At 37.0% G+C, this 144,179-nt stretch overlaps 1 protein-coding gene and 1 non-coding gene across 9 annotated transcripts; both read right to left on the bottom strand.

The window, feature by feature from the left end:
* Window positions 1-29,761: 29,761 nt before the first annotated feature.
* EMCN (endomucin) lies at window positions 29,762-132,181 on the bottom strand. Of its 8 annotated transcripts, none has more exons than XM_045570433.1 (12): window positions 131,915-132,173; window positions 118,422-118,427; window positions 90,737-90,853; window positions 81,958-82,035; window positions 72,000-72,116; window positions 54,282-54,320; window positions 47,184-47,276; window positions 46,702-46,758; window positions 44,970-45,065; window positions 39,902-39,926; window positions 38,333-38,394; window positions 29,762-29,867 (listed from the first exon to the last, which is right to left on the bottom strand). In XM_045570433.1, the coding sequence occupies exons 1-12, from the start codon at window positions 131,979-131,981 to the stop codon at window positions 29,809-29,811; spliced, it is 816 nt and encodes a 271-aa protein (XP_045426389.1). In that variant the 5' UTR covers window positions 131,982-132,173; the 3' UTR covers window positions 29,762-29,808. The 8 variants fall into 8 exon arrangements, with proteins under 8 accessions (XP_045426389.1, XP_045426390.1, XP_036266417.1 ...); XM_045570434.1 differs by lacking the exon at window positions 118,422-118,427 and adding an exon at window positions 33,577-33,650 and having other exon boundaries at window positions 90,737-90,868; window positions 131,915-132,171; XM_036410524.2 differs by lacking the exon at window positions 118,422-118,427 and adding an exon at window positions 128,142-128,148 and having other exon boundaries at window positions 90,737-90,856; window positions 131,919-132,032.
* Window positions 65,258-65,421, bottom strand: LOC118710893. The gene has a single exon (XR_004985589.1). It is a non-coding gene; the product is annotated as a U1 spliceosomal RNA (small nuclear RNA).
* Window positions 132,182-144,179: the final 11,998 nt, after the last annotated feature.

Below are 144,179 nucleotides of genomic sequence, written 5' to 3'. Positions count from 1 at the left end.
AAGTCACCCGTTTATGTTATCTGTCCTATATAATAAAGAAATAATATGCAAATTGACCCTCATGCCCTCACAAGATGGCTGCTCCCACATCATCACAAGATGGTTGCCCCCACATCGTCACAAGATGATCTCCCCCATGTCATCACAAGATGGCTGCCCCCACGTTATCACAAGATGGCAGGCAGGGGAGGGCAGTTGGGGGTGACTAGGCCTGCAGGGAATGACAGTTGCGGGGTGGGCCAGGCCTGCAGGGGAGGGCAGTTGTGGTGAACCAGGCCTGCAGGAGAGGGCAGTTGGGAGAGATTAGGCTGGCAGGAGGGGGCAATCGGGGGATATTGGGGTGGCTGGGGAGAGCAGTTGGGGGGACTCGGGCTGGCAGGGGAGCAGTTAGGGGGTGATCAGACTGGCAGGCAGAAGCAGGTTAGGGACAATCAGGCAGGCAGGCGAGTGGTTAGGAATCAGCAGTTCCAGATTGAGAGCAGGATGTCTGACTGCCACTTCAGTTTAGGCCTGATACTGCAGGGATCCCAGATTGGAGAGGGTTCAGGACAGGCTGAGGGCCACACCCCCCAATGAATTTCACGCACCAGGCTTCTAATATACATATAAAAGGCTAAGTGACCAACCATCCATCCATTCGACCATTCCACCGACCAACTGGCCAGTACCTGACATGCACTGGCAATTTAAAAATAAACTTTGACTTGCACATGAGCAATACATATAAAGCTCTTGCTGGAGTCACTTGTACTTGTGTTTCAATTTTATACTACTACTAGAGGCCTGGTGCACAAAATTTGTGCATGGTGTGTGTGTGTGTGTGTGTGTGTGTGTGTGTGTGCGCGCGCGTGCGTGCGTGTGTTCCTCAGCCCAGCCTGCATCCTCTCCCATCTGGGATCCCTCGCATAATCCAGGACTGCTGGCTCCCAACCACTTGCAGGGCTGCCTGCCTGATTGCCCCGAATCACTTCTGCCTGCCAGCCTGATCACCCCCTAACCACTCACCTGCCGTCCTGATCAATGCCTAACTGCTCCCCTGCTAGCTTGATTGCCTCTAACTGCCTTTCCCTGCTGGCCTGGTTACCAATAACTGCCCTCCCTTGCAGGCCTGGTTGCCCCCAATCGCCCTCCCCTGTTGGCCCGATCAGTTCTAACTGCCCTTCCCTTCCAGCCCGGTCACCCCTAACAGCCCTCCCTTGCTGGCCTGGTCTCCCCTAATTGCCCTTCCCTGCAGTCCTGGTCCCTCCCAACTTCCCTCCTCTGCAGACCTGGTTGATCCCAACTGCCCTCCCCTTTCAGCCTGGTCCCCCCCAAACTGTTCTCCATGCAGGCTTGGCCTCTGTAGGCCTAGTTGTCCCCAACTGCCCTTCCCTGCTGGCCTGGTTGCTCCTAACTGCCCTCCCCTGCTGGCCAGATTGCCCACAACTGCCCTCCCCTGCCTGTCATCTTGTGGCAGCCATATTGTGTCACATGGGGGTGGCCATATTTGACCACATGGGGGCGGCCATCTTGTGTATTAGAATGATGGTCAATTTGCATATCACCTCTTATAAAGGATATTTTACATACTATTTTGACATGTAATTTTTTGCAATAATGTAATTATCACAAAATCTTTCTTCTAATTAATTTCCTTTCAATGTGCACGAATCCATGCACTAGGCCACTAGTTTTGTTATAACAGTTCAAGGGGACTAAAGCATTTTTTAACCAAATATCTAGCTAAACTGTGATCAAGTCAAGTTACATAAAATTAACCATCCAATCTATTAAAGTTATTTTTGTTGTTACTGTATTATCTTTTTGTGTGTCTGTTTAGTTGACATCTATTATATGTAAATATATCAATCAGATCAATAGTGAAATATAGACAAATATGAATGACTAATATAAATAATGTATATAATGTGTTAAATTTCTTAGGAAAACATACATGTGATTCAAAGGTTCATCTGCTTGGTTGAAAAAATAATTTCAACTACTTTTTAAGAACATTTCTCAGAGAGATAGATCTTGTTCAGGTTGCCTAAAAAAATAGTAGACTCAAATCAGACAGCTGTATAAAGCAGCGAGTACCAATCAGTGGCCCACAGACCACTGGTGGTCTGTGAGAAAATTTTGGTGGTCCATAGAAAAATTTGGACATTAGTTGCATTTTTAATCCTAATAAATAATAATTAAACAATATTCTAAGAAATTCTGATTGAATTAAAATTTTCACCTTTACATTGCACTAAATCCATGAAATGTACTAGAATTCCCCTTTCTAATAACTAGAGAGGGAGAAACAAGAGAGGTGCAAGTGGCTTCAGTATTATTTCAACCATTGCAGCAGTCACCTGCTCTGCGATTACCAATTCTCATCCAATTGCTTTATTTTATTTGTGTATTGTATGTAACTGTGCATTTTCTTTTACTGTTATATTTAACTAGAGTCCTGTGCACCAGTGGGGTCCCTCGGCTTGGCCTGTGGGAATCTGACCAAAACCTCCAGTACAACATTCCCTGAGGAAAGTGGTAGTGCACAAAGCAGCAGGTGGCCAGGGAGGAGCCTGAATCCAGGCAGGGCACTGTCCCACTCCTGCTCATTGCAGCCTGGCTGTGCCTGCTGTCACTGTAGCTCAGTAGGCTTGCTGCTCCTCCACTGAGGTCTCTGTGCACCTGTCCTAGGGCAAAACTGGTGTGTCCATGATATAGAAGCATCTGAGGGCTCACACCCAGTCAGTCCAGATGCCAGTCCTAATCCCAGTCCTGGTCTGTTTGGGGAGGGACATGCAGGGGGAGGGTCTGCGGGAGAGGCTCAAGCCAACACAGCTGCACTTAGCAAGCGTGAGCCCTGCATCTGATGCCCATCAGTCAGCTGAGCGGCGTTCCCACTATGGGAGTGCAGTGACCACCAGGGGGCAGCTCCTGCATTGAGCATCTGCCCTCTGTGCGTGTCATAACAAATGGTTGGACAGTCAAATGGTCTCTTAGGTTTTTATATATATAAATGGCATAAAATAGTTTGACTTTAATAACTATCATTTCTTGTTTGGTTTTAGATTTGAAAGAAATAAACCCATACTGAGTGAAAAAAACAAAGGAATATTTTGCATTTCTTTAGTAATACAAAAGATAACGTAACTAATGACAATAGTAACAATAGTAGTATGTGTACTTCACTTAACCGTGAGCTGATCAATGAATCAGAGTCTCCACAGTTCTCATCAGGCACCATTAGGAAGAATCTTTGAACTAGAGGTGGAGACAAAAAACAACTCAAAATATCAAGAAAATATGATTCAAACTACTTGAAATTTGGATTTGTTCAAGAACTTGGTAATGAGCTGTCTGCTTTGTGTTGTGTGTTCTGAGTGTTTATCCAATGATGCCACGAAACCTTTGAAACTCGAAAGACACTTGCAATCAAAACACCTGGATTTAGCTAAAACTTGAATATTTTCAAAGAATGCATGAAAATATGAAAAAGCAAGTAATTGCTCTAACAAAAATGACTGCTGGAGAAAAATTCTTATTAAAGACTTCTTATCTGATTGCACTACAGATCAAGAAAAATAAAAAGCCATATACGATTGGAGAATTAATTAAGCCTTGCATCTTACAAGCCTGTGAAGAGGTTCTGGGAAAACAAGCTGTCCAGAAACTAAAAGCAATTCCTAACACTGTCAAATGCAGAATTTGGCTGAAGATATTGAAAATCAAGTTATTAAAATGTGAAAAATTCACCATGTTATTCAATTCAACTTGATGAATCAAATCAACGGACGTAAGTAACAAGGCACTTCTTTGTTTTGTAAATGAGAGTTACAGGAAGAACTGCTCAACCAGCCAAGTGGAACAACTAGCTCTGAGATTTCTGAAGCACTTAATAGTTGTTCCTGAAACAGAGAATTGATTAGAAAAATGTATTGGGATATGTACAGACGGTCCCGCAAACATGACTGGACATCTTTCAGGAATTTTTGCAAAGGTGAAAAATGTTGGTTGCCCAGACATCTTGTATATACACTACATTATACATTGTGAGAAACTTGCTGAGAAAAAAAAAAAATGTCCCCAGAATTACACAAAGTATTATCAGATATGCAAATTGACGGAATGGTGAAACGACTGGTCACTATGATGTGTACTGACCACCAGGGGGCAGATACTCAATGCAGAAGCTTTGCGCTAGTGGTCAGTGTGCTCCCACAGAGGGAGCACTGCTCAGCTAGAAGATGGGCTCATTGCTGGTGAGCACAGTGGCATTGACGGGAGCCTCTCCTGCCTCCACTGCAGGCAGGTGGTAAGGATCAAGGGATCCCAGACTGCAAGAGGGTGCAGGCCAAGCTGAGGGGCCCACACAGTGTATGAAATTTTGTGCACCAGGCCTCTAGTTAAAATGATAAATTAAATTCAATACAAGGTGCTCAATTCTCAAATATTTGAGGCACTTTGCGAAGAAATGGGTTCCCATTATACTCACCTTCTTCTTCACCTGAGGTGAAATGGCTGTCAAGGAGCAAGATACTAACATGACTGTTCACCCTGTGAGAAGAAGTAAAACCTGTCAGAATGGCCAACATCAACAAGTCAACAAACGACAAGGGTTGGCGAGGTTGCGGAGAAAAAGGAACCCTCGTGCACTGCTGGTGGGAATGCAGACTGGTGCAACCACTGTGGAGAACAGTGTGGAATTTCCTCAAAAAACTGAAAATGGAACTCCCATTTGATCCAGTAATCCCACTTCTAGGAATATATCCCAAGAAACTAGAAACACCAATCAGAAAGGATATATGCACCCCTATGTTCATAGCAGCACAATCTACAATAGCCAGAATTTGGAAACAGCCTAGGTGCCCGTCAGCAGATGATTGGATCCAAAAACTATGGTACATTTACACAATGGAATACTATGCTGCCATAAAAAAGAAGGAATTCTCATCATTTGCAGCAACCTGGATGGAATTGGAGAACATCATGCTGAGTGAAATAAGCCAATCAATGAAAGAGAAACACCACATGACCTCACTCATTTGTGGATAATAAAGATCATTATAAACTGATGAACCAAAAGATAGATACAGAGGCAGTAAAGCAACAAGCAGATTGTCAAATTTCAGCGGAGAGGGGAGGAGGATCTGGGGGAGATGATAGATCAACTGAAGGACTTGTATACATGCATATGAGTACAACCAATGGACATAAAGCTCGGGGGAGGGAGGGGGATGTGTGGGAGGGAGGGAGGGGGAGAAATCAATAAAATATGTAAAAATAAATAAATAAATATATATAAGAAAAACAAATGCTAAGAAAATAAAAAAAAAAGAAGTAAAAATATTTTTCCAGCAGCAAAATAGTCCAAAATAACAAGAACTCTTCTCAATGAGTGGGTAGCCAAGCTTGCATATCTGGCAGATGTTTTTTGCTATTAAATGAACTAAACATATATTTGCAAGGACAACTTAAGGACCTGTTCACGAGGTAAAGTGGATGCTTTTCAAAAGAAAATATTATTGTGCCAAATGTGGTTGGCTGTAGAACTTCAATTGTTTTCAAACTTTGATGAATATATGAGAGAGAAGGGTGTCAACCAACAGGTGGTAACCATGGCTCAACAGCACTTACAATCATTCACAGAATCTTTTGGTCATTATTACCCAAAGAAAGAAGATCCCAGACATAGCAATATGTGGATAATAGATCCATCTGCAGCAAACACTGAAAATAGCAATTTAAGCATGAATGAAAAAGAAAGCCTCATAGATCTACCATTGGACAACAGTCTCAAAGATAAATTCCAGTCATCCTTAGAAAGACCTCATTTTTGGATCTCCATCAAAAGTGAATACCAATTGCTGAGTGAAAAAGCAATGAAATTTTTAAAAAATATATTTTATTGATTTTTAACAGAGAGGAAGGGAGAGAGATAGAGAGCTAGAAATGTCGATGAGAGAGAAACATCAGCCAGCTGCCTCCTGCACACCCCCCACCAGGGGTGTGCCCGCAACTAATGTACATGCCCTTGACCGGAATCGAACCTGGGACCCTTCAGTCCGCAGACCGATGCTCTACCACTGAGCCAAACTGGCTTCGGCAGCAATGAAAATTTTGATTCAATTTTCATGTGTGAGCAACATGTGTGAGAAAACATTTTCATCTGTCACAGCAATTAAAACTTGGTACCCATCTAGGCTTGAAATAAATACAGCTCTCTATCTTGCAGTAACATCATTGGAGCCAAAAATCCATAAACTTATTTTAAGCAAACAAGAGCAAATATCACACTCTAAAAGTGTGTAATACCTAAATAAGCTTCAATTATTTTATTAAACTTCCTATCTAATAAAGAGGGAATATGCAAATTGACCATCAGGCTGTCATAAAGATGGTGGCCCACACAGGGGATGCAGGGTTTCTGTAACGCAAGATGGCTGCACCCAGAGCAGAGGCCAATTTCCCATAACAAGCCTTAATGAGCAATCAGCAGGGACCTGAGGCTACCTTCCCTGCTCCAGGCCAGGGGCCCTCAGGCCACGCCCCTCACCTTGGCACTGTGGTACCGGAAGCTGTACCCCCGACCCTATAGGGATTGAGGCTGTACCTCCTCACTTGGCAGGCCTTGACGAGAGACCTGAGGTTGAGTCCCTTGCCTGGCACCAGGCCTGGGGACCTGAGGCTATGCCCCCACAGACAGGGCTTGACAAGGGTGGGGCTGGCTGGGTCTGGATCTCATACAATCGAGGTGGGGCTGGCAGGATCTGGGTCTCACCTGATTTTGAAGCACACATGGATGGGCTGGGACTTGACTCTGGGTCCTGCAGCATGCCCCAGACTCTGACAGGAGGAAGATTTTCATACACATTTTACTAATTTTCTTTCATCTTTGACTCTTCTATTATAGAGAAAGGGCAAAAAGCAATATTAAAATATTTCCTCTAATTAATCCTTTTTTAATGTGCACAAATTTCATGCACTAGGCCCCTAGTACTTTAATAAATTTGTTACAATTAAACAACCTTTGAATATTTTGTTGTGATTAAATAAGTATTTATAATGTTGTTATATTAAATAGGTACATTTTATATTAATAAAATGGAAGTTCTCTGATCATTATTGTACAAATATATTTATCTTTAAAAAAATAATATTAGTGGTCCTCTGGATTCAAAATTATGAATTTAGTGGTCCGTAAGGTCTGAAAAGTTGGCGACTGCTGGTATGAAGTATGAGGCTCTTTCTTAAATGGTGAAATTGGTGGAATTGTAATGCTTCCATTGGCCAGCAGGCTTATAAAACTGGTCCATTAAGGCAGAGTTCTTTGCACATAAAGCATCTTTGCATGTGAGGGGAATTTTGGAAATGTCACAGATGGTTTACTAGAAAATTACCCAGAGGTGATTCCTACAACACACGAGCAAAGATACAAAGGCTGAAATATAACTCTCCTCAAGACGCCACTGTAAAAAAAAAAAAAATGCCACCGTGAATATATCAACCCACAACCTTTGTATCCTGGGAAGACGATGTGGGCTTTGCCATAATCAAGTCCCTGCCAACCTTTCTAGATTTATTCTTGTCGTCTCTTCTTTCGCCTTCATTTCTGTGGGACTTTTCTTTGTTCTGCCAATTAGCCATGCTCATGTGAACTTTCCGGCCTTTGCACTTTGTGCTCTTCCTTTCTGTGGGGATCATTGGTTCCACTCCTACTTAACTCCTTCTCATTCTTCTGCCCTAGTTTATATGTCCTTTCTGCAAGGAGGGTATCCATGACCCCCGAGATTAGATCAGACCCTCAGATATGTTCTAAGTACATACATATATTTTCCCCTCTTCTGACACCATTTTTCATGTAATTATTTTTCTTACTATATTTTCTAGTAACTATATGTACTACAATTATGTCAACTCATGAGGGGCAGGGCCATTTTCACTGGATATTTTCAGTTCTTACCATAGTGTCCAACACATAGTAGAGCCTCATTAAATACTATATTTAATTGATGTAAGGCACATCAACATTTCATACACCCCTAGGAAGAAAAATAGACTTCTAGTCAAGCTATGACGTGATGTTTTCTTACCATTTAGCACTTTACTCTATATTCATTCGAAAATCTTATTTGTCTTATGAGACATAGGTTTTTATATATTACTCATGTATATTTGAAAAGGAAAAAAGTGAAATAAATTGGTTAATATGTTTCATAAACATCTTCATATTCAGAATCTGACTCTTATGATGTGTTTAATCTTTTTTATTGTGGCAAACCATATGAAATTTTAAGTTTTTAAGTGTAGAATTCAGTGGCATTAAATACAATCACATTGTTGTGAGATTTATTTTTAACACTTAATTCAGATTTTTTTTTCTTTCCCCCCACCTCAGATATTATCCTTTGTGTCATCAAGAGCATGGTGATAGCACACTTACAAAAGACAATTTACTATTGTCTCCATGGATTTAAAAAAAAAAATAAATTTCACACCCATTCCTTCAGTATTTGCATTCATATGCCAGGCAATGACAATTCCATCATGACTATTGCTTGGGAAAAGTCATTTTCAGATATACCCCATTTCCAGAGATGTTAAAATTGAAAAAAGTAAAACAATAAACATGGCATTTGCCAAGTAAACACATAAACTGTATAGGTACATATGAGAAGGGCTAGGCGAGTACATATGTAGGTAGGTAAGTCATAACAACACTGTATGCTCAATCTGTCTGGAAAATGAGAAATCCAGCTATTTGGTTATAGAAAGGTCTCTTTGAGAGATTCAGAGGTCCAGGCAGGAGTGTGCACCCTCCTTTCTCTCTGGGACCTGCCTCTGTAGGGCTGGATGGAGCTTTCACTTAACTGCAAGAAATTTAGCCATCTACTTCTGAGCTGTGGCCTTTTTTTTTCTTCTCTCTCTTTTATTTAGCCTCATGCCCTGTCACTATGACATCTGAATTTATGCACAATGATAGGATTCTGATTCTCCTAAGGCTTGAGGACACTACATTTTATCTAGTCAAATTCCTTTATTTTACAAAAGTGGAAATTTGATATCTGTATAGAGGTGAGAGGCAACACATTCATAGTCTCATGAGAACAAATATAAAGCGGAGTAAAATGAATAGATACCTTAGTGAAAGGTCATAGGCTAAGCACCTAGGAAAGCCTAAACTCATCAACATTGTTTGAAAGCATCTGTTATGGGTTGGATTGTGCCCCTCAAAATTAATTTATTGAAGCCCTGGTACCTCAGAAGGTAACTGTATTTAGAGATGAAGTCTTTAAAGAACTAATTATGGTTCAATTGAGGTTGTTAGGTAGACCCCAGCTCAATCTGACTGCTATCTTGTTGTTTTTTAAATATATTTTTATTGATTTTAGAGAGGAAGGAAGAGAGAGCTAGAAACATCAATGATGAAAGAGAATCATTGATTGGCTGCCTCTTGTATGCACTGCACTGGGGATCCAGCCAGCAAACTGGGCATGTGCCCTGACTGGGAATCTAATTATGACCTCCTGGTTCATGGGTTGACACCAATGGGACTGACTGCTATCTTTAAAGCAGAGATAAAGACACACAAAAAGTGACACAAGGGATGCAGTAAGGCAGTGACCATCTTTATAAGCCAAGGAAAGAGGCCTTGAGGAAGCCAGCTCAGCACCTTGATCTGGGACTTCCAGCCTTCAGAACTCTTTTTTTTTTTTTTTTAATATATTTTATTGATTTTGTACAGAGAGGAAGGGAGAGAGATAGATAGTTAGAAACATCAATGAGAGAGAGTCATTGATCAGCTGCCTCTTGCACACCCCCTACTGGGGATATGCCCGCAACCAAGGTACATGCCATTGACCGGAATTGAACCTGGGACCCTTCAGTCCCCAAGCCAACGCTCTATCCATTGAGCCAAACCGGTCTCGGCACCTTCAGAACTCTTAGAAAAGAAATTAATTGTGATTTGAAAAAAAGAGTGTTTTAGGCCACCCTGAGGTTTATTTTTTTCTTTTTCTTTCTTTCTTTTTTTTTTTTTTTTTACAGCCAAAGCAAACTAATACTTTTAATAAGGAAAGAGAAAAGGGGATTCAGAGAGATAATTACAAATGAGGGAGGAAGAGCCCACTGGAATGTTTCTAATAACTTACAGCAAGATTGGGCTACAGATAGCATTGTTCCAGGAGTCCCAGGAGGCAGAGCCTCCCTTAGCCACAGCACTTTTCTTGCCTGGGCTCCCAGGAAGCATTTGCTAAGGCGCTGAGGTGAGCCAGGCTGCGGCTTGGTGGAGGGTCCCATTAGAGAACTCCGGTTTGCTGGGCTGAGGACAGGACAAAGGCTTTCCGCCTGCTCTGAGTTCACACCTTTTTGTAGAGAAGAAAATGCCATCTTTGCAGTTGGGGTTTCTTATTTCTTCTTGAGTAAATCTGAGCTACTTATATGTCCTTATTATGCCTCCCATCTCATCAGGATTATAAAACTATCAGTACCTAATTGTATACCTTTTTCTAATGAAAAAAAAATGCAACTTTTGTATTTGTCATAGACCTTTTCTCATTCCTTGTTTCATTTGTCTTCTGCCTCTTTTTCTTCCCTACACTTTACTGCCTCAACAGAGAATTTGAAGTCCTCCCTCCGATGTGTTTAGTTCACTTGGAACCCTCCAAACACAAGGTGCTCTCGCCTCCTAGCCTCCGCACTTCATGTGGCTCTCTCTGGCACGACGTTGGACTTGGTGTTCTTCTCCAGGGATCCTCATGGGAAGTCAGTTGCGGACCTGCACTCTTCTCCTGCCCTGCATTGTATTTAATTGGCTTGTTGTTATAGTCTTCATTGAAAGAAATAGATCTGTACCACTGTTTTTGATCTCACTCACCAGGCACTTCATTGTTTGTGCCATTTGTTTGTTCAATCTCCTTATATGCATGGAAAGAGAGCCAATTGTCACATAGTTTCCATTTTGTTGCTGGAGTTTGGCAGCCTTTGAGCTGAGGTTCGGTCAGGTGACACCACCCCAACCTCCTAGGGTAACAATCTGAGTCAGAGCACTTCTGCTCCTTGGGTTCTTTTCATGCGTGTGCTTAAATCTGTTCTTACCTTCCGGCTGGTTGTTTTCTAAGTATTGCAGTCTCTCTGTGGATATAGAAAGAGAGGTCCGATGTCCAGGGGCAGGGGAGGCATGAGGATATCATCTTGCTTGCCCCTCAAAATAGAATCCATGCAGCAGCAGACTCATGCCCAGTGTTTTCGTTGGTTCATATCCTTGTTCTGACTGGGACAAGCAATAAAGAAATAAAAAACCATATATTCTTTTCTATTATCTTGCTTTTGCAGAATAACAGATTTGCTTTCTTTTCAGTAGCAAAGCATGTGTAGGATAATAGTTGTGTTTTGCACTCCCACGTCATCATTTTAATTCTAGTTGTAGGAAATTGCATGAATTCTCATGTTTGTGTGTTGTTGTTGTTTTCTGACCTCTAAGTGGCAGTCTGTCTTATCATTTTACTTCTGACATATTCATAGTGTGTGGAATACCCCACGTGCTAGACATATAATTCATTTAATAAGTGGATGAATGCCATCATTGTTATATGACTGGGCTATTAGTACAATTAGCTAGAAGAGATTTTCAATTAAGCTTCCTTATTAAGGTTGTTTTTATTACATTTTAGTGCCAATTTTATTTCTTTCCTACCTAGTAGTATGGCTATAATGATAACAAAGGCTAATGACTTGATTCGGAAGTTTTGATATGTGCGGTACTGTATCAAGATCAATTGTTCATTCCATGGTAGGATTCTTTCCAGCCCTATGGGGGATAGTAGGTTGGGGGTGGCTGTATAAATATGAAAAGCATAGGTTAAATATATAAATATGTTTTATATTAAAATAATTACAATGTATTGTGAGATATAACAGACATGCAAAATGTACGAGATACAGAAGGAGTGACACTTAAGTTACATTATTGGTAACTTAGAGAAAACTGTGAGGATTAAGTTATGAAGCATAAAGACCTAAGAAAGGAAGCATTTCTCAGGAAGGTAGTAATACTCTGGAATAGTCAGGGGATTACATGTAATTAATTGTGATTTGAAAAAGAATGGATGATAACTGGAAGGGCTTTGAAAATGCAGTTATGTGTGGTTCTCTAAGCATAAACTTTACCTGGAATGTGTGGATGGTACTGGATTCAAAAGGGTGGTGGGCAACAAGCCAGAGTGAAAATGACTGGGGAAAATAGGTATGTGAGTGTGGGGCTGGGCGAAGTGTATGAGGATTAGGGTTATATAATTGGAAAAGCTTCATATGAAAAAGTGGTTAAAATAGCATTGTATAGTTAGAAGAGGAAGTGCTGAGAGAAATTTTATGTACTTAGGAAAAGTGTGTGTGTGTGTGTGTGTGTGTGTGTGTGTGTGTGTGTGTGATTATAAGCACATTTGAGCTAGAGTTTGAGCTGTGTAGCTGCTTTAGTCAGCCAACATTTGTTTGGTATCCCTTGGAGTCACGGCTTCAAACACTGGCTCAAATCCAAGACAGGAAAAGTACAGATAAAATTAAAGTATAAGCTAAGAATGCTTAGAGAACAGAACAAAATGAACTACCAGTGACATTGTTGGGGAAACATCATCACAGATCTTCAAAGATATCAGAGGTGTGATGTGCTGAGCAAATGTATAACCTTAAATAGTAAATCTAAGGATGGAAAGTTACTATGAAGTAAGGGGTTTACAGCAAGAGTGGGCCCAGGAAGTCAGAATATGAAGATTATGTTAAAATTTTTAAGAATAAATTTTTCTCTTTTTTCCAATTACAGTTGACCTACACTATTATATTAGTTTCAGGTGTACAACATGGTGATTACACATTTACATATCTTCCAAAGTGACCACCCCAGTAAGTCTAGTATCCATCTGGCACCCTACATAGAGATGACACCCACAAGAATAGACCCTCACTCTTATTGACATTGCAGGGCTTACTTATATCTATTGATAGAAACTCTTATATAAACCCTGTCATGATGGTGCCAAACCTCTTTATCATTTTATTCAAACACAAGTTCCCCTCCTACCAATAGCTTCATTTATTGCATCTTAAGCATGTGGCTTTTGATATAATTTAGGTTTTCTAAATTTTTATTTCCTCATAGAAATGGTATCCATTATCATAATCTCTACAGCAATTTATATGTAACATATAAAATTTATATATAATATTCACCATCTAAATTGTTGTAGAGGTCATGCAATGGATGCCACTTTTAAATCAGGAGATAGATATAGATAGATATAGATATAGATATAGATATAGATATAGATATAGATAGATAGATATAGATATGGATATAGAGATATATATATTAGTTGAGATTTTATTTATATGTGTACAAGTGTCTTATGGGTGAAGATGTTAAAAATGCCACTATTTTGCCATATCTTTAAATTATTTAAATTACTGTGCAGACCAAACTGATTATTTATAGTGCTGAAATAGCTCTCTCACGGATGATGAGAATCCATCATTAATCCTAGTCAGAGTTAGTAGATATTTGCTACTGAATAGAGTTAAAGGGACCAAGTGTTTGATAATATTCAGATTTTTGCCTTAATTTCATCTCTAGATTTCTTTTGAGAAAGTCATGCCCAACACTTCAATAACCACTAGGGGCCCTAGTCCTGTGGGTGGAAAGGTGGGAGAGAGTAAGAAGGTGAGAGAAGTTAAAACTGCTTTTTTAACTAAGAAGTTTGCTGTAAAAATTAAAATACAATTTAAAAATTAACAAATAACAGTGAAGCAAATACCATCAGCTATTAATGTACTGATTAGTTCTGAGTTTCCTGATATTGCTGGCAAATGGGAGCTGTAGCAGGGTGGGCCAGTTGTTTGTATAGAAAATAATACAATAATTAATGAATAATGATACAAGAATGAACCCTTGTTTTCTGTACTCAAAACTGTAAACCTACTTTTAGCCCCTCAATATTGGCTTTATATTGTCTAATAAGATAAAATAATAGCAGCTCATCTTCTGAGACAGACTTTGGTGGCACAAATTTAATCTATTGTGTAACATAGAGAACAGACTGAGAGCTGTCAGAATGGATGGGGAATTAGAGGGCCTGCTAAAAAAGGTGAAAGGATTGAGTAAAAAAAAAAAAACCAACAACATAGACACAGAAAATAGTATGGTGATTACAGAGGGAAAAGGGGATGGAAAGAGGTAGAAGAGGATAAAGGGGGAATAAATGATGACAGAAAGAGACTTGACTTTGGGTGGTGAACACACAGTACAATACACTATATATAGAATTGTACACTTGCCACCTATATAATTTTATTAACCAACTAGAGGCCCAATGCACAAATTTGTGCACAGGTGGGGTCCCTCAGTGTAGCCAGCCATCAAGGTGATCAGGGCCATCTCTCCCAGTCCTGATTGTGGCCCCAGCTGGCCCGCCCTGATCAGGTCCCATGAGGCCAGCCAGCTAGGGAGAGGAACTGCGGGAGGTTGGCTGGCTGTGAGAAGTTGGCTGTGGGAGTGCACTGACCACCAGTGGGAAGTTCCTGCATTGAGCATCTTCCTCCTGGTGGTCAGATCACATCATAACAACCAGTCAACTGGTCGTAATGGTTGCTTAGGCTTTTATATAAATAGATGTCACTCCAATAAATTCAAAACAAATTAAAAATAATAATATAGTAAACAATAAAAATTAATCCACCATATTTTTAAAATTTATCTTTATTGTTAAAAGTATTACAGATATCCTCTTTTGACCCCCTTCACCCACACCCACATGCCCCCATTTCCCTTGGAAGTCCCCAGGCCTTCACCACACTACTAACTGTGTCCCTGGGCTGTGTGATTCTTGATATATAGGCTATGGAGCAACATATTTGGCAATGTTTTCAATTAGATTTTGAAAAAAAAAAACCATATATGTTGTTCAAAATGAAGTTTTATGTATATATTATCTATAAAACTTGAGTAAATAACATTAAAACATCACTTGGAGAAGGCATTTCTGCTCTGCAAGGAAAAAAAAGAATTAGATTAAAGAACATTACTTCCTAATGGTCTTTCTTAATGCAGACATCAACTGTAAAGCATCTAGGAGAAGACTTAGTTAAGGTGCCCATTATGTCATTTCTCTGACATATCAGTTGCTTAAAATGATCTAGTCACAAATGCTAAGAATTGACTTTGTGTATTTCTCTGATAAGAACCTAGAGCAGAGCTACTGCCAAAGGACTCTGATTTATGGTTGAAATTGAAGTCATACGTTTGACTTTTAGATGTTGAGCATTCTATGGGTGCTCACTTCTATCTGCTTCAGTGACATTTCTCTCTCTTGGTTTATCACCACCCCTGACACCATTCAACCTTGATTTTCCTTTTGCCCATCCTTTAATCGCTGGTGCTCTTCCACTGTTTTATTTTCACTGTGAGTTCGAACTCTTCCTATGACAACATAGTCACTCTCTTTAACCACCATGCATATGCTATCATGTCTCAGACTACATTTCCAGTTGAGATACCTCTCCTGAGATCCAGGCTTCTAATTCCCACCACATCCCCACTTGGAAGAATATATGTATGTATCTATATTGTAAACTCCACTTCTTCAAAATTTAACTTGTCAGATTCTCTCTTACTTGTATGTTCCTGATATTAATACCACTATTTAGCCAGTCATTCAAGGGTGCCATTCATCTGGAAATCAACTAAGATGTATTCCCTTTGTTCATCTTTCATATCTTACATTGCGGAACACTGTAAATTTTCTAATTCTTCTGCTTTTATGGCAATCGTCTTAGTCCAGATACTAATAAAATTCAAGTGGAATTATATTAATAGCTCCCTGCATACACATGTGTATGCATTTGTGAATGGGTGCACACACACCTGTATACACACACACATGCACATGCACATGCACACACACACACACACACACACACACACTAGACTAGAGAACCTTAATAACAGTTTCATCTCATTTTTGCTTTTTTGACACATTTCTAATTGTAAAATATTTATTGAATGGATATGTAATAGGACAAAATAAATAATTAAATTTAAAATGCCCTGCCTTGTTTTTATTATTATTTTATTTATTTTTTAATTTTTTGTCTTTATTATTTTTAACAAGAGTTTAGAGGTCTTGTCATTTTATTTCTTTCCCTCAGTTTCTCTGGAGATTTCCACCTTTGCTAGCCTGCATAGTTCTCTGGGATTTTGTAATAGTGAAATCAAGATAAGAAGAAGGAGGAGGGGAGGAAGAAAAGTCTTGAGTCAGGGCTTAAAGCAAAATTACTCAAAGAAACTGGAGAAGATTCCAGAAAGGTAAGTGTATTATTCTATATAATGAAAGCTTATGTAAATTGCCCCCTCAACCAGGAATTTGTCCGGGAGTTTAATCAGGGGACAGGACCAGCCAGGGGAAGGGAGTGAGGCCCCAGCAGCAGCAGGTGGCCAGGAGAATTTCATGCACTGGGCCTCTAGTATTATTATAATGGACTAGAGGCCCAGTGCACAACATTTGTGCACTGCAGGGAGCAGGGAGGGTTTTTTGGTTTTTTTTCAGCTTGGCCTGCACCTTCTTGCAGTCTAGGAATCCTCAGTGAATGTCCTACTGCTGGCTTTGGCCTGCTCCCTGCTCCCCATTGGGGAGTGGGCCTAGGCCGGCAGGAAGACATCCTCTAATGGGTCTTTAGCACTACCATGGAGGGGTAGAGAAACAACTGCTGCACTTGCCAACCATGAGCCTGGCTTCTGATTGAGCAGTGCCCTCCTGTGGGAGCATACTGACCATCAGTGGGAAGCTCCTGCATTTAGTATCTGCTCCTGGTGGTCAGTGTACATCATAGCAACTGGTCACTTTGCCATTCAGTTGATTTGCATATTAGGGTTTTATTACATAGGACTAGAGGACTGGTGAATTTATGCATGGGTAGGGTCCCTAGGCCTAGCCAGTGATCAGGGCGATCTGGGCTTTCTGGCTGCCAACCAGGGCCTCCCATCTAGCTGCCAGTTGCTGGCCAGAGCTTTCCTTCATTCCATGTCACTCCCTGGTGGTCAGTGCACATCATAACGAGCTATCGAACTCCTGCTTTCACAGTCAAATTCCTGAGGACACCCTTTGCATATTTGCCTTTTATATATGTAGATGTGGCAGAAAAGAGAGATTACAGAATATGTTAAGGTCAGGAGACTCCTGCCCCTCTCAAGGGTTGAGTAATGCAAGTAAAATAAAAGAGATATGAAAGATAAACTTTGAAATTACTTTTTATTACCTAATTATGTATAGCCTGACAAAAGAGTTACAGATTCAGTGCAGATAATACAATACAGAATACATAAAGGAGTGAGCTAATGATTGATTGAATGAATAAATGAATGAAATCCTGACCAGCATTAGATGGAGAGTATTTCATACCTGCATAGAATTTACTGCATATCGTCCACAGGTAAGGGATTATAACCAGATAATTTTGTGGAAGTTGATTTACAAAAGGTAATTTTGATTTAAGTATTTTCAAGATAAGGTGATAATTATTTCATAATAGTAAAGGTGCTTTAATAAAACTGTATCCTGATGAGCCTATTAAAATAAATTTATGTGTGGATATTTGTTAAAGCACTGAATAAGTTAATTTCTTTGATAATATTGCTTACAATTTTCCAATTAAATTACAATTGCAAATATGCTGATTTCAATTTTAATGTAGTTGGTGGAAAGCTTTGTGAGTATGTATATATTTTATGGATAATGTTTAGCTAATCTGTTCAACTTTCCTTAATTCACCTCTCAGTTATAATAGAACTGTTATTAACTTAACAAAGAGTGAACACTCTAGCAGATGCATCCGATCATCTAATAACTAAATTTTCATTGTAGATTGGGGACTTTAGGACATAGGCTTGACTTTCACATCATTACTAATATGTTTGTTTTTTTCCCCAACATAAGTTTATTTCCATTCACTTGCGATATCAACAATTTTATTTAAAAACTAGAGGCTCGATGCACAAAATTCATGCACGAGGGTTGTCCTCAGCTCAGCCTGCACCCTCTCCAATCTGGGACATCCCTCTCATAATCCAGGACTGCTGGCTCCCAACTGCTCGCCTGCCTGTTTTCCTGATTGCCCCTCACTGATTTTGCCTGCCAGCCTGATCACTCCCTAACCACTCCCATGGCAGGCTGATTGATGCCTAACTGCTCTACTGACAGCTTATTTCCCCCTAACTGCCCTCCCCTGCAGGCCTGGTTCCCCCAACTGCTCCCCCCTACAGGCTTGATAACCACCAACTGCCCTCCCTTGCAGGCCTGGTCTCTCTCAACTGCCCTTCCCTGCTGGCCATCTTGTGGTGGCCATCTTGTGTCCACATGGGGGCAGGATCCTTGACCACATGGGGACAGTCATCTTGTGTGTAGGAGTGATGGTCAATCTTCATATTACTCTTTTATTAGATAGCATAGAGGCCCGGTGCAAGGTGTGGGCCGGCTGGTTTGCTCTGAAGGATGTCCCAGATCAGGATGGGGGTTCCCTTTGGGTGTGGGACGACCTGGGTGAGGGGCCTGTGGTGCTTTGCAGGCTGGCCATACTCCCTGGCAACTCAAGCAGAGGCCCTGGTATCTGGAATTTATCTTCTACAATTGAAACTTTGTAGCCTGTAGTGGAGCCAAGCCTTCTGCTTGCTCTGTGGCAGCAACCATTTCTATTGGGATTTATGTATCTTCTATAATTGAAACTTTGTAGCCTTAAGCGGAGGCCTGGGCTGGCCAGGGTGTGTGGAAAGCTTGGCTTCCTCTATCTCCGGAGGCAACCCTAGACTCCTACTCTTTCCAACTCCTCTGTGGCCGTTGCCATTTCTCTTTGTATTTATGTATCTTCTATCATTGAAACTTTGTAGCCTTGAGTGGAGGCTTAGGCCAGCAAGGGCAGGTGGAAATCTTGGCTTCCTCCATTGCCGGGGAAACCCAAGCCTCCCTCCTGCTCTCTGTGGCCTCAGCCATCTTGGTTGGGTTTATTTGCATATTTACTCCTGATAGGCTTATAGGCGTGGCTTGTGGGCGTGGTTTATGGGTATAGTAGAGTGATGGTTAATTTGCATATTACTGTATTTTCCAGAGTATAAGACGACTTTTGAAACGAAAAAAATGTCAACCGAAAATCAGGGGCAAAACACCAAAATTGCACAAAAATTACCTGCAGATCTTGAGGGCAAAGTAAGTCTTTTCTTTGAAGTGAGGGGTAGTCTTATACAGCAAATATAGGCCTAAATCTATGTTTAAACTGTAAAATTAGGGGGTCATCTTATATGCCGGAAAACACAGTACTCTTATTATATAGGATAGTCTCAAGGAAACATTAATAGTGTAAGAGTGAGAAAACGATGATCCTCTTTGGTTCACAGGCAGTTCCTTTTTAAGAACTTGCAAAATAATGAGTGGTTGGCACAATTACAAACAATCTTATCTTATCTTTAACTGTATTCTTAATAATTATCTCACTGTTGATGTCAAGCAGAAATATCTTCTGGGTCCATATTAGATTTAAAAACCTAGTTGTAATCTTTTTTGAGGAAAAAAAAACTGGAAAGTGGAAAAATCTGGTAGGACAACTAATTTGTAATTTAAGATATATCTTCTTTAGAAAGATAATATAAACAACACTGTATTTTGAAGACATTATTGGATAATTTAACAAACTTTGATTTCATCACTAAAGCCTGGTTCTGAACTATTTGATATTTTAAAGTATTAGCCCGTCTTCCTGCTCTTCCTTTTCAGTTTTGGGTGTTGGAATTTCTAAACGTGAGGATTGGGGTCCCTAGATTCCTTGGAGCTGTGCTGTCTAGTGAGATAGACACTAAACAGATGGCTATTGAATGTCTGAATGTGGCGAGTCTAATTTGAGATGGGGTATAAATATAAAATGTATAGACCTGACTTCCAAGGCTTAGTTTGGAAAAAAATTTTCATTTTTCATAGTTTTAAACATTTTTAATTTTTATATACATGTTGAATAATTTCATTCGTTTCTTTCCAGTTATTTTTTTGTACATGTGGCTAATAGATATTTTATTTATTTTAAATTTTTTTGTTCCATTTACTTACTTATTTTATTGTGACACTATTAGGTATGTACCCATCCCCCCTCACTTTGCACATCTTTACCCAGCCCCCAGCCCTTCCTTCCCTCTGAGTGTCACTATACTGTTGTCTGTGTCTATGGGTTATGTATGCATATATGTTCTTTGGCTAATCTCTTCATCTTCTTTCATCCAGCTCCCTCCCTATCCCCTGCTTCTCTCTGACAGCTATCAGTCTGTAAAATTGTATATTTGGCTCACTGTCTATCTCTATTAAATAATGTGGCCTTAGACTATAGAAAATTTGTCATATGATTGTGAATCTAGTGACATAATTTGCTTAGATGTATGTGAGTTTAATAATTTCATTAGCTTAAGACATTCCGATAATAAGTGTCTCCAAATACGTACCCATTAAAATTATTTTGTCACGCAGCTAAGGTGTAGATAAAAGAATTTGCTCTTAAGTCTTTGGTGACTGAATTGATGATTTTTGGTAATCCAGCAGCCAAGGTGACAGTCCAGATAAGGTGGGGAGGCTAGTTGATCTTTCAAGTCTAAGGCAAGAAGAAATTTCAGCTTCTCTGATAGAAATGGCTCTGGACCAGAATTACGAAGACCTCAGTAAAGCCAAAGTTTTCTTGGCCACATACAAACTGCTTGCATGTTCTCCCACAATAAATTATCTTGCCAACAATTTGTTTTCATATCTATTAAAGGGGGGAGTTAATAATAGCAACACAACGCATCCCCAAGGTTATTGTGGTAAGTGGAATCCCAATTGTTAGAGTGCTCAGTAAAATTTGTTGTAAAGCCTTATTATATAAATAAGATGTAATTGTATTACCTTTTGAGAAAGTGAGATTATATATATATTTGTTTTACTATATTTTTTGAAGAGAAATATATATACCGGTTATTTATTTAGCAGAGCTCTTGCAGAGCCTAAACTGATACTCTCTGGCCCCTAATTCAGCAGAGATTATGACTTTAGCTGTTTCTATGTACAGTTTTTGTGGGGCTTATTACCACAGTGGTAAAAAATAAATGTATATATTTTTTTTCTGTAACAACTTTAGACAATAGCTAATGACTCGATGCTAGGGGTAGAATTAAGATTACTAATACTACTTTGTACTCATCTTTCTCTCGCCTCCCACATTTTATGATCTATATTGTGGGATCCCTTAACATGACCCGCGTGGTTCAGGGCCCACTCATGGTCCGGTTTCTGGAGGAGGCCACACACTAAAATGAAGAGAGAGACTAAAAAAAGTTAATTTGGGAAAATGGGGGTCAGGTGGGAGTTAACGTCTAGTGGGAAGACTACCACTAGGCTCTGGCCTTGCCATCCCTTTTTTTGAGGCTATGGGATACACCCATTACCTTTGAGCAGGTTTGGGATACACCAATAGCCCTTAGGCAGGTAATAAGCGGATTATCATATCAGTAAGGATTTACATGATTACAAGATGGGGAAGTTGCCTCAGTTACCATTGTCTCAATTAGATAGGGAGTTGTTGGCTCTGACCTTTCTGAGCTTCAAGGTTGACCAACCTTTTACATCTTTCTATTAGTGAGACAATGATTGGTTTCCAGCATCATATCACTATTTAATGCTTTTATTTCTTCTTATATTTAACTTTATATAATATAATTAAACTTATCTTTCTCCTTTTCATTAACTTAGTGTCTCTTGGGTTTTCCTTGTATAAAATGAAGGCATTAGGGTCCCCACTGCATCCTCCCCTCACCTTCTCTCCATCTTACAACTTCTTTTAACTATGCTATAAACTAAACTATTTAGTTCAACCCTAAATTCTGTCAACTGAGTGATTCCAAAATTGAGAACCACTAAACACATCTTATGTGATCAGGATTAGATAAAGTGTATTCACAGCAGAATCTAGCAGTGAGGTTTCCTTTTCTTAAAAGGAGTTTTGGATAATTCTACTGGGGCTTCCTTCCTGTGGACTTAAAACACCATGCAAAAGTATAATAGAGAAAACCTATGCTGTTATATTCATAGAGAAACCTACGTATAAGATGAAAATGATAGCACTAACTACACTTAAATCATCATGGCTCGTACTTTCATGACAACTTTTGCCTAAACTTTGTAATGTCTTTTAGACCAGCGTTTTTCAACCGCTGTTCCGCGGCACACTTGCCTGGTGTGCCGTAGGTGCAGACAAGACAAGAATTTTATAATTTTTCACTATTTTGTTTACTTAATATTTCATAATAAAGTAATTATAAAATACTTTCTTTGTGTTTATTTGATTCCTATTCAAGAGAATTACTTTATATATAGTCAATATAGGCACAGAGTTAAATTTTTTAACATTTTCTAATGGTGGTGTGCCTCGTGATTTTTTTCATGAAACAAGTGTGCCTTTGCCCAAAAAAGGTTGAAAAACACTGTTTTAGACAATAATGGAGACCTGCCTCCTGATACCCATAATAGGAAAGTGCAGATTGTAATTGGTTGTTTTTGCTGTCCATCACATTGGATGGACAGGTTACCTCAAAGGATAGATTTGTTTATCTTTAGATCTTTGCCCTGATCAACATTTTAAAATCCACCCTTTAAAGTATGGAAGTAGAGTGAATGAGTTATAGAAAATCTGAGGTTTTTTAAATAGTTAAAGACATACTCAGGTAACTGAGTTTGAGAATCCCAGTGTATGTAATTTTTGGTCATTAATTAAATTGACTAGCAAATAGAGATGCTTTTATGGAAATCTTTATGCTAATGTTTGTATCTCAAGGGTGTGAACTTTTTATTGCTTTAGTAAAATACTTAATTAATTAGTTTGGCTCAACAAACAGAAAGGAGTCTTTCTTGATCTTTGGCCAAAACAATTTCCTAAAATAGGTGAAGAGCAGGAAACATAATCCTGTGTCACTCAATTGTGCCACTTAAAGTGCACTATTCTAAGCATCAAAAGCACACATGTTCTTTTGGAAATATTTTTGACTGTGTGTTTTTCCTTTCTTCCAGCATTAAAAAAACTAATTAACAAAGCAAAATAAAAAAAAAGTCTTCTGTTGCATCTTCCTTAAACTGTTTCTTGCCTCCATAAGATATGACTTGGTTGAAATATATTTAGTTTCTTCAATGCCTCTGGGAAAAGAGGCAGAACTTTTCCTGGATGTAGCTTCTGTTTCTGCTTAATGTTGTATACCAAATTATTTGTCTTTATTAACTTTCTTTTTTTTTAAGTTATTGTTTCTCATGTGTGGTTTATTTTCAGGCATCATGTTAATCTTCTCAAAATTCTCATATTGCCATTTTAGAATTGAGAGGATAACAGATGGAACCTAGACTGAAGCTCGTGTCTAACTCAGAACTCATCATTTATTTCACTCCTCTGCAAGGTACACAGTGTATGCTCTGGGAGAACAAGCAATGTCACATAACTGATGGTGTTCCATTTCATCATTTCAACTTGCCTGCCCATATTAGCAGTAAGTTATAAAAGATTCTCCCCCCCCCCCCCTTTAAGCTCTATGTTTCATCTTCTATAATAGACAATAAGCTTTTGCATGGAATTATTATCATTTATGATGTATTTTCATAACTCCTGTGCCTAAAATAAAACCTTGGCCTAGTAGGAGGTAATAAAGCTATACTGATGATGAAGATAATAACTATTAGCATTTAGTATTAATAGATCATTTCAATTTCTGTTCCCTTCCCACACATTTTTTAAAGCTTCAAGTTTGAAAGCTTCCCACACTTCTCTGTCTATTCTATACTTTACACTGTGAACCTCCCCAGAGTGAGAGCCCGGCTATTAGACGAGTAGTCACTGTTTTATTTTTGAAATAAAAATGTAGGTCAACCCTAGGGAGTGGGCCATATCATAATTATGGGACGGAGCTGAGACAGAGCACATACGTCTGGAATGCCAAAGTGAAGTTTATTTTCTAAACATAATTCTTAGATAATAGAGACATGAATTAAAACCTGCTTCTTGCAGCATATACATGACAAACAGTGATCTGCACTCAGCAGATAAGTGAGCTTTCTGCAAAGCCAGAGCAAACATCATCTGTGCCTTCTCCTATCTCTAAAATCATCTGTGCTCTTTGGGGTGGCCTGCAGAGATTGAACCCCAGCCTTGCAGCCCCAGCTCCCACCCCCAGCCTCAGCCCCACAGTTCCTCCTGGCATGCTGCCTTGACCTGGTGCTGCCCCCTCACCTGCTCCACAATCCCACCTGTGGGACAATTGATTGGGGCCATGACACCCCCCCACCCCCCCACACACACACTGCTGCCATGGTTGCAGTCTAAGGGGTGATCAGGCCCCGTTCACACCTGCCTTGGCCTGGCACCTCTGGCTCACCTGCTCCACCATCCCGTCCCAGTCCCACTCTCTTCGGGGCCCATTGGGGCCAGCAGTGTCTCCACTGCCACCTGCTTCCAGAGCCCTGTCACTGACACCCGCCATGTTCTGAGCTGTCCCCTGGTAGTCAGAGCACGTCATAGCGAGTGGTCAAACACCCTGTCTCCTGGTTGAACTCCCAGGAGAACAACTGCTTGAGGAGACAATTTGCATATTAGGCTTTTATTATAAAGGATACCCAGAAGAGAGATTGTTGGGTCATATGAGCACTCTATTCTTAATTTTTTGAGGAACCTCTATACTGTTTTCCATACTTTACATTCCCACCAGCAGGGAATAAGGTTCCTGCCTTCCTCACCCTAACCTTCCTGGGACCATCAAGCATGAGTTACAAAGTGAGTGAGAGAGAAGGTGCTAGGCATTCCTCAGATGGCTGCTACTTGTGCTGGCTTTGGAGGTATCTAGGAGAAGCCAAGCTCTGAACCAAGTGTGGCTGCTTCTAGTGCTGGTCTTGTACCACTTAGCAAGGGATAAGGGGCATGTTGAGGCCAGCTCTGTACCCGAGATAGGTGGAGTAGGAACTCAGGGAATCACTAAGGCAGGATGAGAAATTAGTCAGGTTGGAGCCCATCTGCTGGCTTTGTGAGGGGAGGACTCAAAAAGGTACAATAGTCTCTACCAGCACTTCTGTCTGGGAGAAAGCTTCCCCTCCAGCTCTCACCCTGATTCCAGACAATTCAGTTCCTCCTCATATGTCCCTGGAGCTTTCTGAGCTGTTGCCCCAGCACAGGAGCTCAGAGCAAGTGAGTTTGAGTTAATCTGTGTGCAGGCCCTTTAAGAGGAATGCCTAAGATTTCAGTACCCTAAGATTTCAGTACCCTCCTCACAGCCACAATCTCCTGAATTTTACAGCCAGAAATTATGGGGACTTCTCTTCCTTGGCAATGGAACCCTGAGCTGAGTGTTCTGGTATGGGACTGGGGCTCCCTTGCTCCTCAGAGGGAACTTTTGCAAGTGAGATATCCCTCCCGGTTTTTATCTGGCATATGTGGATGTGGGACTAGACTGTTCCACCTATCTGCCCCTCTTACCAGTGTTGATGTGGTTTCTTCTCTTTATCCTTATTTGCAGGACTTCTGTTCAGCTAGATTTCAGGTGGTTCTGAATGATGGTTGTTCTATAGTTTAGTTGTAATTTTGATGTGGTTGTAGAAGTCAGCGAGTTCTGAATTTAGCTACAATGCTCTTTTAACCAGAATCACCCTATAGGGTATTTTAACACAACTACTAAGGTGTGAATCCTCTGGGATCATTAATCAAAGTGATCAATTAGGATTTTCCAAAATGGATGATCAGAATGTCTGTCTGCCCTGTATGATATCTAGGAATTTTCAGCATACAGCTACTCAGTAATCTTTACCTGGTTCCATGTAGTTTCATATTAAGTGTATATACAGCTTAATATCCCATGAACAGATACAAATTTAACCACTAGTATATATGCAGGGGTTTTTTTTTGTTGTTGTTGTTATTTTTTTTTTTTTTTCTATGTAGCTCCAGGAATTCTAGCTACCTGAGTATCCTTGCTCCAATCTACATCTTCTCATCTCAGTGTGACTATCAGGTTCTACCTAGATGGCCTTTTCTATGCAGCTAGACTCAAATGTGTCAAAGTTGATTATTCATAGAGATCACAATTTTGTCCTCTCTTCCTAAGGATCACAGCTTAATCCTGCCTTTTTCTACTGAAACAGTTGTTCAGTTTTATTATTGTTTATAATGAGATGATAAATGTGGACCCTGCTTATAACTATGGCCAGGAGCATGACTGTATAATCCTTATTTATAGATAAACTGAGATTAGAAAGATTAAGTAATATAGTGATGAAGAACAGGGACTTGCAATTTAGGTTGAAATTAACATTTTTGCTGTTTACTAGTTTTACAACCTTCTGTAACTAATTTAGCTTTCTGTCCTAAAATAGATATGCTTATGATAATGATGGTGATCATGATAATAATAAAAACAATGATATAATATTAGAAATTGTCTCTTACCATTTATTGTGATGATTAACCCAGATGATGAAAGTGAAGTTTTTTTAGCACAGTGCTTGGCACAAAATGAGTCTTGGATATGGTCTTAGCTAGCTAACAATGTTATCCTTGATTAGTTTGGTAGAATTCTGACTTTAAGTTCAGGAATACAATATTGATGAATAAGATAAATGTTTTTTCCATCACTTATTAAAGCTTGGTTTCCTTTAAAAAGTAGTCAGAACAGGAAATAGCTATCTGCAGGCCCATAGGACAAATCCTCTCTAAACAATGACAAAGTATACTAATGAAACATGTGAAGTCCTGTTAGTGTTTGCATTAACATTTTTAACATTTTTAAGAGATCTTTGGATAACCCATCACAAGTTCTCAGTTCAGGGTATTTATTTAATCACAATGATGGATATCTTTAATATTAGGCAAACATTAACAGTTCCATTGTCTTGAGACTATAATTACTCAAAACATAACTTTAAAAATTTTATTTTTATTGTTGAAAGTATTTCAGATGTCCTCTTTTTCCCCCTACCTCTACCCATTGGCCTCCATCTAGCCCACACCTGCTCCCTGCCCCAGGCCTTCACCACACTATTATCTGTGCCCATGGGTTATACATATATCCATGTAAGTTCTTTGGTTAATCTCTTCCCACCCACCTCTGCCTTCCTCTGAGATTCCATAGTCTGTTCCATGCTTCTATGTTTCTAGATATATTTTGTTTATCAGTTTATTTTATGCATTAGATTCCACATATGAGTGAGATCATGTGATATTTGTCTTTCTATGACTGGTTTATTTAACTTAGCATAATGCTCTCCTGGTCTCTTACTCTTTGAGACAGCATGGAGGGACCTAGAAAATATAACTTTTAAAGAATATACCCAGTTGTCTTTTTAGGGCCCCATACAAACTTGAATGATCATAAATAGAGCTCAACAGAGAAAAATCAGGGAAAGCTAGCAGGTTCATTGTTGAAGGTTCTCTGACATCCCGAGTTGTATATCAGTAGACAAAAAAATAAGAAACAGATTTGTCAGAAATGTAATGAAATATTTCAGCTCAGAAAGGGGAATTTTGAAGTATTTCTCTACTGGCTGATCACAGCTGGTGTGTCAGCCAACAACATCCCCTTATTCTCAGATAAAAAAAAAAAAAGTGCCAGTTAGTTAGCTCTTGTTTATGTTTTACTATTGGTAGACTTAAATTATATTCATATTGTCATGCAGAGCAAACACACAGAAAAGTTTGCCTTTGATCTAAATACAGCCATTCCCTTTCTGCAGTGACATTTGAACTGTATATCAGAATAAAGAACATGTAGCAAGTGAGGCATAGAAAGTAGATAATTTAAATACAATAATTTAAAAAATCAAATTAATGATGTTGCCTAGAAACTTATTTCATTAGGTTAAGTTGATTTTTGAGAATGCAGACATTTGAGATTGATGCTACAAAATGCCATGAATAGCTGCAAATTCCTGAATCTTCTTACCACTTTGACTCTGAAGATTTAATGTTATAGTTGTTAGTATAAAGCATATTCTTTATGGACAATTCTTGAACTAGAATGAATTTTATTCTCTCATGACCATTAAAAAGCTTTCCCTTTTCCCAATCATTATAAATTCTTCCAACAATTCTCATGCAAAGTCAAGAAAATGGTTTTCCTAGACACTGGAATAACATATCACTGCAGTAATTTAAGTTGCAGAAGAGTTTGTTTCTCTCAGCACATTGTGTGTAACAAGGATTCTGCTGAGGAGCTCAGTAAAGCGTTCTAGGGGTGTTGGCATGTTTTCCTTCTCAAGACAACTGTCCCATCTTTGGTATCCACCAGCCCCTGTCGTGCCAGTATAAAAGACTTTTAAGTTAGAGTTAAGCAAGGATAAGACATCTTTCATGGGTCAGTGTATGTATTGGGGGGGTCCTTGCCATTTTATATAACCTCTTAATTTCCCTTTCCTCTTCAATTTCCTATCTTCCTCCTCAAAGGGACACAAAGAGATACCAGTTAAAAATATAGATATGCTTGTTTGTGTCTTAGTGTCCAGACATCGGAAAGCTAAAACCAAGATGATTATTTAAAGATATAATCTTTAAAGCTGAAAGTTTTCAAATATGTTGCAACAAAAGGAATTTAAAAGGAAGTTTTACATCCACCGCTCAGATTCTACTACACTGTCCTCACATCATCAGGATGATTTAGCATTTACTTGGCGAAGATGATCATACAAGTGAAAGAGCTGCCACTGGCAGCATATTCGTTTCAGAGTTTTCCACAGAACATCACCCAACATGACATTTTGATTGCACATGTCCAAGAAGGGGTCAAGGTTGACCAGTCAGCTTTCAACTGAATAATGTGCTCCGGATTGAGTGACAGCTATAATCATATGTTTTTTAAAGAAAGGGATACACTGAACAATAATATCACAATTATGTATTTATGAAATGTTCATTTCTATTAATCATTGCTAGAACAAATCATTACATTTCTAAAGGAAATAAAAAATGCATGGAGATAGTCCTAACTGAAAGGATTATGAAACACTCTCACTCCTGCTTATCTTTTCAATGAATGCAGTACAGTGTCACAAATGCCTTTACATCCTTGTTACATAGTGTGAATTACAAATAGAAAGACCAAAGAAATGATACGACTTACCTCTCACAGGGTCTAATACATTAATCCTGTCTCTTTCTCACTTATTACAGATGCCTCTCATTATAGAGTTCCCATAAACTAATAGTCAATCCAAAATTTTTCATAATTATGGGTAGACAATACCTTCAACATTTTCACAGTCATGTTATGATATTTTAGTGTATTGAATACAGTAAATATTTATTAAAACTAACACATGAACATATGAATAAAATATATTTATGTACAAAGTGGCACATCATGATTTCTACCTAATATTTAATAATACACTTGCAAATTTTCCCTGCATTAACATAGTCATAGTAGAAAACAATAAATACAAGCAGTAGGTAATAGAAGAACACCAAGAAATTGGGAAAGGCATCATAGATTAAAAACTGTCAGTTCTGGAAACTTTAAACTTGAGGGAAGGTCATGTCCTCGGGGAACACACATGCCTGGGCTGCCTGGTTAACTGCTCACAAATACCTTTCCTAAAATTGGTTCTTCTGAGAATGTTCCTAAACAATGTAAAAATGTGCTTTCTCCTGTCTCAATGGACAGGGGAAACCCAGGAATTTTTGTTCTATCAGATTATTGCATGTCATCTGGACATCATTTTGCGGGGGGACAGGTGACTGATGTAGATTGGCAAGCAGGATTGGAAGTCAGGATTAATTCCACAGGTCTTTCTCTCTTTCTTCTCCTGGAGCACAAAAGCTGAAGATTAAGCCTGTAGGAAAAAAAGTTCAGATTCTAAGCAAGTGAGAAGTAGAGATGTTGGATTTGGAGGTGAATATGTAAGTGAGTAGAATAATTATCTTCCACCCAGTACAGTCACTTGAAACTGAACATGTCTGAAAGGAAAACAACTATACTGCCTCTGAAACCTGCTCCCTTTCTCTTCATAATTCCCATCTTTGCTATTACCTTCATGATCCATCCAGTCACTCATGCCAGCAGTTTGGATGTCATATGTAGTCCTAATCTTTTTCCTCACTGCTTACATTCAATCACAGAATCGGATGTGCCTGACATTTCTCTCTTCCATTTTGTTTCTTCACCCCCATCTCTGTGTCCCTGCAGATGTGATAAAGCCCTGTCCTTTTCCCAGAGAATACTGCAATAGTTTTCTGACTTCTCTGCTTATAGTCTCATTCCTTTACAATTCATCTTTCACAGTAAACATCAGCGCTGTGTCTCAAGCACAAATCTAATCATATTCTTCTTCTAATTAAAGCTATTAACTGTACATTGTCACTAAAGGGACATAATTCAAAGTCTGTTGATTGGGGTGACAACATAATTAAGAAATGTATTGGCAATGTTCATTCTTCTCCTAATAAGTAGAGAGAAGAATGACTAAGCAACTCTCTGCATCTCCTTCATAGGAAGGAGGGCCAGGACTTTGGTTGATTATGTTGGGGCAGAAATAACTTTCTATGTTGGTCTAAAAAGGAATAGGAGATGGGAAATGGGCAGTGGCCCATCCTGGCAGGGGCTAGGTGTTTGCTGTGTGGGAGTCTGTGGTTTGCTAGAGTCTGGAAGGAGGATGATATGGTGGCAGTGGAGCAGGCATGGTGCTGGGGTGGAGACCTGTACCCTATTCTTATAGCATAGTTGGCAAAGGCAGGGTCTTTGATAGAGTTGGTTGCACTCTTGCCTTGTGTAGGGGAAAAGGTGGCCACTGGCTTCCATGAGCAGAGAGTGGCCACAGGAGCTATGTCAAGCCTTAGTTTGGGAGGAGGACTGTAGAACAGGGTATTTTTGATGTTCTCCCAGAATATCTGCGGCTAACAGAGGGTTCAGCATTAAAATCTCTCTAAATTCCAGTGTATGTGTCATCTTTATGAATAATAATACTACTACTACAGGACTTTATAAGCACCTAATCTCTCACAACCTTAAAACTTCATAAATGTGTAATTCTGACAAAGAATAAATTATTGCTTTTATAATAAAGTATCATGATAGGTTATTTAAGCATATTAGCACTTAGAGACAAAGAAGCACAATGATCTTAGGAGAAATGATTGTTTTATCCTGGTTTTTGGAACCCAATGCAATTATTAATCTAATTTATACTTTCAAATGCAAGATGTAAAATGATTTGTTTCACCAGTATGATTTTTTAAAATTACAAAAAAGTTCAAGTACATTCAAGGTTATATATTTTGGTCTTGTTTCACATTTTTGATTAGTAGTAGTATAGGAAGCCTCTATACAATTTTGTTATCATTTCTATTCCCTCCTGCATAAGTTATCTGTTCACGGTCTTTGCTTTACTTTCCTATTTCCCAATATGTATATAACATCTTTGTATGTTTAGAATATTAATGAATTGGTGTCATATTTACATATTTCCTCTATTTGTTTTCTTATAATTTTCTTTATATTTGGAAGTTTTAAATCATATACTAGCAGATTTTCTATATTTTCTACTGAATTTTCTTACATAGTTTTATGTTTTGAAAGTTCTTACTTAAGCAGGCATTTAAAGCATACCTAATTTTTCCTCTATTGTCTCCTTCTTCCGTTGTTCCTTTAGTTCTTTATACATTTTCTCCGTGGGATATTACTAGCTACTATCCCCATCACCACAGTGATTATTGACCACCTCATTCAGACCATTTGTTGGCAAGCATCTTTGCTACTTCTTGTCATAAGAGAATTAATCTCAGAAGAAGAAAACAGAGCACATTTGCATTTCAAACACAAATGTGTATAGAAATGCATAGAGCTAACACATGTCTAATCCTTTACTTCAGTGGCCTTCAAAATTTAACCCAAGTTATTTTTGTATTAACAGCTCTTTTGACAGTGGTCCCAGTTATTGTTTAATGGAACTTAGCTTCTCTGTAGGTGAACTTCCAAGTAAAGTCAAGTGTTTGCAGCATAGATCAGCGAGGTGAACATCTGGATTTATGTGAGTGAGATAGTGCTTGTGATTAATGTTGCATCGATCATTTTTTTCTCAAAGATCTACAACCAATATAGGAACAAAGGATTTTTTTTTTATTTTTTTTTATTTTTTTTATTACAGCATCTATAACAGCAGCATATTAGTGGCTGGCAGGTGACATAGATAGCACACACAACAATGATATTCTTCTCCCCTGGACTCTACCCAGAGTGACTGTCATTTTGGTCAGGCCAATTATGGGCATATACATTTATTTTGTTCTTAAAAAAAATTAGTTTCCAAAGGGCAAATTCTTTTGCAGGTTCTAAAAAGCACTGAACACTAATTGTGAGAGCACTTAATCAATGCTTCTTATGAAAATTAAATGAGGCAGAAGAAAATCTGAGCCAATTTTAAGGAAGCAATGACAATCCCATGCTAAGCTGGCACAGTTAATTCCAGCAGGCTGAAAATTGGCCTGTGCTCTTTTAATGAAATAAGAAATGTACCTGCTTTGCACTGATTCCTGGTCAATGCATGGAGCACACAGAATAGCAGTGTTGCTTGTAAACATAATTTGAAAGGTTTCAGTTGCTTATTGATGAACTATTATTGCAGTGAAGTTGATCGTCTGTATATGGTAGTCATTAAAATATCTGGAGGGCTCTGTCACTCAGCTAGTTATATACAAGAAATTGTCTACAATCAGTGTTTCCCAAACTTTTGACATATGTGTACCCCTTGTATAATTTTTGTAACACTGAGTACCCCTTATACTCATGAGAACGTAGAATTAGGCGCAGCTAAGCATGGTGCAGTGCATATCCCCACCAAACTCTGGTGCAACGTGTACCCCCACCAAACTCTTCCCGTACCCCTGAAGGTACGCGTACCACACTTTGGGAAACACTGGTATACATGATTGGCTTAGCATAAAAAACTCTAGGTGAAACTACTTTTCAGGTCACTTTAAGGTGCTCTGCTTACATATCCATGGTTCCTGGACCCAGAGAAGGACATCCTGTAGTCCTTATACAGGGAGGACAATCGGACCCCCAAGCTGGCTTCTCTGGATTCCATGCACTATGCCAGCCTTTGGATGTGATGCACATCCCAACATTAATGTTGCTGCTGTATCATAACATTTCCTGCAATAAACTACAAATCTCTAAGCATTCTCATTTTGAGTCCTGCGAGTCTGGAATAGCAATAGGACCCTGTCTAAGTGCACAGTCAGTGTGTGTATAGTGACCTAGATAAAGGCAAACTGCAATTAGAAGGAAACATCCTCAATAGGCAGGGACTGTGCCATTCTGAGGTAGGCAGGGCAACTGGAAGAATTTTTTACAGCCCACAAGCCATTCACTGCTCTGGCAAATCATTTTAGTGTTTGTTTTTAGACAAGTGGACAATGATGGTTTCACTGGCACAAGCCATTAACCTTTCCTCTAATAAAAGTCTTTGAAAGTAATCTAAGCTGCAACAGGCTAACAAAGCAGATATTAATGAGTATCTCAGTGAATGAAATTAGGAAACTTACATATTTACTGCCCAGGTGTGGGCAGGATTCATCAAGCTGTCAGTTTTTGTTTTTTCCTTGTGCAGGGCGCTCACCTAGGAACAGAAGATACACTTTGAACCTTAAGCTCAGGGAGTGAATGAGGATGAAAATAAAGTTTCTTAGCTTGTTTTTTGTTTTTCAAGAGAAGTCCAACTTCCCTGCAAGAATCACATTAAGGCCACAATTTGCCTCTTGGTATGGCCTTTTTACGAAGACTTATGAGCTCTTTTAGGCCATTATCTGTTCCACCCTAAAGGAGCAATGAATGCTAACTCACTCCGTGGGAGTGAGATGTGTGTGTGAATGGGAGGTGATAGTAAGAGAGGCATCTTAGGGAATGAGTTATTGATTATTGCTTGATCCATGAGCTGGCCCTGCCTCAGTAAACCTATGTCATATATTTAAAGTGCCATTTTATCAGGAACACATTCTCCTCTGTTTAATTCAGGGAGAGTTCTGTGAAATTGAATTTATAGGGTCAATGAACACTTTGTTGACACACAGAATAGCAGAGGGGACATCACTCAAGTAAACAGTGTTATTCCATTATCAAATATAAGGATAAATATTAACCTAGGAAGCTGAGAGACATGCCCCTGGATTCATGATAAACACATTTCATATTACCTGAGTCTTTCAGACAGGCTCAAGTATCAACAGCTGTCACACTATATAAAATCAACGTGGATTATAGTCTCTAGCTTTGAGAATAACTGTCATTATTTTACTCCAGGTTTTATCTACTAGTTAGAAAAGCTGTCTTTTGAGAACACCGTTGATGTCACCTGTTACCTGTACAGTCATGGAGATAATAAATAGTGCCAGAAGCCTATGAGGAGAACAAACCCAGTTTGTTCTTGATATTTCCTTGCAAAAGTGCCTTAGGTCCCATGCTTTGAGAAGTGCCAAGGCCATGACCCTAATGGCCTCTACCCTAGGACAACCCATGCTCACTAGAGGCACAGCACCTCCTGGAATTGATAAGTATGAAGTACAGGTATGAGAATTAAACAAAATAAAAACTCATGAACCCCTACTGTCTTCCAGAAATGTAAAGCAAACCTTATGAAAATCATTACAATCCTTAATATCCCCTTACAGGTCTCTGTAATTGGGAAGAGAGAATGTGAGAAAGATTCAATAACCATCTGCTTCCAATCTATACTAATAAAAGGGTAATATGCTAATTAGACCAGAGGCCTTCTGGGACATCCTTCCAGACAAAGCCATGGTGGCAGGGCCGAGGCACAGGAGATCAGGCCAGGAGGAGAGGGCAGTTGGGGGTGATTAGGTCAGTGGGGGATGGCAATTGGGGACCAGCAGGCCAGCAGAGGGGGCCAGTTAGTGGGGGAGAAAGCCAGTGAGATTGGCAATTGGGGGTGAGCAGGCCTGCGAGGGAAGCCAGTTGGGAGTGAGCAGACTGGCAGGGGGGGAGTTTGGGGTGAGCAAGCAGGCAGGTGAGCGGTTAGGAACCAGCAGTCCTGGAATGCGAGAGAGATGTTCAACTGACAGTTCAGGCCAGATCTTTGTGGATCAGCAGTCAGACATCCCCTGTGAGGTCCCAGATTGGAGAGGGTGCAGGCCAGGCTGAGGGACATCCCCCCACCCTGTGCATGAATTTTGTTGTGCTCAAGTGTCATAAACCCCAAAGACTACCAGGGAGCCGAATCTGATGCAATTGCAGAAAGCCTGTGTTTATTTCGGACTAGTCAAAGCTTGGTCCCACTTACACCAGCCAGCGAAGGCATGGCGGGAGAGAGAAAGAATTTAACATATCAATGGGTTTTATAGGGGGGGAGGTGGTGCCACTACCTTGGCTGACCTGATTGGTTGGGTTAAGGCTAAGGTCCAGTTACTGGGAGCTGGCCCCGCCCCACCCTGCCCTCTCACCCCTGCTCTGCCCTCTCAATTTCATGCACTGGGCCATTAGTACAGTTATAATAATGATGTGTATGGCAAAAATGAATGCATGCAGAGAATGAGCCAAATATTGAAGGGCCGGGGACATAGCTGAATCTATCTAAGCTTCATAAATCATTTTTTTTTTACTGTTGCTTATTTCTTGTTGTTAATGAACTTTTAATTTGTAAAAAAAAGCAAATAAAAGTAACTGTGCATTTACTATAATATACTGATAATGTGTACTGACCATATTTAAGAAGGGGCAAGGGATAGGAGAGACAAAGGAGACAAAGTTATCATCTCCTTCAAAAGAGCATGAGTGCACTGAGGAACAGAGGGATAGGGGATGAATGACATCTGGGGCATGGGCCATATTAAGTGGTTCAAACCAAGCAGGAGAAGTCTGGCACAGCATGGCAGGCCCGGCGCACATGCTCAAGTGTTTCAGCTTAATCTCAGCTAATACACACTTATTAGAGTTTTTAAGCCGAACAATATTTTAATGAATTCAGATCTCATTTTTTTTTTCTTTCTCCAAATGGTTCACAATCAAGCAATGCTTTGAAACTAAATTCAAAGGTACTGCATTTTCTTTTCTTTTTTTTCCTGTGCAGTCTTATCTTCTTTAACTAATTAAGCAGTTTTCTTCATAATTCTGATTGCCTTTAATTAAAAAAAAAGATAATGTGTATAACTTGCTGAGATGTGATGTCGGTGGGAATCACATTTAACATGCATCATGTCATATGTATATTTTGTAGTCATTGTGGGATGTTTAAGTTGGCTACATTCCTTACTGAAGCTGTATGGTATCTTTTAGGTATTCATAAAAGACCCCTTGATCTGCCACGTTTGGTGTTTAATTTTTGCTAAAGACACATTCTTGTTATATTCTACTAGGCTTTCTCTTTTACTTAAAGAACCCCTAATTTAAAATAATCAAATTGTAAACATTTTGGGGCTACATTTTCAGCAGAAGAACACTGTTTGTGAAAGAACATATTCAAAGGAAGCAGAGAATGGGGATAGATGAGTACCATCTTCTAATCAGAGGAGGTTTTGGGGCAAGGATCTGTGTTATTAGCACACAATGACCAGAGCAATTACCAAGGCTCACTGAGGCTTCTAGAAACCCAGACAATTTAGCACCCACTGGCATTTCCCCATAAAGGTGGGTGGCTACAAAGCTCTGTTTCCTTGGAAACATGACTTATTGACTGCTAAAATGAGGGTCAGAGTTTATCCATTGAAATACTGATCAATCCAATAAACTCATGGTCATGGAAGCTCAAATTTCATTCTGTTACCACTTAGGAACATTAATTCTTTCATAATAGCAAATAACATAAAATGTGTCACTCAGGTATTTGTTCTATCATATTGCTTTCTACATTTTAAAAATTTCTTTAAACGTTTATATAGGAGATAGGGGGAAATTGGGCTAAATCTGTGAAGTTATATCAAACCTAAAAATTTCAGATTTTATTTTAGTTATATTTTAGGAAAGATGTCATTGTTGGGCAAAGGATATTTAAGTAAAAACAATTATAATAATAAAACTTCTGTTAACTTGGTGAGCCTAATTTTATAAAGAAATCCTATTTGAATAAGTTTGAAAATTAAGGGAGAGATATTTATTTGTGTCTCAGGAACCAGACTTTAGTAAGAATTGTGGTGGCACAAAGAGCATTTGCAGATCATTATGTTTCAGATTAATTCTAGGCTGTTGAAACCTTTGAATTGCCAAATCAATCTTGTTATCTGATAAAATATTTCCACAGTAATCAGTTGGGTTGTCCATTGAAAGGTTTTGTTATTAAATGAGATGTGAGTCCTAAATTGAAGTTGGCGGAAATACCAGAAAAGTACCAGAGGACAGATCTGATTATTTCCATGATGATAATGCTTCCTTATGGAGAGTTAAGAGTCTTAATTATCACACTATAGTTTATTCCATTTATTGCTTCGATTACTATGAGAACGGGAGATGTCAGCTGATATGGAATTTTCCTTGGTCCTTCAAGAAGAGTCAGATATGAAATATGCCATTAAGAAACAAAAGGTTCTTTAGAGTCTTCCCCTCTGGAAGCCTCAATTTTGGTGTGCGTTGTCATTTCCCTGGTTGACAAGGATGGTAGAGTGGGCAGTTCTGATCCCAGCCCCTCCTCACCAGGAAAGCCAAGGGTTCCCACACAGAGGCTTCTTCCACGTGCTGGGTAGCCAGCCTGAGCCCAGCTTGATGAGCCCAGGTTCCAGGTTAGGTTAAATTCCCAATGGACATGATGTTATTGTTATGCTTGTTTAGAAGCCACAGGCAGATTCTGAGAACTCTTCTTGATAAATGGTATAGTCACGCTCAGGATCCTTCATGAACTTCTTCAGGACTAGTTCATATTTAGGCTCCTTTTCTTTGATCTAGTGGAATAGGCTAGGCTACTTCTTGGCTAGGGAACCTGTGATTGGTTTCCAATCACCCTATGAAAGAATTTTACCCCTCTGCTCATTTAGATGGTTACCTCTGAGAGAACCAGGTAGAAATAAAGGAACCAGATACATCATGAATGAAGGTCTCTCTTAAAAGACTGGCTCATACAAAGGGCTTGGATCTGTCTACAGATGTTTATTAAAAGCCAGATAATCCAAAAAATTTTACCCAAAAATTATATTTATAGGGCTTGTCTTTCCTTTAAAGGAAAATTTGACATTTATTGGGAATTGCTAATTGACCATTTCTAAAGAAGCTATGCTTTCCAGTTATGTTTCAACATGAACAAAATCCGAGTAGAACTTTGAAATAACACTTTTTCATCTAATCCACAGTTAGGGAGCTTACCCGACTCATGAGAAATTGTCTTCACAGTGAGGAGCTTCACACTCTCTTTATCGGACTGAGGTCTATTTGGAACAGAAAACATTCAATTAATACCATAGTAATTAGAGTGGCATGCCTGAGATAGAAAGTAAACATTACATACACAGAATGAAGAAGATACACACACACACACACACACACACACACACAATATATATATATATATATATATATATGTTTTTAAGACAAAACCTGTGTCTCTTCACATGCAGACACACACAAAGCACTTTCCACTTCTGGAATCAAGCCAATAAATCTCTATCATTCTGCTACAGCTATGGTCCTCAGATAGTTTAAACATCAAGATGGGTCATGGGAAACACTTGTCACAGGTCTGTATGCTACATGGCTTCAGTCTTGATTTATGAAGGGAAAGACACAGACATGTTTCCAAACTTTGGGGGCTGCTGATAAATTCTAGAAGTATCCTTTTTTTACGAGGTCCTGAACACTGCAGTTTATTTTAACCAAGAGTTCCCGCCTCCTCTTTCTCAGATGCTAAACACCTTTAAACCCCCTTTTTCCCCCTGGACATCCCAAGAACCTTTATTTCTAATTAAGAAGGGTAGGGGACCTACGGATAGTATTTCTAAGTTTCATTGCCTGATGAACATACAAAAACATCTACATAAAGGCAGGATACAAATTCATATCGACAAAGTAAACTTAAGCACAGAATTGTTTTTGACATTCATTAAAAAAATGTCTCTTTATAGCACCTTGGTTGCAACAGTTGGGTGGATTGGTAACAACTGCTTTGCTTGTTTTTGAAAAGTCAAAGCAGAATGCACATCTACTATTAATAAAGCCACTCAGAGCTGTCTCAAGGTGCAGGCATGATTTTTCCCTAATTGTGAGAAACATACTGAAAAATCCCCTAGGGAAAGTACCGTATTTTCCGGACCATAAGACGCACTTTTTTCCCCCCAGAAGTGGGGGGAAAAAGTCCCTGAGTCTTATGGTCCAAATATAGCCTACACATATACTTAAAAAAAAAAAGTTTTTTTACTTGCCCGGCTCTGTGTGGTCTCTGTATGCTTGCCCGGCTCTAAAATGGTTCTAAATGCTGCTGTTTACTTTACAGGGTTGATTACATGTGTTTATGACTGTGATGTTGGGTTTTAATGCACATAAAATATTTTAGGACACTATTTGTTTCAGAATCTTTTTTTCTTCATTTCCCTTCTCTAAAAACTGGTGCGTCTTATGGTCCCAAAAATACGGTATCTTAAAACTCTAGGTATGTGTTATATTTATTATTGTAATTATATTCATTTTTCCATTTTTGCATTTCACTTTTTGATTTTCAATTTTAACACTTTTGAATAGCTTAAGAATAGCCCTCTTTTAGTTGTTGGAATTTCTGTTGAAAAGAGAGAACTCTGACAAATAGTTAAACTCCATTTACAATAATTCCTACACAAATTCTTTAAAAAAACAAACAAAGATGTGTAAGTAAAGAATCAATACTTTTCCTTATGTAAATGATAAAATCAGAGCTTCTAGAAAAAATGAGGTAGCTTTACTTACTGGTCATTCCCATTTTCTGCTGTGCCTAGGAGAGGAGAGAATTATTAGAGTTATAAGAAGATTGGCTACAAAACAAAACAAAAACAAACAAACAAACAAAAAACAAAACAAAACTGAGACCCCTGACATGTTCAGTGCAGAGATATTTCTAGAGGCAATTTTTGACTTCTTTAATCTCTCCACTCCCTGCCTCACTGTTCATTTTCTCAGACATGGTTAGCACTCCTTCCTTTGGTATGGCTAATTCATTCACGGGATAGTCCCAAGTAGGTCAACTCCACTGAACTTACTTCTGCACTAAGTTTCTTATCTCTAGGTGTAACTATTTGTTTTCACATAGCCCGCAAACACCAGAAAAGGTCTCTGTTTATTTCAGTACCTCTGAAAAATATTCTCTTCAAAGTAATGAATTGCCTTTTTATACCAGAGAATTGAATTTCTGATATTTCTTTATTCGTGACTTTCTGGAGACACAAATCTCTGTACTATGGTGAACTATAATATCACTTCTAATTGCATCTGAATTGCACTAACTCAGTCTCTTTAAAGTGCTCTGCAAAATATCACTGCGGCTACTAATGGCATCTCATCTTCTGTATGCTTTTCCAAGCTGCTTATGGGACCTGGTAGAAAACAACCTGGGCCTAGAGTGGAAATGCTGGTGTTTCATTCTGCACAAGAGCATGGCCTCAGGAAGCAATGCTAAAACCTTGTATTCACTGCGGCCTATCTTATATAATAAAAGCCTAATATGCTAAGTGTCTGGTTGTTCAATCAGCTGTTCAACCAATCAAAGGATAATATGCTAATGATATGCTAAGGCTGCTCAACCACTCGCTATGATGTGCACTGACCACCAGGGAGAAGACAGTCAACTGGTCAACCAGTCAATATGACATGCTCTGACCATCAGGGGGCAAATACTCTCACTAGTAGGTTAGCTTGCTGCTGGGGTCCCTCTGATTGGAACTGAGTGATCAGGACTGAGCGAGACAGGCCAGACACACCCTGGAGCCCTCCCACATCCTCCCTGGACCCGATCATGCACTGGTGGGATCCCTCAGCCTGGCCTGTGCCCTCTCATAATCTGGGATATCTCAGGGGATTGTCAGAGAGCAAATTTGGGCTCCATCCCGCAGACCCAGCCAAGGAACCCCACTGGTTCACAAATTCGCGCACCAGGCCTCTAGTTGTATTATGAAGACCTTGATTTCAACTAATATTCTGGCTAGTTTAGCTTCACCTGGTAAGAGTCACATACCACCATGACTCTTAATTCCAATGATTTAATTCATGATATCATATGCTATTCACCAAGTTGACCTGACCTTGTCTTTCCTACCATCAGTAGGGCTTTAATAGCACTTTACAATTCCTGCTGTAAGTGCTCTATATGATATCACCTGTGATGCTCACAGCCCTGTTCCAATATGCAGTGCTACTGTTTGTATGCCTAATTTAATAATTTTCCTTGTAATATGGTAATATTGGGTTTATTACCATATAGGCACATACCAACAAACTGCTTTTGGAATATATGCTGTTCTATTTGGGTTAAAGCTCAGACTACTGTCAACATTATCCAGATAAACTCAATTTCATATTGAAATCTCTGATTGATGTTATCTTCCAGTGAGCAGAGTGGGTTTACCAATTTTCTGAATTTAATGAAGTCTCACCCACATTTTGAAGAGTGATCACTGTGGGGTTTTAATGGTGCTCATTTAATGACAGCAATGCTATAAATTCTGTTTGGCAAGCAAAGTTAATAAAAACCAAATAGATTTGGCTAATTGCACAACTGCCAAACTTGGTTATAAAGTACTGTATGTCTTCAGAATGATTCTCAATAATTATAGTAAATTTACTTTATTTTATTTTACTTTTCATAGTGCTTGGAATTTTATACACTTTCCCCCTCAATGATTCAATTCATCCAGAGTCCTCTTTAATAGCAAATGTCAAGTTTTCAGATAACTTATTTGCAAATCTTCCTATGCAAAGCAGTTTCTTAGTAGAGGGTGTTTTTACAGATAGATTTAGCACACTATTTTTTTTTTTCTTCTATGTGCTCAACACCCACAAGCTTCAACTTGGATAGTTGATTTACCATAAAAAATAGTATTGGTTGATTAGAAACTTTGAGAAATTAAACTGATTTATAAAAATACTTTTTCTTCTGGAAACTGAGGAAGAAAATATATTTTAGACATTATTAAGAGTCCTTATTCACTAACTCCCAAAGGGAAAGTCATTGATTTGTTTATTCTCATTCTCCACCAAGGGCTAATATGAACACTACTGTTTTTTTTTGTTGTTTGTTTGGTTTTTTTTTGTTTTTTTGGGGGTGTGTGTGTGTGTGTGTGTGTGTGTTTTGTTTTTTGTTTGTTTGTTTGTTTTTTGTCTCATAACTTCCCCTTGCACTGTTACACTCTTGCGCCAAGCTGCCCATGCAGTGCATAGACACTGGTTTTAGGAACAGCCTTTATTAGTATCCAGGGGGCACAATGTCTATGGGGTAAACAGTGTAGCTTATATATATTATAAAAATGGATGCTTACTTTTTAAAAGTATTTGAAACTTAAGAGTTCTGCTAGTGAAATATTTAGAATTAAAATGAGGAAAGGCAACATTCTATTTTATGGAAATTTAACTCAACAAGCTTATAGTAGATTCTGTCTTATATTATGCACAATGCAATGTGAATAATACATGATGTGTGACTAGAGAGGCTGCCTTTTATTATGGACTGAATGTGTGTGCTCCCCTAAAATTCATATGTTAAACCTTAATGCCTAATATAATGTCATCAGGATGTTGGGCCTTTGGAAGTTAATTAGGTCAGAGGGTTGAGTCTTCAGTTGGGATTAGCACCCTTATGAAAAAAAGACTGCAGAGTACTTCTTTGCTTTCCACTATGTGAAGACATAGTGAGCAGGGGCCATATATTAGCCAGGAAGAGTACCCTCACCGGACACGAATCTGGCACCTTCTCAGAACTGTGAGAAATGAATGTTTATTGTTTAAGCCACACAGTCTCGGTATTTTTATTATAGAATCTAGAACAGACCAAGGGGAGACAGGTACATGGCAAAGTAACTATGTTATTACATGATGAATTCCATAAAATTCTATAGAATTCTGCTCAAAGAGATGATGTGTTATGCAAAGAAAGATACATTAAATTGGTATTTGAGGTAGGTGCTAATGGACAAATGGGAGGCTGAAATTTTATGAAAGTTACAAAGTGGACAGAAAATTCTAGGACAGTGGTCAGCAAACTGTGGCTAGAGAGCCACATGCAGCTCTTTGGCCCCTTGAGTGTGGCTCTTCTACAAAATATTATGGCCAGAGTGAGTCTATTTTGAAGAAGTGACATTAGAAGAAGTTTAAGTTTAAAAATGTTGGTTCTCAAAAGAAATTTCAATAGTTGTATTGTTGATATTTGGCTCTGTTGATGAATGAGTTTGTTGACCACTGTTCTTGGAGAAGGAATAGCATGGACAAAGACATGGATACATAACACCGCATTACACAAGCAGGGCAGGATCTGTGATGGAAAATAGATTTATGTTTAAGATAACAGAAGAGAGTGTAAGCCATGGGAACTGAAGGGTGATTCAGATGAAATGTTAAGTAAAAAGCTCAATTTCCTGGAGCTGAGAAAAGACAATAAGATTGGAAGAAATCTTAAAAAAAAAGTAGGGACCTTAGTTAATAATAATGTATCAACCAATATTAGTTAATTCATTGTGATAAACATGTCATCTTTTTATTTTTATATATTTTTATTGATTTCAGAGCTGAAAGAAGAGGGAAAAATATATAAAATCTTATGTAATAAAAGCTAATATGCAAATTACTCCCTTGGGTGGGAGTTTGACTGACCTGATAATAGGCACACTTCATAGGAAACAGTCGAGCTCCTGGAGCTCGACTGTTCCCTATGAAGTGTGCCTATTATCAGGGGGTGGCTTGGAACAAAGGAAGGCAGGCCCTGGCCATCAGCTGGCAGCCAGCAGCTGCTAAGTGCCCTACCCATGCACAAATTTCGTGCACTGGACCTCTAGTCAATGATGAGAGAGACTCATTGATCAGCTGCTTCTATATGCCCTCTACTGGAGATCAAGCCTGCAAATTGGGCATGTGCCCCGACCTGGAATAAAACTGTATTGGTGACCTCCTAGTTCATAGTTCAACACTCAAACATTGAGCTACATTAGCTGGGCTATATCATATTAATAATAAGAATAACAGCTATATGGTATGTGGGAACTCTTTGTAACTATCTTTGCAATGTTTCTGTGAAGGTAAATCTATTTTAAAATTAAACATTTATTTAAAAAAAAACATAAAAAATAGAATGCCATTACAGGATTCATAAGTATTTCAGAAGCAGGGAGAAGATGAAACATCAAAAGGAAGAAAATGAAGAGTGGGGATGTTTAAAAGAGAGCAGTGGCTGAAGAAAAGGGAAAAGACTTCCAAATACCACTGGAGAGGTTAAGAAGGGTAATAATTTCAAACTAGAATTTTAATAAAAATTGCAATAATGTTCAGTCCCGAGGAACCTATTCAATCAATGAGCAGAACATGCAGTCACGAAGGAAGACATTTTCATCAGAAGGAAGCTGCGCTTCCTGGAAGGGAAGTGAGTCGCAGGAAGCTCTTCTTCAGATTATGGGCCCCTAAACTACGTTATCAGTGAGACTTTGCTTTATGCTCTGTTACCCAGAAAAGGAACAAACATTCACAATAGGTAAGGCATACCATTTCATGCCTTCTGGACTCCCGTATTCCCCCAACAGCCCACAAAACGGGCTGTTTCATTGAAAGGTATTTGTTAGCAGTTGATACCTGCCACTAGTAGTTAATCCCGATTCTTTACATTCACCAGCATTCCATGGATTTCTCCGTTCATTTCCCTCTATTTTTTGAGATCAAGCAATATGGCATTTTATTTCTTTCTACAATTCCCGCCTCCCCTGAAGAGTATACATTTAAGTTTAGATCTAGCATGAGCATTCTTTTATCAGAAAACAAAAGGTAGCAAAACACTGTTACCCACCTGGGTCTGTCTTCCTGCACAGTCGATACAAACCCACCAGAGCAAATACTGAAAGTGTTATTACAATTAGAGCAATAACCACTGGCAGAATAATACCTAAGAAGCAATGGGGACATTGTCAGTTAGAAGGACAATTGAGTTTCACAATAGTTTATGAACGGAGGCAAAAACACACATGCTTTCTTCTTTAAACATCCTTCTATTTAAAATATTGTATTTTAAGCAAAGATCTATCTGATTCATGGGTTTTGCTTTAGTTGTCGTTTCTGACGTATCCACTTGATGTCAGTCTTGTAGCCTTTCTGAAATAAAATTTCAAACCTAAGAGAGAGAGTTCTCCATTCTTCTGGAGACTGGGGCAGTGAGGAGATGAGAGACAAGAGGGAGAAGATGCCCTCTAGACCTATAGTCCGACCCACATGCACTCATATAGTCTTTACTTCTTTATAGCCAAATTATTGGAAAAAAGGACTTATATAGCCAATACTGGAACTACCAATAGTTGGCTGTTTAAAAAACTCACAAACATCTTTGCATAGTAATATCTTAGAACCAGAAAAAGTATAAAATAATGTTAGTAGATATAATTGGGTATTACAGTGCACATTATTTCTAAATATGAACAAATGGTTCAAGAACAATGTCCATGTAAGTGCACCTGTACATACATATCTGGTCAATTATGTTTTTTCCTGTTTTTATTAATAGGAGGGTTTTGCTATTTATTTATTAATCAATTTATTTTAGTATCTGCCTTCTTTTCTGCCAGTCATTTTCCAGATTGAAACAACAGTGATAAATCGAAAACATTGTCCTGGGGTAAAGCTAGAGCTATAGAAATTATAGTTAGCATTTAGTGAGGAATTCTCATCTGCTTGCTTATGTGTCCCTCATATTTATCAGGGAATAGAATGGTAAACCAATTCATTTGTAGGTTGGTTTTCACTTGCATTGTTATGATTAAATATTTGTTTTAAGTAAGTTGTAGGTTCATATTAGACCTTCAGTGAGATCATTAGTGCTTCCCAAATGAAGAAACCATAAATCATTGGGTCAATAAATGCAATTCTGATCTATTAAGTAGAATGGCTTTACCTAAACTATCATGCCAGCTTCATATGTATTATCATCTCAGCTTCATATATATTAATATGAGTCTTAATTTCCAGGTAAATTAAGTCTATTTAGGCCTAGCATAATCATATACAGGCTGGAGCAAAAATAGGTTTACAGTTATTCATATGGTAAATAAAACAATAATTAATTAATAAATAACAATACAAGAATGAACTCTGTGTTTCATTCAAAACTGTAAACCTATTTTTGCCCTACCTGTATCTTATATGACATATATCTATGTTTGTACAAAGTAACATTTCTTAAAAGGCCATTTTAACATGAAGACAAGGCTTTGTGAAGGTAAACAATTCATTGTTATGGAGATCTCTGTCTGTATACTTTGGTTTATCTGAGACTAGTCTCATCAATTCACCTTGACGTTTGGTGGTAATTGCTTAGCACTAAGGTAAGAAAATAATCTCAAAAGTGTGCTCATTAAGACACATAAGTAGGAAATTCTCAAAGCAAGTGGCAGTTAGACAGGATTTTAATGGGATTGCAGGTTCAGTAAAGCTGATAAAAGTCTATCTGTAATTCAATCCCTTCCCTTATGGGTAACATTAAAATATTCTGCATATCTATGTCTATGAATGAAGATATGTCTGTTACTCACTGGAATGAGAAGAGTTGGTTGAAGAGAGGCTTGCATTATTTTTTTCACTCTCAGTGCCTATTATTTTAAGAAAGAAAAAATAGGTTACCTTTGGTTCATGTGCCAACCCTCATAATCCTCCCTCCATCCCCCATGGCCTCAAAGTAAGTCTCTGTGATCTATAGGTAGGATGCTTCAAATGAATACATTTGATCTCATTCTGAAAGAATTCTGTTTTGCAAATCAAGATTGGCAGGGTGTTAATATATACAATTTTATGAGTTTGGACATTCATCTATGAAACCATCTCCACAATTAAAGCAATAGACATACCCATCACCTGCAACAGTTTCCTCATCTCTCCCCTTTTGTAGATGTGTGTTTTTGAATAGCAATTATAATTTAATAAAGCTGTTGTTATTATTTTTAAAGATTGGTAGGGTTTTCTAGATGATAAGGAGTTGAGCAAAGTGAATTTCTAGTCATGCACACAGAAGTCATACCTTGAGATTGTGTGATGTTTTCTGCAGGTGCTGTTGATATTGAGAACAATATACTGGTTTTAGAAGGTGAGGCATCTGGTTGTGAAGTGCTAACTATAAGAAAAATATCAGATACCCAGAGTCAAATTATAGTGTTAACTCTCCTTATTGTATTTCTTTGCAGATTCAAAGAGTTTGCATTTCTGAAAATCTATGAAAACGGTTTCTTGCTGAATAATAGGATACATAAAATAGTACATTAAATCCTAACTTCATCTTTTCCTCCTGTTACAATTACATTCTGAATATCAAAACCTGGATATCAGTATTACATCTTCAAGAAAGGCCAAACAAAACTTGAGTACCTCTCTTATCTGTACCACCTACAGCCTGAGCTTCTTCTGTGATGAAAACCTATACAAAAGCATTATTCACATTTCAGATAGTATAACTTTGGGTGATAGTGATTTTTTCCATCACACATACTTATGATGAATATAAATACCCAGAACTTCATTTCTATAGTGGTACTTATTTGTTGAAGAGAAAGACTGCAGTTTAGGCTATGGTTAAAAGTTGGGGGAAAATAAAAAAAAAATCCTTTGTTTTCATCTTTAAAGCTCAGTAGTGGTTTACATTTATGTGGCTTATCTAGAGTATCTGCTGCTTGGATACATTTTTACCACTACTCAAAATCTTTTCTTTCAAAGAAATGTAAATTAAATTTATTATAATTATATTTGTTTGCTTAAGTCAACATTTGCCATTTTCAGGACTAAAACAAAAAAAAATTAAAAAATATAATTCAAAACCCACAAATATCAATGAATTTCAAAGAAATACAAATAATCAAATATTTTATAAGTGTATAGAACTTATTCTTGTAAATTTTGGATAAAATTAAATTTAAAATTTTTTGAAAAGTCATCCACTTTTTCTTGTACTATAAAGTGATGTCTTTTCATCACACGTGTTTTCCTTGCCTCTTTACTGAATTGCAAGTTTCTGGAATGAGAAGACCACAATTCCCACCATATCCCACATGGAGCTCAGAATACAGTGAGTGTGCAGTAAAATGTAGCTGGCAGCTTGGCTGAACTAAAAGACATCTCATAATCATGGCCCCTCAGGAGTATTGAGGCCATGTATAGTTTCCCCAAAGAAAACGATATTGCATAGGACTGCCTTGGATCTTTCCTTCTGTGCCACCCACAGCCTGGCATGCACTGTATGCTCATGCATTTTTGACATCTGTGGGGGAAGAATAATTTTTAGAGTTTGTACCATTCTTGCCGTGTAAGAGATCTGTGGGAGGAAGCTAGATATATGCCCATAAAAACAAAGGAAAAGGAAAATGTTGGACTAGTGCACTAGTCAGGCAGTAAAAAAAAGAAAAAAAAGAAAAAAAAAAGAATATTAAATAAAAGAAGGGAACTAGCTGAATACTTCATAGTTTTCGTTTATAATTTCAGTGTCCAGGATTTTATTGAAAATGAATGTTTTTCTATTGTGTTGGTAGAGTATAATATAAGATGGCTGATGAAGTAACCAATGGCATTAATCCATCTGGGATTTCCCAAAGGTTAATTTTTAAGACTTGTACTTTATTACCTTCCCAAAGACAGGTTAAGTGGCAGCTACAGTTCTAACTATAATCTGTCTTCTTCTGAGGGAGCTCCAATTTTCCTATTTAAAATGTGTTGATGATCCAGTGCCAATTGTTATTGAAAATGATCTATAGGTAGGCAATAGAATTAAGTCTTCTTAAAAGGAGAATTCATTGGATCCTTAAACAAAGACTTATATATATATTTGTTTTTCCTTTAACCTCAACCTTCAGTTAATAAACAATTTCTGAATCCAGTACACACACACACACACACACACACACACACACACACCTACAATTTACCTCTATTACGTGTAGTGTCTTCTGTTTCTTTCTATTCTCTTTTATTTAATTTTTTAAAAATCCTGCTCATGATACACTAATGGGAGTTTACTCACAATTTGACAAATCCTGTCCATTAGCATGATCATATTAATGCAATTATGTATCTTGGCTGAATTCATCAATTGTGAGCCTAATGTAATTCATTCGTGACTAAGATAGCAGGAACCACAGTGTGTTCAGAGCGGATAATCTCTGTGGATTTTGCTAATACTTTATTATCCTACATTACTACTATACTAGTATTGGTTGAGAAAGTACAAGAGAGGTATAATAGATGATTAAGAGCAGGATTTTGAAGACTGAGTACCTAGTTTCTAATTTGAATGTTGCACTTATTTGCTGTGGAATCTTGGGCAAGTCACCTAACTTCTTTGTGTCTGAGTTTTCATATCTACAAATGGTGATTATAATAATTCTACATCACTGTGTTATACAAATTAAATGAGTAAAAATGATTTAAATTTCTTAGAAGAGTACTTGAACCTTTTATATTATATACTAGAGGTCCAGTACATGAAATTTGTACACTGGGTGGGGGGTTCCCTCAGCTCTGCTTGCACCCTCTAGAAATCTGGGACCCCTTGGGGATGTCCAACCTAAACTTGGGGACATCCATCTTGCAATTTGGACTGCTAGCTCTTAACCGCTCACCTGCCTGCCTGCCTAATCACCCCTACCCACTCTGCCTGCCTGTCTTCCTGCCTGCCTGCCTGCCTGATCACCCCTAACTGTTCACATGCCTACTTTATCTCCTCTAACCACTCTTCCTGCCTGCCTGATCACCCCTAACCACCTCTGCCTTAGCCTCTGTCCACTGTGGCAGCAACCTCTGCCTCAGCTCCAGCTTGTTGCAGCTTCATCTGGAAGGTCATCTGGAAGGATGTCCAGAATGACATTCAGAAGATGGTTTGTCTGTCTGGTCTAATTAACATATTACACTGTTATTCTTATAGATAATATTATTATAAATTACATAAATATTTTAAATTATATTTTATCAATTTATCTTTTATAATATCCTATTATGCTATGATTAGGCCATTGGAGAGTTGTATCTTTCAACCAAAGCCAATTTACCTAATTTTCTCCAAAATTTTAAGTGTAAAAATACATCAAACCTCTGTTTTCAGATGTTACTTTGCTCTAGTCAGGGATGGAAAAAACTGGAGTGGATGGCACTCTCAGGTGATATGGGTTTGCTCTTAAGCCCTGACTTTTGGTGATTATATTAATTACTGAATTGCAGATATGTTGTGTCATGATTTAAATTCAATTTGCAAGCTTTGGGCCAGAACTTGGAGCTGGCTGTTTAAAGTAGGAACCCTCAGAACAATCTATTGTAATAAAGAGACCCTCAGAACCAAAACTGTTATAATAATACTAGAGGTCTGGTGCACGAAATTCATGCACTGGGGGAGGGGGTGTTCTCAGGGTAGATATATATCTACCTGTGCATTTGGATTGAGTTGAGTTATCTTACTTGTTAGTGGTATCATTCTCAGTGATCAATTACATTTCTTTTCCTCAGCATTCTGAAAGGTTTAGAATGTTCTCACCCTTTTCTAAACATAGATTCATCATCTTAACTCAGATTCACACTTTGGATAGAACGGCCTGAAAACACTGAGAAGCTTTTGAATATGTAACTGTGCCATATGCTTTCTGAGAAAGTAAAAGCAAGGGATCCAAAATATGGACTTAAAAAAGATTTTGTTTTCAAGCCCTGGATATTATGTGCCAAACATTATTCTAAGTGTTTTACAAATATTAACTTTCAACTATTGTATTGTTAATATTTGCATTGTAGTGAAACCTAGAGAGATTTATTCCCCCAAGGTCACACAGCAGGTAAGAGGCAGAACTAGCATTTGATTGCAGGCTCTAGAGCCTGTGTAGTCAACCACAGCCCAATGCTGTCTAAGCCGCTGCATTTTAGTAGGAATGAGTTATAAGTACATGCCACTTATTTTTGTTACATGAAATATAATCTATTTCAATTTAGGCTCCTGTCAAGAATGTATTCTTTCCTTCAGGACAAATTGAATACATATTTCCTTCAACAGGCCAAACCAGACCATGCAGGTGCATACAAGGAGACATATTCTTAATGTATTGAAATAAAACTCACTGTAGAGCTTATTGGAGGAGTGCACACCCATAATGATACCCACAGTTGAAAATATTGGTTCTTAAAGTGAATGCTGAGCAGCTAATCAGTTGAGACTGAGTTTTTATAGCCTTTCAGTGTGGAATGGAAAGACACAAGAACAATGTAGATGTCTTAGAGACTCAGCAGATCTCTGAACCAGAGGAGAAACCACTTAGCCATATCCAGATTTATACAATTTCCTAAATGAGACCTTATGGCAGATGCTCCCTACCACATAAATATTGATATAGTTCCCATTCCTTAAGTGAGTTCTTTTATTTTCAACTAATCTTTCAAGCATCATAAAATTTCCAAATTAAAAAACAATAGCACACCTCTACATACATATTGCTTTGAATCTGACATTCAACATTAGAATACTCAGGTAAACAATCATCTGCATAGAATGATTCATGCTTCACATTATATGAATTCCTGGAAATCAGCAACCAATCCACTGGCATTGCATAGGGTGCTGAGAACAGTGAATATGACAGGACAAAGCATTCTCCTTTTCAAACGCCAGTAGTCAGGTTTGGTGATACTTATATCTGTTCTGGCTTCTGATTTTCCATAAAAAATGATATCTACAATGCAGTAGGGCTTCTAAAATACAGTGAATGAGAGTGAAGAAAATACGTACAATGAAACCCTTCACAGGTTGTGCTTGTCACTATGGGAATATTGCTGTAAGGATTCGTTTTATGTGTTAATTTGGCCTTGGCCTTGGAATGACCAGATATTTGGTCAAGCATTATTTTCCGTGTGCCTGTGGTTGTGTTTTTTGGATGAGATTAACATTTGAATCAGTCATTGAGTAAAGTTGATTGCCCCCCAATGTAGGCTCTCATCTAATTGACTGAATCCAGTTCAAGAATAATAAGGTTGACCCTCCCTTCAACTCTTTCTGCCTGGCTGCCCTGAGCTGGGACATCAGTCTTTCTCTGGCTTTGGACTCAAACTGAAATTCTAGATCTTCTTTATTTTCAAACCTGCTGGCTTTCCGACTGGTAACTTTGGATCTCCTGGTTCTCAGGCTGTTGCATGTAGACTGGAATGACACTTTTATTAGAGGAAAGGTTAATGGCTTGTGCCAGTGAAACCATCATTGTCCACTTGTCAACTTTCCTGGGTCGTTAGGTCTCCAGCTTTCTAACTACAGATCTCAGGACTTCTCAGGCTCCAAAATTAAATCTCTATCTATCTATCTATCTATCTATCTATCTATCTATCTATCTATCTATCTATGTATCTATCTATCTATCATCTACCTATCATCTATCTATCTATCTATCTATCTATCTATCTATCTATGTATCTATCTATCTATCATCTACCTATCATCTATCTATCTATCTATCTATCTATCTATCTATCTATCTATCTATCATCTACCTATCATCTATCTATCATCTATCATCTATCCATCCATCCTATTTACTCTGTTTCTCTGGAGAACCCCAAGTAATATAGTTGTATTTTCCACAAAATTAAGGGCAAATGGCTTACTTCTTTTCTAATACTCTGAAACATGTTTGTCCATTTTTCTTCAGAGCTGAGGTCTTTTATCAAAGAAATAAAGAGGTTTATTTACAAGGACAAGTCTGTGGATAAATGATAACACTAAAGAAAAGTGAATTCCATCATTGCTTAAACTTGTAATAGCCACATGAAGTCTCTAAGTAATAAACAGCCTTTCGTCACTTTATAGTGGGTCTTTCCATCTCCAGATGAACTCTGAACTCACAGTTAGAGTTCTGGAGGCAGAAGCGGTTAGGGGCAATCAGGCAGGCAGGTGAGCAGTTGGGTCCCAGCAGTTCTGGATTGTGAGAAGGATGTCTGACTGCCTGTTTTGGCCCACCAATATTGGGCCTAAACAGGCAATTGGACATCCCTCGAGGGGTCCCGTCCCTGACTGGAGAGGGTGCAGGCTGGTCTGAGGGACACACCCCCTTCCATGCACAAATTCCATGTACCGGGCCTCTAGTGTAGAAAATAAATAATTAAAAATTAAAAGCATAATCACTTCAGTTTTGAATTCTTTGAACACTAAAATTAGAAGGTATATTATTTAGGACATTTGCTGTGAAAATTAGATTCACTTAAAGTTTTCATGGCTTTATTTTTCTGATTTTTAAAAAACGTTACATAATCTTCTATAGCAACTACCCCACATTACAGCTGTAGTGTGAATGCGGCCACACATCATACCTGAAGTAAAGGGTGTCTGCATTCCAATGAAACAGTACTTAGAAAAACAGGTGAGGACTGGATTTGGACTGCAATTTTCTGAATCCTGCTTTAGAGAGTCTAGAACAATCTCACATCTTGAATATATTTATTTCATATATTTCTCATTTTATAAATACCAGAGATGACCAGAAATGAGAACCTAAGGGACTTGCCATTTAGTAAAGTACCAGATATGATATGGGAAGATAAAAATCCCCCAAATAATTTTTTATTTCAAAACAACAGGAAGATTTAACATTACCATCTTCCCCTCCCCAATTATCTTTTTCAATTTCTGCTGTCCCGTCATCTGAAATTCATTCCGTTTAAAACTAAGGATGGCAAAACATGAGCACTTCTTGGCATGACAACATTTTAGGCTGTAACTGTGGTTTATAACATCATCTCTTTGAATGCCAGGACCAGGCTTTGTTAGGAAATACAGAGAAGATAGCTCATCGACACATTATAGTTCTGGGAAAGGGCATGCCAACCATAGAGACAGACCAGGAAAAGCAGGTTCTGGTTAGAGGACAATTCCACAGGCTTCATCCATATACCAGGGCTGATTCCACTCACTAAAGCCACAGAATATTCAGGCACATTCTTGTGTGTTCCCCTAGTCTGCGTTTATTTTTAAACCCAAGCTCTAATAAACATTTGAGTTGCTATATAATGTGTTCCCTGTACTATTTCACCCTGTCCTCAAACTGGTTGATCTACTTTGTCTTGTTTTGGGTATTTTACATACAAACATCCTCAGAGTATAAAAACATTCACTTACCTGGTCTTTCTGTTGTATTGACTAAACTCTGATTTTCAGCTTTTAAGGAAAGAAAAGAAAAGAAAATCATTAAAATTAAATGATGAGTATCGTATCTACTCATAATTATTTCAAGTGGTAAATAACTATAGAACTTAGCTCATCTGTGATTCTCTTTCCTTTAAATAATATGATCGTGGGGCTTCATGATTACAATATATTTTAGAGCAAGGGTCAGTCAGCTTTGACTTTAAGGGACAAATAGTAAATATTTTAGGCTTCGTGGCGCATAAGTCTTGGTAGCAACTACCCCACATTACAGCTGTAGTGTGAATGCGGCCACACATCATACCTGAAGTAAAGGGATGTCTGCATTCCAATGAAACAGTACTTAAAAAAACAGGTGAGGACTGGATTTGGCCTGCAGTTTTCTGAATCCTGCTTTAGAGAGTCTAGAACAATCTCACATCTTGAATACATTAAGATAGCATAGACAACTAGAGGTCCCTCGGCAGGTGCTTTCTCTGTGGGGCTGCCATGTGTCGTATGCCGAGTAGGTTATGATTGTTGACTTGGGAAAGATTCAGGAAATTTCAGGAAGATACCTTTGAAATCTAGGGAATTCCTTTAAAGTAAATATAGTGCAGAGGACCTCTCTATCGGTCAAATTACTGAGACAATGATAAAGTTCACTTCAGCAATTTTGAGTATATTCACCATAAACAATTCTTGCCACATGGAAAATATAGAAAATATTTTTTGAAACAAACAGAAGCCCAATAATAAATGTGTAAAGTATCCATTTGCTTCCTTTGTACCTTTACTTGACTGATATTCTTAAATTACACCCCCCCCTTCTTGGTTCAATGCATAGTATAATAGCCCCCCTCTTTCTCCCAGCCTTCCCCCCTTTCCCCTTCACTTAAGACAAAAAGTAGTGGCTTTTCTTGATTTTCTTCTTTTCCTCACCTCCATCAGCTCTAGCTTCAAGTTATATTTCAACTATTTCTCATCACTTAATTGGCTACTATTCATCTGATCCCACATTGCTCCCTTTGGCACCTGCAATAATGGCCACCTAGAAAACTATTTTAAACTTAAACTTGGCTGCTTCAAAGCTCCCTAGTCTTGCTACAGCTGGCAAGTCTTTACAGGAGGTGGCCTCTGCCCTGATCCTCAGTTCATCTCTAACCAGTCAGCCTCTGTTTAGATCAAAGTCACAGGGCTCTTCTTGCCTCGGGCTTGTCGGCTTGTTCTCCTCTGTACCTCATGTTGTTCTCTCAGGCTAACACCGGCTTCCTTCTACCTTTCCTGACTCTGCCCAGATATCACCACTCAAAGAGGTCTCCTCCCACCACTTTTTCTAAAGTTGTCTTCATTTCCCTCCATATTAGTCCACCACTCTGCTTCATTTGCTCAACAGTACTTTCATTGCTACAGTAACATTTACTTTATTTAAAAAAAAAATTGTTGTCGGAATTTAAACTCCACGAAAAAAGATATTTCTATTTTTAATGAAAGTAAACTTGATATGAATATTATAATTTTCAGTGTGCAACAGTGATTTAGCATTTATATACATTACTATCTGATCACCATGATATGTCTAGTAACTATCTGTCACCGTATAGTCATTATAATATTCCTTATGCTGTGCATTGTATCCCATGATTTATTTGTTTTATAACTGAGAGTTTATATCCCGTCACCTGTTTCACCCACTCCCCCACTTACCATCCTCCAGGAATCATCACTTTGTTTTCTATTTCTATGAGTCTGTTTCTGTTTTGTTTTGGGTGGTGTTTTTTGTTTGATTTTTTTAGATTCCCATGTAAGTTAAATCATAGTGTATGTGTCTTTCTCTGTTTGACTCATTTTACTTAGCATAATACCCTTTAGATCCATCCAAGATTACATTTTTCAATCAAGCCACAGTTCCAGTGCCTACCATACAGACATAGCAAAATAGATCTCCAGTAAAAAAAGACACACATATAAAATGAACAAATGAGAGTATAAAATAGTACTATTACTACTACTACTACTACTACTACTATTATTATTAACAATTAAGGCTAATTATACTTACCTAAATTTAGTTTTAAGGGAAAATTAATGCTTTATTTAAGATGGCTAGTTGGATAATCATAGCTACCATTTTTAAAGCAACTCTTATGATCAGGGCCATATATTATTTGTTGATGTCTACAAGAGAGATACTCATTTTGTAACCTGCAAACACTTTCTGAGAGAAGTAAAACTACTTTCTCAAGGGGGTACAATGATTAAAATTCAGACCTGTTCATTCTAGTGTCATCTTCTTTTACTAAAACAGACAGTTTTTCTTCTGCTAAACTGTTCTGAAAGAAAAGCTTATGTAATTAAGTCCTACATTTGAAAACTAGTTAAAATACTTTTGAACATGGCATAATGCTGTATGTGGAAGATGCAGTTAAAATATTTATCAGCTGCTAGAGGGCTAGAATACAAAGACAATAAAAAACCCTTTGTTTCTCTGTCTATTAACCAGGTCAAAACCTTTCTGTCTGATAGACTTCATTGAGAATGAAAAATGTTTAAATTTGTATGAGACAAAACCTTCTGACTAACCTTCAGTTATGTATTTTTTTTTCCAGCCTTCAAACTGTATAATACTTTTAGGACTTATTAAAACTTATATAAAAGAAGCCGAAACCGGTTTGGCTCAATGCATAGAGCGTTGGCTTGGGGACTGAAAGGTCCTGGGTTTGATTCCAGTCAAGGGCATGTACCTTGGTTGCGGGCATATCCCCAGTAGGAGGTGTGCAAGAGGCAGCTGATCGATGACTCTCTCTCATCGATGTTTCTAACTCTCTATCTCTCTCCCTTCCTCTCTGTACAAAATCAATAAAATATATTTTAAAAAAATGTTTTAAAAAAACTTATATAAAAGAAAAGTAACTATGTTTTAAGGTGTAGCAGAATTTAAAAAATACATCTACCAATTCAATCTTAGGATATGTATTGAGTCCTAAGATGATCAGACTTTTATATATGAATGAATATATTGTTATTCTGAGGAGAAAATTCTACAGAACTTAGATATTTAATCAATATTAAAATAGTACTATTTTTCTGAAAGCAAGTAGAATTATTCTGAAAATAACACAGTGTTTTCATAGGCATACCACTTTCAAATTTGAAGTCAGTTATATGGATATAAAAGCATAATAGAGAAAAGATGGTGGCTGGCAAGACAGAGGTGAGGGAGAGGAAGTGAATGAGTGAGGGGATGAAAGGAGTGTGTGTGGATATGTAGTGTGTGTGTGTGTGTGTGTGTGTGTATGTGAGTGAATGAGGGACAGTTAAATTAGGCAGGAGCAGCATGGGCTGGCAGACCAGGCTCTCTTGGACAGGGAGAGACTACCACCTCTGCAGGCATTCCCCAGACTGTGGGACTCAGATACGGAGCCCACACCATCTTGAAGGGGAGAGTGGCCTCTTCTTGGAACTCATCAGCACCACCACCCAGGCCTTGGACACTGCCCACGAACCAGCAGTCATTCCAGCCAAAATCCTGCTGCTCTACCTGCAGACCCGAGGACCCTGGGACCTCTACCTCCAAAGGTGCACCACTCCCACAGAAGTAAGTGCAATTTCCCCCCTTCCTAGCAGCAGATCTCCGGACACCACAGGTGTTAATTTCTGGTGTGCAGGCCTCCTGGGCACACCACTCCACTGGCAGCTCTTGAATACTGCTGTGAGCCCCCATTCATTGTGATTTTGTACAGATAAGGGCGTGCTGCCTCACAATAGAAATTCTGAATCCCTTCTTCCTAAATAACTGCCACAGATAACCTAGTTACACAACTTAAGTGCCAGGGTTCCTCAGAGTGTGTCAGAGCTCCCCACCAGCAAAAGGACTTCCACAGGCACATATTCCAAGCTCACAGAACCCCTGAACTCATCAAGACACAGGACACTCTTGGGAGCCACTGTGAGCACCCACTGGGTGCAATCTTGGACAAACAGGGACTCACTCCCCCAGAAGTAGAAATTGTGAATTCACTCATCCTGGATGTCTGCCCACAGACACCTAGACTGAGTGGCTTCAGTGCTAGGGCTCTTCAGAGTGTGTCAGGAAACCCTGTGGACAAACACACCACGGGTGCCCCCGTGTGCCACCACTGGTGATACGTGTATCCAACCACACAGGCAGCAGCAAAAGCTGAGTTTTCCCACCCCTCAGCTACAGAACTCTGAATACCACAGTCACACATTTCCAGAGTGCAGGCCTCCTGAGCCCCACCACCCTGACAGATGGCTCGTGGGTGCCTCTGTGAGTCTCCACTGGGCACACAATTTCAACCTATGGCACAAGACAGCAAAAATTGGGACACCTCCATCCACAGCTGCTTACTTCTAGACACCGCAATTGTGCCCTTCCAGCTTGCAAGCCTACATCAAGAGAATCCAAATAGCTTAAGTAGGGAGCTGTGCAGGATTACCAAGCCCAGGAGATCTGAGAGGCCATATCAATAGCATCATCCCCAAACAAACCTGGGTAGCAAAGCAATCAGATCTACAATTAAAACATTACTGCAAAACATGGAAAGACAAAAAAGCAATTCCCAAAGAAAAGGAAAAAGAGGAATCACCAGAGTGGGAGTTAAATGAAATCGAAGTAAGTAATATGTCAAGAGAAATAATTCAGGGTAATGGTTATAAGGATGTTCAAACAGCTGGATGATAAATACACACGACTCAATGAGAATTACAAGGAGCTGAATGAGAATCTACCAATATGAAAAGGAACCAAGAGGAAATGAAGAACAACATAGCTGCAATAAAGAAAAAAAAAATGAAGGCTTAAACAGTAGACTAAAAGAGGCTGAGAACTGCATCAGCAAATTAGAAGACAAAGTAGGAAAAAACACACAAACACAGCATCAACTTGAAAGAAAATTTAAAAAGCAAGAGGAGAGTCTAAAGGGAGCTTTGGGACAACACAAAATGAAACAACATTTACATAATTGAGGTACCAAAAGGAGAGAAAGAGAAACAAAAAATAGAAAACCTGTTTGAAGAAATAATGACAGAAAACTTCCCTGATATTGCAAAGAAAAAAACTATGCAATTACAAGAAGTACATAGAGTCCCAAACAAGATAAACCCCAAAGACCGACACCAAGACATATTATAAATAAATTGGCAAACACCAACAACAAAGTAAGAATTTTAAAGGCTGCCAGAGAGAGACAGAAAATTACCTACAAGGGATCTCCTATTAGAATATCAACTGATTTCTCAACAGAAATACAACAGAAGGGAATGGAATTAAATATACTCAGCAATGCAAAGCAATGGACTAAATCCAATAATACTATATCCAGCAAAGATATCATTTCAAATAGAAGGAATCAGGAGCTTCAAAAATAAAAAAAGGGCTAAGAGAGTTTATTACCACCAAGCCAGAAATTCAAGAAATGCTAAAGGGACTGCTGTAAAAAGAAGAAACATAAAGGCAAGAAGAAACACAAACATTAAGAATAAAAATGATAATAAACAAATACTTATCAATAATAACATTAAATGCAAATGGATTAAATGCTTCTATCAAAAGACATAGGGTAGCTGAATGGATAAGAAAACATAATCCATATATTTGCTGTCTGCAAGAAACCCTCCTTAGAACAAAGGACTCACACAGACTCAGAGTGAAGGTATGAAAAAACATGTTTCAGGCAAATGGAAATGAGAAAGAATCTGGGGTTGTGATACTCATAAATGACAAAACAGACCTCATAATTAAGGCCATAATAAGAGATAAGGAAGGCCACTTACATATTCATAATACTAAAGTGAGCAATTCACTAAGAAGATATAACTCTGCTAAACATATATGCACCCAATATAGGAGCACCCAAATACATAAAACAACTTCTGAAGATGCCAAGGGAGAGATTGATAGCAATACAGTCAGAGTAGGGTACTTTAAAACCCCACTGACACCACTGGATACATCCTCTAAACAGCAATCATAAATGACTCACTAAATTAGATGGACTTAATTGACATCTTCAGAACATTACACCCAAAAGCTACAGAATATACATTCTTATCTAGTACACACGGGACATTTTCAAAGATAGACCATATATTAGGACACAGGCAAAGTCTCTTCAAATTCAAGAAATCATAAAAAGCATCTTCTCAGCCGGGACAGGTTTGGCTCAGTGGATAGAGCGTCGGCCTGCGGACTGAAAGGTCCCGGGTTCGATTCCGGTCAAGGGCATGTACCTTGGTTGCGGGCACATCCCCAGTGGGGGGTGTGCAAGAGGCGGCTGGTCGATGTTTCTCTCTCATCGACGTTTCTAACTCTCTGTCCCTCTCAATTCCTCTCTGTGTAAAATCAATAAAAAAATATATTTTTTAAAAAAGCATCTTCTCAGATCGTAATTGCATAAAACTAGAAATGAACTACAATAAAAGCAATGGGGAAAAAAATCAAACACTTGGAGGCTAAACAACACACTGTTAAACAATGATCGGGTTACCAAAGAGATGAAGAAGAAATAAAAAGTATCCTGGAAACAAATGACAATGAAAACACAACAATCCAAAATTAATTAGACACAATGAAAGCAGTCCGGAGATGGAAGTTCATAACTCCACATACTTACCCTAAAAACAAACAAACAAAAAACAAACAAACCTGTTAATAAATTATCTAACCTTGCAATTTAAAAAATTAGAAAGAGAGCAACAAGAAAAGCCCACAGTATCCAGGAGGAAGGAAATAATAAAAATCAGAGCAGAAATAAATGACATAGAGACCAAAACAAAACAAGACAAAAGAACAAGGAAACCAAGAGGTAGTTCTTTGAAAAGATAAACGAAATAGGTGAACCTCTACCCAGGATCACCAAGAAACAAAGGGACAGGACCTAAATAAACAAAATCAAAAATGAAAGAGGTGAAATAATAACTGACCCCACTGATATGCAAAGGATTGTAAATAAATGCTACGAACAACTCTACTCCAGGAAACTGGGTAACCTTGAGGTAATGGACAAATTCCTAGAAAAATACAAGCTTCTAAAACTCAATCAGGAAGAATCGAAAACCTGAATAGGCAGATAATCACTGATGAAATTGAAACAGTAGTCAAAAATCTTCCAACAACCAAAAGGCCTGGACCAGATGGCTTCACAGGGGAGTTTTACCAAACATTCATTCAAAAAGAACTAAAATCAGTGCTCGCTTCGGCAGCACATATACAAAAAAAACTAAAACCAATCCTTCTCAGACCATTCAAAAAATTTCAAGAGGAAGGCATACTGCCAAGCTCTTTCTATGAAGCCAGCATTATTCTAATCCCCAAACCAAAGTTACCACAATGAAATAGAATTATTGTACAAGCCAATATTCTTGATGAACATAGATGTTAAAATCCTCAACAAAATACTAGCAAACTACATCCAGCATTACATTAGATAGATCATACACCATGATCAAGTGCTATTTACTCCAGGGATGTAAGACTAGTTCAATATCCACAAATCAATAAATGTGATCTACCACATAAACAAATTGAGAGACAAAAATCACATAATCATATCAATTGATGCAGAAAAGAGATTTGACGAAGTCCAACACCCTTTTCTGATTAAAAAAAAAAAAAAAAAAGTGCTCAGAAAAGTGGGAAGAGAAGGATCATACCTCAACATAATAAAAGCCTTATATGATAAACCTACAGCTAACATAAGACTCAATGGGCAAAAACTAAAATCATTCCCTCTAAGAACAGGAACAAGACAGGGATGCCCACTCTCACCACTCCTGTTCGACATAGTACTAGAAATGCTAGCCAAAGTGATAATACAACAAGAATAAATAAAAGGCATCCAAATTGGAAAAGAAGAAGTAAAATTGTCATTATTTGCAGATGACATGATACGGTACGTAGAAAAACATAAAGACTCCATTAGAAAAGTACTAGACTTAATAAATAAATTTGGCAATGTAGCAGATACGAAATTAATGCCAAGAAATCTATGGCATTTTTATATACTAATAGTGAACTTACAGAAAGAAGATTTTTTTAAAATCCAATTTACCTTTGCACATAAAAATTAAGAAACCTAGGAATAAACTTACCTAAGAAGGTAAAAGACCTTTACTCAGAAAACTACATGAAGTTGAAAAAAGAAATAGAAGAAGACATATACAAATGGAAGAACATACTGTGTTCATGGACTGGTAGAATCAACATCATTAAAATATCCATTCTACCCAAAGCAATCTATAGATTCAATTTACTTCCCATTAAAATAAATGCTACGAACAACTGTACTCCAGGAAACTGGGCAACCTAATAGCACATTTTGCAGACCTAGAACGAACTTTCCAAAAATGTATCTGGAATAAAAAAAGACCCTATATAACTGCAGCAATCCTGAGAAAGAAAAATAAAATAGGTGGGATCTCAATACCAGATATCAAGCTGTATTACAAAGCCACTGTTCTAAAAACAGCCTGGTACTGGCACAAAAACAGACACATAGACCAATGGAATAGAATAGAAACCACTATGCTCAATTAATATTTGACAAAGGAGACAAGAACATACAAAGGAGTAAAGACAATCTCTTCAGTAAATGGTGCTGGGAAATTTGACCAGACACATGCAAAAATATGAAACTAGACCCCCACCTTATGCAAAAAATAAATTCAAAATAGACAAAGGACTTAAACATAAGATGGGAAACCATAAAAATATTAGAGGAATCCACAGGCTGCAAAGTTTCAGATATATGCTGAAATAATATCTTTATCAACACAGTTTCTAGGACAATGGAACCTAAAGAGAAAATAAACAAATGGGACTACATCAAAATAAAAAGCTTCTGCACAGCAAAAGAAACCATCAAGAAAACAAAAAGAAATCTTACTGCTTGGGAAAACATATTTGCCAATGTTATCTCTGATAAGGGTTTAATATCCAACATTTACAGGGAACTCATACAACTTAACAAAAGGAAGACAAACAACTCAATCACAAAATGGGCAATGGATCTAAATAGATACTTTTCAAAAGAGGACATAAGGAAGGCCAAGGGACATATGAAAACATTTACAAAGTCACTAATTATCTGAGAGATGCAAATCAAAATGACAATGACATACCATCTCACACCTGTCAGAATGGCTATCATCAACAAATTAACAAATGGCAAGTGCTGGTGAGGATGCAGAGAAAAAGGAACACTCATGCACTGCTGGTGGGAATTCAGACTGGTACAGCCACTGTGAACAGTATGGAGTTTTCTCAAAAAACTAAAAACGGAACTCCCATTTGACCCAGTGATCTCACTTCAAGGAATATATCCCAATAAACTAGAAACACCAATTAGAAAGTATATATGCACATATGTTCATAGCAGCACAATTTACCTTAGCTAAGATTTGGAATCAGCCTAAGTGCCCTTCAGCATATGAGTGGATTAAAAATCTGTGGTACATATACACTATAGAATATTATGCTGCTATCAAAAGGAAGGAACTACTACCATTTTAAACATCATAGATCAAGCTGGAGAGCAGTATGCTAAGAGAAATATAAATATCACATGATCTCACTCATTTGTGGATTATAATTAGAAACAAACTGATGAACAAAAACAGATCCAATGACAGAGAAGCATGGATCAGATGATCAAACCTCAGTGGGAAGGTAGGGAGGGTGGGGGTAAGGGGAAGAGATCAACCAAAGGACTTGTAAGCATGACCAATGGATGCAGATAACAGGGGGTGAAGTGAGAGTAGAACTGGGGCAATGGGAGGACAATGGGGGAATAAGGACACATTTGTAATACCTTAATCAATAAAATAAATAAAAGCATAATAGAGGTAAATGTTTTAAATATGGCTAAAGTGATGGGAATTAATCAAAAGTGAAGATAACTATAATTATCTCTGTTTTTAATTTATAATTGTCAAAAGTGAAGATAACTATAATTATCACTGTTTTTTAATTTATAATTTTCAGTGTAGGAAGGGCCAAGATCTGATCTTCAGAAGTGCATCCAGTTGAATAGTGAGTGAGTGAGTGTGGTGCACCCTTTTGAACTATTCTCAATTTTAAACATTTAATAAAGACCAACAGCTTAGGATGGTTGGCAAATTAATTCTGTTTGTTGAGTTTGATTTTCTAATATGAAACTGAAGTCTTAAGAAATGCAAATGAACTTCTAAACTGCTAAACTTTAATCTTCATTAATCCAAAACTAAACTTTAACTCAAATAATTAGCTTTTAAAACAGAAAGCTTAAACAACAATACAACAAATAGCTTTGCTGAATAGTCTTCTCTTACAAAGGATATTATGCTTGATATTATGCTTCCAGCTATACAGAGCTATATATATACTAATAGTTATACACAGAACATCATTAAGAGGAGAAAAAGACAAATAGTTATTCCCTAATATAATTCTTTACTGATAAAGAATTTAAAATAATTTGCTGTAAAAAATTCAATTTTTTTTTTTATCATTCTCCAATACATGGCATTGGCCAAGTCATTGTATATGAGATTATTTCTCGTTTGCCTGAACCATGACTTGTGACTAAGACTTTGTTATCTTGAGGATTTCTTTTGCATCTGTCTACAAGAAATCATATAAACTAAGTAGCATATAAAAAACATTATGATTCACTTCCCAAATAAGTAGCATAAATAAATCATGCTGTTCACAAAAGAAATAATGGGTCTGGGAGATCAGATAAATTAATGTTTTCCAAAGGATGAGATGCATAGCACTGTATGAGAGACTCTATAAGATGGTAGTGGAAAGTGACATTAAATACCATTGAAACACTCAATTATAAAGTTATTGCATTTTTTGTCTTCTTTCAGTTTATTTGATTATTTCAATGAGGAAGTTTTAAAATTTGTTTCATGCAAATATGTCATTAATACTTATCATGTGTTTACCTTGATTTTTTGTTTGTTTTCAGGAGCAAGTGAGAGCACAATTCCCCACTACCACAAATGATACAGTTGATTTTACCACATTTGGGGAAATGATAGGGGTCAGCACATCTGGAATTCAATGGATAAGCCTGGCCTTTGGAAAACCACCTTTATGATCATGGTATCTCCCCTGCCAGGTAAGTATTTGATTTATTTTTTTTGTAACCAAGGACAAGCAAGCCTCAAACGCAGAGCCTTTGGCAAGTGACAAAATCTAGCTAGAATTTAATTTTACTTTGCTTACATGATAGTGATTTGATAACTCCTGCTTGTGCCAAGTGAAACAAATTTAAATAAAAGTTTTATTCTTAATTTAAACTTGGCCAAGTTATTTAATCTTCTGAATCTGCTTCTTTATTTGTGAAACTGGTATCATCAATACCAACAATGCCTGGCTTTTGCAGGATTATTAATAGTAGCTATAATTTATTGTGTTTACTTGCCAGACATTGTTTTTATCTCTTTTAATCTTCACAAGAATCTGCAATGGGTATAACATCATTATAAGATATTTTATAGATGAGAAACTGAGGCACAGAGAAGTTAAGTAAACAAATGGTTGTGTTATTATTTGACTCTAAGAAATCTTACTTCAGAATCATTATTTATAACCAATAAGCTAAACTCCTCTTGACATGATTAGAATGTACAATTTTTATTTTGAAAAGGGTAAGTTGTTTTAAAAATTATAGGATTGTGTAATTTTTTTAGACAACAGGCTATTCTCATGTTCATCCAGGAATATATCTAAAATGTCTACAATTATCTATGCTTTTTATATAGAAATAAACTCTATATTCAAATAAGAGTTATGCAAAAGGAAACATATGATAAACTACTTATTATACACAAATGCAATCAACTCCTACTTAATAACCTACTGATTACTTATTAAGTGTTATTCATTTCTACTTAACAACAGCCAGATTTTCCCCTTCAGATTTCAAGCCTGCAATATTGTATATACTGTGATACAGAAGCCCTGGCTTGAAAAAATCCTTACAAGAATTTCTCTCTAAACACTTGCCTTAATATAGTCATGTATTGGCATTTTGTCTATCTCAATTTGCCTTCTATCTAAAATCTTATTCCTTTTTTTCCCCTTGGCCAAGTCTGAATTTACCAAAGAAAGATATAGCAATAGTCTCTTCTTCCCTATCAGTCTCTTACAGTGTGAACCATACCTGCTTTCAAATCTGATTATTGAAACCTGAATGACTCATTTTCCAGCGAATAAAGCATTTATTTTGCTTTCTTCCTTCCATCTTCCTATTTTCTATTCGTTCCTCAGAAATCATCAGTACGTGCACAAGAAATGAAAAAAGAAGAGTCAGAGAAGGTGCCTTATGTTCAAGCCATTAGAAGAAATAAGGAACTCAGCAAGAGAAGATTTGTAGTTTTATGTCAGGATTTTACACCCAGTCCTTCCACAGTTTAGATATTGGAAAGTGGGTACTCCTATGATTGATATTTCCATTGAATCACCCCTTAAAGCCCAGCAAAGTAGCCCTGTATATAACAGTGACAAATATATTGAAAGCTAGGTGTAGTAAGGATAAATTCAGGACCTGATCCGGAGTGGGTTAAACAGAGACACCCTGGAAAGATGTGTGCATCTGAAACTTGTAAATGTGATCTCATTAGAAAAAAGTATTTGCATTAATGATCTTTCTAGATTAGGTTGGGCCCTAAATCCGTTGGCACATCCTATATAATAAAAGCCTGATATGCTGTCAGGCCAATCTTTTGACTGTTTGACCAGTTGCTATGATCCATACTGACCACCAGGGGGCAGATACTCCAAGCAGTAGGTTAGCTTGCTGTTGTAGTCCGGCTGATAGGGACTGGGCTAGATGGGCTGGACACGCCCTGGAGTCCTCCCAATGTCTCTCCCCTGCTAGCCCCAATCAGCTCTGATCAGGACTGGGCAAGACAGCCCAAATTGCCCTGATGGGCCTGATTGGGACTGTGTGAAATGGACTAGGCATGCCCTGAATGAATCCATACACTGAGCTGTTTTTGACCCCATCCCCACAGGCCAAGCCGAGGGATCTCATTGGTGCACAAATCTGTGCACCAGGCCACTATTGTCTTTAGAAGAAAAGAAAAAGATAGAGGAGAGGTCCATGTGAAGACAGAGGCAGAGATTAAAGTGATGTATTTACAAACCAAGGAACACAGAAGATTGCTGACCACCCCCAGAAACTACAAGGCATGGCACATCGATGTTCTTCAAAGGATCGTTAGTGAATAAATAAATTAATTCAAAGGGCCACCATATTGTTATAATGCCAGAGCACTGAATTAATGAGGATTTAAATCTCAAAAATTCTAAGATTCTAGGAATGTGTATGCTATAGGCAGAATAAAAGAGTAAAATAAGAGAAATACACATGACTTTTTTGTTAGTTTATTTTGTTCATTAGATTCCACATATAAGTGAAATACTGTAGTATGGTGTTTCTCTTTTTCTCACTTTTAACAGTTCTTGTAACACTGGTTTGGTGATAATTCACTCTAGCTTTTTGTTGTCTGGGTTTCTCAACAGAAACATTTCAGTGAAAAAGGGATTGGCATGAAATATCCAAAGTAATGAAAAGCAAGGAGAGATTGAATATTAATAGAATGAAAAAAATTAGAGTTGTTTTCAGGACAAACTTCATTTTGACCTACATTCTGTATTTCTGGGTAGTAAAGCAGCAAACCTCACTAACTCTTCTCCAAATCAAACCTGCACTTGAGATAAGATACTCACAGTGCCTTTATTTGATAGCCACTATTTAAGAACTCATTGCCCATATGTTTAAAAGGAAAATTGTTTTTCATGTGTTCAAACTCCTCCACCAATCGATTGCTTTGTTCTCTTTCTGCCTCTCTGTGTTGGCTCCACTATTTCTGAACGTTTATGTATGTGAAGGGTGGAAATGGAAAGGGTGCTAACTAGGAATTTGGGCAAGCTCCTGGTTTCATAATGAACAAATGGAAATGTGAATAAAATCATTATTACCCAGTGGAGTCCATGCTAAGTAGGAAGCACTTTTAGGAATGTGAACAATCTGGGTAGACATGATTTCTTACAACAAAATTTGCAGATGACTTAGTACAGAACTGGTTATTCAAATGACAAATGCAAAGGGCAACAGTAAATACCCTTATTTCATTATCTTAATTTCCATGCTGTTTCATTTTTTAAGAAATGGCTTTGTGGGTGTATTTTTTTTAGATTACTTGGAAGAAAGTCACTTCTAATTGTGCTTAGAAGCCAAGTGAATACAGTAGTCCCTAGAACTGAGATGCAGAGGGCATTGTACTGCATGAATCAAAGTAAATTTAGCAGTTTTAAGTGACTCATGGGGATGACCACTCACTGTTGTGTAAGTGCTAATTTGAATAAACTATGGACCTGAATGACATTGTCCTCACCAGTCACTGAATGTATTAGTGCAACATGCTAATTAATTGAGTGCAATCCTCAAATGCTACACATTTTGCAGCAGATGCATATTCATGTTTATTTTTGTTTGTATTCAGGGCAATCCTATCATGAGGTGAGGTTTATGACGTTTTGGTTTGGTAAGGGCACCTTTCATACATATATTTACTATAAGATAGGTTCTACTTATAAGAAGCCAAGTATTAACCCAAGGAATGTTTTTTCACGTGAAGTAGGAATGACCCTGTTCTTCAAATCCTTCTTTGTGGGTACTGTCTCATGAAATAAAATTATTATTAATAGTTCACAATTATTGTGTGAAATTAGTCTTAATAGATAACCTTCTTTCTGTTGTGCTTAAGATGATTATAATAAAAAGGGAAAAACAAAACAAAACAGATGTTCCTGATGGAGTGGGTCTTGGATATGCACAGTTCCCACTTGTCATTTCTTTCCACCTAAGACATCTCCCAAGAAAAGACTTAGAGACTGCTTCTTATTAAAGACTGTGGATATGTAAAAAAAAATACATTATTTAATATGAATGGCATCTGGTAACACTCTTAAGGCAGATTACTAGCTTTTCTATCCAGGACAGTTTCAATAAAAGTACAGATTCCTTCATATCATGGAGGACAGGGTATAAGAAGTGCTCATTGTGAAGATATTTGTAGACTAGAATTGGAAATCTGTCAGAAATCAGGGAGTTCTAGGTCCTGATACTCTCTCTCTCTCATGAACAACTTAATCTTGCTCATGAGGTTCCTCTGACTCCCCATATACTATCTCCATTCTGCTCTATCAACTCTACTGACTCATAATAATTTTACTATCTCATAGTGATGCCTAGAAATCACCATGGCTGTCTCCACTCATTCTACTAAAACCTTGCTGCTTTAGTTCCCACAGCTAATCACATTTTTTTTTTTTTTTTGGTTTGTTTGTTTCTTTGGTTTTTCTAGTTCACATGACATAAAAAGGAAATTTGATTGGCCTTCCATGGTCTGCAAACTGTGGCTTGTGAGCTACATGCGGCTCTTTGGCCCCTTGAGTGTGGCTCTTCCACAAAATGTCATGGCCTGGGCAAGTCTATTTTGAAGAAGTGTCATTAGAATTAGTTTAAGTTTAAAAAATTTGGCTCTCAAAAGAAATTTCAATCATTGTACTGTTGATATTTGACTAATGAGTTTGCTGACTTAGGCCTTAAGTCAACATTTTCTTCTCTTTAGCTTTTAAACAAAGCTTTATAAAGAAGTTTAAAACTAGATTAACTAATTTAAGTATACAACTCAATACATTTAAATAAAGTTATAAAGTTGTGCAACTATCACTATAATCTAGTTTTAGAACATTTTCGTTAACACAAGAAATTCACTTGAGACTTTTTAGCAATCAATCCCCAGTCCCACCTTCAGCTTTAGGCAGCCACTGTCTACCCTTTTAGCCTATAAAAATATTAATTCTGGATATTTCATATAAATGGAATTACATGGTATATAATATTTTTGGAAAGGATTCTGTCATTCTGTCACTGAGCATGTCTTTGAGGTTCATTGTGTTATAACACGTATTAGTATTTTGCTTTTCTAAATTCCTGAATAGTATTCCATTATATGAATATCCCATGTTTTGGAATATTCCAAATTCATTCCAAACGAAAAATCCAATAGAATAGTCTATTTAACCAGTCAATGAATATTTGGATTATTTCCAGTGTGACTATTATGAATAATGCTACTACTAACATTCATTACCTCAATAAAATCCTAGCTTGATTACTATAGCTTTAGAGTAAATTGTTTTTTAGAAAAGTAATTTGTCTACTCTAGGTCTTTTTCATTTCTATATATATTTTAGAATCAGCATATCAATATATAAAAAAAGCACACAACAAAACAAAAACAAACCCTTGCTCTTAATTTTGCAGTGATTCTCACAGGTATTTTATTGAATATGTTAATTAATTATTTATAAAATTGGAGAGAACTGCTATCTTAAAATATTGAATCTTATAATCTGTGATTATGTAACATCTCTATTTAATTAGATATTGAATTTCTCACAGAAATGTTTTATAGTTCAGTGTACAAATCTTTCACTTATATTGTTACATTTATTCCTATATATCTATTTTATTATTTCTCATGCAATTGTAAATGACATTACTTCCTTAATTTTATTTTAGAATCATCATTGCTAATATATAGTCATTTATTTTTATATATCTTATATCCTGTGTTATAAAATGTTTTTTGTTTGTTTGTTTGTTTGTTTTTACTAATTTGTATAGTTTGTGGATCCTGTGGATTTTCTACACAGATAATGATGTAGCCTGCTAAGAAAATCTGTTTTGTTTTATTCTTTCCAATCTGGATGAATAGAACTACTAGTAGAGATCTAACTACTACCTTATTGTACTATCTATTAATAGAATCCTTTGTTATAATTTTGAACAGAAGTAATGAGAATGGACATCTTTTCCATGTTCCAGATCTTAAAGGAAATACATTGTTTTTCACTATTACATATATTGTTTGCTGTATGTTTTTCATTTATGTCCTTTATCAGTTTAAGGTAGTATCATTTTATTTCTAGTTTATATAGAGTTTTAATTATTAGTGTGTGTTTAATTTTGTCAAGTACTCTTCTGTATCTACTGATTCTATTAGTATAGTATATTACATTATAGAATGCTAAACCAATCTTGCATTCCTGGATAAATCCTACTTGTTCATATTTTTATTTTTTTTATATGTTATTAAATTTGGTTTGTTAATATTTTAGTAGGATATTTGTGTCTATATTTATGAGGGATTTGGTCTGTAGTTTAGTTGGCTTGCTTTTTCTTTTTATTCTTTTCTAGCTCTGGTATTAAGATAACACTCACCTCAGATAATTACTTATGTGCTGTTCCCTCTTCAACTTCTTGAAATAATTTGAAACTAATTATTGTTTCTTTTCAGATATTTTACAGAATTAGCAAGTGAAGCCACCCTGTATTGAACTTTCTTCATGGAACTATTTTAAATTTCTAATGCCATGTTTATCATTGTTTTAGGTTGTTTCAGTCTTCTTACCTAGTCAGTTTCAGATATTTGTTTTTTTAAGAATTTTTCTATTGGAGTATCACTGTACAAAGCAAAGTTGCCAAATGATTCTCTTATTTGGTAGAGGCGAGGAGAAAATATAAGTGGGCATGGTTCTTTGGTAGCAGAGGTCTAGAAAACATTCCAAATCTAATTTTATTTAACACACTAGGTTAACATTTTAGCACACATTCTTATACTTACTCTTGTTTTGGGAACTTGGTAATGTGGAAACATCTTTTGGAAGTGGAAGATCTGTCACTGTTGCACTTTTGGTAGTTAACTCTTTCTCTTTCTTTGTCACATTGTTGGTTGTGGCTTCTCATCATGTAAAAAGAATGTAAACAGCCATCAGAGGTATAACTAATCATCAGATAATATCATTAATATTCATATTAACACCCAGTTACATACAACCTAAATCTGATCAAGATTTAGAAATTCAGCAGTTTGATTTCTACCTTTTGGTGATCTAGTTAATTATATTAAAGAAACTAAGAGGCACTTTAGACTCTCCTATATGTTTCTAATTGATTGTCTCATCTACACTAATAAAAGCCAAACATGCAAATCGACTGTACACCCACTACACCCACACGCTATGCCTATCATCCAATCAGGAGTGAGTATGCAAATTAATCCAACCAAGATGGTGACAGCCATGGACCTAGAGTGAGCAGGATGCTTAGGTTGCCCTAATGATGGAGGAAGCCCAGCTTCCTGCCCACCCTTGCTGGCCCTGGCCTCCACTCAAGGCTATAAAGTTTCAATTATAGGAGATAAATAAATCCCAAATACCTGCTTCTAGCTGGCCCTGGCTTCTGCTTAAGGTTACAAAGTTTTAATTATAGAAGATAAATAAATCCCAACAGAAATGGCAATGATAAAGGAGCTGGAGCGAGCAGGTGGCTTGGGTTGCCCCTGGCAATGGAGGAAGCCAGGTTTCCCACCTGCCCTTGCCAGCTGTGGCCTCTGCTCCAAACTACAAAGTTTCAATTATAGAAGATAAATAAATCCAAGATACTTGCTTCTAGCTGGCCCTGGCCTCCACTTAAAGAAAAGAAAGAAGAAAGAAAGAAAGAAAGAAAGAAAGAAAGAAAGAAAGAAAGAAAGAAAGAAAGAAAGAAAGAAGGAAGGAAGAAGGAAAGGAAGGAAGGAAGAGGAAGGAAGGAAGGAAGGAAGGAAGGAAGGAGAGGAAGGAAGGAAGGGAGAAAGGAAGGAAGGAGAAAGAAAGAAAGGAAGGACTGGGAACTTGGATTGCCGGGGGTGGGGGGAGGTCATTAGGCCAGGATGGGCAGCAGTTGTGGTGATCAGACTAGTGGGAAGCAGGGTCGTTGGGGGTAAGCAGACCAGCAGGGGGCTAGTTGGGGGTAGTTAGGCCATCAGTGGGAATCAGTTAGAGGTGATCAGGACAGTGGTGAGGGAAGATGGGATGAGCAGATTAACAGGAGTGGCATTTGGGGGTGAGCAGGCTGGCACAAGGGGCAGTTGGACATGATCAGGCTGGCGGGGGGGGGGAGCATTTGGGGCCCAGCAGACCAGCAGTGGGGGGCAGTTGAGGGTGAGCTAGCCAGCAGGCAAAGTGGTTAGGGGCAATCAGGCAGTCAGGCCCGATCCCTCTAAACCAGCAGTAGGACATCCTTCGAGGGGTCCCAGATTGGAGAGGGTGCAGGCCAAGCTGAGGAACAACCTTCACACACACCCCCTCCCCACCCCATGTATGAATTTTGTGTACTGGGCCAATAATTAAATTATAAGAGTAATCTTATAAATCAATAATTATGATAACAATTTTAAATATAAGACTCAGAAAAGTTAAATATTTTTCTCATAGTCACATAAGTTAGAGCAGGAGAGAACCAGGATCTGAATCCAAGTTTTCTTGATGCAAAGGTTAATCACGGAGCTACCCACTTCCAGTAAGAAAGTGAAAATAGTTGAAGGTGCTCCCATAGCTTCCATGCTGTCTGGGAAACAATTTTCCTGTAGGTTAAATAGTCAAAAGGAGAGGGATAACAGAAAATAAAATAGGATAACTTTTAATTATACTTTATTGTTTTTATCAAGGAAATTAATAGCAAAGATAAGCCGAGTTTCCAAAAATAACATTGAAATAAATTTACTTGAAACAATCTATATTTGCCTAAATGTTATAAAAACAAAATGATTGATGCCTTTCGGTCTTTTCAAAATCTAGTATGGGAACATTGGGTTAGTAAAGACAAGGCTGGCATGCTGGTCAGTGCATACTTAGTGTTAGGTAAATAGACTATTGGCTAGAGATGGGGAGAAAGCAATTTAATAGATTTCTGTCACAAAGTGGGCTGAAATCAAGAATTGGCTGGGTACCTTCCAGAAGTGTCAATCAGTTTCCATTCTGTAGCAAGAGGTGCCTATCATATAATGCAAATTCTTAATGCAGTTGAGAGATTTATGCTAGAGAAATTAATAGTTTTCAAGATGATCTCATAGACAGTGGATACATATGTCTTCAGACAAAAATCATTAAGGAATTGGCATGCAAACAAATTGAAAGAAATTAAAACAAGTAGCAATCACACCGCATGTGAGGAAGAATAAGTGAAAATGGGTATAAACTTTAGAGGTGTCTGAAATATTTGAGGGCGTAAAGAAAGGTCCTATTGTAGCAAGAAGGCAGAAACTAATGTTTGTGATAGCATGGAAGTGGGAAGGTTATCCAAGGTGCAGAAACTCAATACTTGAGGATGGAGGTACATGTGGGAATAAAAATTTGCCTCTCACTACAATTCCAAAAAACAAATGCTTGCAAAATATCAGAACATGAGATTCTCTTCAGTAATCTTTGGAGAACAATTCTTTTGTTGAGCTAAAATTAGAAAACATGAAAAGCTATCCTGAGGGTCTAAAGAATTTCATAGTATAAAGCAGACTTGACAATTTTGGTGATGGAAAGATAATATATAGATAAGAAAGATGTGGAGAGTGGCCAGATTAGAAAATAACAAACAAAAGAGTAGAATAATGGAATAGCTGGGATGCAACATCATCGCTTTTGCTTAGAGAGCTGCCTATTATTAATGTGGAATATATTTCACAAATGAGAGCAGAACAAGAGTTTACATTCAATTCAGTGTGGATTGTCAATTACTCCAATTAGGCAATGGAAGGAATCTTGAATGATTTGAAGGCAATCAAAATATTTTAAAATATCCATGGTGAACTTAAATGAATAGAATAAAAGATGCATGACTGATGCTGTCCGAGGTGTAAATTATCAAATTTTACCAGTATACTGAAATATTTCAAATCCCAATCTCAGGAGAGAAAAAATGGATGACTGAAATGTATTAATATATGAGAACGATTGTCTTTTATTATTATCTTTTTGGAAAAAATTGTCCTAATTGCATTTTGGGTTCACATATAGTAGATTCTGGATGCCTGCCAAAAGGTGACTGCCTCCTCAGATTAAAAAGAAAACCAATCTTAAAGCTGTTCTTTAAACTTATATGGTTTGCTCTTTTTCTGGTTTTCAGTGGATACATATGTCTTCAGACAAAAATCATTCAGGAATTGGCATGTAAACAAATTGAAATAAATTAAAACAAGCTATAGCAATCACACTCCATGTGAGGAAGAATAAATGGAAATGGGTATAAACTTCAGAGGTGTCTGAAATATTTGAGGGAGTAAAGAAAGGTCTTATTTCCCCCAAAATACCCCTGTGTGTCTGCTTTGTTCTACACACATTTTCCCCAAAATACCCCTGTGTGTCTGCTTTGTTCTATAGGCTAAAATAGCATTATAAGTGTAGGTAGTAATATATGTTTTAGGTTTGACGAACCTTATTTTAGTTGAGAAATATTAATTTATATTGCAATATCGAGATTTCATTGGCCTTAATTTTAGGGTCTGTGTTTTTTAAATTCATGATTTTTTAATTCTTAGAACTTTGTGTTAGGTGAAATGCACAAAAGACAAAATTTGATTTTTAATCCATATTTAAATTGAAATAAGGAAAATTTAGCACAAGAGATACTTAACTGTAGAAAGTAAATATATCCCAAATACCAGGGCCTCCACTTGGGTTGCTGGGGGGCGTGGCCAGCCTGCAAACAACCACAGACTCCTTGCTCAGGCCGCCCCACCCTGATCCGGGATACTCTTCAGGGCAAACTAGCTGGCCCCCACCCATGCAACAGGCCTCCATCCTATCTAATAAAAGAGAAATATGCAGATTGACCATCACTCCAACACACAAGATGGCTGCCCCCATGTGGTCAAAGATCCTGCCTTCATATGGACACAAGATGGCCACCACAAGATGGCCAGCAGGAGAGGGCAGTTGGGAGGCACAAGGCCTGCAAGGCAGGGCAGTTGGGGGCTATCAACCCTGCAGGGGAGGGCAGTTAGGGATGACCAGGTCAGCAGAGGAGAGAAGTTGGGGGAAAACGGGCTGGCAAGGGAGCAGTTAGACATCAATCAGGCTGGCAGGGGAGTGGTTAGGGGGTGATCAGACTGACAGGCAGAAGAGGTTAGGGGCAATCTGGAAGGCAGGCATGTGAACAGTTGAGGGCCAGCAGTCCTGGATCATGAGAGGGATATCCAACTGCCCATTTAGGCCTGATCCCTTAAGGGGTCCCAGATTGGAGAGGGTGCAGGCTGGGCTGAGGGATAATCTCGCCCCCACCCCCCCCTTATCCCTATACACAGATTTCATGCACCGGGCCTCTAGTCTTTAAATAATGTTTTAAATAAAATTGATAAAACAATCCAAAATGATAATACATTTCTCAAGATGGGAAGCAAATGCACTATTTAAAAATAGTACCTTATTTATTTATTTATTTATTTATTTATTTATTTATTTTCTTTATTGATTAAGGTATTAACTATGTGTCCTTATTACCCCATTACCCCCATCCCCGACTCGTGCTCTCACCCCCTCCCCTCCTGGTGTCTGCGTCCATTGGTTAGGCTTATATGCATGCATACAAGTCCTTTTGTTGATCTCTCTCCCTTACCCCCACCCTCCCCTACCTTCCCTCTGAGGTTTGATGGTCTGATTGATGCTTCTCTGTCTCTAGATCTGGTTTTATTCATCAGTTTATGTTGTTCATTATATTTCATAAATGAGTGAGATCATGTGATATTTATCTATCTCTGACTGGCTTATTTTGCTTAGCATAATGCTTTCTTATTCCATCCATGCTGTTGCAAATGGTCAAAATTTCTTCTTTTTTACCACAGAGTAGTAGATATGTACCACAGTTTTTTAATCCACTCATCTGCTTATGGGCACTTAGGTTGTTTCCAAATCTTAGCTAAGGTAAGTTGTGCTGCTATGAACATAGGGGTGCATATATATTTTCTGATTGGTGTTTCTAGTTTCTTATATATATTCCTAGAAGTGGGATCATTGGGTCAAATGAGACTTCCATTTTCAGTTTTTTGAGGAAACTCCACAGTGTTCTCCACAGCGGCTGCACCATTTGCATTCCCACCAGCAGTACACGAGGCTTCCTTTTTCTTTGCATCCTGGCCAGCATTTGTCATGTGTTGATTTGTTGGTGATAGCATTCTGATCAGTGTAGGATGGTACCACATTGTTGTTTTGATTTGCACTCTCAGATGATTAGTGACTTTGAACACGTTTTCAGTTGTCCCCTGGACTTCCTTATGTGATCTTTGGAAAAGTATCTATTTAGGTCCATTGTCCATTTTTTTGATTAGGTTGTTTATCTTCCTTTTGTTAAGTTATATGAGTTCCCTGTAAATGTTGGAGATTAAATCCTTATCAGTGACAACATTGGCAAATATGCTCTCCCATGCAGTGGGCTTTCTTGTTGTTTGTTGATGATTTCTTTTGCTGTGCAGAAGCTTTTTATTTTGATGTAGTCCGATTTGTTTATTTTCTCTTTAGTTTCCATTGCCCGAGGTGAAGAAATTACTTCAGCATATGTATGTGATTTTTCTGCCTGTGGATTTCTCTAATAATTTTATGGTTTCTTGTTTTATAAAAATAGTACCTTAAAAAAGTGCAAAGAACTTGCAATCAATGCTTATTATGCTCTGCTTAATGAGGCAAAGATATCCATTGTATACTTTAGAATAATCTCTATATTATTTATTTTTAAATAAATTTAATTTTAAAATTAGATGCTTGAAGGGGGAAACTTCTCATAGATAGTAAATACACAAAAGAAAAATATTTTTTAAAAAATAGTGAGGGAGGAATCAATAAATGTGTAGGTATGAAATAATATAATCCTAAATAACCTATGGGTCAAGGATTAAATTACAAGGGATTTTAGAATATACTTTGAGATGAATGAACATGAAAACATGAACATTATGGGATGTAGCAAAAATCTGAGAAGGAGATATATTGGTATAAACAGCTATACTTAAAAAGAAATATGATCTTAAATCAAAAACCTAACCTATCAAATTAAGAATTTAGAAATAGACAAGCAAACTAATGGGAGCAAAAGGAAAAAAAAAACATACTAAAGATTAGAAAGGAAAGAAATAGAGAAATTAATAAAATAAAAAGTTGGGTTCTTTTAAAGATCAACAAAATTGATAAACCTGGTTAGCCTGACAATAAAGAGGGCTCATATTACTAAAATCATGCATTAAAGAGAGGACACTACTACCATCTTAATAAAAATAAGAAGGGTTATAAGGCAATGCTATGAACCATTGTGTGCCAACAATTCAGATATCCTAGAGGAGATGGACAACTTCTTAGTAAATCACCAACTAGCAATCTGAGACATGAAAAAAATCTGAATAGACCTATAACAACCTCTACAAAAAGGTGGATATACTAATTCAAAAATTTTCATAAAGAAAAGTCTGGGCCAGATAGCTTTACTGGTGAAATATGACATATGTTTAAAGAATAATTCTTTATAAACTCTTCCAAAAATTGATAGAGAAGGGAACACTTCCTAATTCATTTCATGAGACTAGAACTAACTTCATACCAAAAATATCACAAGAAAACTGTTAACCTCCATCTTATAAGTATAGACGCAAAAATTATTTGCAAAGTAATACAAATCATATCCAGCAACATACAACAAGCGTAATATATAATAACCAAGTGGGATTTAACCAGAAATAAAGGTTGTTCAATATACAGAAATAAATGTCATATGACATATTAATAAAACGAGAGATAAAAACCATATAATAATCTCAATATAGTAAGAAAATGCATATGATAAAATGCAACACTCTTGCATGATAAAAACACTCAACATATTAATAATAAAAGAAGACTTTCTTAATATTCCCTCTCACCACTTCCATCAATGTGGTATTGAAGGTTCTAGCCAAGGCACATAAGCAAGAAAATAAAATTAAAGGCATTCAGAGTAGAAAATAAATGGGACCACTGGGTCAAAAAGTAAAATATCTCTAGTTGCAGATGAATCTTGGATATGCCAAATCCTAAGGAACACACACACACACACACACACACACACACACACACTAGAATAAATAAATTAGCTCAATAAGGTGGCAGGATACAATGTTAATATTTGAAAATAAATTGTACTTTTATATAGTAGCATTTAACAATAAATTAATAAAATTATTCCATTTCTAACAGCATCACAATGAATAAAATATTACGGATAAATTGAACAAGATCAAATCTTCTATCCTGAAAACAATAAACATTATCCAAAGAAACTTAAAAAGACCTCAATAAATGGAAAGGCAGTTCACATTCGTGGATTGGAAGAATTAAAATTGTTAAAATGATAATACTTCCCAAACTAATTTTTCCAAATAGATTCAATGCAATCCCTATCACATTCTCAACTGACTTCTTGCAGAAATTGACAAATTTATCCTAAAATTTATATGAAAATTCAAATGACTTAGAATAGTCAAAGCAATCTTGAAAAGGAAGAAAAACGTTGGAGCACTCACAACATTAATGCAAAGTTATAGTAATCTACTTCAAAAGTTAATGCAAAGCTATAGTAACCTACAGTGATAATTCTGGATACGAATAGACATATAGATAAATGGAATAGATTGGAGAGTCCAGAAAAATACCCATGCATTTATAGCCAACTAATTTTCATCAAGAGTTCCAAGATGATTCAAATCAAGGAAGAATGGTCTTTCCAACAAATGATGTTAGGACAACTGGATAATTACATGCAAAAGAAGAAAGCCAGCTGTATACCCCACACCATATACAAAATCAGGCTTAAATGTAAGAGCTAAAACTATAACATCCTTAGAAGAATACATTGGTATAAATCTTGTTACTTGAGTTGAGCAATGGCTTCTTAGATTTAATCCTACTGCACAGTGACTAAAAAAAAAAAAAACTAGAATGTCACCCCAAAATATGTCTCTTTGACATAAAAATTTAAAGCTAAAGGCAATTAAGAAGCAACAAATGCAGGAAAAGTTTCCCCTTTTCTGCCTAAAGGCAGGATACAAATTCCTTTTTACTGGAGACAGACTCTTATCAGGCCAGGGGAATTTGCAATCAAAACTTAGCCCATTAGTTTCCTTTCGTATATTTATCTATTTATCTTCCTTCAGTTTGCTACCCTTGGGAGGTTCAAGTTTTCTTTGTCCTATCACTCTCCTGTCATTTAAAAAAAAAACAAATTCATTGTTTTGTTGTTGTTGTTATTGAAGATGGTATATAAGCTGAATTCTAAGCAACTGCTTTGAGTTACTCTTTGTTTTAGGTTTTTCACATGATGTACACTGCATGTGTTAATAAACTACTTTTCTTTTGTTTGTATGTCTTGTTGTTAAAGGTCCCAGCTAAAAACATATGATGGGTAAAGTTTTGCTTCCTCTACATAACAAAAGAAAATATAGCTACATTTAACTTCATCAAAATTAGAGATTTTAGTCTTTCAAAGGACAGCTCAAAAGAATGCAAAGACAACCTGCCGAATGATTGAAAGTATTTGCAAATTATCTATTCAATAACAATCTAGTTAAAAATATATAAGATATTCTTACAACTAAATAATAAAAAGTCACATAGCTCAAATAAAAAATGGGCAAGGACTTAAATAAACATTTCTCCAAAGAAGACACACAATGACCAACAAGTACATGAAAAGATGCTCAATCTCAGTAGTCATTAGAAAAACATAAACCAAAACGACAATGAGATATCACTTAACACCCTCTGGAATGTCTATGATAAAAATATAGAGTATTAGTTAGAAATAGAAAATTTATATCCTCATACATTTCTGGTGGGAATGTAATACAGTACATATGTTTTGGAAATCAGTTCTTCTAAGAGTTAAACATAGAATTACCATGTAACATAGTTCTTCAAAGTATATACTCAAGAGAAATGGAAACATGCTCAAACAAAAACTTTTACATGCATGTTTTTAGCAGTATTATTTATAACTAGAGGCCCAGAACATGATAAATCATGCACATGTAGGGTCCCCTAGGCCTAGCCTGCCATCAGGGCCACATCCACCACCCAGCGACGCCTCACATACTACTCAGATGCTCCTGGTGCCCCATGACACTCCATGGATGCTGCCAGCACCCTGGGGGTGGGGGTGGGAGTGAGGAGAGGTCCTAAGAAGTGCTCCATTCACCTCCTGTTGACTGGTCATTTGGTCGTTATGGCCTTATGGTGTTACAGTCACTGGCCTTTTATAATATAGATAATCAAAATGTAGAAACAGCTCAAATGTCCATCAACTAATAAATAGGTCAACAAAATATAGTGATCTATCTAATGAGATATTATTCAGGCATGGAAAAGAATGAGCTATAGAAACATGCTACAATAAATAAACCTCAGAACATTATGGTAAGTGAAAGAAGTCAGACATAAAAGGTCATAGGTCATATGATTACATTTATATGGAATTTCTAGAATAAGCAAATCTCCAAAGACAGAATGTGGTTTAGTGGTTGCCAGTGGTGGGGGAAAAGTGGGGATAGAAAGTGATTAGCAACAGATACAGGATTTTTTTCCTTGGGGTAATAAAAATAATTTGTAATCAGATAGTGGCGATGGTAACACGACCTCATAAATATACTAAAAACCATTGAATTGTGTGCTTTAAAGGGTATTCAGTATGGCTTATGATATGATGGTAAGCAAATTATAAAGAGAAAAGAAAAATCGGGGCAAAATATTATTACTCACCTTCACCTTTAACTGTCGTGGTTAATGAAGCAAGTGTTGGCGGCAGAGGTGTTTGTAAGGATTCCTTGTTGGTCGTTCCTAGTTTGATAAGATAGATGACATTATTATTTATCATAATTTCATCTCACCTGCCAAGGAATAAATAAAAATAAGTCAAATCTGGAGGTGGACTGTAATCCCGCTCGAAGGTACTGGGTAAGCCTTTGCCTATCTTTAATTTGATCTTTTGTCCAAGCTACCTCACACACATATATGTGTATTCACACACATAGTTTTCTTTGTATGAAAGACTAACAAAACAAATTTTTACTATAGTTTGCTACTTGGGGATCTTTAAATGTACTAAAATATTATTGTGAAAGCAAATGATTTGAAATCATTTTATTTTTCCCAATGGAGATGCAATGCCCTAGTCAATAGCATCTAGGAATAACGTCTTTATTCTTTCATAATCACATGTTATTTAGTTTAATTTGGTTATGACATTCAGACTTCCAAATAAACATAACTTAAAAATAAATTTTCAGACTCCTATAATTAATTCATTTGTTCTTTTATGAAACATTCGGAGTGTTCACTCAGTATAAGGCCCACTCTTATACTCTGAAGGACAGCATCTAATTCTCAGTCATCTTTTTAATCTGAGTGCTATCAACAGTAATTCCTGGCATATAACCTGCATGTAGTGAATGTTGTTTCAGATAAGGTGACACTCATACAGGACAGGGAATGAACAAAGGGACAAAGCTCTGCTTTTAGTGAGCATGACTAACCACCAAGATATCCATAACCATCAGTATTTCCTTCTTTTGTAAAACACATTAGAATGTCCTTTTGTGATTAGGGCACAGGTCCCATTTTTACTATGTGACATACAGTATATAAGCTTGGTTCTTATATATATGATAATGCTTTATTGGGAGGAGGAACTATTTGCCTCTGTAAACTTTATCTAATGCTTTAAAACCCTACTCCAGAGAAGGCTTTCAATGGCAAGCTGGCTAGAGCTATATAATTTTGGGGGCTATGTAATTTGGGTGGAGGTGGAAGAGGGCATAGGGGTATGAATAGTGATGGGAAAAATAAAATTTTATATATATATAATTTTTTTAAAAGATACTTAGAAACCTCAAGAAGAAGATAAGACCTTTGGAGATCTGCTGAGGACAAACATCTCTAAGGTGGTGGGAATTTTTGTCTACTGCTCACTCCAAGGGAAATAGGTTATTACAGCAATGGACCGTGACTGTAAATGAGCAGCATTTGTGAATTAAAATGTGGAGTGAACAGATGTACTTAAGACTTCCCAAAAGGTTTTTTTTTTAATTCACATGTAGTTATATTTTAAAAGAAGACACCAATGAACAAAACATTATTCCTAAAAGCTAGATTTGAGATGGTACATTGCCCACTCACATCATGCTCACATTGTAAAGAGATGGAATGATGTAAATAAAGTGTCCTCTCTAGCCAGATGTGGTGCCTTTGTTTCCACTTCATCCCTGCTCTTGAGACTCTTGGTACCAATAACAGGCCAAATTGAATTTTTATAATTACCTTGCCATTATGTTTTACTGGTATATGTCTTGTATATTGAAAATTCAAGAGATGATTACAGGAAATAATCAGGACATATATAATGAAACAGAGAAAATGTCAAATTTATATAATCTTTAAGTTTCTGAAGCCCTTGACCCATTTCTTTTATACATGTCTTGAATTCATGTTTGTTAGAGAGAAGAGCGATGTAATACAGTTGAACGTTTGCCAAAGTACATTTAACCCAAATCTTATATTTGGGTTCATTTTCATTCTTGGTCTTTGGAAAACTGAAGAGCCAAATGGATTCGGAACAGTGATCTTGTGATCATGCTGATGATCATCATATTTTATCAGCATAAAATGTCAGTAACATAAACAGTATATAATTTATTTTAGGTTTGTTGTTAATGTATAAGAATTCACTTTCAAATGTAGATAAGGATTCTACATATAACTTGTAGTACAGTTCTATGTGCTAAACATGTTAATGTTCTGAAGTGTAAATGCATCTTTATGATTGCAAATTTAAGGAAGGAGGTGAGAGGGAAGAGATTAACCAAAAACTTATATGCATATACTCATAAATTAAGAACACAGACAATAGTTGGAGTGGGATGAGGATGGGATGGAGGGGGTCAATGAGGGAGAAAGGGGGCATCTGTAATACTTTCACAATAAAGATAAATTTTTAAAATGTAGGTACTGATGAGAATTGTTATTCCTGTTAATTTTATGTGAAAAACAATGATTGAGTACTTTAAAGTGGTCAATAAAAGAAATAGACTGAATTTAATGTGAACATTAAGAGGGTATTATAGCTATATATCTTTAGGGACATAATATAATTTTGAGTCAACAGATATTTATAAAAGATTAAATCAGAGAAGCCTTCTATTCTTTGTAAAATTATTTAGTAAACTATCATTTATAACACTTTCCAAAATAACCTTTTAGAACTGTATTTAATTCCATTCAGGACACAAGGGTTCCCAGAAAATGTCAACTTGTAAACATTTCATATTTTGTAAAAATAAACTAAAAGCAAAATGTCAACTTTACCACTTAGGAATTCCGCAAAAAGGAAAGCCTAAGAGGTCATGTATAAAGATATCTCAGGTGATTCATACTCAGTTCAAACTTAAGGAATATAAAGACAATGGATAAAATTTTAAAAAAATATGGAAAAAGAGGTACTCAAACCAATTTTCTTCCCACTAATAATACAAACATTTTTCACAAAAATGCCTTCTAAAAGTCTGCTCTTTATATATGCATGTTAGTTTCTAGAAAGGAAGTACATCTTGAACATCACCATAGCTGGTATCCTATATGGAAGACATGGCCAAAGTATCTGGCTCCTTTAATGACCTTAGTTGAAATTGAACATCTACTTAGCGTAAAAAATGTTCAGTATCTCTGCTGAGAAATTTTTATTTCTTCATTATAATTCAGCTCATCAAAAATTGACTATGAAATGTTTCAAAAATCAAGCTGGAAAAATAATTACATTTTAAGAATGAAATTTCAGGTTTATTTTTGTAACCATTTTATTATGATGTTTTTCAGTGTTTGCCAAATGTTCATTTTTAACTCTGGCCATTGGCCTTTGAACCAAAGGGTGGTGCACTTGATATACATCTAGGAAGAGATCAAGTCCTAGCTCTCTAATTGGGTAGATCTCTGAGAGCAAGCTCTGTTCCAGGCCAAACTCTATTACCTCTGCCATTGCTGTAAGAATACCCTTGCTGTTGCACATTTCACTTTTCTGATAACATTTCTGCCATTTTTCTGGAGAAAGAAAGTGTACATGCTTTAGGATACACATAAGCACTATTAAATAAGTGTCTTTGAATCTTTAAACAAAAAGAAAAATCTGATTGGTAAGCCTTATAATGAAAATAAAGATAATAATTTAATAAAAAAAAATAAACAAGTTAAAAAAATAAAATATATTTTTATGATTTAAAAAAAATAAGAAAGATTGTTGTGGGGAGTTCTGCTAAAAATGTTTGAAAATAAAATGAATTTCTTAATTAAAAAAAAAGAAAAAGAAAATAAAGAAGCTTATCAATGGCATACTTTTTGCTTGTTTTTTGTTAAGCACTTCTATTGTGGCTAAAATTACCTTTTGGGTATGCGGCAGGGGGGGATATGGAATCACCTCACTATAGATATACTTTTTGTGATATTATTATATAATCTAAAGGTAGTTATTTTGGAGGATGAGACTTTGTATAAAACTCCCTAATATGTAAATCGCCTCACAGGTCTGAAGGTAAGAAAACATCTAAGTCTGGCTGGGTAGCTCCCTTGGTTAGAGCCTTGCCCCAGTACAATACTATGGGTTCCATCCCTGATCAGGACACATACAAGAATCAACCAATGAATGCATGAATGTCTGTATGTCTGTCTGTCTGTCTCTCTCTCACCATTCCTTTCTCCCTCTTTTCCTCTCTCTCTCTAATAATAATAATAATAATTGATGTTTCTCTTTCCTTTCCTTTCTCTGCCTTCCTTCTCCGCTCATTTCCTTTTAGGCATCATTCCACGACCCCCTGCCCCCACCGCTGCCTAATGGCCCCACACATCCTGACCACCACTCCAGATTTTCCGTTTCTCATACTGCATCAGAGCAGATCTTGCCCATCAGGGCCTGCCTTTCCTTCTTCATCTGCCTTCCACTGCTTTCCTGAGAGATCCCAGAATAGATACTTTCCTTCTCCTAATCCATCTTCACTGCTATATTTTTGGTTACTAAAACCCTTAAAACCCCTCTAAACAAATATTGTATGATTCTAAGAAATTCTTAATTTAAGGGATTTGATAATGACATTGTAGCTTTAAATTAACCTGTTAACCAAGCGGGACCTATAAATACGTCAAACGTAAACAATATCGGGAATGGGTAGGACGTATGAATCCGTCCTTGAAATATATGTTGCGGCCCGAGAGGGATGGTATATATTTTTTGTAATTTTAAAAAAATATATTTTACTTTTTTTTTACAGAGAGAAAGGAAAGGGGAGTGATAGAGAGTTAGAAATATCGATGAGATGAGAGAGAAACATTGATCAGCTGCCTCTTGCAAACCCCTAACGGGATGTGCCAGCAACCAAAGAACATGCCCTTGACCGGAATCAAACCCGGGACCTTTAGGTCCGAAGGCCGACGCTCTATCCACTGAACCAAAACGGTTTCTGCTATTTTTTGTAATCTTTCTCATTGTTTGTAAAATTTATAATTTTTTAATTTGACGTGTCCATTTTTTTTTATCGGTATTCTTTTCTATTTTTTTTTTTTTGGTAATTTTGTATTTTCCTTTGTGCTTTATATATATAAATAAATGAAAATACATATATATATATATTTCATTTATTTTCATTAAGTATAAATAAAAAAAATAATATGAAATTACGTCCTCTGGGTGTGACATACTAACACGTCCTAGTGAAAGAGTACGCGCCCATTACAGGTTGCGTCATTAAAAAGGGAACTCCCTGGTTAACAGGTTAAATTGTATATATATCCTACCTAATAAAAGAGTAATATGCAAATTAACCATCACTCTGCTACACCACCAGCCACTACTACCAGCCAATCAGAGCGAGTATGCAAATGAACCCAACCAAGCTGTCTACAGCCACAGAGAGCAGGAGGGAAGCTTGGGATTCCCAAGCAACATAGGAAGCCAAGCTTTCTGCCTGCCCTTGCCTGCCTAGGCCTCCACTCAAGGCTACAAAGTTTCAATTGTAGAAGGTAAATAAATTCCAGATATAAGGGCCTCTGCTTGGGTTGCCAGGGGGGCGTGGCCAGCTTACAAACCACCACAGACCCCTCACTCAGGCCACCTCATGCCCCAGGGGAACCTCCACCCTGACCCAGAACACCCTTCAGGACAAACCAGCTGGCCCCCACCCATGCACCAGGCCTCTATCCTATCTAGTAAAAGAGTAATATGGAGATTGACCATCACTCCAACACACAAGATGGCTGCCTCCAAATGATCAAAGATGGCTGCTCCCATGTGGACACAAGATGGCCACCACAAGATGGCCAGCATGGGAAGGAAGTTGAGAGGCACCAGGCCTTCAAGGGAGGGCAGTTGGAGGTGATCAACCTTGCAGGGGAGGGTGGTTAGGGGTGACCAGGCCAGCAGAGGAGGGAAGTTGGGGGCAAACAGGCTGGCAAGGGAGCAGTTAGACATTAATCAGGCTGGCATGGGAGTGGTTAGGGGATGATCAGGTTGGCAAGCAAAAGTGGTTAGGGGCAATAAGGAAGGTAGGCAGGCGAACTGTTGGGAGCCAACAGTCCTGGATTGTGAGAAGGATGTCTGACTTCTGGGGTCCCAAATTGGAGAGGGTGCAGTCTGGGCTGAGGGACATCACCACCCCTAGCCCCATGCATGAGTTTCATGCACTGGGCCTATAGTACACATATAAATGTATATATACACATATTCTCACTTGAGGATACTTTTTTTTATTGATTTTAGAGAGATGAAGGGAGAAAAATATTAATGTGAGAGAGAAACATTGGTTGGTTGCTTACCATATGCACCCTGGCCAAGGATTAGATCCACAACCATTTTTTATACAGGTTAGGCTCCAACCAACTGAGCCACCTACCCAGGGTAATTGTCCATATTTTTAGATGCACATTTAGTTTGTAGAGGTAAAATGGCATAAATTCTGGATTACCTTCTAAATACTTTACACCCCCAAAAAAATAAAAAGAGAGAAGAGAAAGAAAAAAAGAAAGAAAGAAAGGACAGAGGGAGGGAGAAGAATAGAAGGAGAAAAAAATGAAGTAAATGTGGTAAAATCTTGATAATTATTGACTCTGGGAGATGGGCATATGGATGTTATTTATAGTATTCTACTTTTGGATTCATCTGAACATTTTTATAATAAAAATAACAAAAACAAAAGCTTCTCTGGCTTATTATAATTTTTACAATAGAATGTCAATAATTTAAAGCCCTTTTGGAAATCTTTTGAAGAACAGATTAGAATTTAACTTTTGTTAACTAGGTACTATGAAGCAGTAAATGTGCCATGGAAAGGAATGAGGAGCTGTGTGTGTGTGTGTGTGTGTGTGTGTGTGTGTGTATCAATCTCAAGCGTTCTATGCATTTGCTTCAGAGAAGGGGGCTTAACGTCCCTTTATAGGAGCTCCCAACTGTAAAGTTACTAAACATGATTCTCAGTTATGCTTTAGATGAGTAGTTATAGTGTTTCTGTTCCAATAAAAAAATGTGAGATGCATTCTTAGTATCACAAATGACAATTCGGTCTGAATTCCTTCAGGAAACTCACTTCCACCTCTGCCCTTTTATGGTCATGTACATAGTGGTTAGGATTTGTGTTATTATTTGAACAGTGCTATTCACCATAGATCATTGTAAGCAGGGTTAGGAATCTTCCCATTGAAAAAACATAAGTTCCAAGTAGTTAACACAAAAACTGTGAAAGTTCAACCTTTTGGGTCTGCATGTCAAGTCAGTACTTATTTATACCAAGGTGTCAGCTAGAGCAACTGAAAGAGATAGAGACAGAGACAGAGACAGAGACAGAGATATAGAGATGCCCTCTTGCTATAATACTTTCTCACATTGTGATATAGAAGTTCTAGGAGTTTAAGGCTTTACCTTAAAATTAAACATTGCAAAGATAACCTATATAATAAAAGCATAATTTGCTAATTAGAGCCTACATCCTTCTGGACTAAGCCAGGGCTGCAGCCATTATGGCTGCAAGTGAGGGATCCAGGTAGCTAGCTGCCTGAAGGCCCACTCTTGCATGAATTTCATGCATTGGGCCTATAGTGGAATATCTATTCTAATAAAAGGATAATATATAAATTGGTCATGACATTCTGACAGTAACATGGGGCAACCAGGCTGGCAGGGGCTTAGCAAGGGATGACCAAATGACTGAACAGCAGGCTGCCTGGGGTGACCAGCTCAGCAGGGGAGAGGGGGGACAGTTGGGGGTGATCAGGCTGGCAGGTGGCAGTGAGGAGTCATCAGGCTAGCAGAGGGGGGCAATGAGGGGGCAACCAGATGAGCAGGAGGGCGGAGTTGGGGGTGACCAGTTCAGCAGAGGGGAGCTGTTGGGGGCAACCAGGCTGGCAGTCAGAGACAGTTAGGGGTGATCAGGCTGGCAAGGGCAATCAGGCAGGTAGGCAGTTGAGCAGTTAGGAGCCAGTGTTCACAGATTGTGAGAGGAATGTCCAACTTCCAGTTTTGGCCTGATCTCAGGGATCAGACCAAAATCAGCAGTCATACATCCCCCAAGGGGTCCCAAATTGGAGAGGGTGCAGGCTGAGCTGAGGGGACCCCTCTCCTGTGCACGAATTTTATGCACTGGGCCTTTTACATTTATAATACCATTTTTCTTTACGAATCTCCAAACCATTCAGGTCCAGTGAACTACTCATCATCCATCCTCAGCATGTGTTTAAGCTTGGCATTAGAATAAAAGGTGAATGAAGAATAGAGAGGTAAGAAAGATAGGTGAGGGAATTATAGTCATCCATTCATTTGGATGTATGATTTTCAGGTATTTCTATGAATTTAATATTCTACCAGTTTTTAATGCCACAGGCAGTCAACAAACAATTTTTTTCTCTCCATTGATTATTGGACCTGAATGATCTGCCTCATTTTATGTGTGTTGCAGGATAGGAAATGCAGTATTCGGATAACTTCTTGAGTTTTAAATTCAATGATCGTAATGTCTCCTTTTACTTTTCATTGATGGTAAGGTAATCCCCTTTATACTTAGAGCATAAAACAGAATAGAATTGACATTGCTACTGACACCTGAAAATTAAAGCTATACTCAGCCCAATATAACTAACAAAATCAGCTTGTTATTAATATAGTCAACTGTGCTACTTACGTGGAGAACTGCAAAATTTAGAAAGATATTTTTATGATTTAGGAAGTGATGGTTTTATTTTTTTCTAAAAATAAACTTTGTGTATATAACCTTCACAATAGGATAAGTCTCAAACAGGAAGTGATCTAAGGGAACATTATCAAAGAGTCCCACTGAGATTGCAGGGTTCTGTATTCAGTTAAAAATAACATGAGTTTCAAAATAGAAAACTAGCACAGAACTTCATATCAACAGGTGCAATGTCTTAAATTATTTTCCTGTGATTAAATTACAAAGGCACTACTAATTTTATTTGTTAAAGTTAGAGTGAATTTCACTCTAAGTATTTATCCTACCTTTGGGAGATGTTCCAGCTGTTGATTGCACAGCAAGATTTAGTGATGTCGTTATAACTGGTGTTGGTCCAGATGTTTTTGCTGCAGAAATTGTTGATGATTTTAATACAGGACTGGTTGAAGTTCCAACAACTGAAAAAAATAAATTGTGTCAAAGTGATTGCATTAAAATTTACATTTATTTTGCCAATCAACAGACTATTATATTTAAACTAGTAGTCCAGCACACAAATCCGTGTGCCAGTAGCTCACCAGTAGCTTACTGCCGCCCTCCAGTAGCTCTCCATCTACTGCCCTGCCCTCCTGTAGGGCCCCGCCTCCCAGCTCCTCATCATAGCTTGCTACCCTGTCCCCTTCTATAGTTTCCCCTGCACCCCCATTCTCCCCTCATAACTTGCTGCCCTGTCCCAAACTGTAGCTCTCAGCCACCCACTGTAGCTCCCTGCCCCACCCTCCTGTTGATCTGTGATCCAGTCATTATGTGATGGGTCGTTATGCTTCGCAGTGTAAAAGCCATTTGCATATTACATCTTTATTATATAGGGTAAAATGAACTCCGTGTATAGCTGTTAACACAGCCAGTAGGGCATGAATTTGAAATTGTTTCTAATTGTTATTAAGTCAGCCAATACTATCTGCTTCTCACCAAAGGTGTGAATTTTCAAGATGGCTGGCATGAGCAGTCTGTGGGTCTGAAACAAAATAGTATCTGACAAAACTAGTGAGGAATACATGTGTACATTTAAAATTTAACAATATTTTTAAATCAATTAAGCTAATGTCAGATGAAATAATCAGACACTCTCTGGACAGTGGATATTTTACTAAATATTCTTAATTTTGCAACATGCCTAAATTTTTGGCCATTAAGTTACTATAAATCTGCATTTTCAAATGTTTTACTTCTCCAAATTTTAACAACCAGGGGCACAGAAATGAAAGCAACTGTGATCTATAGTACATATTTACTGTTAATAATTCATTATTTGGCAATAAAAACTCAATATTTAATAATTCTTAGTAATTCCATTAAAATATTACTAATTTTTCAAAGTGATATAGGAGTTAATTCTGAATGATTTATAAAACATTTGTTTCACATAATATTATTATAATTTATTAGCATTTATATAATTTTTTTTATCCTATATATTGCTATTCTTGCCTCTGTACATTCACTGTTGGGTTGAAGATCAAAAAGGAACAAACAAATGTCTACATACTTGGAAAAAATATCCATGTCCATAGAAGGCATTATTTTTATGTTGTTATGTTGACTATACACACTTTTTATGTATGTATAGTCAATGGAGTATATAGTATAGCATTCAGTTAAGATGACGGATTTTGAATAACACAGACTTATTCTTTTTATTATTTTTAAAATAAATCTTTATTGTTCAGATTATTAGAGTTGTTTCTCTTCTTCCTCCCATAGCTCCCCTCTACTCAGTTCCCACTCCATCCCATGCACTTACCCCTCCACTGTCCTCGTCCATATGTTTAAGATTTTTGTCTAATCTCTTTTTGCACCCTCCATACCCTCTTTCCCCTGAGAATTGTCAGTCCACTCCCTTTCTATGGCCCTGATTCTATTATATTCCCCAGTTTATTCTGTTACTCAGATTTTTAATTCACTTGATTTTTAGATTCGCTTGTTGATAGATATGTATTTGTTGTCACTTTGTTGTTCATGAATTTTATCTTTACCTTTTTCTTCTTCTTCCTCTTCTTAAAGAATACCTGTGGTCCCTTTTGGATTCTTTTTGTTTGGGATTCTGTGCACTTTCTGAACTTGTAAGTCTATTTCTTTCACCAGGTGGGGGAAGTTTTCAGTCATTATTTCTTCAAATAAATTGCTCTTTCTCTTCTCTGGCACTTTCATAATTCTGATGTTGGCACACTTGAAGTTGTCCCAGAGACTTCTTACACTATCTTCAATTTTTAAAATACTTTTTTCTGTTTACTTTTCTGCCTGAGTGTACTTTGCTTCGTTGTATTTCAAATCTTTGACTTGATTCTTGCGTTCCTCTAGTTTGCTGTTGGGTCTCTGTATAATATTTTTTATTTCAGTCAGTGTATGTTTAATTTCTAGTTGGTCCTTTTTCATATTCTCAAGGGTCTCATTAAATTTATTGGCCTTTTCTAGGAAATTCTTGAAAAACCTTATAACCATGGTTTTGAATTCTATATCCAGTTGTCTGTTCTCCATTTCTTTCATTGTGATCTGTTTCTTTCCGTATTTTCGCTGCTTCCTGAGTTGGTAGGATAGCTTTGTGTGCTAGGTTTCCTATATGGCCCAGTGGGTCAGCCTCTCCAGTTACCTGAGGTGGACATTCTTGGTGCTCCCCTTTGTGTATACAGCCTAGTTGTAGTTAAGTCTTGATTGTTGTTGGTATTACTGGGAAGAATTGACCTCTAGGGCAATTGGCTGTGAATATCAGCTGTGTCTACACCTGGATACTGTCTGTATTGGAGAAAGCCTTATAGGACCAGACTTGCAAAATTGCAAAAGCCTCTGTGGTCAGATTGGATGGGGCGGAGTCTCAGGGCTGAGCCAACCATCTTGGCTTCCCTTTAGCCCTGCCCTTTGCACACACCTCCAGACCCCCGGCCTTCCATGGATCCCCTGAGTTTCTGTCTGACAGTCCAGATTCCCCCTGTAAGAGCATGAGTACCCCAGGGGCTCACAGGGAACTGGGTTTCAGTGCAGTCAGGATCTTCTGACTCCTTCAGCTTTGGAAAGCCTGTGGCAACCGCTGCAGTCAGACCTCTCTGAGTGCACTTGTGCATCCAGAACCCTGCCAGTGTGGCTCCCCTGAGCCTGCAAGACTCCGTGCACATTTCTCTACAGTCCAGACTCCCCCCAAATGAGCATGGGTCCATGGGTTTTAGTCAGAGTTGGGTTTCAGTGCAGTGGGAACTGGAGTTCAGTGCAGTCAGGGCTTCCTTTTCTCTCCTGTCAGCCAGGCACTCTGCAGCCCTTCTTCTGTGCGAGTGCAACTCCCTACCTCAGCGCCTTTGTGGCTCCTCTGATCCGTGAAGTTTTCTCTTTCCTTCTAGTTGTAGAATTTCCACTTAGCCAGCTTTCCTGTGATTTTGGATGATGTCCATTCTGTCTTTATATATATATATAAAATTGATTTTTTTTACAGAAAGGAAGGGAGAGAGATAGAGAGCTAGAAACGTCGATGAGAGAGAAACATCTACCAGCTGCCTCTGCACACCCCCTACTGGGGATGTGCTGTGCCCGCAACCAATGTACATGCCCTTGCCCAGAATTGAACCTGGGACCTTTTAGTTCGCAGACCGATGCTCTACTACTGATCCAAACCGGCTTCGGCCTGTTCTGTCTTTTAGTTGTTGCTTTGAAATTGTTGTGCTTACCTAGGCCACCATCTTGGTTTTCCAGGTTTTCAATATCTTGCTCTCTTTCTTCTTCTGGCACCCCCATAATTTGGATGTTGGTATGCTTGAAGTTGTCCCAGAGGCTCCTTACGCTATCTTAATATTTTTGGATTCTTCTTGCTTTTTCAGTTAGGTGTTTTTTGCTTCTTCGTATTTCAAATCTTCAACTTTATTCTTGGGATGCTCTAGTCTAGTGTTGGATCTCTGTATATTATTCTTCATTTCAGTCAGTGTATGCTTAATTTCTTATTGGTCCTTTTTCATATCCTTGAGGGTCTCACTAAAATTCTCAGAGGTTTCTAGAAGATTCTTGAATAAGGTTATAACCGTGGTTTTGAACTCTATATCCAGTAGTTTGCCCTCCTCCATTTCTTTCACTTGTGACCTGTGTCTTTGTCTCTACATTTTGGCTGCTTTCCTGTGTTGATAGAGTGGCCTTGTGTGTTAGGTGTCCTATAGGGCCCAGTGGATCAGCCTCCCCAATTACCTGAAGTGGACACTCTTGGTATACCCCTTTGTGGTCTGCGTGCACTGTCTTGTTGTAGTTAAGCCTTGATTGCTGTTGGTATTACTGGGAGGAATTGACCTCTAGGCCAATTGGCTGTGAGCACCAGCTGTGTCTACAATGGGAGAACTGCTGTGCTAGAGACACCCTTATAGGGCATGACTTGTTTCAGCCTGCCTCTGCACCTCTGCACTTCTGCATCTCCACACCTCCTACCAGTCTCAATGTACTTTTTTCTTGTTGTAGAACTTCCACTCAACCAGCTGTCCCATAGTTCTTGGATGATATTTATTTTGTCTTTTAGTTGGAGTTTTGATGTGGTTCTAAAAGGCAGCAAGTACAGGTGTTTAACTATGCTTCCTTCTTGGTTATCCCCCAACAAAAACTTACATTTAAATCCCAGTGCTATGTCATTTCAGTAAATGTATGTCACTAGTATAATTTTCAACTTTAAATTTCATCCCAAATTTTCCTCTTTAAAAAATTTTCCTCTTTTAAATTACGAGTGTAATTTTTAAAGTTTTTTAATTAAAATATTAAAAAATAAGATATGTAGCCTTGGTATTATAATTATGTATTTTACATTTCAAAAATAATAAAGTTCAAAGATTGTTTTTCACTGTACTAAAATAATTGTTTTAATCCTTTAAAAAGGTATATATAATCTCACCAATTATAACTTTTATTACATTAAATATAAGGTGCTAACTTCTTCAGTTATAATGAATAAAAATAAACTTAACTTAAAATTTTTCCTCTTTTGAATCTGGAAAATACCAATAATCTTTCATGTCAGTGAAAAGTAAAATTTCAAATGCCATGAGATAGGGCATATTTCCTGTTTCACTTTACAGCAACAGTTTTCAACCTTTTCATCTCATGGCACAATTAATAATTACTAAAATTTGGCGGCTCATCAAAAAAATATATTATAGATTTTTTTTTGCCAATCTGACAAAAATAATAGGTGTAATTTTGATTCACTCACATCAACAGCTATTGTGTTGATTATTGTCGTTTTTTTCATTTGACAATCTAAGGAAAAAGAGATCAGTGCCCCTGACTAAATAATTAGGTATTGCATGTTTTAAAATTCTTGTGATATACCCGTTGAAAATTGCTACTTTATATTTTTGAGTGCTTGGAAATAGCACTTAGCACCAACTTTGTTTATAGCCAGTACACAGAAATTGCTTGATGTATTCAGCATATACTAGTTGTGTTCAGCACATACTGAAATGACAGAACTACTTTTTCACAGGCTTTATGGAAATCAAATCAAAAGCTTTTTTCACCTCTGGAGATATACTTCACAACTTTCTGGTCATCCCTCACCTTCCCACAATATTCATCAGGGAGAAGGAACCTAGCATAGATAAGGTTATCTTCTCTCTATTGTCATTTTGTTCTGTCTATCTTTCTTTTTCTCTGTAGTCCATGAAGAGACATTAATTTCTAAGTTTAAATTAAGGTTGAAGAAGTTATTCAAGGAAGCACATAGCACATTGACTGGAAATTTTTCTTGTAATTATTTGAATGCTTCCCATCTGCTGACTTCCAAAATAGTAACAATATTAATTTCTGAGTATAACCAACATCTCTAGAGATATTTTTCTTATTTCCTCCCTCCCTCTTGCTTTTTCTCTCACCCTTGCTTCCTTTCTTTTTTCCCTACCTTTTTCCTTTCACAAACACTTAGTAATAAATATGAAAAGCACAATTCAATACAGTAAAATATTCTATAATGTACCAAATATTATCACCCTTGACTAGCTTTCAATCCTGTAAGGGATGTTATGCTTATATATAATAAATAATAAAATATATTTTGTATGTAGAACAGTGTTTTTCAAAGTGCAGGTTATGATACATTTAAAGACTAGTGCATAACCTGATACATCTAAAATCATATCTCCTTCCATCCCCATACACTCAACTTTGAGTTGTGAGCACATATTTGCATTATACAGATCATGTATCATAGAATTCTACACTTGAATCCTATATAATTTTATTATCCAATGTCACCCAATACATTTAATTTAATAAACAACAAAATCTGTTTAGTGGATTATAGTCAGAACTTTCGTTAAATGAAAGAGAAAAGGGACAATATTAGGATGATATTGCAAATAACTTCATGAAGCTTTTGTTTCGATGCATGTGTGTGTAAATTTAATTGAAACATGTGCCACACAAAACATATTCCTTACTGTGATTCCAGCTAAAAAATTGAAAGGTACAGCATAAAATATTTTACAAGAGTTTGTAAGATAAAAAATGACCACCCTGCTGGCATAAGCAAGGAATGCTTCATTCAAGAATTGACATAAGAGATGGATTTTCAAGAGTGTTACCACACAGGAAGAGGAGAGGACATAAGCATAGATCTGGAGTGGGGAGCTGAGAAGTAATGGAGAAGACTTCAAACAGTTCTGTTTGGCTGGATTGCAATACCCTATTCAAGGATAGAGTGGATGTTTGGTAAAATTCTGGAAGCCAGATTTTAGAGAATCTTGAACGTCAAAGCGAGGGACTTGGGACATTATCAATAAGTCAGTAGGGAGTTTTGGAAAATGAGCAAAGATAAATTGTCCTGTGGACAAAACGATGAGGAAATGGTGTAGCAGAAAATGAGAAGATACCAGTGGAACTGAGCTGAATGTCCCCATTTTTATATTAGCAGTGTCCTCTGCCCTCCTGAAGTCAGCAGGTGAAATCAACAAATTCCCACCCATGAAATGACTTGAGGCAAATTACAAGGAGGCAAATTTCTAACCACTGATGAGGTAAAATGAAGCTGTATTGTAAGACTTTCCTTCCTCAGCATCCTTCCACACATTTGGCCACTGATTTCCATGAGTAACCCTTACTCCATTAATACTCAGAATTAACATCTCTATTATTAATTCTTCAGATTGTTCAACAGAGAGTAAGTATGTCCTCTTTTGGCAAGGACTGACAACTCCAAAAAATACTGAGTGAACCAGGTGAGCGAGGTTCAATGTGAGCTCTTTCTGCAGATTATTTCATTGAATCCTAACAAAGGCAGGGCAGTGCTCATACTGTCATGAGCATCATTTTACAGATTAGGGCCCCGAAGCTCAAGGAGGCTAAGCAGCGTGCCCACATTACACAGGGGGACGTAGTACAGTCGAAATTTTAATTCAGACAGCCTTGACTTCAGAGAGGATACCCTTCACCACCACACATCTTGCAGTGGGAAGGTGGCTCTCTGCAAAGCCACATACCCCAACTCCACCTGCTCTTTGCCTTTGATAAGGCATGATAGTAAAAGGGAGGAAATGACTACACAGTGTTTCACCTTTATGTACCTAGAATGAGAAAACAGACAAAATAACTCACCATTTTCCCCCTTAAAAATAACAAACATTCATTCTTTCAAATACACATACATACACACACGTATTAGACTTATTGCTTTCAAGGAAATTTCTAATCTGCTAAAACTATATTTGAAAAATAAAAACAGAAATTAACTCAGTTTAAAAGTCAGCAAATAGAAATTTTTTCTTATTGTACGGTGGATAAGAAGTATTCCCACGGTTGAAGGTTTTATTGGCCATGATGCAAGAAACAGTTATAATTGTATTGTATTTATCGTGTAGTAAAGTTTCTTCCAGGCTTGATTTGATGTCATCAGAAACTATTTAAGAAAATGGTTTATTCTGAAGTATTTTCTCTTCATAAGATATGGTAAAGTAGCATGTTTCCTCTCTTTATCTCCAAGGTGATAAAAGGTAAATTTAATAAGACCCATGCTTTGCTTATGACAAGGACTTTGCTTATGCCAAGTCAGACAGTGTTGGTTCTGGGAAGTTGTAAGAGAAGCAGATGGCATTTTGTCCTGATTCCATGCTATGTCCGTACGCCCAGACTGAGGGAGCACAGGGACACCATGCCACTCATTTCCTGTGCTATGAAAGGACAAAGCATTGTTGGGGTTTTAATCTAATAGCTATTTTAATTATAGAAATTATATGATAGATTTATGCTAAGGAATTTACATAGATCCTAACTAGTCTTCCATTCTCTGAAGTTCAAGGTAGAGAATTCCCCAGTGTTCATATGTAATACCATATGGGATCTTTCTTGTGAACTTGTATATCGTGTCTTTGAGAATTCAGCTTATGGCTGGAAACCAAGTATCATACCTTCAAATGACCAAGTCATCTACCCCAATCTTCCTAGGTAACAAATAGTCTCTAAAATTTAGAATTCCATTTATCCTTATAATGAGCAGCTATTTCTCCAGTTATCTGTTCCCTTACCAAGTCCATGTCTAAAGTCCACTGGAAATTCACTACTAAAGAGAATAGATCTTGCTTCTTCTAGGTCAACACAAACACTGAATGACTAAGTTAGATTTCTAGAACTTGAAACTTGGCAAGAACTTTTTGCTATCCTACTCCAATGCAATTTCTACATTTTATGGCTTAGACAATATATGAGTTTAAGGTAATTTCAAAATATAATCACCCCAATAAAATTGTCCTACTGATTCCCAGTTTAGCATTCTATTATGCAATTTAGAAAGTTCTGTGTTTGTTTCTCATTCTACCACTAGAGACTCGATGCATAACATTCATGCACTGGGACCTGCAGGCAGATATCTCCTGAGGAGTCCTTAATGCTGTTAAAGATGCAGGAGAGGCTTCCACCACTGCAACTGTGCTTGCCAGCCTTGAGCCCAGCTTTTGTCTGAGCATCTACCCCCTGGTGGTCCTTGTGCATCATAGTGACCAGTCATTCTGCTATTGGGTCAACATGCATATTAGGGTTTTATTATATAGGATACGGGCATGTGAAATGCACCCGTGAAGGAGACAGTGGTAAAGTTTCTCCTGAACTATCTCTGAAAAAATATTTACTTTGTCAGTTTTAATTATAAACAAACATTTAAAATATATATATATATATATATATATATATATATATATATATATATATATAATTGATTTTTTTTAAAGAGAGGAAGAGAGAGGGATAGAGAGTTAGAAACATCGATGAGAGAAAAACATTGATCAGCTGCCTCCTGCACACCTCCTACTGGGAATGTGCCCGCAACCAAGGTACACGCCCTTGACTGGAATCAAACCTGGAACCCTTCAGTCCGCAGGCCAACACTCTATCCACTGAGCCAAACTGGTTAGGGATATAAACAAACATTTTCTAAGAGTTAAATTCTTTAAGGAAATAGAAGAATTATTTCTTTAAAAATATGTAATTACAGTATGTTAAAATGCTAACTACTAAATAGTCTCATAAACCCTCATTGTATATTAGGTAATATAATTTCTAACCTAGAACAACCAATATATAAAATTTCAGATTATTATGTATATTTCCACTAACTGATATTACAGTCACCTACTATATTACACTGTCAAGCATTCAGAAATTTTACATTGATTTTATATGAAATAAAGTAATTTCTAACTGTTTAGTTTTGATTTTCTGGTGGTTAACCTCATATACATCACAGTGTATAATGAATATGAATCCACTCTTAAGTTTGCTTGTGGTAGCAATGCCCAAATCAGGAGAAGTAGTAGGCGTGTCCCTTTCAATAATTCGTCAGTAGTTAATATCATTATAATAATTCTTCTTCAATGGGTACCTTTTATCTTCTTTGTTAGTAAAGGATCATTAGTGAACTTTAAGTTGAAAATTTTAACTTTCTCTCACACATTAAAAATGTGTATTAAGCCTGCTCTTTGTGGCTCAGTAGTTGAGCATTGATGTACGAATCAAGGTTTGATTCCTGGTCAGGGCACATGCCCAGGTTGTAGGCTTGATCCCCAGTATGGGGCATGCAGGAGGCAGCCTATCAGTAATTCTCTCTCATCATTGATGTTTATATCCCTCTCTCCCTCCCGTTTCCTCTCTCTGAAATCAAAATATATTTAAAATGTATATTAAAAATAAAAATGTAATATATGTCAACTGTATGCATAAAATTAAACTATATTTAAATTGATTAAATAAAATATGACACCATTTTTCATATTTCCACCAAAAGAGCCTTCAGAAAAGATAAGGCATCAACTCTTTGATGATCAATTTCACAGTAACACACATTTACACTAATGAAATCCTTTTCAAAATAGCAAAGGTTCACATTGGTTCACTGCTAACCAAATACATGCAGTTAATTTTTTCTTAAAAAAAAACAACACTATTACTATGGGAGGATGTATCCTTAATTATTTCTTCTATTTGCATCAATCCAAAACTTTATAATCCTCTATAAAATGCTTAAGTAATGCACTAACCAATAAATTACTTAACTCAATTAATTTTCATGAAATAAAATTTCATTTTGATATTTGATATATATATACAAATATATATGAAATATTACACAATTATGCTAATGTGCCATATAAAATGCTGCTATAAATTAATATTACAATATTAAGTGAAATCAGAGTAACGTGATGTCTCTGAATGAGTGTAGAACAATCAAAATTATTTTCTTGGAGGAAGAGATTCAAGAGGAATCAAATAATTGAAGACAAAAAGGGAAAAAAAAAGTCTCATGGGGAAAAAAAGAAAGAAAGTACATTCAGGTAGAAGGGAAAGTCAACAGGTCAAATAAAATAAAGGCTGTATCATATAAGGCCTATAAGGGGACACTGATATTAGACACTATAAGCAGAATCTTTTGGGAGAGGTAAATGGGAAAAATCCTGTTTTTAATAAAAACATTCATCAGAGCTCGTGGCAACTCTTGAGAAAATAATTTAAAATATGAAGTACATTTTCAATTAAGGCTAAAAACGTCCTGCAGCAAGCAGAAAATTTTTGAGAGTGATTAAATTTTCTAGGTGGAAAAAAAGTAAGAAGGAAGTCTCATTTTTCACAGGGAGGGAAATATTCAGATTAGTGGGAGAAAGCTGTGCCCTACACAGGAACCTCTTCCGGTTGCCAGCCATCTGTGAGGTGTGCAGGGAGCGCCAAGCTTAGCAGGCTCCGAGCATGCACAGGTGTCTCAGCCACCTGGCCCCCCTGGGGAGAACAGGAAGGCAACATTACATTGGCGAGTTGCTTAAACAGAAAACAACAATAGCTGCAAAAGGGACCTGAAAATCCAAGGTGTTTTGCTGACAAATGGACGGAGGAGTACAAGGCAAATGCCTCCCTTCGCCCAGGTGTTAGGTTGGAAACTGTGGGGCAATGCAGTTATTTTTTCCTTCACAAAAGAATCGTGATTCTTTAAAAATCATGTTCCAGAATATGATGCTTTTAAATTGTGGACTCTATGAGAAAGGATTTTTGTCTAATGTACCAAGTTTGGTTGAAGAAGTTTGACTCCGAGATATAAAAAGGCAAAGGTTATATTTAATATTTATAGGGATGAGAGTAAGAGGGAAAAGGAGCAACCTGGCCATACTCCTGGGCTCCTAGACAATTGTCCCAGAATCCCCTCCACCATACTACACTCTGTTTCCAGAGAGGAAGTGTGGCTCTGCAGATCAAACACATCTTAAAAAAAAAAAAAAAATGATGCTTGGGCTTTGCAAGTTCTTGTATGCTCTTGTATGCCCCAGCAATATTTACAAGCAAATCTCTTGAGCCCATTTCATGACTTCAAAAGGGGATCCATTGGGTGCGCTCTCAGTCCTGAAAGAAAAGGTGCTGCTCTATCCCTTCTCTGGACTCAATGAGGGGCAGCAACAATACAGGGAAGTACAATCCCATTATCTCTGCCACGGCACCTCCAGCTTTCCTCTGAACTCAGAACACAGCCACCTGAAGTCTTGAGTCTTAACTACATTTTCTTCAGCATTTCCTCAGAAATGTCAGAAATGGGGATGGTCTCTCTAGACACCTGTAGCAGCAGGTCACGATAGTTTAGAATAGTGACTTTCACACATGGAACCACATGATGGGAGAAAGAAGGAAGACAAAGATCTGGCAATTCTGACATTAGCTAACTATATAACTTTGAGTGAGCCATTTTATAACTCAGCCTCAGTTTCCTCTCTACAAAAAGTGGCTGTTGAACAACGTTTTTCAACTGTAAGATTGTATCACCTCTAAGATTAATTATAATGTAAATATTTATTATGGCAAAAAATTAAGTATGTGTTGCATTTCTACAAACCAAGAGGAGCCATGTACGTTAGCAGTTTTACACAAGGGCTTTTTGGAAATATTAACTTATTATCTGGGAGAAATCTGAGCCCTGAAGGCAATTCCATATTTTTAAGGACAAAAATGTCCACATACATTTGTGATCTGATAATGTTACCTGGACTGAGTGAGTTTCTCTTTAGAGTGCTGGTCTACCTACAACAAGTATTTTTTTTTCCTAAAAATAGTCTACAATTTTGCATTTGGAGCTAGAAAATGACATTTGACTAAATTAGAGGTATCTCAATTATCATTAATCTCCTGCTATTTTTGTCTTCTCTAATTGTAAAGAAAAATTCTCTAGCTGATTTAAAATGTTATTTAATTTGTGTAAGTTGAAGGACTGTACTTTTAGTAAAAAAGAGGTTAAAATAAAAGGACAAAAAAATGATCTCTACCTTTTGAAAATTCAAAGATAATCATTTTTTGCCCTGAAAAGTGTTGTTTAAAGAGACAAAAAATTTTTAAATGATAGATAATGAGTGCTAGAACATAAGCATGTGTGATAATAATTAAGCTCTGATCTTCTAATTTCTACATTTCTACAAACCAAGGCTTGTGCTTTAGCAGTTTTATATAATGGCTTTCCGGAGACATAAACTTGTTATCTGGGAGAAATCTTTCATGTTATTTTCCTCTACATTGACTAGAGTCTTTGAACTACACTGTCATGTGGTTGCAGTATTGCTATGCCAATATTTTAGTACTCCAACAACTTTAGAGTACATTTTTTATATTATTGCTAATTGTTATGAAAGTGAATATAACTAATTAAGATATGGAAAGTATTAAAAGTAAAAAAACCCAAAAACATTGATCATTAGTAGTGCCTCCTGTTTTTGGTTGACCAATCAGTTTATCCATCAGGAATTATTAAATACTAGAGGCCCGGTGCATGGAATTTGTTCATGGGGCGGGAGGGAGGAGGTGTCCCTCAGCCCAGCTTGCATCCTCTCCAATCTGGGACCCCTTGAAGGATGTCCGACATCCCACAGATGGACATCCCTCTCACAATCCAGGACTGTTGGCTCCCAACTGCTTGCCTGCCTGCCTTTCTGATTTCCCCTAACTGCTTCTGCCTGCCAGCCTGATCACACCAAAACCACTCCCCTGACAGCTTGATTGATGCATAACTGCTCCCCTGCCAGCCTGTTTGCCCCTAACTTCTCTCCTCTGCTGGCCTGGTCACCCCAAACTGTCCTTCCCTGCAGGGTTGATTGCTTCCAACTGCCCTCCTTTGCAGGCATGGTGCCTCCCAACTGCCCTCTCCTGCTGGCCATCTTGTGGTGATCATCTTGTGTCCACATGGGGGCAGGATCTTTGTCCACATGGGGGCAGCCATCTTGTGTGTTGGAGTGATGGTAGATCTTCATATTACTCTTTTATTAGATAGGATAGAGGCCTGGTGCATGGGTGGGGGCCAGCTGGTTTGCCCTGAAGGGTGTCCCGGATCAGGGTGGGGTTCCCTTCGGGTATGGGGCAGCCTGAGCAAGGGGCCTGTGGTGGTTTTCAGGCCAGCCACGCCCCCCAGTGACCCAAGTGGAGGCTGTGGTATCTGGAATTTATTTACCTTCTACAATTGAAACTTTGTAACCTAGAGTGGAGCTAAGCCTCCTACTTGCTCAGTAGCTGCCACCATTTCTGTTTGGATTTGTTTACCTTCTATAACTGAAACTTTGCCAGGGTGTGTGGAAAGCTTGGCTTCCTCCATTGTGGGGAAAACTCAAGCCTCCCTCCTGGTAGCCATCTTGGTTGGGTTTATTTGCATACTCACTTTGATTAGCTTGTGGGTGTTAATTTGCATATTACTCCTTTATTAGTTAGGATATGAGAACAAAACCTCTTAGCTCAAAGTTTTGTCTTATCTTGTTCATCATTAGAACATTAACATGCAACATTTTACTAAAAATTTCAAAGTAGAAAGATCAATGATATTTTAATATCAAATGATTCAGAGAAAATTTATGAAGGGTTTTTTAAGATACAACATCTTTCATGTCCTTATCACTATACTGGTTACTTGTACTATATTTAGGGTAATATTGCAGAAGAGTGTTTACCTTTCTTGATTTGCTGTAAAGTATTGTTTGGTCTCACTTTTATAGCAAAATCATTAATTACCCTGCTCACAATAAAAACTATTTTGCCCTGTCATTTCATTTGCATTGCTATTTTTTAACACACACACACACACACACACACACACACACACACACATATTCCCATGTGAATTCAGAAAATTCACTAAGTAATTGAATATAATCTGTGAGCAAGTATTAAATCAAGGGCTGTGTGAAATAGGAAGGGCAGGCTCTGAGGCCGTGTTGCCCAGTTTGAGCTCAGGCCCAAACACTTACCAGCCATGTGACTTTATGCAAATTGCTTAAACTCTTAAACTTCAATTTTCAATATTATAGAATCCTACCCTACAGGGTTTTTTCACAAATCAAAATACTAATATGTATAAAAAGGTGAGAGGTGTAGCTAATATCTGTGTTGTTACTTGAATTTATCCTAATTAAAAACCAATAGATCAGATACTTTTATGTTTCTTGCTTATACTATCTCTCAGTGCTTGGTTAACTTCTTTCAGGGCCACCTGCAATGCAGTCAGTGGATTCAAGATAGCAGTCTTTTTGAAAAAGACTTAAGCTCCTCCTAAATCATAACCTAGCTTCCATTTATATCTTAATTTTGACATTGACTTTGCCAGATTTTATAAATTAGTTTTATTATTTTCTTTTTCTAATATCCTTATATAATTACTTTCAAGAAGTTTTGATTATAGTGGTAGACGGATAATAAATGGATAATAAGATTGCAGAATAATAAAAAAAAAAATTTGAAGTTGTTTACTAGAAGTAAGATATTTTATATAGTGCAGTTCTATAGGCCCAGTTGCTAAGATGCTGTGGGCATGATACTACTGGAATCTGCAGAGTTTTATCAGGAATTATTAAATAGATCTCCACACTCAATGTTGTCTGTTTGCTGAAAAAAATTCACATATGTGTGCTACTATTTTGAAATATGTATTAATATATCTTCCACTGTTATTAATAAAATATAACACTTTAAAAATTGCTAAATATTTAGAAAGATTCTATTTCTAAATAGTATGTAGGTGCTATTGTTATCTTCCTAGAAATGGAATTCACAATAAATTCCATGAAAATGAGATTAATCTAAGAAAATTGGAGGCCACTCCCTTGTATATCTTAGTATATCAATAACAGTACGGTTTTGTTATTTTGACTGAAGGCTTCATCTAACATCACATACTGTGTCAGAATTAGGTATCTGGTCTCAAACATGTCCTGCACATGGTTAGGGACCCTCTTTAAACAGTGTGACCCATACTTTTTAATTAGAAACCAGCAAGCAGGGGTTCATAAGTCCTTAGGGTTCAGGTATATCCTAGTTGTAAGTGCTTCTTGTGGACTGTTTCCCCACAGTCTCTCCACACAGGAGTAGGAAAAACTGCTCTGAGCCACAGACCCAACAGGAGCCCATTCTGGATTTACACAACAGAGAAGTCATGGTGTCTACTCTCTGATTTTAGAGACTAGCTTTTATATGGTATGTTTTCCAAATTAAAATATATATATATATATTTTGAACATTGCATCAGGATGCCATCAAAGAAATCACCTGTGGTAGGTTAATTAAATCTCACACATTTAAAAATAACTCTGCATGTTGTGGGACAGATGCAGCCCCTGGGAAAAGAAAGAGCTTGCACCAAATACTGCGACAGATTATTTATTTAATTGGTAGGCAACAGACAGGCTCCCAGAATATGTTCTCAAAGCCTATTTGGGAAGTACCGTATTTTTCTGACCATAAGACGCTCCGGACCATAAGATGCACCAGTTTTTAGAGAAGGGAAATGAAGAAAAAAAGATTCTGAAACAAATAGTGTCCTAAAATATTTTATGTGCATTAAAACCCAACATCACAGTCATAAACACATGTAATCAACCCTGTAAAGTAAACAGCAGCATTTAGAACCATTTTAGAGCTGGGCAAGCACACAGAGACCACACAGAGCCGGGCAAGTAAAAAAACTTTTTTTTTTTAAAAAGTATTGGGTCGGCAACTAAGTACATGCGGATTTTTTAAAGAAAATCAAAGACAATTTTTTCATGGAACTAAATAACTTTATTCTGTAATGTATTGCCCATTTTGATCAATGACCTTTTGCCATCTTTCAGGCAGCATCATAATACCACGTTCAAAAAACTTCTGGTTTTTATTAGCAAAAAACTGAATCAGGTACGATTTGACATCATCATCATTATTGAAATTTTTACCATTCAAGGAGTTTTGTAAAGATCGAAACAAAAAGTAATCAGATGGTGCAAGGTCAGGACTATATGGTGGATGTGGCAAAACATCCCAACCAAGCTCCATTAATTTTTGCCGAGTGACCAAAGATGTGTGTGGCCTTGCATTGTCATGATGGAATACAACACCTTTTCGATTTGTCAACTCGGGCCGCTTTTCTTCAACTGCATTGTTTAATTTCGTTAGTTGTTCAATGTAGACATCAGAATTGATCGTTCGGTTGGGTGGTAAGAGTTCAAAGTAGACAATTCCTTTGTAATCCCACCAAACTGATAACAAAACCTTCTTTTGATGAATATCAGCTTTTGATGTTGTTTGAGTTGGTTCACCTGGCCTGCTCCACGATCTTTTCCGCTTGATATTATTGTAAACAACCCATTTTTCATGGCCAGTTATCAGTCGTTTTAAAAATGGATCATTTTCATTATGTTTCTTTAGCAAATCGCAGCTGCTAATGCGTTGCGTTAACTGTGATTCTTTCAGTTCGTGAGGAACCCATGTATCGAGTTTTTGAACATAGCCAAGTTATTTTAAGTGATTTTCAATGCATGTATGTGATACATGAAGCTTCTCTGCAATCTCACGTGTTGTACTGTGACAGTCTGAATTGATTATTGCTTTGATTAGGGCGTCATCAACTTCAACTGGACGACCAGAGCGTTTTTCATCTTTGAGTGAAAAATCACCAGAACGAAATTTGGCAAACCAATTTTGACACTGCCGTTCTTTTAAGGCTTCGTCACCATAAACAGCACATAACTTTTTATGAGCTTGCAATGCGTTTTTCCCTTGTGGAAATAAAAAAGCAAAATATGACGAAAATGTTCCTTTTGATTTTCCATTTTTCAACGAACGCCAAACGAAAACTACAAAACAGATCAAAAAACTTTTTTCACTGATTAACAGCTGAATAGCCAACTACCAAATAACAAAATGTGTTTTACATTTGTACTACGTCTGCAAACCTAAAAATTCAACTGAAGCCATATGTGTGTGAACCCGCAATTACTTAGCTGCCGACCCAATATATGTGTAGGCTATATTTGGGCCATAAGACGCAGGGACTTTTCCCCCCCACTTCTGGGGGGGAAAAAGTGCGTCTTATGGTTCCAAAAATACGGTATCTGCTCTGCTGACCGGGGGAGGGGGAGGATGCAAGAAAGACAGAAGCAAGAAATAAACTGTATACTTTTACCTCTCAATCAAAGTTCGTCTCATTATTTAAAAGTAGTATCCTCTTGCTTGATATCACGCAATTTTAACTAGAGGAATGAACCCTCCCAAATCCCTTCCCAAATGCCAAGATGAAGACTAGGATGGAACATTTTTTCTTATCTAAGAACAAATGTTTAGATGTGTTCTTTTTAACGGTGATTTTGGTATTTAAAGGATGTCCAGGCTGGAAGGGATGTAAGAGAAGGAGCTAGAGAGCACTGAATTGTTCTGACCAAGGAAATGGAAACGATTTTTTAAAATTTTTATTTTTATTTTTACCCCTGAGGTTGAAAGGGCAAAAGACGTGGGGAACCAGGAATAAGAAAAAGCTAAGAAAGAAGGAATTTTACAAACCAGGAGGGGATTTTGCCCATGCAGGAAGCAGCTGATCAGATTGAGATGTTACACTTTCATGACAATGTTTCTCTCTCTCTCTGCCCTTCCTCTCTCTCTAAAACTTGATAAACAATTTTTTTTAAAGAACCTGGATATCTAAAACTCATTCTTAACTTTGCGTCACTCTGATGTAAAAAGCCTTCCTTCCTTCAGTAAAGTCTGTTTGGACACACATGCTCGGAAAATACCAAAACTTTAGTTAAGTAGCTCTTCTGGGCCCCCATGAAGAAAAGGGGAACTGCGTGTTAGTTGTTGCCAATGCAAAGTGATATGTTGCAAGATACCAACTTGAGTACAGGACTGGATGGATGCTGGATGCTGGAAGGAAAGGTCACCTGGTAATTTATTCTCTGTCCCCCAAAGGATTTGTTTGCAGAAATGTGGGACATTGGTATTTCCTTTGAGCAGAAAAAAGTCTTCAAGCATGTTTCTATATTACACGAAGACAATATCCAAGTGATTTGTGAGTTATATAAATTTATTTTATTAGTTGATTAAATACCATTTACTAGATGCAGAATTGCTGAGTCACAGTTATGCACTTGCTGAGCAGAGGATAATCATAAATTTGCTCTATAGTAAATTATTCCAGACAGAGTTGGTTATAAATTGTTTGCTTCAGAAATATGGCAAGATAGATAATCAGAAAAATAGATTCTGGCGCTACGAGTAAGCACTTCAATGCAGCAGCAAAAATCATTGAAACCTGAGATCTCACTGGTATTAAGCAATAAAGTATGAAGGTTGCCTTTAAATTACACTTAGAATTTATTTATAAACTTATTTTTTTCTTGCTTAGAAGATGAATTCTAGTCACAACAATTAAATGAACTTGCCTGACAGAATAACAGAGATAGTAAGAGAAATAAGTAGATAAAATCTCATTATTATCAATATATAATTAGTTCCATTTATTCAAAAAGCCTAAGAAATCGGTGCATATTTAATTAAACATTTTTTATTAGTTTAGAATCATTATTTAAGATATACCAGAATGACAGATTCAAACAATTAGAATTGAATGTCAGGATAGCATTAACATTTCTGTATGAATGTTACTCATATACATTAACATTTCTATTATGAATGCTGTACTTGACAATAGACCCTTATTAAATATTTATTAAATTGTAAATATAAGTAAATTTTCCTGACTATCTACAATCCTCAAAATATTATAATTATTCTACCATTTTAAATGGAATTACTAATGGCTAGGAAGTAAAACTTGGGTTGAATTTATACTAAATATATGATCTGTTGAAATAAAAATTTTGTTTAAAATTTGTTGGTAATTCATTATTCTTTACATTTTATTACTGTTTATAAACACATCTCTGCTCTTTTGTGACTTCAACAGTTTTGCATGCTTGGTAAATTTTGATTTATGATTCTTTTTCCTGATATAGGAAACTCTGGGAAGAATTTGTAGAAAGAATATGTTTTTGGCATTTTTCTTATCTCTCATATGAGTCTTACATAATATTTGAAAGCATTACACTTCATATTCCTCTGAGTGAAAAAGGTTGAAATAAAATGTATTTGTTAAGTTTAGAAGAGTCACTTAACAACTATTAAAGTGTCCTCAAAACTCTTGTCCATTTAGCAGCCTACTAGTGAGAACAAAAGAGTTGACAAAAGGAAATGCCAAATTTAGGTGTAGTAGCCTCCTATGGTTTAATCTGTTTGTGTTGGCAATTTAATTCCCTACTCTACTACTTTTGATTTTTTCATATTCTTTATCTACTACTAGTTCCTTACTCTTATTCTTAGAAGAGAAAGTTTTAAAAAAGAAATATAATACTCTTGCCCTGGCTGGTGTTGCTCAGTGGTCACAAGTTCAATTCCCAGTCAAGGGCAAGTACCCTGGATTGCAGGTTTGATCCTCAGCCCTGGTTGTAGCAAGTGCAAGAGACAATCAATCGATGTGGGTGAGCATAAAAAAAGAAGAACCTCACAAAAAGAGAATAAGGTCACTCATCATTAAGTGAAATAACCACAAGAGTAAATACTAGGAAAAAGTCATTTTTTATACAGATACCACTAACAGTGATGTTTCCATGCTTGGATCCTGCACTCCCTATGTTGACAAGTGAAATAAATGAGTATAAGGCATAGTAAAAATATAAAAATACCAAATATACACTTAGATAGCCAAAGGTATAATAAAGATTTGCATCAAAGTTATTTAATTCTGTTTTATTATTATTATTATTATTTTATTTATTTATTTTTACATATTTTATTGATTTTTTTTGCCCTCCTCCCTCCCTTCCACACATCCCCTCCCTCTCCAGAGTTTTATGTCCATTGGTTGTACTTATATGCATGTATACCAGTCCTTCGGTTGATCTATTATCTCCCCCAGATCCTCCTCTTCTCCCTGCTGTAATTTGACAATCTGCTTGTTGCTTTACTGTCTCTATATCTATCTTTTGGTTCATCAGTTTATAATGATCTTTATTATCCACAAATGAGTGGGGTCATGTGGTGTTTCTCTTTCATTGATTGGCTTATTTCACTCAGCATGATGTTCTCCAATTCCATCCAGGTTGCTGCAAATGATGAGAATTCCTTCTTTTTTATGGCAGCATAGTATTCCATTGTGTAATTCTGGCCACATTTTCAGTTACTCCCAGTCAGCCATGGTCCAAAAATGTCAAAAAAAAATTACAGAAATAAAAAATTCTGGAGTTCTGAATTGCACACTCTTCTGTGTAGCATGAAATCTCATACCATTAGCCTTCCTATCTGTTTGTGAATCATCCCTTTGTCTAGTGTCTCTATGCTACATGTGCTTCCTGTCCATTAGTTGCTTCATAGAGTTCTCATTATCAGATTGACTGTCACAGCATCACAGTGCTTGTGTTCAAGGAACCCTTATCTACACTAATAAAAAAGAAAGATGCAAATTGGCCATACCTTCGCAACATCCACCTGCCAATAAGAAGTGAGTATGCAAATTATCCCAACAAAAATGGCACCAAGAGGCCGGGGGCAGGGTGAGACACTTGCATCCTCACCATGGCAATGACGCAGGCATTCTGCACTACCCCAGCAGCTCAGGGCCTCTGGGAAGTGTGGGAAGGTGGGGCCGAAGCAGGAAGAGGTGGCTCCTGGGCCGGAGCCCAAAGGTGGTGCCAGCAGCCAGGGAAAAGAAGGCCTGTTATTCCATGAATCTTCATGCATCAGGCTTCCAGTTTTACTTATAATGGCCTCAAAATGAGTAGGGATGCTGGCAATTTGAATAAGCTAAAGAAAAGCTATAAAATGCTTTAAGTGAAAAATTGCAAGTTTGGTACTAGATGCGGTCTAGGCATCCAATGGGAATCTTGGAATTATTACCCACAGATAAGAGAGGACTACTGTGCAAAGCAGAAGACATTAGTACTACAACAATCTGGTTAGGCTTGAGTAAGGCTTTTGATTTTGACAGTACAAACTAAATTACAAGGCAAAAAGGAGAAAAGCAATTTAGGAAAAAATTTAGAGCAATATAGCAAACAGATCTGAGCTTTATATTAAAAAAAAAAAAAAAATCTCCAAATCAGGTTTTTAAAGGACAGTATGTTGAACAGCATTTTTAGTATTTCTGATAATAGTAAAGAAGATGACAATATAAAAAATAATTAGATAAATTATTGTTCATTTACATGATAAATTTCAGTAGACATAAATATAAACAAAAGAGCAAAAGCAAAAAATATGCAAAGTTAGTAAAACAGTTTAAGAATAAATACATCATAAAAAGATGTAAAGCCAAAGGAAGCCTTAAGCAAGAAATAAATAATCATTATTCTATCTTAAAATTCTACTTGCAATGAAGCAGTAGTGATGACATTATACTTTATGACTAAAAAGTATTGTTAACTGTTCAATGTGGTTAGATCTTTATTACACCATGAATTCAATTTTTATGTCTGTGTTTTATGCAAGTAAGAGCAAAGTTGTCCAAGAAGATAAAATAATGTGAGTAAAGATGCAAACTGAATTCCAGGAGGAAAAGAAACAGGAGCTGGAATAATTTACTGTTTAACCTGAGGAAACTATGTCTAAAACTAAATTTAATCCTTTCCAAACTGAAGTTTCTTTAATATCATTTATCTCTCTATTTTCATTTCCCAATACATGAAAAGAAAGTGAAAAGGATTTCACCTTACAATTTCTGATATTTCACTACATGAAAAAATCAGTAATTACTTCTTAATATTCAGAGAAAATAAATAAGCAAATATAGTTCATTAACAAATGAATTCTCCTGTAAGCACATCAAGAAATACAAATAATATCTAAAAGCCAAATTCATTTGTAAAATATATCTTCTGTGAAAATAACATGATAACTTCCATAATAACAATGAGTAATTTTTAAAATTATCTGTTGGAAGAATAGCAAAAAAACTATAGTGCTTATAAAATATATTACTATTATTGTCATAATATTATAAAAATGATGATAATGCAAAATTCTAATTCTATCTATACCAGTTTTTCAATGATAAATGAAAACTCTGAACTTAAAGAATTCAATAGGCAAGGCATATAATCCTAAAGATGTTTTGAGCTTTATGCAGCAAGTAAATAATGGATCAAATTTTAAAAAATTCAGCCAATATCAATTAAACATTTACTATGGGTATAGCTTGAGAGAAAAGGATTTACCTTGCATCTAAAAAAAAAACAACAACAAAAAAAAAACAACAAAAAAAACTGTCTTGATACAAAGTGTCCTTTCTGTTCATCTGAATATCAATCAAATTTGTGTCAAAAGTTTAAATGTATTACAGATTTTAACTTATGGCACTCATATCAGCCATTTATTTTTGCACAACAAATTTTACCTAAACGTGTCTTAAGACACCGATCATTTATTATTTCTCATAGTATTTAATGGGGCAATAAAATTAGACTACCTTTAACCAAATCCAGGTTGGGGGTCTCTCATGAGAGAGACTCAATAACAATCTCTAGCAATTACAGCTAGGGCTTCAGTCAGCTCCAGGCTTGGTGGGTCTGGAAGAGCCATTACCAGGTGGCTCATGCACAGTGCTGGCTATGGTGCGAGGCCTCAGTTTTTCCCACTAGCTCTCTCCACAAGGCTGCCTGATTGCTCTCATAACAGGATGGCTGGCTTCCCCAGAGAATGAGGTAGAAACCATAATGTCTTTTACTACCTGGCCTTGCCAATCACACACTATCCCTTCCACTGTATTCTGTAAGTCATATAATTCAGCCTTAACTGAGAATGGTCCACTCTAGGGCCTGAGTACCAAAAGGCAAAGATCATTGGGGTCCATCTTGCAAACTGGCTGTCCCAAGTTTATAATTTGTTTGATTAGTTTGAAGGACAGATATGATTGGATTGAAAGTGAATGTCTGTGTCCTATACAATAAAGAGGTAATATGCAAATTGACCCTTATGCCCTGGCATCACAAGAAGGCTGCCCCAAGCCATCACAAGATGGCCACCCCCACATCATCACAAGATGGCTGCCACAAGATGCCACCCACACATGATCACAAATGTCTGTCCCCATGTCACCACAAGATGGCTGCCTCCACATTGTCACAAGATGGCCTGCAGGGGAGGGCAGTTGGGGGTGATCAGGCTGTCAGGGGAGCAGTTAGGTGTCAATCAGGTAGGCATGGGAGTGGTTAGGGGCAATCAGGTAGCCAAGCAGGTGAGTGATTAGGAGCCATCAGTACTGAATTATAAGAGGGATGTCCAACTGCCAGTGGAGGCCCAATCCTTGTGGGGTCTCAGATTGGAGAGGGTACAGACTGGGCTGAGGGACCCCCCTTCCCCCCAGTGCATTGGGCCTCTAATTTTAGAATAAAATAAAAGTTTTATTTATAACCTGAATCTATGCAGGTTTCTCTGCTACCCCTTAAATATGACATGTTTATTTACTACTCTATTACTTCATTTATGTTTTTCCTCCATCTTTTTTATTTAATGAAACTCCTAGAGAACACAAATAATTTTTCTTTAACACTCAACTGAAGTTGTGCCATTTGAATGAAGCCTTATTTATTAGTTCCATCTGCAATGACTATCCCTATATATACAATTCTTAAACCACACAATGGAATATTTAGTGAGTCCTTGTCCTCCATTTAACACAGGCCATAACTGAATGCTTAGTATATATATAAGCATTACATACTGTGTTAGGTGATGGAATAAAATTAATTTTTATTTCCCTTGTCAATCTAATTTAGTTATATATATTACATTTATGATGCTAATATTTAATACTAGAGGCCCGGTGCACAAAATTCATGCAGGTGGGAGGAGGGTGTCCCTTAGCCCAGCCTGCACCCTCTCCAATCTGGGACCCCTCTCACAATCCAGGACTGCTGGCTCCCAACTGCTTGCCTGCATGCCTTCTTGATTGCCCATAACTGCTTCTGCCTGCCAGCCTGATCACCACCTAACCACTCCCCTGCCAGCCTGATTGATGCCTAACTGCTCCCCTGATAGTCTGTTTGCTCCTAACTGCCCTTCCCTGCAGGCCTGGTCATCCCCAACTGTTCTCCCTTGAAGGCTTGATTGCCCCCAACTGCCTTCCCTTACAGGCCTGGTCCCTCCCAACTGCTCCTCTGCTTACCTCATCGCCCACAACTGCCCTCCCTGGAAAGCCTGGTCCCTCTCAACTGCCTTCCCTGCTGGCCATCTTGTGGTGGCCATAGTGTGTCTACATGGGGGCAGAATCTTTGACCACATGGGGGCAGCCATCTTGTGTGTTGGAGTAATGGTCAATCTGCATATTACTCTTTTATTAGATAGGATATGTTTTGCAAGTATACTCTTAAAGTTCTTAAATGTAAGGCTGTGTTTGATTTTAACTTACAAAATAAAAATATATTTCTTAAATTTTTAAGTTAGTTTATAAATGTTATTATTCTATTTATTAATATAGCAAATTTAGCAGTAACAGAGACCCTTTAATCCACATGTGTCAAACACAAGGCCCGCGGGCCAAATCCGTCCCGCCAGGCCTTGCAATGTGGCCCGCACTGCCCTGTCATCACTGCACTCCGCTGCGTTTCCATCACAATGACAGTTTATGACTGTTCAGTAAACCATTCGGCCCGCGATTTAGGCTGGATTTTAGATTTTGGCCCCTTCTCTGATTGAGTTCGACACCCCTACTAAACATTTAATCCCATTAGTATTTTTTGTTAATTAAACTCCCTTAAGTATTTAAAACTATTCATAAATTTAAAATAGTTAACATATACCAGTTTGTCCACCTTTCAGGGTTTTGTAGAGATAACATATAGAAAGTACTCTGTAAACTCTCAATTAAGACACAAATATGGTATCCTTGATATTAAATCATAAAGTCAGGCATGCTACCATTTTGAAATGATTCTATGGTAAAGAAAGCACATAAGTGCTTTTAATAAATGTTTTCTCAGGGTGAAAAAAATTTAAAAGTACTTCTCTTATCCTGAATTAGTTGGAGATTGGAGAAAATTGAAGTGAAATTAAAGTCCTCAAAGAATTAAACATCCTTCCATTAATGACAACCTGTCTTAAACACCAAAAAGCATAACAAGCGACTTCAATTTGCACTTCAGCAGGTAGGTTTCAGTCTCACGAAGAAGATGGGGTGGAGACCAGGGCTTTTGAGGCGCATTGCTAGCCATGAGTCCTCAGGGTCAGCCATTAGTGTCCTGGGACAGACTCACATATCAACCAGTGTATATCAAATTAAAGATGACGAAGGCCTTTGGCAGCTAAAATTCCAGGTGGTAACATCTTGGAGAAAGCTACCACAATACAAGGGACAAACTTGAATAGAGACAGGTTTTACATAAAAGGCTTCTAACTCTGAATAAGAGGGAAAGCCACCTAGGAGAATAGCAGAATGAGATTCAGAGGAAAATGATAACAGCTAAATGAAAGTTTAAAGTATCCAGTAGGTCTTCCCTTTTTGTAGGGGATGGAGAATTCACAATAGTTTATGATGAATGACAATAGAGATTTGTTTGCTAAAAAGAGATTTTTTTGTGTCACAAAATGCTTCAGAAGGCTGCTGACATTTCTCTCCATAGCTTGCTTTTATTGGTGTTGCTTAAGATTTTCTGATTAAATACATTCCGCCTCTCTTGTGTACTAGTCATTCTTCAAACCTTGACAAATTTTATCTTATCATTTTCACTCAATAAGACAGTTTATTTCTCTTTTAAATAGATCTCAACTTCAATTTTTAAGTTTCTTATGCTTGTATCTGCATTTTTATCAACCCCCCCCCAGCTTTTGTTACAACTATAAAAGGTAATATGAATAGAAAAGCATACAAGTAGAAATATACATATAATGCCTAAGTAATAGCCAGAATTTGTTGTAATTATGACCCAGTTTAAGAAATAGAATATCACCAGCCATTCAGAAGCTCCTTGGCAATGTTCTGTGAATTAAATCCCTCTGTCACTACTAGAGATTACCCATAGCTGATCTAATTTATGGTAATGGTTTCTTTATAGAAGTAATTTTCAACTAGTGTGCTACAAGAGCTTTTAGAACATGTGATACCTGACTATTTAGTCACAGGCACTAACCTCTTTTCCCTTAGATTGTCAAATAAAACAAACAAACAACAACAACAACAAAAAACAAAACAAAACAAAAAACAGCCAACACAATAGCCATCTGGTGTGAATGAATCAAAATTATACCTATTTTTTCCAGATCAACAAAAAATACAGTTTTGTGTGCCTCAGAATTTTAGTATTATAGTTTATGTGTTCTATGACATTAAAAGGTTTAAAATTGCTGCTTATATAAATTTTCTATCTATGTGCATATCTCAATATAATCAAACTTAGATTTGACTGCTTTTAACTTAATGCAAATGGAAATATACGGTAGGTAGTTTTTATATTTTGTTAATTACTATATTTTAAGATTTTTTATTTTGTTGATTAAAGCTCTAGTCTCTTTACTATCACTGTACACAATTAATTAAATGAATAAACCATAACTTGCTCATTAATTTGCAATCTAGATATTTGAGCTATCACTAATTTTTATATATTATAAAAATATTGCAATAAACATACATAGCTGTCTAAAGTAAAAGTGAAGCACCTTTTTAAGTCTGCCTTTTTTTTGGATTGGGTTGTTTTTATTTTCCTTACTGATTTGTACTTTTTCTATATATTTCTAGATGAGATGTTTTTTTTTTTTTTTAGTTGTTTTTTGTCCATTATATCCATGTCCAATATTTCCTCCCATTTTGTGGTTTTATTTTAACTTTTACTACTGTGTCTTTTAATAGAGTCATTCCAAAACAATAGAATATGTCTTTTCTTTTATGGTTAGTGATTTTGTGTATCTTTCTACAACAAAATAATGAGAATACTTTCTTATATTTTGTTCTTAATGTTTTAAAATTTACTTCTTAGGAAATTATTCACATGGAATCAGCTATCTGAAGTGTCATGTAGGAATCCAATATATTTTTCCCCAATGGCTATCTGATTGTGCCAGTAGCATTTATTAAATTGGCCAATGCTTTCTCACTGCTTTGTTGTTCCATCTTTGTTTTACATCAAAGATCCATATTCTATCCACTGAGCTACATGACATAAATGCTACTATTGCCTAAGTGTTTAACGTGCATCAAGTTGACAACGTTTATTACTACATCTCTAATATGGGACTTGATGACTGGTAGAGAAAGTTCTCCTTTCTTGCATTTCTCTTTCAAGAATTAACATGATTTTCTTGACTTTATGCATTTCTTTTTGCTTTCCATAAATACATCTTTATTGTTGAAAGTATTACAGATATCCTTTCTCCTCTCTTCCCCCCATTGACCACTTTCTCCCCATCCCACCCCCTTCCCAGGCCTTCACCACACTATTATCTGTGTCCATAGGTTATGCATATATACATATAAATTCTTTAGTTAATCTCTTCCTCCTCCCTTTTCCTCTGAGATTTGGCAGTCTGTTACACGCTTCCTTGTCTCTGGATCAATTTTGTTTGTTGGTTAAGTTCATTAGATTCCACACATGAGTAAGATCATGTGATATTTTTCTTTCTCTGTCTGGCTTATTTTGCTTAGCATAATAATTCTACAGGTCCCTCCATGCTGTCTCAAAGGGTAAGATATTCTTCTTCTTTTTATAGCTGCATAATACTCCATTGTGTAATTATACAACTACACAATGCTTTTTTATCCACTCATCTACTAAAGGGCCCTTGGGCTGTTTCCAGATTTAGCTACTATAAATTGCACTGCTATGAACATAGGGGTGCATATATTTTTTTCTGATTGGTGTTTCAGGCTTCATAGGTTATATTCCTAGAAGTAGGATTACTGGGTCAAATGGCAATTTTCATTTTTAAATTTTTGAGGAAAGTCCCTACTGTTTTCCATAGTGGTTGTACTAGTGCTGTAGTTAGCAAACTGCGGCTCACAAGCCACATGTGGCTCTTTGGTCCCTTGAGTGTGGCTCTTCCACAAAATACTACGGCCTGGGAAAGTCTATTTTGAAGAAGTGGCATTAAAAGAAGTTTGTTTTAAAAATTTGGCTCCCAAAAGAAATTTCAATCTTTAGTACTGTTGATATTTGACTATGTTGACTAATAATTTTGCCAACACTGTACTAGTCCATATTTTCACCAGTAGTGTACTAGGATTCCTTTTTCTCTAGTCTCACCAGCACTTGTCTTTTGTTGATTTGGCAAGTGTGAGGTAATACTTCATTGTTGTTTTAATTTGTATCTCTCTGGTAATTAGTGATGTTGAGCATATTTTCATGTGTCTCTTGGCCATCTGTATGTTCTCTTTAGAGAAGTGTCTATTTAGGTCCTCTGCCCATTATTTAATGGGATTGTTTGATGTTGCTGTTGTTGTTTTGTTGAGTTATATGAGAACTTTATATACTTTGGAAATGTACCATTGACAATTACGTTCTCCCATATAACGAGTTCCCTTTTCATTTTGATGCTGATTTCCTTTGCTGTGCAGAAGCGTATTTATTTATTTATTTATTTATTTGAAAGTATTATAGATGTTTCCCCCCCTCCCCATTGACCCCTTCTAACTCACTCATACCACACCCTAGGCTTTCACAACCCTACTGTCTGGGTCCATGGATTATGCATATATGCATACAAGTCCTTTGGTTGATCTCTTCCCACCCATCAGCCAACCCTGCCTTCCCTCTGATATCTGACAGTCTGTCCTATGCTTCTATCTCTCTGATCTATGCAGCAGTAAAAAGGCCCTCTTACTCATTGAGACAGCCTGACAGGACCTGGAGAGTATTATGCCAAGTGAAATAAGCCAATAATAGAAAGACAAGCATCACATTATCTCACTCATATGTGGAATCTAATAAACAAAATAAACTGATGAACAAAAAGTAACACAAAATAAGTTTGCCATTTTCCCAGAGCTCAACCACAGAAATCCTCAGATCCCCAGTAAAATCAAACCAAACCAAATACTAGAAGTTTTACTGCATATCTAGCTCAAATTCATAATATCACAGCTTTTCCATTTTCTTTTATGTTCACAAATTATTTATTAATGCTAGTTATTTAATCCTCCCTATCTTATCAAACCCCCTTGACTCTTAACAGTTGGTTCTCTGAGAACTAGAATAAATTGTCCAGAGTGTCAAAAACATCCTGACCCCACTTGAATTTTTGATGGAAATACTCCCTAATCAAATACTAGTACTCAATTATTCAAGGTCACTAATTTTCTTGAGAACTCCATAGGGCAGAGGCCCAGATTCTTTCAGTGTTAAACAGGAGAGAGAGTAATGGTAGAATTGAAAGCAGTCAATGATGTATTATAATGAGTAGGGAGTGAAGTGTATATCCTCATAAATACATGGTCCAAAAAGCTGAAATTTAAGCTTGTGTGCCTAGAGAGATTTGATTCCTTCAACTAATATTTGTCTTGGCGAAATCTAGTTTCCTATTATCCTAATCTAGTACAAGCAAAAAGAAAAAAAAAAGAAAAAACAGATTGCACTGAATTAATATGAAAATTTTCTCTGAAAGCAGTAGACTTCCAACAATTTCCTTGAAAGGTAAACATCTTTTTTTGTGTATGGCCAGTCAAGGGTGCTCAGGTGACTAGTCAATAAACTTGAGTCCAGTCTAGGGTATCTCTGAGTGTGTTAATGTACCACTGTGTAAAAATTATCTGTAAAAATTGCTGGAAACATAGGGTGGTGTTTTTTGTTTTTTTTTTTGTATGTTTTGGTTTGGTATTACTGGGAATTTGGGGTTCTCTGGGGTTGAGCTCTGGGAAAATATAACAGATATCTTAGGTGATTCTTATGAGTAATAAATATTAAGAGCTACTAGTTTGTGTCACAAAGTTGTGTAAGGCTTTCCTCCTTGGATAATGAGCACAAACACAGGTCTGCCCAATCCCCTGGGCAAGGCAAGGATTCAATGAGATAACTGATCATTGAAAGTGCTTTGAAAATGTACACCATTCTGGGAATGAAATGGACAGACAATTGAAGGGATGGCAAGAGATTTAATAAGAAAGAACTCTATTGGGGGCTGGGCATGTAAAAGTGGTTAGAGGGTCTATGGAGAATACCCCCAAATCATTAGACAATTGAGTGCTCCCCTCATCTCTCCTTTGTATTGTTCTTCCTTCCCTTCTCATTCTTGATCTTCCCATGCAACTCTATCACAGAGTCTCTCTCTTTCTTCCAGTCTCTATCACTACCTCAATTTTTAAAACCTTCTTATTTTCAATCTTTTTCTGGATGTCAATGAATTTCTCTCTCTGTATCTCTCTGTTTTTTTTCTATTCCTCTCACCACTTGAATCTCTCCATTTTATGTACAAATAATACCACATGGAAAAATGTCATTTGTTGGTGTGTACTGTGAGAAATGTCTCTTTGTGGCAGAAGATAGGCCTTTCACATACAAACAGATACTTTCCAACAGTCATATCTTAAAATTCCCCAAAGGAAATTAATATTAGGGAATACAATTGCAACTTTGCTCTTTTGAATATATCTAAGAATAAAAGGATGAAACTGAAGCAAGATATCTTGAGGCAAACTATACAGAAATTGTTGGTTATGATGAGATCATTCAGTAAGAACTGGAAGAAAACTTTAATATCTTTAGTTAAGGCATATTCACTTTGTAGATGGAGAAATTAAAGCCCTGAGCCATTAAAACAATTGCTTAGCTTAGTCACACAGTGAGCTTGTGGCCTATGGTAGTTAAACCAAAGGCTCTTGGGTCAGAGGACAGTGCACTCTCCACCATTGCACAATGCTGACTTATGACACCAGTCAGAGCTCAGTGAGAATGCAATTTAAAGATTTTGTTATGTTGCACATGAAAGAGAGAGAGAGAGATAATGCTAAAGTAGCCTTTATTTAATGTAATACATTAGTAAATACTATACATATTGTAGGGATTTTGTCTTTGTTTGATAAAGTAAAAAAGCTGTTAATACCATGTCACCTGTCCAAAGGGCATTTTGATCATTTATTGGTCAATGTAATTTTAAATACGTGAGAATAACTGAATTGCTTCTGGGCATGATTAGAATAGTTTATTTCTCAAAATGCTGAACCAAAACTTCAGAAGTAGAGAAGTGCAATCTATAATCAACAGTCTTTTTGAATGAGTTTCCATAAATTTCTATTCTATTCTACTGGGAGTGAGAATTAGTCTGATCTAAATGGTTCAGGATTAACTGATAAATGATGTACAGAATTACAGTATGCCATTTTGTGTGTGTGTAAGCCTCAAGAATGATTCACCTCTTGCATTCAGATAATCATGTCATTCTTATGTAATATGTATAGTCACTATAAACCAAAGACAGGATTTTCTACTATTGATAAAACAATAAGATGGAAAATCAACTTCACAAAGCAAGTCAAGTATGTCCAGCCCATCAAGATAGTATCCCAAAATGACACTGAAAACTTCTATACTACCCAGGCCAAAGATGAACATAAATATTGCCCTCAAGTTACTGAAAACAAATCCTAACTGCCGTGGGTATTTTCCACTCTGTTGACTTTTGAAGATAGAGTTCTCTAAATCAAAGCAAGAGCTAATTAACAAGAATCATCTAAGTTTTCAAAGATATTCTCTGGGGGTGAGGAATAGGGGTATCAATTAGACACTGTCCTTGCTCCCAAGAGATTTATATTCAGTTAGATTGAAATGGACTATAATAACAGGCTTTTAAATAGTTGGCAGCATTGTCATTTTTCTTCCTTCTACTTTGCAAATCTATAGAGTTTGAAACTTACTTGATGTAAAACTTGTACCCAACAAATGAGGCTGTCAGAAATGAAAAAGAAAGAAAATAAACAATAAAAAAGCTTGTTGATTCATATAATCAAATCATTCTAATCCTAATAAATGAATTAATAATAATAAATATTTAAATTAGTTAATTCTTGCATTTAAAAAGGTGAGTCTTACTATTTAAAACTGGATTTGCAGGGAGACAGATAATTGGGATATGTCTCATAGGACAGAGGAGTTGTCTCAATGTCCTTGAGCTGACGAATTCAAGAGTGGCCTCTGTACCCTAGAGAGAGTGCCCAATACTTTGGGTGTTTATGCCCTTACACTTGCTGAGGGCCCTAGGAGAACAATTTCACAGTTCATACAAAAAAAATCATTTCTTTACCCACTTCAGTTATAACAAATTCAATGTATTATACAAATGTTTTTCCTTGTTTTGTGTGTGTGATTTTTATAACTCAAGCATTATTTCAACATGATTGAAAGTGTTGGTGATTTGAATGTGTACCAATCATAAAAAAATATGTAAAAGTATTATTGTAAAAGAATAATAGTGGATTAGCAGTTAAAGGCCCAGCGAATAAGGAAAAATTCTCACATTTATGAAATGCCTTCAAGTTATCCATTGATTCTGTGAGTTAACTGTCAGCTTGCATATTAACAATTGATATTTTAATAGTAATTTGTAACTTACCCAACATCTAAAATAGGTTTTCATGTAACACCAATATTATTTCAACAAATATTGTCTTCATTTGTCTAGAAAAATGGGACTAGAAATATTTAGTGTCTTGACCTAGTTCAGTTTATTTAAAAGCTAGATTCAGAGTTGGTCATATTAAGACAGGTTTTTTTTCACTAACATATTCCAACTATCAGATTAAGCAATGCTTAATATTTTAAAATAGGTATTAATATTTGAGACTATTGATGATTCTCAGAATAAAGAGTTCTCATTAAATGCAAACACAATTTTGCTTATTAATTTGAATGATTAGTTTACACAGTGAGTTAAGAATTTACTCACTTGAAAGGTATTCTAGAGAATACACCAGTCTATATGTGCCAAATTGTGCCTGTATATATTAAGAATGTAACTTGGCAATCATCTTCCTAGTATGCTGTATCAATTTTATTGAGAAAAATTTTCATGTGCTGGATTTTCACTTTGTGAGCATTCACATTATAATTATTTAAATATTTGCTGTTTCTGTGTTGGAATCAACTTGGAAATAAATTTATCTAAGGAATAGGATATAATAAACTCTAGGACTAATTCTAAAACTCAGGAAAACTCACTGAGTTACCACATGCCTAACACTACCCTAGGCATTTTATGTACATTACCTCAAGTGATCTTCTCAATATTCCTATGAGGTAGGGACTGTGCTCACTCTGTTTTACAGCTGAGGAAAATTTATATAACTTTTCCATGAATACACAAATAGTGAGTGACAAGGCTGGGATTTCAAACTAGACGGTTTAGCTCCAGAAAAATTACAAATGTGACACTAAGTGATTAATTCACAAATAGTTTATTTCCATTTTGTTTTTTTCCTTCTCCTCAAAGTCCCATATTAACTGCACTGACATTAATATTAGAACTCCAAATGAGTAGGTAGGCAAAAGACTACAATGCCTTTCAACCAATCCCTTAAGAATTAATTGAATTCAGAACATTAAGAAAATTGTTATAACTAGGTAGAAATTCATTCATAGATCTGTTGTCTTAGTAATACTGTTGTAATAAGCTAGTAATTAATAATAAGTAAGTAGCAAAGGCAAAGCCAGATATTATAGGCATTGCCATCTCTGCAGCTTCACCAAGAGGCTGTACTTTCATACTCCCCAGAAACCCTCCAGCCCCTTCCCTGCAGATTACTGGGAGAAGGGGTTCAACAAAGGGGAGATAGATACATGTACAATAAAGTTGGCATGACTAGGGAAGGTGCCTGTCAGTCAAACCTGGGGAAAAAGATCATTGGCCAGAACGGACAAGGCCACTGCAAGTTCACGAAAGTTTGGGGAGACATAATTCCCCAATTAAATGAATTGTTTCTTTTGGCTCTTGGCTCTTGGCTCACTCTGGGCTCTCTTGCATTCGCCCACCTTCATAGCCATGTAGCCTTGAGGACCCCACATGCAATGGATTGATGGAACTGGGAACACAAACTAAGTTAGCCTGATGCTGGATGAGGCACTGCTCAACTATGAAGACAGATTTCTGGTCATTAGCTTTGATTCTAGCTCTGCTGAAGCAACAGCTACACTCTTCTGTGGTGGGACAAAGGGAAATGGGACCTTGGAAACTCAGGGGTTTAGCTCCACAGAAATAAAGCTTTCTACAATAACTCATGCCCTCAATGTGAGGCTCAGAAAAAGGCCTTTTCTCAGTATATGGCAAGAAGCCAACTCCATCAAGCAGCAGATGGGGATGTGAAGCTGTCCCCACCAAAACCTTTAGTTATTGGTTTAGTTGCACCAAAGCAGCTATGAGAGGGAGAAATGGTTTCGGAATTACTCAAAGTGTAAATCTCTATCCCTATTATTTTCTATCAGAAAAATTCAACTATTGTAGTTTTATTACATTGGAAGGATCTAGGATTGTAGAGGAAGATTTTGAAGAACTACATCCTTTGGTTTTATTGTAAGGCATACCATCACAGTATAACTTTATATTATCTCCAAACCTATGTTTCCTAATCAGTAAATAAGAATAAGAAAGCTGAACTTGAAATGTTTTTATGGAAGTAAAGTGTCAGGCACAATAAATGGTAGCTGCTAGTAGCTATTGCGATGATACTTATTTGGGTTAAGTTTGATACAACTAATTTAGGTTTAGGCCAGAATATGACTGATTAAAAAAATTAAAAAGCAGTTCAGATTTCAGATGAGCAAGATACCAAGAATGAAACCAAGGAAATTGACATTTTTTACTCCTAACCTCACTATATAATTTATTATTGACTCTTATAGACTAATGATTGCCTTAAAAATAGAAACTGCTTAGAATATTTTTTAACTTATGCAACAAAAGATTGATTTAAAGTTTTTTGTTGTTTTTTAAGCAAAGAGGAGGAAAGCCAGAGCATATTAATTAGAATGTCAGAGAAACTGTAACTAATCTATACCTATACATACATTATCATCCAAACCAAAATGTTCCCATTAGGAAAAATAATAAATCCTGGGTTGCCATAGCAATGGCTGGACTAAACACAGCCAGAGAAAAATGTAGAGAAAAAACACAATGGGTGTCTAACATTTAATATTATGGTTGCTTCTATTTATAAGCTAGTTATGGTTATTCTATGAATATATTATTCTACAGACAAAATTTCTATTCAATGCTAGAGAATTGTTTTTCTTATGATTGCCTGAAGTTTAGGTACCAGAAGTAGCCTTTCTAGATGCAATTAATGCCACTAATGATTCCCATGCTGATGTTGATATTGACAGCAACAGTACAAAAGGATCTTGTTTGCTAACTAAAGGAGCTTTTCCTAACACTGGACAGGCACAATGATCTTGTCCTCATAGTGTTATAATGACTCACAGGAATTCAGGAACAGGAAAAGAGACACTTACTGCACGGGAATTGAATGTCCCTTAGAGTAAATTCCTGCTTTGACAATCACTGTTTAGCAATGTTCATCTCAATTTGTTCTCAAAGATGAAGAGGAAGTTGGAAAGTGATAACTGAGAAAAGAATCTAAATTATTTGGATTAGATAATTCTTTACAAGTTAAAATATTTATCCAAGGCTTGAAATGTAACTTTATCAAAAAAAGAAAAGAATGGGTAATAACACCATATATTAAAAACTTTTCTGAGACCCTCAACTGTTTATTGTTTTTTCTCAATATCTTAATAATTACAAACAGCAGGATAAAACTGCCAGAGAATTCTAGAATGATCATGTCAACCTTTAGTAGAGACTATTCAAACATAAGTAGTGAAGAAAGAATGCTAAACAAATGGATCAAAGACTGAATACTTTTCCCAATGGGTTTATTTCCATATTGGTTCACTTTTGTAATAGATTCCCCATTTTAGGTAAGATCTGTTGAGAGTAATTAAGCTAAACAGAAGTTATAAGTAAAATGATCACTAAAGCAACTCATATTTTAATTAAAAAATAATACAGGAATTAATAATATATAGTATTTACTTAACTTTTGTCCAACTTCTCTTTATGTGAACTTTGTTTTTATAGAAAGCCATTCAGTATGTTTGGGAAGTTGGTTTAAAATAATTCTAACTGTAAGAAAATGTTACATAAAGTATCTGAAGCTCCAAAAGGAAAAAAATAAGCAGAGTCAATTCTATTAAATATTCTTCTTCAAAATGATTATTATAGTCATAACAGTTCCTTCTTCCAGATTTTTGTAAACTACTATAATCTGGCCCTGAGTTGTCCACTTATCCCTATTATCTCTTCTGCTAAAGTTTGGGGATTGACTTGTCTTTTATAAGAAGCCCCTTTCCCTATATTTGATACTTACTTTCATAGCCAAGAATCAAAATATTCCACTTGTATCTATCTTATGTTCTGTTATTCATACCTGTCCATAACCTTTTCCCAAAGACTAGGCAGTAATTTGATAAGTCACTGTGATGGGAAGAAATTAAAAATTAAAAAAAGAAGAGGACAACTATATTATTTATTTATGCACTCATTTAGCAAATTATATCTTTGTGTTTAGGACTGTTACTAGACAAACAAATAATAATAAATATGTACCTTACTTTCAAAGCACTTGTAGTCTGGTAAAGGAGATAAGATTTAGACACAAATAACTATGACAGATTTGGAAAACAAAGTACCATAAGACTAAGAAATATGAGCATCCAGAAGAGAAATAAATTGTATCTCTATATTATTAATCTCACAATGGACATGATTAAAGATTCTTGGGATTTGAGAGTAAAGAAAATTCACTTCCTCACTATCACCTCCAGCTCCAGAGACATTTCAACTACCTACTAGACAATTTCAATTTACCACTGGATTTCTCTATTTGAACATCCTATTTGGATTTCAAACTCACTATATCTCATATCAAATATATCATTTTTTTTCTTTCTAAAGCATCTATCTTTCCCTATGTCTAATCCCAAGTCATTTCCTATTTATATTATTAAAATGACTCTCTCTGTACATCTCAGTTACTTTCTCCCTCATTGCCAGTCAATAACATATCAAATCAGAGTTTCTACTTCCTTAAAACTTTTCCTGAGACCTGTCTTTTCATTTTATTGACAGACTCTTAGACTTGTAATAACATTTGAACTATTTTCTTGAACTTTTACCTTTCCCAACTGCAATACTCAACCTGTATCCTGCTCACAGATTAATCTTTTCAATTTATAGCCCCATCATGTAATTCTCATACTCAAACACATTTAGAGGCTCTAAACTAATAAACTATATGAGTCAATATTTCATCCTGGTATTCAACATATGCTGAGGCTGTATTTCTAAGCTCATTTCCCAACATGTATCTATGTCCAACCTGTGATTGCCTTACATTGCTAGTCTAGACTCTACTGATGTTTAATATTCCTATACAGGAAGTTACATTCATTTGGAAGCTCCTCATTTTTCAAGCTTCATAGTTCATGAAAATTTCCACTTTTATATGAAGACATTTCTGATGTCCCTACACCCAAAACTAAGCTGGTTGTGAATTCTCCGTATCACTCTGGATTTACCACTCAAGACCTGCAGTGTAATCAAAGTTAATAATTGTTTGTATCCTCCTCCCTCTCCCACCTCCACTTCTAAGGCAAGGACTGATTGATCTCTATAAACCTTCAACATTTAGTATAGTATGCCATTCAGTGTGTATGATCTATTTCTTTTTCATAAATTGAATATTAAATCACTAACAAATGAATTTCTCCAAGCAATTAAATTCTTCTTCAGATGCTAATAAAGTGATGTTTGTTCCTGCCTGCAAATGCCTAAAACATTTTAATATTTCCTAAATTAGTGTAAAGTTCAAAAAGCAAATGGCACTTGAAGAGGCAAATGCTTCTAGGGCCTCCCTTTTCTTGGAATCCCTCTTCATTTAACTTTTCTCAGATCCAATAGTCAAAAGCTCATTGATCTAGACTTAAAAGCCAAAGGGGCTTAAAGCCACTGTAGGGGTCTGTCAGAAATATATTCAGAAATATAATTTAGAAAACATCAGGAAAGAACGACAGTTCCTTTTCAGGAACCTCCCATACATAGCTCACAAAATAGCTTTCCAAATCGGAAATTGTAAAATATTAGACCACCAACCAAATAATAGAAAGTAACTCACTGCCATGTAGAAAGATTCCTTTCATTTTCACAAGGAGAACAAAAGACTATATTGTGTTTATTTAAATCTCAGGCTGATAAAAGCCGCAGAAAGAAAAAGAAAGCAATCAATTTCTCTAAAAGATCATTATTTAGAAATAAATTGCTATGCAGAAAAGCATGGATCTTCTTGACTACTTGTGAATTTAAGACACGAAATACTTCCCTCCTCACCTTCAACAATCAACTCTGCTAATGAAATATGTTAATCATTCTAAGTTTGGGTATAGAGCTTTGAAATCAATGTGTTTCCGGTTGCAGGGGTTGTGGGCAGGAGGGGCGGGGGAGAAGAAACCTACTAAATCAGCTTAGGAAATGCTTCATTTCCTGCCCCATATCTGGGAAGGAAAACATAAAACAGGCAGAACCAGGTGCAACAAAATCATACACGTGGCTGGGAAAATCTCTCCAACTCCTAGGCACCGCCCAGGTGGACAAATTATGCTCCCAAACTAGAGCTTTCTTTTCTAAGATAAATGTAGTGGTTTTTATAAACACTCGACAAAAGTTAACCGATTGGCTTGTTGACAGAGGTTGAAGAAGATAGTCATTATGTAACTGTTGTTTGGGCTCCAAAGGGAAATTATCTGACTTGGGTAAATAGTTCATTAGAAAGAAGACACTGTTAACAGAGAGATTAGGCTCATTACCGGAGAGCTAACGGAGGTTGATTGGTACTTTCCCAAAAATGACCAGTTAGAAAAATCTGCCAGGTCATTTCTGCGTTGTCCTTTACCTTTCCATCTTCCTAATGCCTGGATTTCGCAGGCTGCTTCTATTGATCCTATTCCACTTTGCTTTCAGAAAGACAGGTAATTCATTCAGCGTTTAATGGTGCCAGGAAAGTAATGTCCTCACTGGTGCTCATAGACCTAAAATGGTCAGCAGCCCAGCCCAGCCTTTCAGAAAGTGTACTGACCTGACACCTGTGAGTGAGCAGTGATTTTCATGGCATCGGGATTCCTATTAATCCCTCCTGTGCATACTGAAGTGTTACTTCTAAGGGAGTATGAGTGCATTGATTTCTGTGAGACCTCATAAATATTCTTTACTTTAAGAAATCAGATTCTTAGCAAGTCTTCCAAATCAATTTTATGGCCTTGATAGTCATGGAAACTTAACCCTGAAAACTTCAAGATTCATTGCAAGCCATCATGTGATTTACAAATATAGTTGAGAAAGTAATGATACAAGTTTTTTAAGACAGAGTGTGCTTATTTCTTTCTACATTATCACTGGATATTCAAATTTTATAGGAAGCAAACTTTTTAAAAATATATTTTATTGATTTTTAAGAGAGGAAAGGAGAGGGATAGAGTGTTAGAAACATCAATGAGAGAGAAACATTAATCAGCTGCCTCCTGCACATCCCCTGCTGGGGATGTGCCCAAAACCAAGGTACATGCTCTGAGGGGAATTGATCCTAGGACCCTTCAGTCCACAGGCCAACGCTCTATCCACTGAGCCAAACCAGGTAGGGCGGAAGCAAACTTTTTAAAAGAGCACTAGCAAAATTAAATTAGAACTGAGGTGTCCCCCCACCACCACCCAGGACTCCTCAGAATCAATCTTTCCCACCTGTGTTATTCTGTGACAGTTTGTACTTTGGTTTTGCCATATATTAAGTCTGTCTTGTATTAGACTTACATGCTTACTTATCTCAATAGCACATTCACCACTGTGGGCAAGAAGAAGGTCTTACTCACTTTTTATTCCTTGCCCTGCTGAGAACATGGTAGGACCCTAATAAATATTGATTAAATTTAATTGCTTTCTGTGAATCCCTCTGAAAGGGTTACAAGTAAAATGAAATAATTTGTTTGCAACTGGTCATTAATATACTTAGAGCTTATGTAGGTACATAGATAACCTTTATCTGAGTTTCAAAACCTATAGTCAATGGGTAAGATTTTTATGAATAATCCCATAAAATGTTATGAGGAATGCTGTGTGTAGGTATGTGCATATTTCTGGAGCAAATATCTATAAACTTTAATCAAACAAATCTCCTCTTTACTGACCACATATTCTCAAGATATTATAGTTCATTTTCCTATTCAGCTTTACTCAACTTCTCAATTTATTAAAGCCTAACATAGTAGGGGCAAATATAGGCAGCATCTTCCATGCGACATTTCCAATTATAGCCTTTCACACATCAATGAGAAGCTTGTGTTTCCTAGACCCATGTCTGAAAAGAGACCATTTTAAACCAGCATTTACTCCCCAGACGTTTATTCTCTAAAAAGGTCTTTCTATAGTCCCAAAACCTTTATGATGCCATCAACGACACTTCAAGGCCCCTGAAGGAGTAAGCATTTCCCTTCAGTGAACTCAATCATCCTCTCTGTAGAGCCTTCTCTATGCACTCCCAGTCAACTGCCACACATGCCACTCAGGAAAATGAATCGCTGCCTCTAAGTTTCAGGGGGAGCTCCCTGATGGTAAACTGAGGCTAACAGCCCCTACGAGGGACATCTGACACACACCACCAGAGGAGTAAGAGAAAATGGTACCTTGGTTGTCTTCACTGCTGCCAACGCTGGTCAGAAAGCAAAGGACGGCCACTTGAAGCAGTTTCATGGTGCCTGTGGACTGTCGCAGTGGCTCCTCGCTCCAGTGTCAGACAGGGACAACTCCCTTCCAGCCTGGCAGGACCTGATTAGCAAATGGAAAAGGTGTGCTGACTGCAAACAGCCACTGCCCATTCCTACTTATTTCAGGGGCTCTGATAAAGAACTGGAGGAAACACACACACTCCCTCTGGGAGTTCAGCAGAGAGGAGATTTATTGTTTCAGTCCCTTACAGGAACTTTTTTTTTTTCTCTCTCTTCCTTTGGCAGCCACTTGTGTTTTTGTTACTACATTATTTTGTTCTTCTTCAACAAAAAGGTCAGGGCGGGTTTTGAACAGAAACAGATCTTTCTTGAGAATGGATCATACAGCTTTCTAACTTTTGTTTTGAAAGTGCGTTTTGGGGTGGATATAAAGGGACCTCATTGAAGAGTGACTCAGTTTGGATAAAGAGGCTTTAACTTCGGAGAGTTAAATTTTAGAGCAAAATCCACAAGGAATCAGCTTTTCTCCTTTCTTTTCAAATGGAAAGCCAGATTAGCAAAGACCGCCTCCCAAAGATAAGTGCAAAACCTTATTAAATAGGAGCATACTCTGTTCTAAGAGCAGAGCTTCTTAGGCACGCCCAGGGAAGTGGCTCAGGATAGTCCTACTAGAACCGAGCAAAGACATATAAATGTGCACTGACCATTCCTGAGTTTTATTGGTGGACATTGATGAAGAGGGAAGAAAAATTACTTATAATAACCCGGATTCTCTTCTCCATGAAATACAATTGGAATGCCACTGATTGGGATGCTCTAGCAGCAAATCAGTGAGTTTGGGAAGGAGGAATTCTTCAAATCAGAATGCCACGCAAGCTAGATAATATGTACACCTGGGATCTGTTTGATATTAGTAGCGATTGATTAAAACAAAGTGAGTACACAGCCCCAACACTGGCTTCAATCTCTGTAGGCTGTGCTGATTGCCCTTTGATACACCTTTAGGCATAAACCTGCTAAACAAGACTAATGGTGCATCAGTATATATTCATTGGCTCCACACACACACACACACACACACACACACATACACACACACACACACACACACACAAAGCGCTATTCCAAAATTATACTTTTACCTGTTTTTAAGGAAGACACACATTTCTCTGCTTCACAGGGCCAGGAAGCCCTCATTCTAAGAGGGGTTAGAGCAAGTCAACTAGTCAAAATACCCCAGAACATTAGTTTCATCCCAAGTTATGTCAAGTCCCAAAAGGGCCTCCAACTTCTAGTGTATATAATCAATACTTAATTTTACAATTTTTTTCTAATTAATTTTCTAAAACAAACTACTTTTGGAGCTGTTGCTTTATTTGGCTTATCCTGGAGAGTCTAAAGATAGCAATAATGTGAATAGATGTCACATGCACATTCCAGAAATACGTTGGGGTGTGGCCATGAATTCACAGTGGAGTACTCACATTGCCTCACTTCCTGCTCCTTGCTCTGCTTTATCTCTGATGTTTTCAGCACACAGAGTCACCACTGATGTTGGCCACAGTCATTGTTATGGATTCAATAGCATTTTGAGTTTTCAGCCCTGACTGTTAGGCATTTCATGAAAAAGACTAGATACCTATTCCTAGAATACTTGATAAAAATATTATGTCTATCTCTGGCCAGTGTAACTCAGTGGATAGAGATTCAGGCCAGGTGTCAAAGGGTTAAGGTTCAGTTCCTGGTCAAGAGTATGTACCTGGGTTGCAGGTTCGATCCCCCACCCAGTGAGAGCATGTGTGGGGGACAACCAATCAATGTGTCTCTCTCACATCGATGTTTCTCCCTCCCTGCCTTCCCAACACCACATTGTATAGGGTGTTCTAAAAAATGTATACCTACACTTTGAATAATTATAAAGGCGGTGTTTATTAAAATACATTTTATTTTCAAAATTGAGCTATCAGCTGTTAAAGTGTGTGTACATTTTGGGGGGACACTCTATATGTTTTTGCCTCCTTTGTCAAATATTAGTTAACCATATAGGTGTGGGTTTATTTCTGGGCTCTCTATTCTGTCCCATTGATCTATATGTCTGTTTTTATGCCGGTACTATGTTGTTTTGATTATTATGGCCTTGTTTTGATTATTTGATTATTAATAGTTTGATATTTGGGTAGCATGATATCCCCAATTTTGGTTTTCTTTTGTAAGATTGCTGAGTCTATTCAGGGTCTTTTGTGGTTCCATATAGTTTTGAATTATGTGTTCTAGTTCTGTGAAATATGCCACTGATATTTTGATAGGAATTTCATTGAATCTATAGATTGTTTTACGTAGTATGGACATTTTAATAATGTTAATTTTTCTTATCATTGAGCACAGTTTACATTTCTAATTATTTGAAACTTCTTCAATTTCTTTCTTCAGTGTCATAATTTTCCAAGTACAGGTCTTTTATCTCCTATGTCACTAATCATCAGAGGTATGAATTAAAAACACAATGATATATTACCTAATACCTGTCAGAATGGCTATTCAATAAATCAACTTACAGCTAGTATTGGTGAGGATTTATAGAAAAGGGAACCCTAGTACACTGTTGGTGGAAATGCAGATCTGTGCAGCCACTATGGAAAACAGTGTGGAGGTTCCTCAAAAAATTAAAAAAGTAGAACTGTCTTATAACCCAGCAATTCTACTTCTGAGTATTTATCAGAAGAAAACCAAAACACTAATTTGAAAGAATACATACACCTCTCTGTTCATTACAATAGCCAAGATATGTAAGTAATTCAAGTGCTCATCAATAACTGATTGGATAAAAAAGTGGTAGCATATATAATGGACTATTACTTGGACATAAGAAAGAATGAAAATTTACCATTTGTGACAGCTTGCATGGACCTAAAGGGTATTATACTAGGTGAACTAAGTTAGTCACAGAAAGACAAATACCATATGATTTCACTTATATGTGGAACCTAAAGAACAAAATAAATAAATTTTAAAAGTTGGAACAGAATAATAGATACAGAGAACAGACTGATAGTAGCTAGTGGAGAGCAAAATTGGGAACTGGGTGAAAATGTAAAGAGATAAAGATATGAAAATTGGTTGTTTACAAAATAGTAACAGGGATGTAAAGTAAAGCATAGGGAATGTAGTCAACAATATTATAATAACTATGTATGGTGCCTGGTGGGTACTTGAAAGATCAGGGGGAACACTTTGAAAAGTATATGATTGTCTAACCATTATGCTGTACACCTGAAACTAATACAAAATAATAATGAACATAAACTGTAATAATAATAATAAAAAGACTTCTCTCACTTCTCACCAACTTTCTAACCTGGTAGGAAATAATCCCTTAAGACTCTTGATACTTGAAGGCATGAAAATGGAGATGGGGGATCATAAAGCACAGTCTCACTGAGATGAGATATACAGGAAGTTCTTTAATACAGATTCTTACTGATGTTATTATCATTTGTCAGAAATCCCACTGTCAAATGATGAGTGAAACTGCATGTCAACAGTTGAAATGCCTGGATCTCATTACTCTGTGAGGCAGTCCATTCTTTTGCTGGACCATTCTCCTTGTTACAAAATTCAAAAATTTTTCTTTATCCTTATCTGCCTTAAGAAGCTCTGCAAGTCACAGAATAAATTTCTTTATGTACAAAACTAAACTTAAGTGTATTTATTCCACTAATCATGTAAGTCATATGAATAAGTAAATTAGATTTTTTCCAAGACTTTTTAGGGAATAAGATAGCTTATAATGTATTCAATTATATCAAATAAAGCACAGATATGGTAACCTCCTTGGAAATCTGGAATATGTAAATAAACTAAAAAATAAACAGACAAGTATAAAGTTATTCAATAGTTTTCTCAATTTTCCATTTAGCTCAGCTGTTGCCAAATACACCATGTCCAAGATTTCTGTTCTGATGTTTCACTTTTAGTGTGCTAGAAATATCATAGTATCTTAGGGTAATACTCTTTTCTTTTGTCAAATGGTACCTATTAAAAGTTACTGACTGTGTAGTATATGCCAGGGATATTTTTTTATAGATATGTTCATAAAAAACTGTGACACATAAGTGTGTACCCTGAAAAGGAAAATGCCTACAAGAGGGCTCCCAGTGGCCAATTTGCTTCAAATTTAAAAATAACAGAGCCTAGCAGCCATTTCTACATGGTGAGGGGGAAGGAGGGGAAAGGTTCTCATGAAAACTGCATTTCAAGGAGAAGCCTGCACTAAACTACCTGTCTCTGCATTGAACCATCAGACTGCATTGTGTTTCTGCCACCTGAGCCAGCCCTTATAAAGGAGTTCCTGAAATCCTATCTCAACCAATAGGACTAAGGCTTTCTTCACCCTATCAGATCTGTGCAGCTAAATCCCCTCAGTTTCTTCACTAACTAGTCAGAGAAGCTCCATTCTGACCAATCAGAAAAGTGCCCTTTAGGCCAGTGTTTTTCAACCTTTTTTGGGCAAAGGCACACTTGTTTCATGAAAAAAATCACGAGGCACACCACCATTAGAAAATGTTAAAAAATTTAACTCTGTGCCTATATTGACTATATATAAAGTAATTCTCTTGAATAGGAATCAAATAAACACAAAGAAAGTATTTTATAATTACTTTATTATGAAATATTAAGTAAACAAAATAGTGAAAAATTATAAAATTCTTGTCTTGTCTGCACCTACGGCACACCAGGCAACACTAGTGTGCCGCGGAACAGCGGTTGAAAAACGCTGCTTTAGGCCAAACAAACTGTGAGGATTTAGAGTCCTCATTTACATGAGGACTAACTAATCAGGGACCAGGATTGAGGACTTCTGTCTATATTGGTCAGCACCCTTCTAGATCTGAGAGCAACTTTTTCTTTCCAGTGAAGGCTGGAGTCTGTGTTTTCTCTGCTGGAGCTGAAACACTGAAGATGGGACACAGAAATCTCACTGGAATAGAGCAGAGCAGACCAGGGAGGAGCAGAGCAGGCGGTGATGGTGGTGGTGGGGGCGTGGGGTAGGCAGAGCAGATCTTGGAGAGGCAGAGAAGACCAGGGAGGAACAGAGCAGACCACAGAGCACAGAGGAGCAGAGCAGAGCTATCTAGCCAGAGAGGGGCCTGGCCCCAGGGGCGCCTCCTTGCCTTGGGGCCTCCCAACAGCAGGGCTGTTTTCACAGCTGTGCTGTATCACAATTGAGCTGTTTGCACTAAATAACTTTCTTCTTGACTGCACCCCAAATTGGGGAATCCAGTTGGTGTTGAACTGACAATGCCAAGGACCTTGGGTTGACAAAGTGACTAAGTGCCTTTGCTTTTCCCTTTATATATGTTTTACTAATTTTGCTTCATTAATTTACTTACTCAAAGTTTACTCCTCCTCCCACCATTTTAGTTCTGCTCTCATTTTCCCAAATCCTTTTTTGCGTTGTCAATCTCTGGCCATTTCGCAACACTCAAAAGAATCTTTTACAAAACCAGTTCTGAACCAATTTAAAAACATGATGAGGTGATTTATTTACATCTCCTTTCCAAACTCCAGATGAATGGAAGTTGAAGTTGATTCTCTAAAAACTGTTGTTTTTCTCTCTGTCTTTTTTTCCAAATAAAGAAAGGCAACTTGTAAGCATAGCTTTCTGGTATTTATAGAAACACATAAACTCAAAGTTAGGAATGGGGTGTTTGTGCTGGCTCATTTCTCTTAAAAATCCGCACTACACATAATTCCATGAAAGAGATACCTTACTAACGGCTCCTGTACCAAACCCCAAGGATTCATGAAACTGCTTGCTCTTTGTCTATATTTCATTCCCAGTCTTCTTTGGTCTTTTTCTTCCAGGATTCTGACTTTTAGCTTAGTCTGTGTCTCTACCTATTGAAGTTTCAGTTTGGTTTCTTTGGATGCTATATCTCAGATTATCATTCTGCTAACCTGTGGAGATACTGTATTTACTCAGATGATTCTGTTGTACACACTCCATCCTGACTCTTGTCAAAGTTGGCTGAGATTTATAGCCAAGATTTTTACTGTTTGCTGAATGTCTAGCTCCCTGTATTAGGTAGGTTCATGTGGCTAGTTTTGACCGGAGGCTTAAAAAATAACTTGTCACTTCCGGGACAATACATGAAAGGACAGGTATGAATCTTCTATTATCCTTTCGTGGCAACCTTTGAGACTATGTATTTCTGCAGTCTGGATTCCTGTGTGATTGTATGGAGCAGAGTCCTCCACTTCCAAACCATAGATCTTTTGTGAATTTGCATGAGTAATACATAAACATCTATTATGCCAAATTATTGAGATTTCAAGTTTATTTTGTTATTGAAGTCTATCCTGACTAGTAAAGATCTTATTATTACCTTCTTTTTTTAAAAAAAATCTTGGTTTGATAGAATTTAAATTAAATTGATTACAATTCAGACATCATCAGTCTCCCACACTAAATAGTAAACTTCTCAATGGCAGAGCATTTGTCTTGGTCATCTATCACCATAGTTAAGCACAGTAGCTGACACAAAATAATTAACTTTTTTCTATCAACTAGGGTGATCGCTCAGCTTTAATTCTAACCTTATATTTTTTCTATCAACTAGAGTGATCTCTCAGCTTTAATCCTAACCTTATATTTTTCTTTCCGCAAAAAGTGGAGAAAATAAATTATTTTCTTATAGAGCTGTGGAAATAATACACGAGACTCATATATGTAAAATACCTGAAGCATTTTGACACTCCTCAGATTCTTGTTACATGACACTATGTAGAAATAACTTTTTGAGTCTTAGTTTACTCATCTACCAAATGACAATGACAGTTCTTGATCCTAAAATTAGCAAGTTGATAATATTATTTCAAAAAGTAAAGCTAGCCTTAGCCAGGTCTGCTCAGCAGTTAGAGCATTGGCCTGGGAACTTAAGGGTCTCAGGTTAGATTCTGGTTAAGGGCACATACTCAGGCCCTGGTTGAGTTCATATGGGAGACAATCAAATGATGTGTCTCTCTCACATCAATGTTTCTCTCTCTTTCTGTCTCTTCCTCCCCTTCTACTAATTCTAAAAATCAATGTAAAAAATATCTTCAGATGAGGATTAACAACAAAGTAATGATAATTTGAATGGAAGTATTTTAAATCCTCTTAGTTTCTATAGACAAATAAGATACTGTTTTTTAAGTTCTTTCAATTAAGAATATGTTTAATAAAGTAATGCAAATAGTTTTATAGACAGGCTGTAAATAATCAAGAACATGGACAATATTAAATGCCTTGTCTTGCCAAAATGCAAATGGTTTTTGAACCAAGCTTTGCAAAATATATAATTTTTATTTCATTACCAACCAGAATTGCTTATAATGTTTCCAACTTTAATAAACTAGCAGAACCCAAACCTCTTGGGAGGTTTGGATTCTGATATCCTGGACTGGCCTGATGCTAAACCACTGGCAGTTTTGCTTGGGTTATCCATGATTCTTAATATCAGAATCACCATACGGAGTTTTTAACAAACATACTTTTAGGCCTCATCTATAAAATTTCAGTTTAGGAAGTCCAGGGTGGGAACCAGGCATACATAAAGAAGAAATATATCTGTTTATGGTGATACTAATGGTCATCCTCAGTTAATAATTAATGATTTAGGACATTATTAAAATGTTATTTTAAAAGTGTTCTTGATAATATTTCAAAAGAAGTAGCCGCATTTCCACTCCCAGCAACCATTCCAAAGTCTTCATTTTAATATTCTCTAAGTCAGCGATTTTCCACCCATATGCTGTGGTACAGTAGAGTGCTGGAAGAGGGAACACTAATGTGCCACAAGGATTTTTATTTTTTATTAAGGTGGGTTTGCATTTTATTTATTTATTTGTTTGTTTATTCATTCATTTATTTATTATTCTTGTTAATCCTTCCCCCCAAAATATTTTCCCAATGATTTTTAGAAAGAGTGGAAGGAAGAAGGAGATACACAGAGAGAGAAACATCAATGTGAGAGAGATATATTGATTGGTTGCCTTCCACATGTGCTCTGACCAGGGCCAGGAATCCAGCCTGCAACCGAGGTATGCACTCTTGGAGGAATTGAACTGAGGACCCTTCAGTCCACAGGCGGATGCTCTATCCACTGAGCCAAATGGGCTATGGCAAGGATTTTTAAAACATGCAATACCTATACCTGATTAGTCATGGGCATTGAACTCTTTTTCCTTAGATTTTCAAATTAAAAAAATGACAACAGCTAACACAACAATCACCATCCAGTGTGAATGAATCAAAATTATACTTTTTTTTTTTTTTGGTCAAATGGGCAAAAAAATAAAATATATTTTATGGTGTGTTGCAGAATTTTGATAATTAGTTTATGTGTGACATGAGATGAAAAAGGTTAAAAATCACTGCTGTAAGTCTTTCTAAATAACTCCTATCAAGCCTTCTCAACATCAGTAAAATGAAATTTTCAAAAGCAGTAACAGTATTCTAGAAGTTCATTTTAAAAAAATTTTACTGCTCTAAATTAAAGTGTAAATTCCATTTATATTGTCAAACTCACAGCTAATTAAACCTGGCTAGATCTTTTAAGGTGGCAACGAGTTCAGTCTATGGAAAGACATAATTAATTTTTATTATATTTGAGCCTTTAAATCCCAAATATTCAAAATTGCCTTGAATAATTGTTCATAAATCCCCTTTTGAATCTCATTATATTTGCATCCTGATTTATTGAACAAGAATATAATACCTCCATCCTCTTGAGGTAATGGTTAGATCCCAAGTGGCTTTAGGTTTTTTTTCCTTTCTATTTGGCTGAGGTAAACACTCAAAATTGAGACATGGTGAATAACATGTGATTCCATTAGAATGGCATTCTGTCTAATCAGTTTAATTAGACCATGTTTTATTTCATGCTGTCCAAATAATCTTCTAATTATAAGTTTGCCAAAAGTAGAATTATTCCCTTTGAAAAACAAGAATACTGTGATGACCCATAGGGCAAGTGTCTCAGCTCCTTAGCAGTAATTATGTTCTACATAAATTAATAAATTAGCATTTGTGTTTCCATGCAACCCATCTCTTTTGAATATGACCAGCATGGTTTCAATCTCCATAACTGACACACCTGAGTTTCTAGGCCTCTGAAACTGAAAGCCAGTAGCTGGTCCACTGGGCCCCAAACAAGTCATTCTTCTATGAAATCCTGCCTGAGTGAGTGTCACTGGATGACATCTCCATTTCAATTGTTGTTCTTTTTCCTTCCAAAACAAGGAATTTCTAAACTTTATTATCCATTGAACTATATGGAACATATTATTTTCTTTATTTTTCTCCAATAATTATTTTGAACTTCAAGGATGGCTCTTTAAGCCTTGAGTTCTGTAACTTAATGAAAAAACATCACATTTTTTCTCTAAAATTGTTTTCCCATTTTGATAAAAATTCTTGATGGTGGTTTATTTTGTTTCTTTTGGTACCATTTCAATGAAACTCTGAATTGTTACATTATTTATTTGCTTGAAGATAGGTGGTTTTTGGGCTATGCTCTTGTTAACATCTACAAATACTTTTGGTGGAAATATCCTGCATGCTGTGAAGAAAGCTAAATAGCAAGCACCCCATTGTCATAATGCCCTATGCAATGAGTAGCCACTTCTTGCATTACAATCAGGTGCTCTGTCCTGAAATTTCTCTTTGCAGCCTCCTCCTTCTGCACTTAAAGAATGAAAAGATCTTATAACTCCATAGCTGACACTAGTCTTGAATTGAGTAGGTCTGAATTTCTAAAACTGATTTGACTTTTAAATCATTTATGCCAAATTTCCATAGTAGGCTGGACAAAGTTGATCTTGCTTGCTATCTCTTAAAGTATAAGCTTTGGAAGACATTTATGGTTTATTGACAAGAAGAAATCAAGATGAAACTTATAATTGTGTGGTTTAGAAGAACATTTAACAATTACTGAACATATCAAGATTTACCCACAATGATTTCTTATCCCAAAGCTCAATATTAACTTCTAAAAAATATCTTAATTCAGTTTTTTAAAAAAATGTAAACTGATTATAACCCCAAAAGTAGAACAAAGAAGCCAACAAAAACTATTGTAGAAAGAATCATTTGGTGTGGAAAGACAAGAGAAAATAATCAATGCTTAGAAATTAGGATTGGCTATTGGATCCAACCCAATCTGTTGTTAGGCTACTAATAGCCAACAATAGTACTACTTTATCAATATGAGCTTGGAAATACTGTAGTATGTGCTACTTTAAGCATAAACATCCCCAGGGGTGCTTGTTTAAAAAAAACAAAAAGAGCATAGGTTTTAAGTTTGGAGTAGATAGCCAAAATGCTAAAGATAGGGTCCAAAAATTACACTATTGAGAGGTTTACCCAGGCAATTCTTATGCATGCTGAAGTTATGGAAACACAGCTAAAATGTGTGTGTGTGTGTGTGTGTGTGTGTGTGTGTGTGTGTGTGTGTTTTCCCTAGGGCTCACTAAGTGTGAGTTTAATGCAGAGCCTGGTATCTGTCAATCAACAATTAAGAGAACCATGCTCTCTGTACTTGATAAAAATCAATGTGGTTTTCTCAGAGATGTTCAATCCATATTAGATATTCAAGGTCAGTTCTAAAATAAGGGAATCCATCAATACTCTGGACTCTAGCCTTAACCCCACACATCCTCTCTGGCTCAATAGCAGGTACAGGAATGCTGGTGAGAAGCGAAAGAAAGGGAATGCTTCTGTTTACTCAAATGCACTGCACGTTTAGTGATTTCATTAGACAGAGAAAACAAAGCCCCACTAACTACAGATTCAGACATTTTGCTAAACCCAAACCAGCAGTGCAGCAAAACATGCATTTGGGGAAATTTGTATATAGGTAGACCTGAGGCTGAGATGAATAGTCATCGTACAGTATGACTCTTTTGATAATTACAATCATCAGGCTTTTGAAGGACAAAGACTGTATATAAAGTAGAAACACAAACGTGAGAAAGATGTCACTGGAGATATGATAGAAATCATAGCCTGAAACTTCCTATTTTTTTCAGACACATTCTTATTATGTTAATTACAATTCATGTACAGAAAACAACCCAGACTTCCAAAATCAAATAGCAGAGCCAGTTTCTTCTGGACATTTTCTTTATGCTGCAAACAGTTAATTTTCTTGCTATACCAAACATAAGTTAATTTTCTCCTTGATATATCAGGAGACAAAATATTTAGATGACAAAATATGAGGCTCAGGATGAATGCTTCTCTAAGAGCCCAAAGTTAGAACCTCTGCTCTGCATGAAGCTAGCCTTCCTCTCCACTTATGTGTCCTTCCCTAGTCTTCATTCTGCAAGAAGAACCATAGGTCAATGGGTGAGACTTCCACCAAAGACAGATCTAGGGACAGAGGTGGAATTACCACAGACGTGATGAAATTTATCCTTCAGAGCCTTTCACTTGCATGTATTTACATCAAAGTCATTTGGGTGGAACCTAGCGATGCTTTCATGTAGTTATATCTTTTTGCTGAAAAATTTCCAAAAGGAAGATGAAGTCAGTTGAGATTATTGTCTCCGCCACCATTGTCTCTCCTTCTCTCCTTCTGGCTAGCACTGAAATGGATACTGTGGGGAAATGGCTAAGGGTGAGTTGAGTTGGAAATTTAGTTAAGATTTGGTGGTATATATTTATTGTGGTTTATAGACATTTCCTGATCAGTTCATTGCAGTATCATTAAGTTATGGCAAGCCATTCCAGTATACAGTGTATCAGGAACATCTTTACTGGTCACCACACAATTGGCCTTGTGCATGCATAGGGAAGGCCCATTGTCAGATTATGATATGAATGCACTTTATGACTCTTGCTACTGAAATTTTGTGGATTGTGGAAGCAAAGAGATATTTTAAATGGATGGTGTCAGATGTAATTTGTGGATAATTTTTCTAATTATAGAATGTATCAAGTTATATGCTGAACATGTGTTTCTTTTTGTTCTCTTCTATTAGGAGTACATTTAATAAGTATCATATATTGAAGTATAAATGCAATATAAATTTTTATTTTTGACAGGCATCATAGAAAATAGGTTACCAGTATTTCTCAGATTGCCAGTATTTCTCAGATTAATATTTTAAAAGACAAGTATATATATTGTGTGTATAATCACAGTTTTAAGCACCTCAACTAGAAGTAACCTAAAAAAAA

The sequence above is a fragment of the Pipistrellus kuhlii genome, unplaced genomic scaffold (assembly GCF_014108245.1).
Source record: "Pipistrellus kuhlii isolate mPipKuh1 unplaced genomic scaffold, mPipKuh1.p scaffold_m20_p_1, whole genome shotgun sequence".
NCBI classification, from domain to species: domain Eukaryota; kingdom Metazoa; phylum Chordata; class Mammalia; order Chiroptera; family Vespertilionidae; genus Pipistrellus; species Pipistrellus kuhlii.
This window is presented reverse-complemented; position numbering and strand designations above follow the sequence as displayed.

Excerpts from the sequence above, each read along its gene's own strand:
- EMCN (XM_045570418.1), bottom strand. The coding sequence starts at position 131,981 with ATGAAACTGCTTCAAGTGGCCGTCCTTTGCTTTCTGACCAGCGTTGGC. Across the intron at positions 38,395-39,901 it reads GCAGAAAATGGGAATGACCA|ACCTCAGTCCGATAAAGAGA; the intron begins GTAAGTAAAGCT and ends TGTTCCAAATAG. Across the intron at positions 29,868-38,332 it reads GACAATTTCTCATGAGTCGG|GCTTAATCTTCAGCTTTTGT; the intron begins GTAAGCTCCCTA and ends TTTTTCCTACAG.